This window comes from Dunckerocampus dactyliophorus, chromosome 3 (genome assembly GCF_027744805.1).
Source record: "Dunckerocampus dactyliophorus isolate RoL2022-P2 chromosome 3, RoL_Ddac_1.1, whole genome shotgun sequence".
Classification (NCBI taxonomy): domain Eukaryota; kingdom Metazoa; phylum Chordata; class Actinopteri; order Syngnathiformes; family Syngnathidae; genus Dunckerocampus; species Dunckerocampus dactyliophorus.
In genome coordinates, this window is record NC_072821.1 from 27,859,353 (window position 1) to 27,968,305 (window position 108,953).

General features: G+C 42.5%; 3 protein-coding genes across 6 annotated transcripts in view; 1 reads left to right on the top strand and 2 right to left on the bottom strand.

Moving 5' to 3' along the window:
• Positions 1 to 17,738: 17,738 nt before the first annotated feature.
• Positions 17,739 to 22,620, bottom strand: LOC129178695 (beta-1,3-galactosyltransferase 1). Of its 3 annotated transcripts, none has more exons than XM_054771170.1 (2): positions 22,419 to 22,620; positions 17,739 to 19,601 (listed from the first exon to the last, which is right to left on the bottom strand). In XM_054771170.1, the coding sequence occupies exons 1-2, from the start codon at positions 22,472 to 22,474 to the stop codon at positions 18,518 to 18,520; spliced, it is 1,140 nt and encodes a 379-aa protein (XP_054627145.1). In that variant the 5' UTR covers positions 22,475 to 22,620; the 3' UTR covers positions 17,739 to 18,517. The 3 variants fall into 3 exon arrangements, with proteins under 3 accessions (XP_054627145.1, XP_054627144.1, XP_054627146.1); XM_054771169.1 differs by having other exon boundaries at positions 17,739 to 19,604; XM_054771171.1 differs by lacking the exon at positions 22,419 to 22,620 and adding an exon at positions 22,236 to 22,284 and having other exon boundaries at positions 17,739 to 19,604.
• Positions 22,621 to 45,095: 22,475 nt separating this feature from the next.
• shcbp1 (SHC SH2-domain binding protein 1) lies at positions 45,096 to 83,086 on the bottom strand. The gene is made up of 13 exons (XM_054771772.1): positions 82,823 to 83,086; positions 81,877 to 82,098; positions 74,026 to 74,141; positions 65,251 to 65,459; positions 65,052 to 65,147; positions 64,740 to 64,970; positions 64,439 to 64,616; positions 59,268 to 59,388; positions 54,915 to 55,046; positions 51,734 to 51,852; positions 51,368 to 51,454; positions 47,482 to 47,626; positions 45,096 to 47,410 (listed from the first exon to the last, which is right to left on the bottom strand). The coding sequence occupies exons 1-13, from the start codon at positions 82,995 to 82,997 to the stop codon at positions 47,172 to 47,174; spliced, it is 2,070 nt and encodes a 689-aa protein (XP_054627747.1). The 5' UTR covers positions 82,998 to 83,086; the 3' UTR covers positions 45,096 to 47,171.
• Positions 83,087 to 91,083: 7,997 nt separating this feature from the next.
• lto1 (LTO1 maturation factor of ABCE1) overlaps positions 91,084 to 108,953 on the top strand; it is a 27,705-nt gene continuing 9,835 nt past the window's right edge. Inside the window, exons 1-5 of one of the 2 annotated variants that reach the window (XM_054770993.1) lie at positions 91,084 to 91,394; positions 97,244 to 97,349; positions 100,688 to 100,736; positions 104,765 to 104,835; positions 106,846 to 106,963. In XM_054770993.1, the coding sequence (XP_054626968.1) occupies positions 91,388 to 91,394; positions 97,244 to 97,349; positions 100,688 to 100,736; positions 104,765 to 104,835; positions 106,846 to 106,963 (351 nt within the window). In that variant the 5' untranslated portion in view covers positions 91,084 to 91,387. The remainder of the gene's footprint in view (positions 91,395 to 97,243; positions 97,350 to 100,687; positions 100,737 to 104,764; positions 104,836 to 106,845; positions 106,964 to 108,953) is intronic. The other variant, XM_054770992.1, reaches the window with a different exon arrangement.

Sequence of the window (108,953 nt, forward strand, 5' to 3'; positions counted from 1 at the left end):
AACAGATGAACAACAGTCGGGGTCTGCAGCCTACGAGTCCGTATTTGTGGGCTGCATGACGTCACCGGGCATCACGAAGGCTCCTCCAGATGTGGCCGACAAAAAAAGAAGTCTGCAATCAACCATCCTTCTTTGTGCACTTCCGTCCAGCCTTTAGAAATGTCAACATTACGGCGCAAAGCGGGAGAAGCGTAAGTATTACTTTATTAATAAATATTGGTTTGTTTGTAAGTCATTTGTGCAAGCAGACAGTTTGATGTGCGCAGCCTTTGGATGTAAAGTCTTGTGTCTTTCTACGGCTGTGTGTAATTTAAGGGTCTGCAGCCCACAAGGCCAGTAGCCTACCCGGTTGACGAAGGCCAGACATTCAGAGGTTCCTCCTCAAGCCGGAAACCAGCCTTGTGAATTCAGACGGTCTAGCCTTCTTCACACGTCCTGGTTGTGTCACGTGTTCTCATGTTTACCCTGACGTCATGACAGAATGACATCCGCCTTCAATCGCAAAAGAAGAGCGAAAGCCTAACTAAAGTGAAGCAGAACAAACAAAACGTGACATAATACAACCCCTGGTAAAAATTATGGAATCACCAGTCTCGGAGGATGTTCATTCAGTTGTTTAAATTTGTAGAAAAAATGCAGATCACAGACATGACACAAACCTAAAGTCATTTCAAATGGCAACTTTCTGGCTTTAAGAAACACTAAAAGAAATTTAAAAAAAAAAGATGTGGTAGTCAGTAACAGTTACTTTTTTAGACCAATCAGAGGGAAAAAATTACGGAATCACTCAATTCTGAGGAAAAAATTATGGAATCATGAAAAAAACAACAACAAAAGAATACTTCAAACACACCACCAGTACTTTGTTGCACCACCTCTGGCTTTTATAACAGCTCGCAGTCTCAGAGGCATGGACTTAATGAGTGACAAACAGTACTCTTCATCAATCTGGCTCCAACTTTCTCTGATTGCTTTTGCCAGATCAGCTTTGCAGGTTGGACCATTTTCTTCAACTTCCACCACAGGTTTTCAATTTGATTGAGATCCGGACTATTTGCAGGCCATGACATTGACCTTATGTGTCTTTCTTCAAGGAATGTTTTCACAGTTTTTGCTCTATGGCAAGATGCATTATCATCCTGAAAATGATTTAATCATCCCCAAACGCCCTTTCAATTGATGGGATAAGAAAAGTGTCCAAAATGTCAACGTAAACTTGTGCATTTATTGAAGATGTAATGACAGCCATCTCCCCAGTGCCTTTACCTGACATGCAGCCCCATATCATCAATGACTGTGGAAATTTGCATGTTTTCTTCAGGCAGTCGTCTTCATAAATCTCATTGGAACGGCACCAAACAAAAGTTCCAGCATCATCACCTTGCCCAATGCAGATTCACGATTCATCACTGAATATGACTTTCATCCAGTCATCCACAGTCCACGATTGCTTTTCCTTAGCCCATTGTAACCTTGTTTTTTTCTGTTTAGGTGTTAATGATGGCTTTCGTTTAGCTTTCCTGTATGTAAATCCCATTTCCTTTAGGCGGTTTCTTACAGTTCAGTCACAGACGTTGACTCCAGTTTCCTCCCATTTGTTCCTCATTTGTTTTGCTGTGCATTTTCTGTTTTCAAGACATATTGCTTTAATTTTTCTGTCTTGGCGCTTTGATGTCTTCCTTGATCTACCAGTATGCTTGTCTTTAACAACCTTCCCATGTTGTTTGTACTTGGTCCAGATTTTAGACACAGCTGACTGTGAACAACCAACATCTTTTGCAACATTGCGTGATGATTTACCTTCTTTAAGAAGTTTGATAATCCTCTCCTTTGTTTCAATTGACATCTCTTGTGTTGGAGCCATGATTCATGTCAGTCTACTTGGTGCAACAGCTCTCCAAAGTGTGATCACTCCTGTTTAACTGCAGACTAACGAGCAGATCTAATCTGATGCAGGTCTTAGTTTTGGGAATGGAAATTTACAGGGTGATTCCATAATTTTTTCCTCAGAATTGAGTGATTCCGTAATTTTTTCCCTCTGATTGGTCTAAAAAAGTAACTGTTACTGACTACCACATCTTTTTTTCTTGATTTCTTTTAGTGTTTCTTAAAGCCAGAAAGTTGCCATTTGAAATGACTTTAGTTTTGTGTCATGTCTGTGATCTGCTTTTTTTCTACAAATTTAAACAACTGAATGAACATCCTCAGAGACTGGTGATTCCATAATTTTTGCCAGGGGTTGTAGAAGGGAAGTTATTAGGACAAGAGAAAAAAAGAAGTTCTCCGTTGGCAGATTTATCTCCAGCTCAGAGCTACACCTAACAATAGTCATATTAGTAGCTACTTATGTTACTCTTTGGCTTCTTCGTTCATGTGTACAACATTATGATCAGCAACAACAGATTTATGAAATGTGTTTATAAATAGATATGAGTATTTACGGATCATTTGAATACGTCCACCAACTTGCATAGTATTTATTAATGTCACAAGGTGGCGAGCGTTGGTGATGGGTTCCAAAGCAGACAGCACCACAAATGTTCCGTGTAACAAAAAGAAATTATTAAAGTACAACTAAACAGAAATGTCAATGTCCATGAAAAAACACACAACACAAAATCACCGGCTCAAGTCACGGGAAAAAGGAAAACCTAAGCACTAACAAAAAACACTGCAAACACAGATAGCAGGGAAAAAGGGTAGAACAAAAAATCACTATCGTCAAAAGGAGATAGGGAAAATACTAACAGCTATAGGTAACCAAAAATCTCTGTACAAGGCAACCACTGCAACGGCAGGAAAAGACATGCAAAACAGCCACTACTCACGGTAGGACCAGAATTAGGACAGGGGTACAGAACAAACAGGCAATCAAGGGAATCAGGCTTGCAGGAGAAGACGTTCTGGCAACTAGGTGAAGTTGCTGCCTGGTCTAAATAGTCCAGCGTTAACTGGACGCAGGTGTGCCTGCTCCACCTCTGATGGCTGAGTGTGCTGTTACAGATAATAAACATTAGGTGGCAGCAGAACAGCACACTCACTCATGACAATTAAGTTTTAATATATGTATTATCCATCCATTTTCTATACCCCTTCTCCTCATTCGTGTTGCGGGGACATGACTTCGGGCTGACTTTGGTCGACAGGCGGGGGTACACCCTGGACTGGTCGCCAGCCAATCGCAGGGCACATATAGACAAACTGTTAGGAACTAGGACCCCAAGATGCGTGAGTCGATGCGGTGTGACAATTTATTGTACACACAGGAGCAACAGAAAAGATACAAAGCAAAAGGGCAAGGTAAAGTCCAACACAAAACCACCCAGAATGCTCACGGGGAAAAAAGGCACTAACCAAGGGAGCTACCAAAAATACGGCAGAGTATAGAAAAAGAGAAACTCAAAAAGGCACTGCTGAAAACCAAGCAGGCAAGGCTAACTGAGAGAGGTACACACACTGCAGGAAATAACTACTAGCAGGGGTACAGAATACAGCATTAATCAGAGCTACAGCTAAGAGAGCAACAAGTAAGAAATAATGCTGGAGAGAGCCTGGAGTGACGCAAGTCTGGCAACAATCCCGGCGACGAGTGGTGGTGAGCTTGCTGCTTAAGAGTCATCACCAGATGGAATGCAGGTGCGTCAATTAGCTTGTGATTGGCAGGAGCTGTGTGCTGCAACATAAAGCAGAGAGGGGGCAGCAACACAGCGCACAGAACGTGACACAAACAATCAGTCCCACTCACATTCATACCTATGGACAATTTAGAGTCACCAATTAACAACAATTATAACAACAATAACAATTAACCTAACATGCATGTTTTTGGAATGTGGGAGGAAACCGGAGTACTCGGAGAAAACCAACGCACGCACAGGGAGAACATTCAAACTCCACACAGAAATGCCCAAGGGAGAATCAAACCCAGGTCTTCCCCATCTCCAGACTGTTACTGTGTTGGCCAACATGCTAACCACTAGACCACCATGCGGCCCATATATGTATTATTTGATCACATATATGACTTGATGTAATAAAACAATGTAGCATCCTGCATAGTATCAAGCTGGAGGGCAGGTGAAATAATATGAGGTGCAGGAGGAGGGGGAGGAGAACGTTTGGAAGGCCATCAGTGATGTTCCATGTTGGTACCTCATAGCTGGCTGTCCTGGAGCTCCATCCTGATCATGATTATCTTTAGTAGTTTAAAACTATCCTATTTTATTTGTGTTCTTTATAAAGTTTATGGTGGACACCTTTTGTGTTTACCTAACTGGTAAAGAGTATTTTCTTTGAAAAGGGTAAGTGACATGGCAGTGTAGATCATCCTTGCACAACCACTTGATGGTTATGAGGACAGTGGAAACATGCATCAGTTCACACGATGCCATAGGGACAGACAACATGGACGTCATCTTTGGGTTTTGCTGTGAGTTATTTCTTGAATTGAATAGTGTTCCTCACTCGCCTCAAGTATCTGACTTCCTTTGCTTTTCAATGCAATATACGTAAATAATCCAAAATGAAACCAAAGAAAGTTGTAAGTGCCAGAATTTTGACAAAGAAGGTGAAAGACACTATTGAATTCAAGAACTAACTCATACCAAAACACCAAGGTGGTTCAATCACGTCTTCAATAAAGGTAAAAGTAACCTTAAATGTTCATGTTTCCCTTTCATACATCATGTATATGTATTCAGATTTTTTATGCATGTAAGACTACGTATTGTAAAACTACATAATTGTCTGTAAATCTATAATTGGAAAACTATACAAGCGTGGGTCACACTTTACAATAATGATCTGGCCTTGATTGCCAGGGAGGGCATCCACAAGATGCAAAAGAAGGCATTTCTTGCTGTGGTGACAAGATCCAACAAAAAGCGGGAACAAGAACCAATCCAAAGCCCGAAAATCATCTTTGCTGACCCAAAAAGACCACCTGCACCAACTTCCATTCAGTTAGTTGAGATTAAACAGTTCAGTAGTTTAACCCGACAGGTAAAAACAGTTGCATGAATGTGGAGGGTAGCAAAGAAGTTTAGAGGACAGAATCCAGCCAAAAGAGTCCAAAGTGCAATCCCCTCCACAGGAGTCATCTCTGCAAAAGAGCGAGAGGATGCTCTGAGAGACATAATTGTTGCAACACAAGAGGCGTTCCCTTCCCAGATACTACCACAGACAGACTAGTGGTCTACAAAGACAAAAACACTGGGTTGCAGCTTTGTGGTGGGCGAGTGCAAATCTTTAAAGAAGATAAAAGTGCTGTGCCCCTTCTATCATATGGGGCTTGGATGTCCACATTGCTTGCTCGGGAGGCCCACAGTGAAGGTCATGAGGGCGTAGCAGGTATCTTGCTCAAAATGAGACGGAAAGCATGGGTAATCAAGGGAAGGAAAATAGCCCAAAAAGTTGTTGATAGCTGCATCCTTTACAGGAAAACAAAAGCTGTAATGCCAACAAGTAATGGGAGACTTGCCACCCGAATGGACAGAGCCTGCTGCACCATTCCAGTTTACAACCGTAGACCTCTTTGGACCCTACCATGTTAGGGATGATGTCAAGAGAAGATTAAGCCTAAAAGACTTCAAGCAATGCAGTCAGAGGTAACCAAGTTCTGGAGACGCTGGAGCCAACTAGCAGGTCCAAATTTATTCGTAAGGAATAAGTGGCACACCACACAAAGGAATGTCGAAATCGGAGACGTCGTATGGATTGCAGACCAGAATGCATTGAGAGGGCAATTCAAGCTGGGCAGAGTTGTGAGCACAAATCCAGATGTCAAAAGCGTCGTCAGGGACATGGGCATCAAGGTCTTCCCAAGTTACTGTGTTCCGATGGTGAAGACCAAGAGAAGCCATCCAACCTAGACAGACGGAGGGAGAAGATGCAAAGTACCATTCTTCATTGAGTTCTAGTGGTTATACTACCTGTGGAAGAACAGACTATCTACCCCAGCTGATTCCAGAACATCAAGCATCGAGTTTGACTTCAGAGCTGGCGATCTCCCCGGTGTCTCCTTGGGGAGATCGAGTGGGAGGTGTCAAGTCAAACTATAGTTAAAAGTAGTAGCGAGAATTAATCAATTCATGAGACAGGTAATAAATAAAACCAGTGATTTGAAAAATACTTTATTTTAAATTGATTATAAACAAAAGAATAATAACTTTAAAAAGCTGAGTGAGGGGGAAAAAAAGTTATTTCTTTATAGCCTTAAGTACGTAAATAACTGATTTTCGTTATTAAAAACAATTTTTTAAAAGTTTGTTATGAAAATATTCTACAAAAGATCAGATTAGAACAGGAAGTTAGTGAGTCACCAGCACACCTGGGCGTGAACAATAGAATGCAACTTCCTTTTAAGCAGGCAAGGCTGCAGACAGGTGCAGTGATTTGGTGTGATCAGAGCAAACTTTGCGCAATCTGGAGCTACAAGTCTGAAGAGGCAGCCGGTAAGGAACTGAAATTCTCTTTAAAAAAAATCTTGTTTATTACTGTTGTGGCCTGCGCTGTGCACGGCTTGACTTTTCTTTGGTTAGACGGCCGCCAATAACGCCTGCCTCATCATTTGTGAATTGTTAGGAATCTGAATGAATTGAAAGCGTGTGCTTGCTGTAATTGTTTGCTTAGGATGTGAAATTAAGAATGCCGCCGATCGTTTATGGCACATATGGGCACGTGGCGGTCCACGTTTGGTTAATTGATTAATTGGTTCTTGATTCGTAATTGGAGTTTGGCCTGGGCACGAGCAGAGTGTTTAGGGCGTTAAACAAATACAAATTATGCAGATTTCTTTTGCACATTTAATGTTTGTTAAAATCATGGTATTTATTCAATAGAAAAGACACAATTTGCACACAATTTGACAATTCGTCTCAATTTCAGACTTAAAATAATGTACTGATTAAGCCCCTCCCATTTCCGATTAGACCATGTCCACCTCCGGTTTATGCCTCGCCCATTCCGAGTACAGATACAGATGATTTAGATGGGTGAACAGATACAGATACAAATAGTGGTGTACTCTCTCATCCCTAGTCCAATATTGACAAAGTAGTTATTGAACCTTTAAACTACCTTGTTCATATGTATTATTTTTAGCATTTCCATCTACAAAATATTGAAGGCAATCTGCTGTCTTAGCTCCATCCATCCATCTATTTTCTATGCCGCTTATCCTCATTAGGGTCGCGGGGGTATGCTGGAGCCTATCCCAGCTGACTTTGAGCGAGAGGTGGGGTACACCCTGGACTGGTCTGCTTTCTTAGATCCATTCCTGATAATACTGTTTAGAATGCCCCATGTTGCTCTAATGTTGTTTTTATTCTTGTATATATATATATATATATATATATATATATATATATATTATATAGACTATATATTCTTTCTTACACTTTTTAAACTTCTTGTATGTCTTTTCTGCTTCTTTGATATTTTTGTATTATATATCTCCTGTAGAATGTGTTTTCTTCTTACAAACATTTTGCAGTCCCTTTGTCATCTATGGCTGATTTCTCTTCTTTTGCTATTAGTTAATTGTCTTAATGGACAGTCCTTTTTGTAGATGTTCATATACAGTGTACACATGTGGACAAAATTGTTGGTACCCTTCGTTCAATGAAAGAAAAACTCACAATGGTCACAGAAATAACTTGAATCTGAAAAAAGTCATAATAGACACAAATTCTATGAAATTTAACCAGTCAATGTCAGACATTGCTTTTCAACCATGCTTCAGCAGAATTATTGAAAAAAATAAACTCATGAAACAGGCCTGGACAAAAATAATGGTACCCTATAACTTAATATTTTGTTGCACAACCTTTTGAGGCAATCACTGCAATCAAACGATTCCTGTAACTGTCAATGACACTTTTGCACCTCTGTAGGTATTTTGGCCCACTCCTCATGAGCAAACTGCTCCAGTTGTCTCAGGTTTGAAGGGTACCTTTTCCAGCCGGTATGTTTCAGCTCCTTTCGAAGATGCTCAATAGGTTTAAGGTCAGGGCCCATAGAAGGCCACTTTAGAATAGTCCAGTGTTGTCCTCTGAGCCATTCTTGGGTGTTTTTAACTGTGTGTTTTGGGTCATTGTCCTGTTGCAAGACCCATGACCTGCGACTGAGACCAAGCTTTCTTACACTGGCCAGTACATTTTTCTCTAGAATCGATTGATAGTCTTGAGATTTCATTGTACCCTGTGCCAGATGCAGCAAAGCAGACCCAGAACGTAACAGAGCCTCCTCTCCTCCATGTTTCACAGTAGGGACAGTGTTCTTTTCTTGATCTGCTTCATTTTTTCATCTGTGAACATAGAGCTGATGTTCCTTGCCAAAAAGTGCCATTTTTTTCTCATCTGTCCATAGGGCATTCCTCCAGAAGCTGTGTGGCTTGTCAACATGTAGTCTGGCAAAGTCCAGTCTGGCTTTTTTATGACTTGTTTTCAACAGTGGTATCCTCCTTGGTCTTCTCCCATTAAGTCCACAGTGGCTCAAACGACGACGGATGGTGCGATCTGACACTGATGTTCCTTGAGCTTGAAGTTGATTTTTAATCTCTTTAGAAGTTTTTCTGGGTTCTTTTGTTACCATTCGTATTATCCGTCTCTTTGATTTGTCAGCAATTTTCCTCCTGCGGCCACATCCAGGGAGGTTGGCTACAGTCCCATGGATCTTAAATTTCTGAATATTATGTGCAACTGTTGTCACAGGAACATCAAGCTGCTTGGAGATGGTCTTATAGCTTTTACCTTTAACATGCTTGTCGATAATTTTCTTTCTAATCTCCTGAGACAGTTTTTTCTTTGCTTCCTCTGGTCCATGTTGTGTGGTACACACCATGTCACCAAACACCACACTGACTGACTGATTACAACAGGGGTGTCAAAGTCGTGCCATGGAGGGCCGAGACACTGGAGGTTTTTTCTCCAACCAGTTTCTCCAGCAGGTGATTTGATTGATGAGCTCCTTCCCTCAAATTAGAGGATGATCATTAAAATCACCTGCTTTAGTGACCGGCTGGAAAGAAAACCTGCAGTGTCTCGGCACCCCATGGCACGAGTTTGACACCCTTGGATTACAAGGGTGTAGACACCTGTTAGTGGACACACTTTGAATTAACATGTCTCTTTGGTCACATTATTTGGTCACAGGCCTGTTTCATGAGTTTATTTTTTTCAATAATTCTGTTGAAGCATGGTTGAAAAGCATTGTCTGACGTTCATTGGTTAAATTTCATAGAATTTTTATCTATTATTACAGTCAAACCTGTCTTAGCGGCCACCTTTATACAACGGCCACCTGCCTATAGCAGCCACTGAAAAATCCCCCGCAGCAAATTTACATGTTATAGACCCTGTGTATAGCAGTCACCTGTCCAACGCAGCCAGCGGCCACCCATTTTGTCTCCCTTGGTCAATATCTGACTGCATATAGCGGCCAAATTACCAACTCAAGTAGAAGCTTTATGGACGAAAAAGTTTCGTTTTTCAATCAATGAAGCAGTCGTGTGTCGACTTTAATTACTGAGTTCTAGCTCAGTCACAATCATTCACAAGATTCACACAAACTGTCAGTTGTTCGACATAAAAAAGCTGTCTTCTTTTGAGCTTGCTATTTTCTGGCCAAACATGTAACTTTAAGAGCATTTGCACCAAAACATTACCGCAAATTAGGCTGGGAACAGGACGTGCTCCCAGCGACGCCACAATAAAAAAAAAAAACATACGCTAGCATGCATGCGGCAGCGGGAGCAAAACTGAGTTCGGTTGTACTTAATTGAAGTATTTTAGAATGTACTCACGTTATTTTTCATCAATCCTCATCCACAAATCTATCAAAGTCCTCATCTTCTGTATTCGACACAAACAAAGCCGTCTTCTTTTCCGTTCGCTACTAGTCTGTTAACTTGTCAGTGTTATTCAGCTCCGAAGCAAAGAAGGAAACTTCTCCTGTTGCTTCTGCCAACTTTTACTGAACGCGGCCACCAGACAGCAGCTCAGAACACACACACATCTCTCAGCATCGTCTCTCCTTCCTGCTTGCCCACAAGGCAAAGGTTAAACAAGCCCCACTACATAGCTGTCCCGGCAATGCCTGTAAGAAATGACACCGTTTATTTCTTGGTGTGCACTGGTCAATACTGTAATGCCGCTTGTTGTGGGGAAGGAGAGACTCACGTCGCCGATGCACTTTAATGGCTTTATTAACAGCGGAGAACACTGCAGGACTTTACATCCACGGCAACATAGTCACACTTCCAAACTCTCTCGAAACTCACAACTAGCACTGAGCCTAGCTTTCCTGCTCGGGACGCCCACTGTCACTTTCCATCACTTCCTGATGAACTAAAGCTGTCTGCCGTATAAAAAGTAAAATATTAAAAACAAGCATAAGACATTACTAGCACAGCTTTGTTCTGTGGGTCGTGGATATATTCTATCAGTTATTATTAAGCCTCTAGCTTCCTTTTAGTAAGTAAAAACCCTGGCTATGATTGCACTATATTGTCATGTCGATCTACAAAGTACACTTGGAAGAACAAGAGGTGAATAAATGTATTGCAACTGATGTGAAACTGATGAGGGGTAGGATTAAATAAGATTTGCTTCTTCCTACTTCTTTTTGGACATGCCAAATTGTGAATTGTACTATGTGATGTGCTACTGTTTTAACTCATGCATGTTCAGGATTAAAACTATGAACCATGATAATAACAAGCCTAGTAGTGCTGTACAACTTTTATCCGCAGTCCGCAGTGGCCTCTACTGGTCAACATTTTTTTCCCCCCCTTTTTTTTTCCCCTCTACTGGTCAACATTCAAACTGGACGCCAACCTGTCTATAGAGGCCACCTGTCTATAGCGGCCACTTTTGCAGACTCCCTCTAGTGGCCGCTATAGACAAGTTTGACACTACTTTTTTTTAGATTCAAGTTATTTCTGTGACCATTGTGAGGTTTTCATTCATTGAACGAAGGGTACTAACAATTTTGTCCACGTGTGTAAATGTTTAGAAAGCGTTCATATGCTTTTCCACATCATTTTCACTATTCACACACTAACAATCTTGTTCTTCGAGGTCTTTCTTAAAGGCGTTAATATTTTTCTGTGCGTAATCTTTGAAATGACTTGTCTTCCATCTTTCTCTTGTTATCGTGTTCATTGTAAATTGTGAACACTGGAAGATGGTCACCGATATCATTAATTAGCAGATTGTGATATTAAAATCATTAGTGAATATATTATCAATTAGTGTGGTACAATGGTCTGTATTCTGCTTGGTCTGGTGATTTTAGGATATAGACTCAAACTGTACATTGTGTCTATGAAGTCATATTTTTTGCTTATTTGGATTCAAAAGATCAATAATATAAATCCCCACATACAAAGATTATCAACACCCAGATCAACACCCTCCTAACGGCTCTTCAGCTCCGCGCCGTCTCCACACCTCTCCCAGCCACCGACGCAACTCCGTTGCTCCATGACTGTCCCATGCCCTCGGAGGCCTGCCCGCACGCCCTTTGCCCCTTGCTCTCAAGGCCTGAGCGTTTTTCTGGCGATACCGGAGATGTGCGCTCCTTCTTAACACAATGTGAACTGCACTTCGAGCTACAAGCGGGGGCCTTCCGCTCTGAACGAGCCCGGGTGGCGTTCGTCACCTCTCACCTGTCTGGACGAGCAGCCGCCTGGGCTATAGCTGAATGGTGGCGCCACTCCTCCATCTGCTCTTCCTACGCCGCCTTCTCCAGGACCCTGGAACAAGTTTTCCAACGGACTCCGCCGGGCCGAGAGGCTTTGCGTGCGCTTTTCCGACACCGTCAAGGGCAGTGCAGCGTATCTGATTACGCCATAGAGTTCTGTGCTCGTGACTGGAACCCCTCAGCACTCCTGGACGCGTTCTTCTCCGGACTATCTGACGGCATCAAGGATCACATGATCCCTTTGGAGTCCCCCTCGGACATTGATGACCTCATCTCTTTGGCTGTCCGCATTGATAGGCGCCTCGCCGCCAGAGAGGAGGATTAAAGCCATTCGCACCTCACGGCAACCCACACGCCGCTTCCCCGGGCGACGAACCCATGCAACTGGAAGGCAGCCGCCTCATGCCGGCGGGGAGGAATTGATGCCTCCGGCTGCACCTCTGCCTGTACTGCGGCCAAGCTGATCACCGAGGACTGATCTCTCGCTACCTTATTTTAGGTGAGAGGACCACGAGGAGGGATGCCCATGACAGACACACCGCAGCACCGTCTTCAGGTCCTGGTTGGCTCGCTCTGTCTGGCCGTTAGACTGTGGGTGGTATCCAGATGACAAGCTAGCCGTTGCTCCCAACGCCCTACAAAAACTCCTCCATACACAGGATGAAAACTGGGGTCCTCTCTGATACCACATCCGTGGGAATGCCGTGGAAGCGAAACACATGTCTTACTACTAGGCAGGCAGTCTCTAAGGAAGAAGGCAGCTTGGGCAAGGCAAAAAATGTTGTCATCTTGGAGAGTCTGTCCACAATGTTCATAATGACAGTGTTACCGTGAGACTGGGGTAGACCAGTAATGAAGACCAACACGATGTGAGACCACGGGCGAGACGGTATGGGAAGTGGCATGGGAGGGCTTACTTCTGGCACAGACAGAGCAGGCCGCAACAAACTCTTTGACATCAGCAGTCAAGGCTGGCCACCAGAACCTTTGGGCCGCCACAAATCCGGTACATCAAACTCCTGGGTGGCAGGACACCTTGGCAGCATGACCCTACTGCAGCACTTCGGACCTTAACTGAGCTGGGACGAACAGTCTTCCTTCCGGGCATCCCTCTGGCGGATCCATGCCAGCTGTGGCCTCAGTCACCTTCCTTTCCATCTCCCACTGCAGCCCCCCCAATACCCTGGCTACAGGTACAATGGCCGGGCCAAAGACTCGTGACACGGCGTCAGGCTTGGTGCTCCGTGATCCCTGTCTGTATGTTTATAGAAAAGTAGAATCTTGTTAGGAATAGTGACCAAGGTGCCTGTTGGAAGTTAAGTCTTTGAGCAGTACGGATACTGTATACGACAAGTTCTTATGGTCGATGATGACCACAAATGGCTGGGCAGCACCCTCCAACCAATGTCTCCACTCCCGCAGCGCAAGAACGATGGCCAGCAGCTCCCAATTCCTCACGTCATAGTTCCCTTCTGCAGGTGTCAGGCGACGCGAGAACGCCGCACACGGGTGGAGCCCCTGGTCGATCGGGGATCTGTGGGACAGGACGGCGCCCACTCCTGTATCTGACACGTCGACTTCTACAACAAATTATAAAGAAGAATCAGGATATGTGAGCACTGGAGCAGTAGTAAATAATACTTTGAGTTTAGTAAATGCTGACTCCGCCTCAGGGGTCCAGACAAAGGTACAGGTACAGGTACAGGTAGGTCGTCTACAGCCATGCATTTTTAGTTGATTAGGAGGTTTGTGTTAGTTTTTGTATACATACAGCGTAGGTCCTGTCCAGATGTCAGCTGTGTCAGAGGTTAGGCTTAGATCAGGGGTGTCAAAATCGTGCCATGGAGGGCCGAGACACTGCAGGTTTTCTTTCCAGCCAGTCACTAAAGCAGGTGATTTTAATGATCAACACCTTCAGTTTGAGGGAAGGAGCTCATCAATTAAATCACCTGCTGAAGAAACTGGTTGGAGAGAAAACCTGCAGCATCTCGGCCCCCCAGGGCACGAGTTTGACACATGTGGCTTAGATGCTAAAGTTGTGGATGAACCTCCGGTAGAAGTTCGCAAACCCCAAGAACCTCTGCTTTCTTGATGTAGGAGAAGGCCAATTGACCACCGCCTGGATCTTCGCGGGATCGGCTCACAGCTTGTCCTTCTCCACAATATACCCCAAAAACGTGACAGAAGACAAGTGAAACTCGCACTTCTCGGCCAGACGGTTCTCCAAAAGACGCTGAAGTACCTGATGCACATGCTGCACATATTCCAGTAACGAATTTAAAAAAATCTAAATGTCATCTAAATAAAAAAAGCACAATTGGTTAAGTATATCTCTTAACACGTCATCAGGAACTGAAAAACGGCTGAGGTGTTGGTGAGACCGAATGGCATGACGAGGTCCTCAAAGTGTCCTAACGGTGTATTGAAAGCCGTCTTCCACTCATCAGGTTATGTAGCTTTAACCATGTGAGACCCAAGACCATAGGTACTGACTGGGAAGGGATAACATAGAATTTGATGGACTCGTGATGATTGCCTGACAATTGAAGGGATAATGGCTCGATCTGATGAGTAACTATAGCAAGTAAACACCCATCCAACGATTGAACCTCCGTAGGATCCTGTAATCTAATTTTAGCAAATCCATTACTCTCAACAAAATCTGAGTCCAGAAAACTATCATCGGCCCCAGAGTCCAACAATGTGACTCTTCTGCCCTCACTGTGTTCCTATACACAGGTATGCAGTGAGCCAAACACTCTCCCAAAAAAGCACTAGAGACAGGAGTTGGCTTTAGATGCTTTAGTGGAAGCCGTGTAAAACTGTAAAAACAATACATATGCACACTCAGGTAGGATACACATGAAAGTTAAGTCTTTGAGTCACAAACAAATAGAGAAAAAAACGAACAAATACATCATCCGATGTCAATAATAAACAGAATATTATACATCAGGCTATATAGTGAAATAAACTTAGTTTGTGCTTCTTGAAGAGCAAAGTATAAAAGGATGGAGGGAGATAGAATGCATCTGTCTTCAACATGTACAGCATAAACAAAATGGCTGATTCAAAACTCACAACTTTATGACTTGACACCTGACCACAATTAACACAACCACCAGAGGGTGCCAAAAACAAGAAATAATGGAAGTCACATTTTAATTTGAGGGGCAGAACAGTGACTATAAACGCACTCTTGCCTCCCCACGTAATTGTCCCAGGGATTTGGAGACTGAGTGTTGGTAGGCATAGTAGCGTGAGCCGGTCCCTCCTCATACAGGAGAAGGTGATTGATCCCCTTTAGTGGGTTGATCCTGAGAGGATACAGGCCGCCTCTCCTTGATCGTGTCTGGTGGTGATCCAGATCGTCGAGCTGGTCGATCAAGGACACTTGGCAATACGGTGGTCAGCCCCCCCACAGTAAAGGCAGAGGTGTAGTCGTCAACGGAACGCCGAGGTGAGACTTGCATGGGCTCCTTGAAGGGTGCTGCAGGCATCTCCTTGGCCGATCTCTCCGTGATGCCATCCTCCATGTAGCATGGTATCGACACTTATCTCCATCGGGGTGTCACCGTGGCGCCAACGCGTTCATCCCCCGCGTGTTCTCGGTCTCGCTGCGTCAAGCGATTATCCGGTCTAATGGCAAAGTCGATTAGTTGGTCAAGAGAGGTGGTCCCTTATGGCCAGCGGATCCTTGATCCGGACGTGCAAAGCCTTGTGAAAAATCCCACATAGTGCCACGTCATCGTAACCACTCTGGGTTGCCAATACCCTGAGGTCTATTGAAAAAGCCACCACTGTTTAAGGTCCAGAAGGCGGCTACCTGCCTCCCTACCCCGAATGGGGTGGTCAAAAACTTTTGTCATTTCTGTCAAAAAAACTGAAAGAATGGAGCGGGCAGCCGGCTTGGCCTTACTCACTGCTATAGCCTATGGGGCTGCTTTATTAGTTAACAGGCTCATAATGAAGGCTATCTTGGACTGGTCGGTAGCGTAAGTGCTAGGTTGTTGGTCAAACACTAGAGTGCATTGATGCAAAAATTGTTCTGACGATACTGATTCTCCTGAAAACCGTGGCGGGTGAGAAATGTTCGGCTCACAGTGCGGGGTGAAAGTCAGGGTAGGAGCCGGTGGCGGGTTGGCAATGCTCACTAAGGGGAGGTGCGGCGTCCTCTGTGAGTCCCGTACGAAGTGCTCGCTCCAGGTGCTGGTCAGTGGCGCTCACGCTGGTGGATAAGGCAGCAATGGCCTCCATGATTTCCCTTAATGTTTGCTCGTGGCTGCCAACTAATTGCCGCTGATGTGACAGGGCGGAATGGAAGTGCTGGAACTACGCGGGATCCATGACTGGCCAGATTGTTCTTTTACGATTGGCCACAGGTAGAGTACTGGATCCCAATTACAGAGATGAGTAAGTCCGTGTAACAAAAATGTATTAACAAAAAGTGACCACCGAGTGGAAAAAATACAGAAACACAAAAATGCAAAGTACAACACAAAAACTACCCGGACCTGGTCACGTGGAAAACTAAGAACTAAAGACGCTGCTAGCACAGATAACAAGCAGGGGGAAAAAAACTAGAAACTAAAAGTGCTGCAAAAAGGTAGCAGGAGAGGAAAAATATGAACTGAAAACACTGCTGAGAACCTAGCAGGAGTCACAGGCAAAAATAGCACTCACCACTGCAGGAAAAAAGGCTGGCAGGGGACACTGTGGTACAAGCAATAGCAGAAGCAAAAAAATGACCAGAGAGTTGCTACACACAAGCGAACAATGCTGTGAGGAGCGGGTAGCAGGCGAAGAGCGGGTAACAATCTGGCAATGAGTGCAGGTCACACTGCAGCTTAAGAGGGCTGGCTGATAATTGCACACAGGTGTGTCAATTAGCTCCTCCTGGTAGACTTGGTGGTGTGCTGCAACACATGGCAGATAGAGGGCAGCAGAGCAGCACAGAACATGACCCGCAGTCTATTTAAAAAAAGCTGTGTGTGTTAATCCTGGCTTGGGCTTTGTGCAACCAATTAAGTCTAGACGCTCTTGTTTAGGGTTGGTTGAGCTCAGCTCAGTCATTTATCCTGGATGTCTGAATCCTACTTTCGGGCCCCTGGGCTGGACACAAGAGGGACGAGGGAGCTGATTGGAGGAAACACAGGGGTCAGAACAAGACAGAGGATCGAATCACGACGCAAGCCACAAGGAACACAGAGCACAAACCTTAACAGAACGTGACAGACAGACTACAGAATAGGCTACAATGCCTGCTGAAAAGCTGACCAGAAGTCTGCTCACGGGAAGAGTTAGGGGAAAAGTCACTATTGATGCACTCTGCTGTTGGGGAGGTCAAACATTGTCAAAAAATCCAAACTATCCCTAATATAGATGGCTACAAAAACACCATGTTCAAACTGTGCAACAAATATTCTGCTCCCCATCAGGAGGAAATGAAATTGTCCTCAATGTGAGTCAAGTTCCACCATATGGCTGCTGCAGTTTGAAACAGCCTGTATGCAAATGAGGGCAGTCAACAAAGTTGATCACCAAGTAATCTTTCTAATACCAATGCTACATTAAAAAAGTTTTCTATTAAAAAATGCCATGCATGACTTTTTCTTTCTTCACTTCGCTGCTCCCACTCCACCCTCCTAACTTTTACTTATGATGTAAACAAAACCTGCAGGGTCTTGTGGCAACATGCAGATCTTTCCATCAGATGGGACAAAGGAACTTCTTTTGTTCTTCGGCTCAGTATATTCAGTAAATATAAAAAAATACTAATAATGTTAAATATAATAATGTTCCCTGTTATCATGAAGCTATTCAGTGGTTGTATAACTGAAATAGTCTGAAAATGAGACTCCTGTTTCACATTCAATGCTGATTGTCATGTCAGGATATTGTGATGTCATATCATGCTGGAGACATGTTGAAACACATCTTTCAAACCACGAGAAGAAGCTGCAACACTGTGTGTCTTGTGCATAGCCTAAGGCAGCAGTTACATAATGTCCTCTCCTGTCTCAGTATCACTTCAATGTTTTTTTTTATTTTCAAGACAATTTTAAAACTCATGGACTTTCAGCAGTACACAGTACAGTTCTTTGTAACCACCACCACCTGGACCACCTGGAATTCATCGCACCCTGTGTCCTTTGCCATACTTTCAGACAGAAATGTCAGCAATTTAAGGTAAAAATGTGAACTACAGAGCAAAAGGTGGGCTGACAGACTGCTTTTATTGTTCATATGTTCCTTCAAGTCCTCACCTTTCAGTCTGAATAACAACATATCTTGATTTCTTTGCTTATTGATCAGGAATAGTAAAGGTATAACAACATTGCTGGCTAATTGAGTTCCAAAGATACCCAGATACAGACATGTAATCCCAATTCCATTATTCATGGATATTCTGGGTGTTTCATTCAGTAAAAATCAAAAAATGTAATTCTGTTTGTTTGGGTTGGTCTGTCATTATAACCTGGCATTGCACTTATGCAAGTGCAACTTATGCATGTATTAATGCAAAATAACTGCTAGATGTTGGAAGTAGATAGGCACAGCAGATTGTATGACACTTTTACAAATAATACTCATCCCTGATGTAGATGATAATCCCTGAGACAAAAAGATAATTGTTTATATGGGGATGTTAAATACTGACTACTTTTAGTCTACATAAGTAATAGATGACTGGCAAACCAGTCCTGGGTGTTTTCCGCCTTTGGTGCAAAGTCAGATTGGACAGGGTTCTGCTCCTTACAAGAGAAATGGTACAAAATGGATGACTAGCCCATATAAAGCCCATTTTGGCATATCAGCAGGACTTCCCTGCTTGATTGAAGTCTTTCCAAACCCACAGAAGATCAGTATTATTGTCCAAGGTGGTGGCAACTAGTCTGGAATAAGAACAGCGATTGTACGGCACAGGAAAGACCTGGAAGTAATCCCAATTTGGAGGGTCTGTAGGAGGGATGTTCAAGTATTCCATGCACAAGCCCAAATACACATCTTCAATGTAAATGGCTTTGACATGTCTGGAAGCCTCTAAAAGCTTTTTCGGCAGGTCCAAAGACAGAACATATGCCAGACCCAAAGCATAACGCGGGTACTGAGGTTTCGGGTAAATATCCACTGGGAGGTACCACTTGGAGGTGTGATCTCTTAGGACTGCTGCTTCTCTAGCCACAAGTCCAGTCATGTAGTTTGTCTTTTGAGCATTCAGCAACATGGTAATGAGATTTGGCACATTGAGGAAGATGTCAGAATCGATCTTCATAGCATAAGAGACTTCAGAGCAGTAGAAGTTGAGCCACTCAAGCATCACCATGGTTTTGATGGTCAGGTTATTGTAGCAGTCCTGAAAACTGCTCTGGATCAGGTCCTGGTGCTCAATGCTCTCTTGCTGCAAATGTTCTTCCATATGTGGCACCGGTTCTCCAGTATGGAGCCCCAACAGGAAAAGGACAGTTACTACTTTGCCCAACACCACCCTGTTGCCACCCCAGGTCCTGCGAATGATGTCGCGCTGTCGCCTGTTGTGAGGCGCCACAGGAACCATGAGAACCACAAAAGATTTCTGATCTTCACATTTTTTTGGCTCATTTATAATGAAGTGATACTCATGGGGGTAAGCCACGATATATGGACTTTGACTAACTGGAGAAGTTTCAGAAGTAACTCCAAAAAGGTTGTTCGTTGAGACATTGAGAAACGCTTCAGTTTTCAACCGAGTCCACCATTTGGTTGCCATATACTGCATCCAAAATGTAGGTCTCCAGTCAGATGCAACATCTTCCATGTTTCTGCTGCAGAAAAACAAAAGTACTGACACTGCCAGAATAAAAAAAAAGGAGTGCCGTCGTCTTCCACCGCAACCTCTCCTGTGTGGGACTGCTTGTCTGCTGAGTTGAAGAAAGCAAATCAGTTAGATCAAGCTGTCAAAAGAGCCTTGTTGATCTGTGTGTTGATAAGGGTTATGAAAATATATCTTGTAATCTATGGACATAAGATAAGTACAGCAATCCTCATTTAATTTGCAGTTAATAGGTTCCAAACCAAGCTGTGATAAGTGCATTTCCATGAAGTAGGATTTCTTATTTATAAATGGAATAACACCAATATGAAATAACACCTGTCTAGTCACCTTTAAACTCATATTACCCAATATAGTAGACATAATTTGTGTGTGTGTTTTTTACACTTTTTTAAAGTTCATATGCCCCTCTGCTGGTCACATACAGCAGAGACCAACTTTCCCAGAAGAAGAGGGCAGGCAACATCTCTGTGGACCGCTCACACCCCCACCCACAAACCAATTTCCAATTCCTCTCCTATGTACTGTATGTATGTATGTATGTACTTCTTTATTATTTATCCATATTTATATTACCAACCACTGCTATTTGGACCCATGAGCATTTGCACTACTTACTGTTCTGGACCTCCTCCCTGAGCTACCACCTTATCGTGGTGGAGGACTTTGCGTGTCCCGATGATCCTAGGAGCTAAGTTGTGGAGGGTTTTTATGCCCCTGGTAGGGTCACCCATGACAAACAGGTCCTAGATGAGGGACCAGACAAAGAGTGGCTCAGTAGACCTCTATGATGGTAAAAAAAACATTGGACCACATTTTCCATTGCCCGGACGCGGGTCACCGGGGCCCCCCCTCTGGAGCCAGGGCTGGACGAGGGGCACGATGGCGAGCATCTGGTGGCCGGGCCTACGCCCATGGGGCCCGGCCGGGCACAGCCTGAAGAGACTACATGAGTCCCCCCTCCAATGAGCTCACCACTCATCGGAGGGGCCAAAGGGGTCGCGTGCAGAGTGAGCTGGGTGGCAGCCGAAGGCAGGGACCTTGGCGGTCCGATCCTCAGCTACAGAAACTAGCTAGAGACATGGAATGTCACCTCTCTGGTAGGGAAAGAGCCTGAGCTGGTGCACGATGTTGAGAAGTTCCGGCTAGATATAGTCGGACTGACCTCAACGCACAGCAAGGGCTCTGGAACCAGTCCTCTTGAGTGGGGATGGACTTTGTTCTTCACATATACATATATATACTGTGTATGGTTTTTCGGCGCTACTTTGTGCTCTATAGCTGATGTAATGTGAATTACTACTTTGTTGGATCAATAAAGTTCTTATCTTAGCCATCCGAGAAGATCAAATACATGGTTTTTGGTGGCTAACTTTGGTGCCTAATTTTAGTGCGTGTGTGACTGTATAAACGAAAGGCGTTTTATGAAGTACATTTCCTTGTATTCACTTAAAGCACAGCCTTGCCACATCCAAAATGGAGGCAACGCTGACGTATTGGCTCAGCGAAGCAGAGTCTACGTATACTGTATGGTTTTGACAGCAGTGATTCCTGTTTCCCAGCGTGCTTTGCTGTACTGTTGTTGTAAATATCTGCTAAATTACATGTTTAGAGCTCACATAGTTAGTCACGGAGCTCAAGGTTATTCTGCATTATTCTTTGGTAGTGTCTAGTCTGTTGTTATCTACCTATTACGTTGCTGTGTGATGTTTTTTTTTAGCTCTTTCTTTAAAAAACACCACGTGTAAGAGAAGTGTATGGAATGGTAACCCCCAGCGATTTCTAAGGAGCCGGTAAGTTCATACTGACCTTTGTTGTTACTCTGCTTGATTAAATATAGAGATACCTTATTCTCACAGACTTGTGGCGAAGCACATTTTTAACTTCTGGATGCAGCCAGTTCAACAGTGCTGCAAGTTTGCTGAAAGTTCTGCATAGGCATTTATTGTAGGGGGAAAAAAACTATATAGATGTTGGCCGGTATCATGTTTTTATACCAGTATTGGCGCGATAATTATCAGTGGCCGATAATATCGGACATCCCTAATTATTACTGTAAGATTCGTAGTGACACTGCAATCAAAGACGACCCTTTGGATTTATTATTGCACACTACACATTAGCCGTCTAGTGCATCATAACTAACCAGTTACGAATCAACACTTCATTAGCCCTACTACAGAGAATATTAGCACAACACAACCTCTTTGAATGCATCTTCTGAATGCCTTATATTTGTATTTTATTTTATTTAGCCATTTTTAGGCTTGAAAATGCTTTATATAGGCAAAAATACATAGAATGAATTAATATATTTTTGAAAAACCGTGATAGCGTGATGTTGTCAAGCGTTATGGCTAGTGACCTCACTATTTTTAAATTTTTTTTATAAACCTGTCTGTCTCTCATTGCCAAAGATGCATGCACAAAAATAACTTATAGGGCTGTCAAACATAACGGAATATGTATGGAAGTAACTAGTTTCAATGCATCTTCTGAATGCCTTACATTTGTATTTGACTTCATTTTGCCATTTTTAGTGGGGTTACTGTATTCCTGTATTTTACTGTGTTTATAAAATGTGCTATATAATTAAAGAGGATTGGATTGGATTGGATTCCCTTTCAATCCTCATTCATAATGTTTAATTTTAGAAGATAAGATAAAATATGCCTTTATTAGTCCCACAAGGGGAAATTCCAGATGAATAGAATTTTACCATAAAAATGAAGGTTCGTGCTGCATGTGGACTTTGGACACCCCTGGTCCACTGCTCTTTCACGTCTGCTGAACAATAATGTCATTAGGTGAGGTAATAAAACGTAGTGGCTCAGTAGCAAAGCTAGGTGCTAGATAAACACTTAAACAATGGCTGAACACAATGGCTGAACACAATACACACCTTTCACAACTCTCTTCCATGTCCATGTTCTCCTCACGATGAAAGCTATTATCCATTTCCAAAGTAGAGAAAAAATGCAAAGCTCCACTAAAACGTTAAACCATAAAGTGGGCAGGTTTTAAACCTGAGAGAGAAGCAAGACTCTTAACTTTCTGCTGATGCAAAAGCGGATCAACAAAGAAGCCAAAAGCATGGTTGCCGTCTGTAGGACTCTGGTGGAAGGCACCCTCACTGGGTTGTTCTTAACCTGCAGTGGAGCCACACCTTTGTTTGCCCCGCCTCTTCCATTCACAGTCAACCTTTGCTCAACATTTGCTCAGCATAAATAGTCCACTTACTTGGAAGCATCTATCCTCAGAGCTGTTGTCTTCTTATTGCACGAACAGCACTTGCTAACACAGGTTGGAAGAAATGCTTGGGGGTATGGAGCAAATAGCTGACTTATGATGTTTAGTAGCAGGGACATCACTAGGAATGAGATGGGCGGGTCTTTGCCATGGAATGCACTCGCTACGTGGGAAAATGTTCATCACACCAACAAAGGCTTCACCAATTATTTGAAGAGCATTGATCGGGAACTCGGGCCTTTTCGCTCTTACAGGGATAGTTTGGATTTTTTGACATGGCTTTTTGACAGTGACTTACCCCCCCACTTGGTCCTGTGAGCCCAGTTCTGTTTGGATTTTGTTGATGAGAAACGCAGTTCCAGTTAGTTATGGAGTTATTTAGGTAAAGAGTTTGGCTTTTCAAAACAATAAGCGTTCAGAAGAGTAATACATTGATCGGATTTACTTTCTCTGACGTCGTATTAACGCTATCGGCTGTCCATTGTTGTGTATGTGATGAAGATGGCTGCGACCCTCGCATCTTCATCCGCTGTGGAACACATACGTAAACAAGATGGCTGCAGCGCTGACAGTGGATGCATCTTCATCACAATCTCTGATAATCACGTTGTGTTATCACTTACTGTTAATACAGATTTCAGGACATTCTTATCATATTATGCCTTTTGATTTAGTTTTCCCATTTTTTTGGTTTAATTATCTTTGCACAATATGCCGCGTGCCCAAGGGCGTAACTTTGGGTCTACCATTAAATATTTAAAATATTTGCCTGTTTATTTATTTATTGAATCATTTGCTTTTTTAAAAGGAGTCAGGGTAATTTGGCGTGCCTGTATTAGAAATACACTGTGATACTTTTACTCTGATTTCCTTCTCTTTGGTCACCTGTTCAGCAATCACATTCTTGAACCTTATATAAAAAGGTTGCGGGGATGAGAGGGGGACAAAAAAAAAAAAAGAGACAAGAGACAAGGACAGCAGCAGCAACAACAACAATTGTGACAACAAGAACAGAACAACAGAAACATACAGAACTACATCAGCAAATAAATGTCTGTGACAACTATAAAGACGAACAAGGACATAAGGACAAAGGACAAAACAATATCAACAACCACAATGACAATGCTGTCAATGACAATCACACATAATAGCAGTCATGAAATGATGAACTATGATAGTGATCACAATGACAATACTGCATTGAAACAGTCACACATAATTGTAGTAATGAAATGATTATCTATGATAGTAAACAGAATGATAATTACTGTAATGCACATCATTGTAAAAAAAACAACTACAGTCATACTGCTGATATCACCGTCGCTGTAATAAAACCAACAACATAACACCCTGGATAACTCAGTGAGTAATGTGGGGAAGTACGTATGTACTGTGAGTGTGCATATGTACAGGTATCTCTGTATGTGGGGAAGATTTCATATATATATATATATATATATATATATAAATAAAGGTGCAAGAATGTGTGGGCGTGTAATTGTCACTGAGAATGCATGAAAGGAAAGGGGCCGCCCTCCACCTCCCAGAGAGCCCCGCTTCAAATAGCCAGGCCGAGCCCCCGCCACCAGAAGGCCACCAGGCCCACAGGGGCAGGCAGCACAAAGATCAGTGCCCCAAGAGCCAGCCCAGAGAGCCCTCCCCCCCCCGGGAAGAACAGCAAGGGGCCGAAGAGAGGTAATCCCAGCCAAAGACAGGGCGCCGGCGGGCCGGAGGACAGCCAACCCCTGAGACCAGCTAGAGATCACACCCCACAAAGGCAGACGAGTACCGGGGGCCACAAACCGGCAGGCCCAGAGACGCCCCCACAACCGGAAAGAAGCCTGCTCATGCCGGAAGCGCCAATCCCCCCCACGCCACCCCCACCCCCAGGGAGCAGAGCCCGGCCCACCCCGGGCCAACCCAGGGCCGCCCCGCCCAGGGATGCAGGAGGCACACCCTCCACCCACCCGGCGGAGGCACGGGCGGCAGAGATGTATCACCCAGCACCCGACCCCACGGAGCAAACCCCTGTATGCCCCCCCCCCCCCCCCCCCCAAATAACTAAAATAAATAAATAAATAAAAGTACACACATACACACACGCACACTCCTACGCACCCACACGCAACGCACGCACATACACACTCCTACGCACCCACGCGCACGCACACTACCTGGAAGCCTCGCCCTATTCCCCCATTGGTAACCCAAGGAGCAGCAGAGCCGGGGACCCCGGGGTCCCAGACATACAATCCAGAACCCAGGCGCGGAGAGTGCGGACCGCCGGGTAGTAGGAAGACACCAGGCCACACCCTCCCAACAGTAGGACGCCGCCAGCAAGGCAAACAGAGGAGTCAGCAAGGAGGAAAGCGGGAAACTGAGCAAGCGGGCGGGAAAACGGGCGAGCAGCCAGGCGAACCACCACACAGCGCCAACCGACACCCGCGGGCCAGCAAACACCGGAGAGGGAGCGGGAGCACCGCACCCCAAGCCACAGGGAGGCCAAGTACCAGAGCCGAGAAGGCGAGACCAGCAGCAGACCAGCCGACCATCCCCACCAGCCACCAGAAGCCAGACCAGCCACATGCCACCAGAGCCGACAGCGCACCACCCGCGCACCGGAGCCCCACCCACGACAAGCCCGCAGACAGACAGGGGGAGGCGAGGACACAGACAGCGGCACAGCAGAGCACAAAGAGCAGCGGCAACAAACGCCCAAGCGCCCAGCAGAGCACAACCCTGCCCCCACCCCGCCACCCAGGCCCACAATACCCGCAAGCATGACCAAGCCCCAACCCACCAGTCAGCCCGGCGCCCCAGCAGCCGCCGCAGCGCAGCAACCACAAGCCCCCGCGGCGGCACACGGGCCACCCGCAGCACCGGCACCGCCCCCCGGAGACCGCCGAACCCGCCCCAAGAGCGCAGAGGTGCCCGCGGCACGTGTCAGTCCAGGGGAAGCACCGCAAGCCGCCCCCCCGGCGCAAGCCCCGGCATCAACAGGCCCCAGAGGGCCACCCCAGGGAAAGGCAGGCGAACCAGATAAAGGCATCCCACAAGCCAGGCCACCCCGGGCGAGCCACCGCGACGGCCAGGCCCCCGGCCACACCCCCGACCCCGGCGGGCAGGCCCCGCGGAACAGGCACAAGGCACCCCAATCCAGCCCGCCTCACCCGTGTATGTGATAAGGTGTGATTGTGTCTATTATGCAAAAAAATAATAAATAAATAAAATAAAATAAAAGAGGACAGCTGTGAAGAGCTGGTCTCTGTGTCCCTGAGGGGTGTATCTGTGTGCATGTATATGATAGGGGTGTATGTGGATGATAGCTAATGATGCAATTAAAATCGGGGGACAGCTGCCGCTCGGAGGGCCCCTCACCTGACCAGCCCCCACAAACCCTAAGTGTCTACTCTGCGATTAAAATTGGGGGGCAGTGGCACGGCTGGGGCAAAGGAGCCCCGCAAGGCAGCTCCCCTCCCCAACCACGCCCGACCCCCCCATATGTATGTGAGGTGGTGCAGTGGAACAGGAAGGACAGGGCCCCATACCCCAACACCGCCCAAACCGAGCAGGGGGGGGACCAAGGACACATGACTGACCGGCCACCCACCAAAGCCCAGCTCGGGCGAGCCACAGGCCGCAGGACACACCACAGGCCCTACCCGGCCCGCCAGGATGCCCAGTCCGGCCCACCCAACCCCCCAGAGGCGATACCCCCAGCGCCCCCCAACACCGGAGCCCCACCGGAGGTAGCGTCCACAGCACCACCCCCAAACACCACGGACCAGCCACACGCCCCAAGGCAGATCCGACCGGCACCAGGACAGCGGGAACCGCGCCCACGCGCCCCCCACACGGAGAAAGCAAGGGATCCCCCCACCCCAGCACCACGCACCCCCCACCCCGAGCCCAAACCGCACATCCTCGACCGCCACCTCCGCGCCCCCAGACACCCAGGGGACAGCCACATGCGCCTGAGGACAACAAGCAGCTCCCACCTGTCACACATACACCACGCACATAAATCGGTAAAATAAAATAAAATACAATAAAATAAATAAATTAAATTAAAAAAAAAAAAGGATATAGCTCCGCAGGGGCAGCTGGGCTCAAGCACCCGTGCCCCCACCAGGGGGAGAGGCCGGCCCCCACACCCCACGACCCCACGCGGAAGCCGAGCAGGAGGGCCCAGGGCAGACCCCACCCCACCCCCAGAGGCAAAGGAGGCGAGGGAGAGCCAGCGCCACCAGCCGCACACGGCCCCCCCAGCAGCAGTAGACGCCCGGCACCCGCAGGATGCAGCACCCCGCCCACCCACCACCCCGGAGGTCAACCAACGCTGCCCCCTGGACGGCCCCCCCCGACCCCGCCCCATCACCCGACTCGGACCCCTCCCCACCTCCACCCACCAGCCTCCCCAGGCAGGCCGCCCAGCAAAGAAGACCCGGCACACCAAGCCCGCACCCGCCCGCCCCTGAGGTACCAGGGCCACCCAGCGACCAGGACCACACCCCAAGCCAGACGAACAAGACCCCCAGGGGCAGAGACAGACGCCCTCACCCCACCCCAAGAGTCAGGTCAGGGAATTAATTATTGGTGCCCATATAGACTGAAATTCTGACATTTGTTCTTTAGATTCAGCAGACATTCTCTCCATAGCTATATGATCTAACAAAAGATTTTTGTAAAGTGCTATGTTCAGTTTCTTTCTTGATTTCCAATTGATGAGAATGGTTTTCTTGGCGATGCTTAATGCAGTGATGAGAAGCTGTGTTTGGTTTGTGGAGAGATCGCCCAGCAGGCACAGTAAAGGGGAGGTAGGAATGGAGAACCCAAGTGCCAGAGATAGGTACTCACACACTCCGTGCCAAAAATTGTTAATGGGAGCACAGGTCCACATGGAGTGTAAATAGTCATCTATTCTATGGTCTGAGCAGTGTGTACAGATGTTAGAGTCAGTTAAGCCCATTCTAAACATTCTATGTCCTGTGTAGTGTACTCTATGAAGGATTTTAAACTGAATCAGCTGTAGGTTGGGATTATTGATTAACCGGGAAGCAGTGAGACATATTTGCTTCCAGAATTCAGGGTCACAGCTTGTAGATAAATCTGAGTTCCATTTGGAGATAGGTACTCCGATTGTGTTGTCATTTTTGGAAAGTAGAACATATAATTTAGATAATGTTTTAGAGGCAGATATTTAAAAAAATTGGTCAATAGTGGTATTGCTTTCCCATGTTATAGTCCTGAAACTTGCTTTAATTATAGATTTAATTTGTATGTATTCAAGAAATTTGTTATGATTTATTCCATACTGTGTAACAAGGTCGTTAAAGGAGATAAAGTTGTTTCCTTTAATTATATTTTTCATACAACTTATTCCTTTTTCGTGCCATGTTGGGAAATTTAATGGTTTCTTTTTAAGCAAGATGTCAGGATTATTCCAGACCGGAGTGTATTGGCAAGGAGTGAGCGAGAATTTTGTTATTTTTAGAAATTCTCACCAAGCTGTCAGAGTGGTGCTTATATTTATACTTTTAAAACAATTCTTTTTCTGGAGGATTTGGCTAATGAAGGGCAGGTTACAAATTGGGATTTCATGGCTAAGTGATTGTTCGATGTCTAGCCATAAATAATCCAATGGGTTAGGTTTGATCCATTTTAAGATATACTGTAACCTGTTTGAAGTAGTTGGAGAAGTTTGGGAGTTCTAAGCCTCCATATTCTTTAGATTTTTGGAATGTTTTGAGACTTATTCATGCTGGCTTATTTTTCCAAAGAAATTTATTTATATATGAATCTAATGACTTGAACCAAATTATAGATGGTTTGGTGGGGATCATGGAAAATAGATAATTAACCTTTGGTAAAATCATCATTTTCACGGTGGATACTCTGCCTGTAAGTGAGATGGGTAAGGTTCTCCAACGTGCAAGATCATCCTCTATTGACTTCAATAGTGAAGTATAATTCAAGCGGATCAGGTCTGACAGGTTGGAGGAAATGTTAATACCCAAATACTTAATGTTCCCTGAACACAGTGGTATAGAGGGGGTGCTGTGGAAACCAAAGTTAATGGGCAGTAGTGTGGGTTTAGACCAGTTAATGGAGTAATCTGAAAAGGTGCTATAATTGTTAATGAGTGAGATAGATTCGTGAAGTGAAGAATGTGAATTATCCAGGAAGAGTAATACATCATCAGCATCAAGGCTTATTTTATAATGAACATTTGTGGTGTGGATTAATATTTATATGTTGTTGAATTGCAGCTGCAAGAGGTTCGATAAAGATAGCAAATAGTGAGGGAGAGAGTGGACACCCTTGCCTAGTACCTCTTTGTAAAGTAAATTCTGGAGAGATGTGATTGTTGGTCCGAACAGAGGCCTTCGGGGTGTTATATAGTATTTTAATCCATGTTCTAAATGAATCTCCAAAGCCAAATATTTGTAGTGTTGCAAAGAGAAATTTCCAGTTTACTCTGTCAAATGCTTTTTCAGCATCTAATGAGAATTGTGGTTTCTAAATTAAGAATGATAGAGTAATCAATCAGATTGATTAGACGGCGTACATTGCTAGTTGAGTTTCTCCCCTTAATAAATCCTGATTGATCAGGGTGTATTATATGAGGGGTAACTTTTTCCAGCTTTATAGCTAACGCTTTGCATATTATTTTAAGATCTGCATTAATCAGTAAAATTGGACGATAACCGGAAGGTAGTGTTGGGTCCTTATCCGGTTTCAGCAGGAGACTGATTGTAGCTGAGTTCATGTTTGGAGGCAAGCATGAACCGTCTTTAATTTCCAAAACCATTCTAAGAAATATTGGGGATAGTAATGGCCAGAATGTTTTATAAAACTCGGCAGGGAAACCGTCAGGTGTAGAGCGTTATGGAGTTCTATTAATGAAATGGGTACATCTAAGTTTGTCACCTGTTCGTCATTTCATTTTAGTAATTCTATGGTGTTGAGAAATTTTTCAATATCTGGGAGAGATGGTTTAGTCTGAGGTGTATATAGATTTTTATAAAAGCTCCTAAAGACGGAATTAATTTCATCCGGGAGGTGAGTGATATGACCTCCTGAGTTTCTAATGTAGGAGATAGAGCTTTTTTCTTTGACTTTTAGTTGGTTAGCTAAGTATTTTCCATGTTTATTGCCATGCTCAAACTTTTCCAAACGTAGTCTCTGCAGTTGGAACTGAATTTTCTTGTCAGTAATTTCTTTTAAGTCTAGTTTCAGTTTCCTTAGGTTACTTAGAATATGCTCATCTTGTGAGTCAGCATGAGCTGCTTCGATGATTTGGATTTTTTTCTCCAACTCTGATTCTCGTAATCTCTTTCTTTTTCTTATATGATGAATATGAAATGGTTTTTCCGCGCATTACTGCTTTTGCTGCCTCCCACAGAATACTAGCCGAGACACCGGGTTGGTTACTGAAGTCTAAAAACATTGTTCACTCTCTTTCAAAGTATTTTAGGAAGTCTGAGTCGTAGTTTGGTTAGTGAGAAAAAGAGAGACTTGGGCATGATCACTAATGGTGATAGGGTGTATGTGAATGTTTGAAATATCAGATATGATTGAGATGCTTGTCAAAAAGTAGTCAATACGAGAGTAGGTGTGGTGCACTGGTGAGAAATAAGTATATTCCCTGTGAGTTAGGTGATAAGAGCGCCAAGCATCACAAAGACCAAAATCATTCATGTATTTCTTCAGTATCGATGTTGATTGAGACTCACGATGTCTCCCAGCTGGGCTAGACCTGTCCACTTCTGGATTAAACACTAAGTTGAGGTCCCCTCCCAAGATCATACTTGTATCCAAATGTGCAGAGAGAGAAGAAAAGGCGGCATGAAAGAAGGAGGGGTCGTCATGTGTAGTATGTATGCACAGCATTTCTTCTTTTTTGTCCTTTTTTTTCTTCTTCTCTTTCTTCCTCTTCTATTCCCCCCTCTGTCTCACATTTTCTCAATAGTAGAATATGATGTGTATGTGTAGGAGAATGCGTGCACGTTTGTGTATTTGTGTGAATAGCTTGAATTTGGTTGGGTTTGGACTTTGAGGGTGTATGATGTCACTGTGAAGAGATGCTGATGAAGGAAACAGCTGGCAGACAAGAGGATATGTGACAATATGAGGAGGGGAGAAAACGTGAGACAGAGGGGGGAATAGAAGAGGAAGAAAGAGAAGAAGAAGAAAAAAAGGACAAAAAAGAAGAAAGGCTGTGCATACATACAGTGGGATAGAGAGAGAAAAAAAAGGGGGGGGGGTAAAGTGGAAGCAGACAGTAACATTGTAAACGCTACAAGTGTGCGCGCTGCGAGATAGAAAGAAAAGTTACCTGGTTGAGATAGATCATTAGTTACCATATCAATACAGCCACGGTGTTACTTCCCGGTCGCGGTAAAGTTGTCCATTGACGAAGAGTTTATCCACCGTGATGACAGCTCGGCATCCCTCGTTAATGAACTTCCTCCGAACAGGGAACAGGCGTCGTCGAGGATTTCTCGGGGGAATTGATCGTTGACGCTGAAGTCCGTCCCCTTCAGCTCCCGGCCTCGGCCCTTCACCTGTTCCTTCTGCTTGAAATGTTTAAATTTCGCCACAATGGGTCTCGGCCTACGGTTCTCTGGCTTCTTGTCTCCCAGGCGGTGAACGCGGTGAAAAGTGATGTTTTGGATGGCGTCCGCTGGGAGTTGGAGTTGTTGCGCCATGAAGGTCCTCACCGATTCTTCCGGGTGGTCCTCAGATTTTTCGGGAATTCCCGTGAGGACCAGATTGTTCCTCATGCTCCGGGCCTGGAGGTCTAGGATCGTCTCCTTCATGGTCTTATTTTCTTGGACGAGTTGTGAAACTCCGTCGGTGAGGGACTTCACCGACTTCACCAACCGCGGAGGGCTGCGTTCTCCGTGACCAAGGAGACGATCTGGTTTTGGCTGAATTCCAGAGATTCACGGATGGCCTGGAATTCTTTGTGAAGCATTTTGACGAGAGCGAGGCGGCCCTCCAAGCAAATCAGCCTCTTATCGATGGACTCAAGGATGTCTCTGATGTCAGTGCCTGGCGGAGATATTTCTCCAGGTGAGTCCTCCGGCCGGCTCCGCTTGGGGTTTGGTGTCTTGGTTGATTTTCCCATAACTACGCGTTCGAAGCACCCGTCGATGTACTCCTCCACATCTTCCAGTTTTTGGCTTGGTTAGGCGTTTAAGATACTGGTTTTGTGTCGAGATACTTTGCGGATGTTTTAGTAGTTGTCTTTTTTTTTTTTCAGAGCGCTATGTTCCGCTTGTCTGTATTCCGCGCGTCACGCACACTCTCGCGAGACTACAGCATCACGTCACCTTTTTCAGGAAGCCCTCAATATGTTTATATGTTTATATGTATATGTATATGTTTTTTTTTAAACAACCAGATAAAGCTGTAAATTGCAGATCAAGACAATAGTCTAGCCTGTAGATTGTTTGAACATTTGACAGACAGGCCCACGTCATAAAACTTATCAATTATCGTGGACAGATATGCTTTCATCCTGTGTGTGATAAAGTGATACTTACAAAAACGATCCATCCATTTTCCTCCGCTTATCCGGGTCTGGGTCGTGAGGGCAGCAGTCTCAGTAGTACAGCCAGGACTGGTACGTAATGTCACTTGAAGGAGCGTCTGTCACGCTCGTCCTCACTCTACAAATTTCTGTACTCATTATGCAAATGAGACATGTTGTTGGAAGATTGTGCTTATTGAAAAGTGAATGCAGCTTTGGTGAAGAAAAGAGGCATAATTTTTTAAAGAACTCTTTTATTGACGGTTAAAGGTGGTATCCTCGAAATGACGCTTTTTCACCCAAAAATATAAGACCACCAGCCAGCAAAAAATGTACACACACACACACACACACACACACACACACAAAAAGTCTATATTCTTAGCAATTGTTGTTTGAGCCAGGAAAAAAAAGAAAGTGGAATGCACAGGAACGCACGTATGTACGCAGTCTCAGAAAAACTATGGACAATTAGCAGCCATGGCTGAGCAGGAAGCGGGGGCGCCCCCTATTGCAGTACCTAACCGTGATAAGATAAAACAAAGGATTAAATGTGTCATTTGAAGTATATAAGTGAGGTAATTATACAAATCAAAAATTTATATTTTTTATAAAAACAGAAAAGTTAACAAAAACAAAAGAAGAGACATGGTTTTTAGTGTAACCATGCAAAGAAACCCATGGATATTTTTCTATGTGAGGGCTCGTTTCCTTGCTCCTCATCGTCGTCCTGAGTGCGACCAAAGCATGCGTTCTCCATCAGGTCGTGTATTATTGCTTCGGCAGCACCAAAAAGTCTCTCTGTACTTATAACAACGTTGCAGTGTGGCTTTCAGGGTAGGACGGAAAACGCTCTCAACTGCCCTGCTGTCGTGGTTGATGTAAATGACTCTTCCTCGTTCATTTAAACATGAAGGCCGCAAGTGGCTTGGATGTTCTGTGATCCAGCCGTTGCATTCAGATCGTGCGATTTCCCACGCTACCTGATTGAAACATTTTTTCAGCAAGGTTTGGAAGAGGGTGATGTTTGCAGTGAATCTTGTCACCTTTCCAATGTCTTCAGACGGGGTTACATCGTCGTGTCGATAAACGGGTACGTAGGTCGATTCATTGTTGGCATAATATACCAAATATTACCAGCATGTGAGCTTTCCCACAAGGGAACTACGTGCTACGTGCTCGTTCGACTGCAGTTGTCATGGGCACCGCTGATGACTACAAAAAGGCCAGATATGACCTGAGGAGGTCCATACGAGAGGCCAAAAGACAGTACAGACAGAAGCTGGAGGGCTACTATTCCACCTCAGACCCTCGGCGCATGTGGGTGGGGCTCCAGCACATCACAGACTATCGACAGCGGAGTAGCGTAGCCACGTCCAGCCAAACCACACTTCCTGATGAGCTGAATGAGTTCTATGCCCGCTTAGACTCCCAAACTCCTGATGAGCAGAGAGGGTGGCTGAACCTGGGGAGCACACAGGACTCACCTCTCATGGTGACATCAGCTGATGTGCGCAGGGTTCTGAACAAAACAAACCCACGAAAAGCAGGAGGCCCAGACAACATCTCAGGACGTGCACTTCGGGTTTGCTCATCAGAGCTAGCTGATGTGCTTGCTGACATATTTAACCTGTCGCTTGCACAAGCATCTGTACCGACCTGCTTTAAGTCCACCACCATAGTGCCCGTACCCAAGAAGAGACGTGACCTGCTTGAATGACTATCGCCCTATAGCACTCACTCCTATTGTAATGAAGTGCTTTGAAAGAATAGTCATGACCCACATCAAAAAGAGCATCCCGGCGGCAACTGTGGACCCTCTACAGTTTGCATATCGCCAGAACCGGTCCACGGATGATGCAGTCAACACTGCCATCCACACAGCCCTTTCTCACCTACAGGGCCAGGACACATACGTCAGAATGCTATTTATAGACTATAGCTCTGCTTTTAATACAGTCAGCCCCCACAAAGTCACAAATAAGCTCCTCACACTTGGCCTGTCTTCCTCCCTCTGTAACTGGGTGTTTAACTTTCTCACAGGCAGACCCCAGTCAGTCCACAATCGCACATTCAGCTCAAGAATTGTGAGCACTGGGACCCCACAGGGGTGTGTGCTGAGTCCGCTCCTCTACCCGCTCTTCACCTACGATTGCGTGGCCTCCCAGAACAACACCAGCATCATTAAATTTGCGGATGACACTACAGTCATCGGCCTGATCACTGGTGGTGTTGAAACATCATACAGAAGAGAGGTGGCGGACCTCATAGCTTGGTGTCGTGATAACAGTCTCCTTCTCAATACAGATAAGACTAAAGAGATGATCATCGACCCAAGAACAAGGGAAAAGGAGCCGCATAGACCCCTGTTTATTGGTGAGACTGAGGTGGAGAGGGTGAAAACCTTCAAGCTACTTGGCACACACATCAGCGAGGACCTCACCTGGTCTCACAACACCCAACAAATTATGAAGAAGTCCCAAAGGAGACTGTACTTCCTGAGAAGACTGAGGAAATTTGGCATGTCCACCAAAATCCTGAGTTGCTTCTACAGATGCACTATCGAAAGTGTCCTTACCGCCTCCATCACTGTTTGGTACGGTAACTGCACAACACGTGATAGGAAGGCACTCCAGCGGGTGATCAAGACCTCACAGAACATTGTTGGGGCAGCCCTCCCCTCACTGCAAGACATTTAGAAATCTAGAGTCCTACGCAGAACACACAACCTCATCAAGGACAGCACACATCCACAACACTCATTATTCACACTCCCACCGTCAGGCAGACGCTACAGGAGTTTGAAGTCCAGGACCACAAGGCTGGCAAACAGCTTTTACCCACAGGCCATCAGGCTTCTCAACGAAGCACTCACACACGCCGCACGCAACACACGCACACACTCATAGCACTTTATTTATTACTTATTTATTTGTATATTTATTTGTATGAATGTCTCTTTTTGTTGCTGCTTAATTTATTGGTATATATGTTTGTTTCTTATGTTCTTATTCTTTCTTGTGTTTTCTTTCTTTTCTTGGGAGAATGAACAGAATAAGATTTTCATTGCATGGTATTACTGCTGTTTTACCATGCACATGACAATAAAACTCTCTTGAATCTTGAATCTCTTGAATCTTGAATAATCCCAAGTTGTAGAGACATTGTCGAGGTTGGTGCTATCAACCATCTTATTGTGTGGATCCTTGATTATTCCTGTACGATTATAAAGAAAATAATGAGATTAGAAATAAAAACTAACAAGATTAACTGTATTGATGAGAAAGTATGTTTTGCTATGGGTAATACATCTGTTATTTACCAGTAGTCTTAGGAATCTGCCTGGCAACACAGTAGTATCAAGCATACTTTGATGAGGAATTCAGCAATGAAAGGGAAATCTATATCATACATACATACAGTATATATATATATACCTGTATATATCTCTACACATTTTATATCCATATCTAATGAGCACTTTTTAAAAGCAAATATTTGTCAGTGTGTTTTACATAGGGTTAGAAAGCAATTTCTTAAGAATTTTCTCAAATTATGTGTGATGGGTTTGTGGTAATAAGTAAAGGTGAATATTACTTAAAGACTTCTGCTGCGCCATGTTGAATTAAAATAGGGGGGGGGGGGGGGGAGTCTCCTCTCAATTAAATTCCAGATGAGGGTAGACTGTAGCGAGTACAGCGGATGGTTTTTCGAGTATCTGTGAAAAGAGGGTGGAGATTGAGGAAGCATAGCCTGCCTCCTGAGGCCACCCTTGTCCTGGAGACAAGTCAGGACATGTTTTTTTTTTGTTGTTTTTTTTAAAATCAAATAATGCCTCTGCTTTTGTATTTGAACACTTACAGTATACTGCCGATGTGGTTACAAATAAAATAAATGAATAAAAACGTATTGAGCTTACTGCACCTATAGAGAATGATATTATACAACAAATTGAGCATCCTGTCCTATCAGGCACATACGCATATCTAACTGAAAGAACCTATAAAATTCCTGCTAGTGATGTATTTGTCAAATGTGTAACTGAAGTAGTACCCCATACTGCATCATATCAGTGCCTTCTGTAGGATTTCATACAGAATGCACGGGTAGCATGCATATATTGTGTAATTACCAGTCCCTTGAATGCAATGTTCTAACTGTAATAAAAAGAAATTGTGAAGAAAGAAGTAAAAGATATGTCAAAATGAATATTACACGTAAGTACTAATTAACTGATTAAAAAGGACACAATGAAAATAAACAGAATAAATACAAAACATTTCTGGACAGCTCTGAAAGTACACAATGAATAACAACAACCTCTAACCAATCTCTTCGGGTGCATTAAAAGACATGACGGTAACAGTTCAACTGTGGAAAAACTACATTTTGGACAATGCAAAAACACTACATTTGGACAATATAAGTACATAATAACAAATCTGGTAATTTGGTAATTTTAAGTACGTACAAAATCAGACTGACATGGAATACATGGAATCTGAGACACTCCCGCTCACACACGCTGAGATAGGCTGGAAACAGGAGGCGCCGTGGGGGATACTCAACCCAAAGAAATGGGTGGTGAAAGGACATATTGGTCATATATTAGTATGCTAATGGTAGTGATAGCATTATATGTAGTATGGCTTTGAGATAGCTAAATATATATATATATATATATATATATATATATATATATATATATATATATATATACACACACAGCTCAAAAAAAATTAAAGGAACACTTCAAAAACACATCAGATCTAAACTGGGGGAAAAATGATCTTGAATATCTTTCCTGATAATAAGTGGGTGATGTATTAGGAACAAAATGATGCCAAATAATTTGATAGAAATGAAAATGATCACCCTATAGAGGGGGGAAAATCAAAGACACCCCAAAAATGAAAGTGAAAAAATGATGCAGCAGACTGGTCCATTTTGCTAAAATGTCATTGTAGCAACTCAAAATGATTCTCAGTAGTTTGTGTGGCCCCCACGTGCTTGTACGCATGCCTGACAACGTCGGGGCATGCTCCTAATGAGACTACGGATGGTGTCCTGGGGGATCTCCTCCCAGATCTGGACCAGGGCATCACTGCGGTACCTGGACACATGGAGGAGATTCCAGGAGACAGGTAGTTACTCCAGGAGAGCTGGACAGGGCCGTAGAAGGCCCTTCAGCCCTCAGCAGGATCGGTATCTGCTCCTTTGTGCAAGGAGGAACAGGATGAGCACTGCCAGAGCCCTACAAAATGACCTCCAGCAGGCCACTGGTGTGAATGTTTCTGACCAAACAATCAGAAACAGGCTCCATGAGGGTGGCCTGAGGGCCCGACGTCCTGTAGTGGGCCCTGTGCTCACTGCCCAGCACCGTAGAGCTCGACTGGCATTTGCCATAGACCACCAGAATTGGCAACACAACCACTGGTGCCCTGTGCTCTTCACTGATGAGAGCAAGTTCAACCTGAGCACATGCGACAGACGTGAAAGGGTCTGGAGATGCCGTGGAGAACGTTATGCTGCCTGCAACATCATTCAGCATGACCGGTTTGGTGGTGGGTCAGTGATGGTCTGGGGAGGCATATCCCTGGAAGGACGCACAGACCTCTACAGGTTAGATAACGGCACCCTGACTGCTATTAGGTACCGGAATGAAATCCTTGGACCCACTGTCAGAACCTACGCTGGTGCAGTGGGACCTGGGTTCCTCCTGGTCCGCGACAATGCCCGACCTCATGTGGCTAGTGTATGCAGGTAGTTCCTGGAGGATGAAAGAATTGATACCATTGACTGGCCCCCACGTTCACCTGACCTAAACCCAATAGAACACCTCTGGGACATTATGTTTAGGTTCATCCGGCGCCACCAGGTTGCTCCTCAGACTGTCCAGGAGCTCATGGATGCCCTGGGTCAGATTTCCCCCCTCTATAGGGTGATCATTTTCATTTCTATCAAATTATGTGGCATCATTTTGTTACTAATACATCACCCACTTATTATCAGGAAAGATATTCAAGATCATTGTCAAGTGTTGGTTTTTTGCTGTGCTCCCCACACTTGAAAGGGTGTACCAACGCTGAACAATTAAGCAGGACTTCACTCAAGACCACATTATTTTTCCTTTTTTATTTTTCAGCAGGTGAAAAACCTTAAATGACAAACAGCACATGATTAACATTTTATAAACCCAAGTACTCACAAATCGAATAATTATCAAAACCCATAATTAACAATTAATGCAACACAATTAATTATCAAACCCTTAAATATTAACCATTACAGTACATGAAAATAGATTAATTCTCTCCCTTTAAGTTAAAACAGATTTTAAATTAATTATTTCAGTGTGAATGCATAAAAATACATTTTTAACCACGGGAAACAATGAATTAATGGAATTGGTTAAATCCAATACACAAATTAATAAATACCTAATGAATTAACCACAAATTTTACTCCAGTTTTAGAGGCACATATTTACTATCCATATCCAATGTAAAACTATTATCCAGCAGTGAACCAAGTGACCCGTTTCCCCCATAAGCAACCATTTACCCAGCCAACATTCCAATGCCACAGCAGCGCAACAAGTGCCGCACATCCACAAAGAAAATAAAAAGTGAGCTTACCGGCTGTCCGTTCAGCTCTATGTTGGTATTATTCTCACAGCTCTGTGGAGGAAGTAAAACCTTTACTCTGCTCTGCAGTGGCGTCTCTTTACTCTGCCTGATTTGACACAGCCGCGTAATTAGCGCGCTCGCGCACCAGCGGATGAGACGGGAACGCTCACCGCTGTAACTTTTCATGAAAGTAAATTCAAGATTCAAGATTCAAGATTCAAGAGAGTTTTATTGTCATGTGCATAGTAAAACAGCAGTTATACCATGCAATGAAAATCTTATCCTGTTCATTCTCCCAAGAAAAGAAAGAAAACACAAGAAAGAATAAGAACATAAGAAACATAAACACATAAACAAACACATATACCAATAAATTAAGCAACAACAACAGAAGAGCCATTAATACAAGTAAATAATGCAAATAAATAAATAAATAAATAAAGTGCTATGAGTGTGTGCTTCGTTGAGGAGCCTGATGGCCTTTGGCTTTGATCATGTGAATTGACTGGCCGAACTAATGCCGAATTATATAAAACCCCTCTCTAGTAACCTGGTTGAATACGGGAGTGGATGTGCTCTACCAAGTGCTCTCTTAAAGAAAACTGCTATAATCTAAACAGGGTTCTGCCTGTTGCCAAGCGCGTCACAAGGCCGCCGCAGTCACGGGCTCGCGCATCAGCTGGCAAAACTGCTGTTCGCCGTAACAATCACTTTCCCCCCAGTTTAGATCTAATGTGTTTTCGAAGTGTTCCTCTAATTTTTTTGAGCAGTGTATATATATATATATATATATATATATATATATATATATATATATATATATATATATAGAGAGAGAGAGAGAGAGAGAGAGAGAGAGAGAGAGAGAGAGAGAGAGAGAGAGAGAGAGAGAGAGAGATAGATATAGATATAGATATATAGATAGATAGATTTAAAGTGATAATAAATATAATATTGGTCATATGTAAACAGTATATATGTGTCTTTGTGAGAGCCAACATATGTATTTGCATCCACTTTAGGGGAAGGAATTGGCCCTGTAATGTCAAATGTATGCATCAGGACAATCAGGTTTGCTAATGACCAACATTCACACGTTTCAATCAAGTCATTCCTTTGTAGGAAAGGCTTTCAGAAGGACACATATCTAACAGAGTCAATGTCTATCATTTTAGATAAACTTGATATATTCTAGACTTTTTATTTTTATTAACAGGGCCCAAAATGGTTGCAAGTTGTTAATCTACCTCCCTTTAGTCATTAGACTAGACTAGACTAGAGTGCTGATTAAAAGATAAGACACTGCAGGGCTAACATGACTGTGTGAGGAAAGCTCTACATATCGAATACATCAAAGACTAGATAAGGGGGGGACGAAGGCGAAGGGAGAGAGACCCTCTTTAGCTGAGCAGCCGCTTCTGATGTCAAGACTGTCTCCATTCTCGAGGATGTTATTTGTCTTTTGTTTCCGTCACGCACATTGCTGGAATAAATCTAAGACGGTGAATCTGAAATTTACTACTGCTTGTTAAGTCTTTAATTTAGAAAATGAGTATAGTACATTCTTGTATTTGAGCACTTGCAGTATACTAGTACTGTGTTTAGAAATAAATAAATAAATAGAATATAGTACACTCTTGTATTTGAGCACTCGCAGCATACTGGTACTACGTTTGGAAATAAATAAATAAAATAGACGTAAAAACAAGGAATACAAATAAAACATTATCCTCACTGGGTGGAATGTACATTGGGATTCTTTTCCTGCAAGACTTGATCAACATTAAAGCAGACATGGTGGGGGACGTGGACATCCTTTCAACATCCAAGGAAATTTCCGTTATCCATTTTTCTTATGTAGTATGCACTTATATAGTAGAAGTATATAAACTTATATATAAACAGGCTTGACTTACTGCTGGCAATGCGAACCAGGTTCCTGCTCCGGTTGTACAAGGACCGGATGGCACGTAGTAGCGCGCCACCAATCCCGTACTCCCAGAGCACCCCCCCAAAGGACACCGCGAGGGACACGGTCGAATGCCTTTTTCAAGTCCACAAAGCACATGTAGACCGGTTGGGCAAACCCCCAAGTACCTTCCAGTACCCTTGCAAGGGTGTAGAGCTGGTCCAGTGTTCCGCGACCAGGACAAAAACCACATTGCACCTCCTGTAGCTGAGGTTGGACTAACGGTCGTACCCTTCTCTCCAGCAGCCTGGACCAACACTTAATAATCAACATACAAAATAATAAATCATTATAATTGTAGTTAATACATTAAATAATAAACTTAAATACATTTTAAAAAGATTTTTTCTTACAGTGTTACTAAGGCTTAACAAGGAACACTATTATTATTATTATTATTATTATTATTGTATTATTCAGTATGTATATAATTAAACTATAACAATATAACAAAACAACCTGCAAGTGTGGGTAGGACCACACATGGCATCATTCATTACCATTGCAGTAAGTTGATTAAAAAATCTGGTTATTTTTTATGTCCATAAGATACAACAGAAACTTGATGTAAAAGTACTTACATTATATGGATATTTAACTAAAAGTATTTACACAATCCAACACTTATTTCAGTTATGGCATCATTATTACTTACCAAAAGTATTTGCTCACCTGCCTTGACTCACATATGAACTTAAGTGCCATCCCATTCCTAACCCATAGGGTTCAATATGATGTCGGTCCACCTTTTGCAGCTATTACAGCTTCAACTCTCCTGGGAAGGCTGTCCACAAGGTTGAGGAGTGTGTTTATAGGAATTTTTGACCATTCTTCCAAAAGTGCATTGGTGAGGTCACACACTGATGTTGGTCGAGAAGGCCTGGCTCTCAGTCTCCGCTCTAATTCATCCCAAAGGTGTTCTATCGGGTTCAGGTCAGGACTCTGTGCAGGCCAGTCAAGTTCATCCACACCAGACTCTGTCATCCATGTCTTTATGGACCTTGCTTTGTGCACTGGTGCACAGTCATGTTGGAAGAAGATGGGGCCCGCTCCAAACTGTTCCCACAAGGTTGGGAGCATGGAATTTTACAAAATGTTTTCGTATCCTGAAGCATTCAAAGTTCTTTTCACTGGAACTAAGGGGCCAAGCCCAACTCCTGAAAAACAACCCCTCACTATAGTTCCTCCTCCACCAAATTTCACACTTGGCACAAAGCAGTCCGAAATGTACCATTCTTCTGGCAACCTCCAAACCCAGACTCGTCCATCAGATTGCCAGATGGAAAAGCGTGATTCATCACTCCAGAGAACACGTCTCCACTGCTCCAGTGGAGTCCAGTGGTGGCGTGCTTTACACCACTGCATCCGGCGCTTTGCATTGCACTTAGTGATGTATAGCTTGGATGCAGCCGCTCGGCCATGGAAACCCATTCCATGAAGCTCTCTGCGTACTGTACTTGGGATAATCTGAAGGCCACGTGAAGTTTGGAGCTCTGTAGCAAGTGACTGTGCAGAAAGTCGGCGACCTCTTTGCACGATGCACCTCAGCATCCGCTGACCCCTCTCCGTCAGTTTACATGGCCTACCACTTTGTTTGTTCCCAAACTGTACTATTTTCTTATATTAAAGCAGACAGTTGACTGTGGAATATTTAGGAACGAGGACATTTCACAGCTGGATTTGTTGCACAGGTGGCATCCTATGACAATTCCACGCTGGAATTCACTGAGCTCCTGAGAGCGGCCCATTCTTTCACAAATGTTTGTCAAAACAGTCTGCATGCCTAGGTGCTTGATTTTATACACCTGTGGCCAGACCAAGTGATTAGGACACCTGATTCTGATCATTTGGATGGGTGAGCAAATACTTTTGGTAATATAGTACATTGGATAGACTATAATCTAAATCATAATCATCACTGACTTGTCATCCATCCATCTTCTACCACTAATCCGAGATCGGGCAGCAGCCTAAGCAGGGAGGCCCAGATTTTCCTCTCCCCGGCCACTTTGGCCAGCTCCTCCTGGCGGATCCAGAGGCGTTCCCAGGCCAGTTGAGAAACATAGTCTCTCCAACGTGTCCTGGGTCTTCGCCGAGGCCTTCTACCGGTCGGACTTGCCCTGAACACCTCCCCAGGGAGGCGTCCGGGAGGCATCCTGACCAGATGCCCAAGCCACCTCATCTGGCTCCTCTCAATGCGGAGGGTAGCGGTTCTGCTCCGAGTCTCTCCCGGATGACAGTGCTTCTCACCTTATCTCTAAGGGAGAGCCCAGCCACCTACGGAGAAAACTCATTTCGGCCGCTTGTACCCGCGATCTTGTTGTTTTGGTCAGCACCCAAAGCTCATGACCATAGGTGAGGGTAGGAACGTAGATCTACCGGTAAATTGAGAGCTTTGCCTTTCGGCTTAGCTCTGTCTTTATCACAACAGACCGATGAAGAGTCTGCATCACTGCAGACGCCGCACCAATTCACTTGTCGATCTCGCGTTCCATCCTTCCCTCACTGGTGAACAAGACCCCGAGGTACCTAAACTCCTCCATTTGGGGCAGGATCTCATCCTGGTCATTAATTGAACTAATCACGCAGAGAAACAAATTAGCTCAAAGCTATATTGTGTGGGAGTTCCACACAATGTACATTTTGTGAGTCTTGTTCAATGTCCTTTTTATGTACAACCACCAGTGTTATAAATCTACAACATTTTTATGGCACATACCTGTCTTTGTTTTTGGGGAATTTGAAAAATGACAAATCTGGTCTTTTGGACCGTCTAAGAAGCAATTAATGGCTGAACCTTGTTCTACTCTGCAGTTGCTGCAGGGGAGAGGCGGCAAGCTGGCGTGGGCTTCTAGGCCCCCGGCTCGGCGCCTGCGTGTTCGAGTCATGCCCGGTGAATGAGAGGGTCACTTGCCTATACCTTTGGGTTGGGGAAAGGGTCCTGACTGTCGTCTGTACATGCCAAACGGCAGTTTAGAGTACCCATCCTTCTTGGAGTCTTATCAGAAGGGTGCTGGAGAACACACCAGCTGGTGAATCCGCAGTTCTACTGTACTGGGAGACTTACGCCCATGTGGGCAATGACAGTATGACCTGGAGGGGCGTGACCGGGAGGAATGGCCTCCCCAGTCTGAACCCGTGCGGTGTGATTTTATTGGACTTCTGTGCGAATCACAGTTTGTCCATAACGAATACCATGTTCGAACATAAGTACTGTATGTCCACAAGTGCATTGGTACCAGGACACCCTAGGCTGCAGGTCTATGATCGACTTTGTAGCCGTATCATCAGACCTGCGGAGGGGCTGAGCTGTCAACTGATCACCACCTGGTGATGAGTTGGATTAGATGGCGGGGACAGACAGACCTGGGAGACCCAAATGTGTAGTCAGGGTGCTGGGAACGGCTGGCAGAGTCTCTCGTTCGCCGAGTCTTCAACTCTCACCTCCAGCAGAGCTTCGCCTGCATCCCGGGGGAGGACGAGGATAAGCGGAACACAATGGAATGGTATTCTAAAGCCTTCACAATGCAACCCAACCCCTGACCGTCGACAGAGCCAAGATGACAGAACTTAGACACACTCCTCCCTTGCCTGGCAATACCTCACCTTCCTGGCGAAACACGCATGGCTATCTAAAGTGTGGCCCAAGGGCCACCTGTGATCTGTGACATGCCTCCCATAGGCCTGTGGCATGTTGAAGAAACAAAACACGCAAAAAACTCAGCAAAAGTGGAAAAATAGAGGAAGAAGGCATAATGTAACTAAAAAAAGCTAAAATGTTAATACTAATAATTAATCTTTTCTTGTCTATTACTACATAAACACACACAAAAGTACCGAAAATTGGAACAAGTGAATATTGGTACCTATTCCCAGATACCTGGCATCAGTACCGTATCGGTTTAAATATTAAAGGTTACCATCCCAACTCAAAGTGTCTGCCAAGAAAAATTGTGGATAATCAAGTCCCCACAGAAGGCCCAGGTACCAAATGCTCTAATATTGTCAAAAAAACATATTTCTATGCTCTATGAAAATTTTCAATTTTTAAATCAGGAATCCTACACGGAAAACAACTTATCATGGTTGGGTCTGGAACCAATTAACTGCGATAAACAAGGGATATTGTATAAATAAAAATCCAAAGTATTTTTATTTGTGAGCAAAAACTATATAATACATGTGACATTGATATCAAGCTTCAGACAAACAAGTCTTCACAAAAGTATTGTCGAATTCAAAATGTAATTAATATAGACATGAAGTGAAGTGACACATGAACTGGATGCAGATGTTAAATAATTTTGCTACAAATATTTATAAATAAATGATTTCATTTTTAAATAGTCCAAAGGGCGGCTGTTGAAATTAAGCTTAAAAGAATTTGTTGTTTTGAATGATCTAAATCTAGGCCTGTCATTTGCATCCACATTAACAATATTTACCAAGGCACTATATGGTATTATACATATTTTACAAAGGATAAAACAACTGATAACTATCACCATGTGGAACTACAAATACAGTCAAACCTCGGTTTTTGTATGATTCGTCAAAAATGTTTGATAACATTTTGCCTCAGTTTTCATACAATAAACAAACTAGTCTGTTTCTCCTGCTCTGCAAAATTGAGTGCCCAAACAAAGCAACCTATGTACTGCTGACTTCATCCATCCATTATCCTCACTATGGTCATGGGTATGCTGGAGCCTATCGCAGCTGACTTTGGTCGCTAGTCAATCGCGGACAAACAATCATTCACACTCTCACACTCACATTCATACCTATGGACAATTTAGAGTCGCCAATTAACCTAACATGCATGTTTTTTTTTTGGAGGTAACCGGAGCACCCGGAGAAAACCCACGCATGCGGAGAACATGCAAACGCCACATCTCCCAACGGAGATTTGAACCCAGATCTTCCCGATCTCCTGACTGTGTGGCCAACATTCTAACATTTGTGTCAGCAATTTGATGAAGAAGGCGAGAAGCATTATTGAATTAAATCTCACCAGAATGTACGGGATGTCCGCATCAATAATAAGTTTTGTCCATTCCTCATAATTATTTCACATTCTTTTCTGCGTATAAAGCTAAATTATTCTCTACAAAAATGTATATTTTGTTCATATTTTTGGGTGTCTGGAACGGATTCATTGGATTTATATTATTTCCTACGAGAAAAATAACCTTAATGTTTTAACCTTTCAGTTTTCGGCAGACCTTTTGGAAAAATTAGTGATGAAAACCGAGGTTCCACTGTACTTTCTGTTGGGAAAAATCTAACACTGAGAACCACAAGAACTGAGTACTAAAAAAACAAATGAATTAATCAGAACTCCAAAGTGACAAATCAGTGAGTAAATAGCAGTGCAAAAGAATACATTTATTTCCCCTATTAGACAGTTTTTTCTTACATTTATAACATATCTTTATAGATGAAAATATAGATATCTTCATATTTGAACATGCGTATACAGGTGGTCCTTGGCTTACAAGAGTTCTGGTCCTACGACGTGTTGTAAGTCAAATTAATTCACCTCCCACTATACACATAACACATGAAAGACATAAAACACATTAATAAAAACACTAAATACAAGAATTAAATGTAACAGTAACAGAAAAATACAACCCAAAACCCCACTACATTGCTTAGATATTACTGTTGCTTACAAAGGAGCAGACCTTTTCACATGCTCAAGGATACTGTAGCGACCTGGCAGTAAAGTGTCGTGTTAAAGGGTTTTGTGATTTTCAACTGTCTTTCAACATGTGTCCTGTGTGTGTGCGTGTGGTGTGAGAGGAGGATCAAAGTGTGTCGAGGACAGTTGAATTTGCTGATGTTGTTTTGGCACGGTTGGGCCTCGAGTTGCCTGTTTTGTTTTCACAATATAGGGATCGTTGATGGACAACGTCCTCGTCATCCTTCCACTGTCCGGGCAGATGTTACAATACCATCTTTACATATTCTACTGCCGTACTCTGTAACTAGTTCTCGAGCAAGTCTTGTATTTGCGGACCAAAATTTATGAGAACGCATCCATAAGCACAAAACAACATAAACCGAGGACCACCTGCATATGTATTACACTGGTCTTGGCAGAGGTCAACCTTTTTAAGACACATTTTACTATTGCAGATTTAAGGTTTTGGGCTTGCATTCTTTGCAATGGCCATTGAACCGTCAATCTTCTAAAAAGTTAAATCATAATAGGTAAAAGTAATTTGGTGCGTTAATCTTTTTATTTATGTGGATTTCTTAGTATAAAAATGTGCCAAAGTCACCAATGCCATTGCGTCTGAACTGGTTTCCCTGGATAGAGACAAATACCTGGTGGGAAATCAGGTCTTGCAGAGTTACGCTACATGATGTGTGCCATTTCCTGGCTGACTCTGTGTGATGACTATTCTCTGTCAACTTGGGTGGAACATCCGAGTGGCTTGTCGTCTGGCTTGGTGCGCCGACTGGGTGTCCAGCGCCATCTTGTATAGCCTCATCTAGACAAGGACACTTGATGAGAACAGTACTTGAAAAAGCAGTCTCAAATGGAATACTGTCCACTCTTTACCTTTGTAAATACGTTGGTCAAGAGTAATATTCCTGTCTTGACTGTGCGAGGGTTTCACAAGAATCACGCCATAGCCTTCGTTGTTGTGAATCACATTGTTTTCCATGGTAATTGAAGGGATTGCATTCGCCTCATCTGCCAAGTCCTATAACTCATGAAAATATACAATGTGAAATACTGAAAGGTTGATGGATTTTGTGAGCACCATCTCAATTCACATGCATCCACATGCAGGGGGGAAGCGATCTTCCAATTCTGCGGCTTTACTTTGTTTCGTGGTTGAATATGGCCTATTATTAGAAAAAAAAAAAAAATGCATATTTACGCAAATGTCACATATTTTTTGCCTAAATTACGCATTTTCCAGCATCAAAATGGCTAAATGAAGTAAAATAGAAATACAACTCATTCAGAAGATGCACTGAAAGACGTTGTGATGATATATAGTACAGTAATCCCTCGTTTATTGTGGTTAATTGGTTCTACACCTGACCGTGAGTGAAGTAGGATTACTTATGTATAAATGGAATATTTGTAGTTAGGGCATAGAAAACCTGTTCACAACCTTCTCAATACGGGTTTTAGCATTATTACAGCCCTAAAGACATGAAATTACACAATTAGTCACCGTTATACTGTTATCCAATATACAGTCGTCCCTCGCCACATTGCAGTTTGAATTTAGGGGCTTTATCACAGTTTTTCAAAAAGAGTTTAATTTATAAATCATGCTGTTTCGTGGTTTAATACAGCCTATTAATAAAAAAAAAAGTATGCCCATTTTATGTCTTTTTTGCCTAAATTAACAATTCTTAAGCATAAAAATGGCTAAATGAACTAAAACATAAATATAAAGTATTAAGAAAAGGCATTTAATATGGAGTATTCTACACTGGTCACCAGGTGTCAGTATGTGAAACATACAAGTGCCAGACTTTATTGCCGGAACAACAGGCTTTTATTGCAGGTTTTAATTATGTCACAACAGGCACAATAACAATAACATAACCATAATAATAATGATCACAATAATAAAACAGACTACTGTTGCGGCCGTAATACAGCTAAAACCCAACTCTGAACCACCGACATCACTTCATGTCCACACGCCCGTAACACATCTACAGCAACACACACGAGCACGAGTCTTATTCATGTCTTATATGGCTTATTTTCTCTTATTTGTCTATGATACCGGGTAATAAGAGTGTCAAGGTGACAATAGGGGTGTTATTTCATATCTGTTACATAATGTTATGAAAAGGAACACATGTGGAAGGTTTTAACCAGGTTTTTTACGCTCTATGAAAATATTCCATTTATAAAGAATGAATCCTACACAGAAAACAACTTATCATGGTTGGGTCTGGAACCAATTAACCACGATAAATGAGGGATTACTTTAGCATCAGCCATTTAAGACATAAATAAGACTCATGCTGGAGTGTTTTGCTATAAATGTGTTCCTGAGGGAAGCTCAGTGGTGGGCAGACAGGAAGTGCCGTCTGGTGGTGTTGATTTGAGTTTTAGCTTGGCGTGGGTTATGGGAGCAAAAGTAGCCTGTGTTTTTATTAGGGATTTTCCAATAGGGATTATTGTGGCTGTGAGATCATTCAAACCTGCAATAAAAGCCAGTTGTTCCACCGATCAAGTCTGGTGCTTGTATGTCTCACGGAATATTACAGTAACATTACTGACACCTAGTGACCTAGTGTAGAATTGTACATATCATCACGCCTTTGAATGTGTCTTCTGAATGTCTTAGTGGTGTGAAAAAGTATTTGCCTCCTCCCTGATGTCTTATTTTTTTGCACGTGTGTTACAATTAAATGTGTCAGATCAAACAAAATTAAATATTAGTCCATGAAAACAAAACTGAACACAAAATGCATTTTTTAAATGAAACTTATTATTAAAAGACAAAAAAAATCCACATCTACATGGGCCTGGGTGAAAAAGTGATTGCCCCCTAAACTGGTTGGGCCACCCTTAGCAGCAACAACTGCAGTCAAGCATTTGCAATAACTTGCAATGAGTCTCTTATAGCGCTGTGGAGGAATTTTGGTCCACTCATCTTTGCAGAATTGTTGTAATTCAGCCACATTGGAGGGTTTTCGAGCATGAGCCACCTTTTTAAGGTCATGCCACACATCTCAATAGGATTCAGGCCTTTGACTAGATCACTCCAAAGTCTTTATTTTGTTTTTCTTCAGTCATTCATTTGGATCATTTTGGTTATTGTCCTGCTGCAGAACCCAAGTTCAGTTCAGCCTGTGGTCATGAATAGATAGCCGGACATTCTCCTTCAGGATTTTTTGATTGACAACAGAATTCATGGTTCCATTTATCACAGGAAGTCTTCCAGGTCCTGAAGCAGCAAAACAGTCCCAGACCATCACACTACCGCCACCACATGTTACTGCTGGTATGATGTTCTTTTTCTGAAATACCTTTATGCTAGATGTAATGGGACACACACCTTCCAAAAAGTTCAACTTTTGTCTCAACAGACAACAGAGTATTTTCTCAAAGATCTTTGTGATCTTCAAGGTGTTTTCTGGCAAAATTTTGTTCTTTTTGTTCAGAAGTGTTTTTTTGTCTTGGAACTCTGCCATGCAGGCCGTTTTTGCCCAGTGACTTTCTTGTGGTGGAGTCATGAACACTGACCTTAACTGAGGCAAGTGAGGCCTGCAGTTCTTAGATGTTGTTGTGGGGTCTTTTGAGACCTCTTAGATGAGTCATCGTTGCGGTCTTGGGATAATTTTGGTTGGCCAGCCACCCCTGACCAATGTTCCATTGGTTGACCAATGTTCCATGTTTTCGCCATTTCTGGATAATGGCTCTCACTGTGGTTCGCTGGAGTCCCAAAGCTTTAGAAATGTCTTTATAACCTTTTCTGTGAGGATTCTGTGCGCTGCTCTGTCTCCTCTCTCTCTCTGCTGCAGCGCGCCTCCCACACCACGGTCCAAATTTGGCACACCTGCATTGAGGGAAGCCCTTCTTAAGCAGCAAGGCCCCGTCGCAAGGTGCCAGATTGTTGCGTTCCTGCACCTCGTCACAGGCACCTTCCTGCTGCATGCCCTCCTTGCTTCCAGCAGACGTTCCAGCATTCTTGCGGTTCCACCTGGTTGGCCCCTCACATTACGCGTGCAGTGTGTGGTTTCTTTGTTGCTGCCTGCCTGGTGCCTTTTTCTGCAGTACTCCTTTGTTCTCTTAGATCAGTTATAGTGTTGCCGTTCTGCCTCCATCCTTTTTCTCGGTAGCTCCCTGTGTTATGGTAGGATTTTTTTCCTCGTGACTTCCTCCGGGAGATTTTCTGTTACTCTATCCTTGGTTGTACTTTTTGCTCCTTTGTTTTTGCATCTTCTGCAATAAAGAATTGTTTACCTGCCCTCGGCTCTCGCATCTTGGGGTCCGAGCTCTGGCCCTGGGCCAACACTCGACAGAACACCTGACACTTTTCAAGACTCATAGATCTCAATTAAGTTATGTTTAACAGGGGGGCAATCACTTTTCCCACACACAGCCATGTAAGTTTGGATTTTTTTTCTCCCTGAATAATAAACAGTTCAGTTGTGTTGTCACTGACTAATATTTACATTTGTTTGATGATCTGAAACATTTAAGTGCGACAAACATGCAAAAAAAAAAATAAATCAGGAAGGGGACAAAACACTTTCACACCATTGAATGTATTTTACTTCATTTAGGCATTTTTATGTTTGAAAATGCTTAATTTGTGTGAATTGAGAAAATACAAAATAAATTTGAACTTGTGCACCCAATACATGTTTTATCTATTTGAAGATGAATGTTGTATAATCCAACCTGGAATAAGAAGGGTACAAACAAAGGGTACAAACAAAGCCCCCAACTTTTTTTCTACCTTGATGAGAATGCCATCCTTGCAGTGGTGAATGCCATTGCCAACCAGAGTGCAAACACTGCTGCGTGAAATCTCAATACCGGCCCCCTGCAGAGACGACATAGCATGCCGCATACATGTTATTAACATGTCATAACTTTCAAATCATTAACTGTTTGATGATAATTCCGAACCTAAACACTTAAAAACAATGGTATGAACAGTGATAGAAGTAGTGGTTAAAAGACATTCGCTTATAATTACAAAATGTTATTACATTTACCAGCACTAACTGATAAGCACTGGAGAAAATGTGTTTAACAACTTATCTGAATAGATAAAATGATGCTTCTTCCTGCATCATTTTGTTTTCAGAACTCCAATCACCTTGGATCCATATAGATCACACATTTTCATCGTGAGCTGAGCAGATGTTTGGACAACAACACCAGCTGTCTCACACTGGAGCACACAATTCTCCATGGTCAGACATCCTTTTCGCACACCTGGTTAAAAAAAAAAAAAAAGAAAAGTTTTAGGGGCAGTTGAGACTGAGCTATTTGGCCAAAATAAAAAGAAGTAAGCTTGCAGGAGTGAAGGAGTCAAGCACCGTGATGGTAGCATCATGTTTTGCTCCCAGTAGTACTGGTGCACCAATCAATTTAAATGAATAGTGTTGTCAAGAAGAGAGGTCAAAAATCAAGCCAGAATTATCCCAAAAGCATGTAAAACAGATTCTCAAAATGTTATAACCATGAGACAAATGATTAATGCCTTACGGTCGTTTAATTCTGGATTGTTTAATTGTTCCCTCGCTAAAACGCCGTTCACTTTACTCGGCCTCGCTTTTACACTGTTTTTTTTGTGGGCAATTTTTTACAGTGTAGCATGCTTTTTTTTTTTTTTTTTCCCACAGCGTATGAACGCGCCTTGTGTTCTGCGTCCTGATTCGCTAAGGGAGAACACACACTGTGTTCTGCATCCCGATTGGCTAAGGGACTGCAGGGACTGTTTAATTTACATAATTGTTCGATCGCTAGCAGGGTGAATGACAACATATCCTGTAAACGAAAAAACATATACTGTAAACGAAAAAAAAATATAATAAACACAAAAACATATCCTGTAGATGAAAAAACATGCACTTCTACTACACGGATTTCACTTAACACGGGTATTTTTTGGAACATAACCCCCGCGTTAAATGAGGGAACACTGTATATATTCCCACCTGTGCCCCTGTTGAAGGCCATGCTTTTCAACCAATCTCGCTCAAAATTACAGATATTGCATGTCAAGCCACTAGGTGTGGACTGTGGACAAATTCTCTCGCGATTCAGCCTAAATTTATAGTGGGTGTTTGGTCGAGTGCATTGAACTGTGTGAGAATAATAAGCTGTGAGTTTCGAGAGAGTTGGGAAGTAGGTTTATGTTGGCGTGGATGTAAAGTCCTGCAGTGTTCTCCGCTGTTAATAAAGCCATTAAAGTGCATCGGCGACGTGAGTCTCTCCTTCCCCACAACAAGCGGCATTACAGTATTGACCAGTGCACACCAGGAAATAAACGGTGTTGTTACAGGCATTGCCTGGACAGCTATGGAATGGGGCTTGTTTAACCTTTGCCTTGTGGGCAAGCAGGAAGGAGAGACGAGACGCGTGTGTGTTCTGTGTACTCTCTGGTGGCCGCGTTCAATAAATAAAGTTGGCAGAAGCAACACAAGAAGTTTCCTTCTTTGCTTCGGAGCTGAATAACACTGACAAGTTAACAGACTAGTAGCGAATGGAAAAGAAGACGGCTTTTTTTTGTGTCGAATACAGAAGATAAGGACTTTGATGGATTTGTGGATGAGGACTGATCAAAAATAACGTGAGTACATTCTAAAATACTTCAATTAAGTACAACCAAACTCAGTTTTGCTCCCGCTGCCGCATGCATGCTAGCGTATGTTTTTTTTTTTTTATTGTAGCGTCGCTGGGAGCACGTCCTGTTCCCAGCCTACTTTGCGGTAATGTTTTGGTGCAAATGCTCTTAAAGTTACATGTTTGACCAGGAAATAGCAAGGTCAAAAGAAGACGGCTTTTTTATGTGGAACAACTGACAGTTTGTGTGGATCTTGTGAATGATTGTGACTGAGCTAGGACTCAGTAATTAAAGTCTACACACGACGGCTTCATTGATTGAAAAACGAAACTTTTTCGTGCATGAAGCTTCTACTTGAGTTGGTAATTTGGCCGCCATATGCAGTCAGATATTGACCAAGGGAGACAAAATGGGTGGCCGCTGGCCGCATTGGACAGGTGACTGCTATACACAGGGTCTATAACATGTAAATTTGCTGCGGGGGATTTTTCAGTGGCTGCTATAGGCCAGTGGCCGTTCTATAAAGGTCACACACATCTCTCAGCATCGTCTCTCCTTCCTGCTTGCCCACAAGGCAAAGGTTAAACAAGCCCCACTACATAGCTGTCCAGGCAATGCCTGTAACAACACCGTTTATTTCCTGGTGTGCACTGGTCAATACTGTAATGCCGCTTGTTGTGGGGAAGGAGAGACTCACGTCACCGATGCACTTTAATGGCTTTATTAACAGCGGAGAACACTGCAGGACTTTACATCCACGCCAACATAAACACACTTCCCAACTCTCTCGAAACTCACAGCTAGCACTGAGCCTAGCTCTCCTGCTCGGAACGCCCACTGTCACTTCCCGTCACTTCCTAATGAACTAAAGCTGTCATGACACTCTGCCGTATAAAAAGTAAAATATTAAAAACAAGCGTAAGACATTACTAGCACAGCTTTGTTCTGTGGGTCGTGGATATATTCTATCAGTTATTATTAAGCCTCTAGCTTCCTTTTAGTAAGTAAAAACCTTGGCTATGATTGCACTACATTGTCATGTAGACCTACAAAGTACACTTGGAAGAACAAGAGGTGAATAAATATATTGCAACTGATGTGAAACTGATGAGGGGTAGGATTAAATAAGCTTTCCTTCTTCCTACTCCTTTTTGGACATGCCAAATTGTGAATTGTACTATGTGATGTGCTACTGTTTGACTCATGCATGTTCAGGATTAAAACCATGAACCATGATAATAACAAGCCTAGTAGTGCTGTACAACTTTTATCCGCAGTCCGCAGTGCCCTCTACTGGTCAACATTATTATTTTTCCCCTCCCTTTTTTTTCCTCTACTAGTCAACATTCAAACTGGACGCCAACCTGTCTATAGCGGCCACTTTTGCAGACTCCCTCTAGTGGCCGCTATAGACAAGTTTGACTATATATGTATATATATATATATATAAAGTAAATTAATCCATTTGTTGTTTGAGCCTGTGGAAACGACCCTAATGTTGACATTATTTCCGACAGTACATTTAAATATAAAAAAAATTCCTGCCACAATGACGCAGCAACGGCACAACACCGCGGTGGAAGTCCGCCTCCCATGCAGCCCACCACCACAGCTTCAAAAAATCCTGGTGGAAACCCTGTATTTCATTTCATTTTTGTTTTTTTTGTCCTGTTGCATGCTGTGATGTGTTTTAAAACTGAATACTCACATAAAATACCCTCAATAGCTTCATTCTCAATGAATTTTATGTTGGAAATTTGGACATCAGCTGCTGTGGACTCAATAAAGGAGTCCCCGCTGTATTTCTTCTCAATCACCACCTCATCAGGGAGCCCAAATCCTGGCAGAGATATAAATACAGTTATGGCAACATTGTCACAGTAGATAAGAAAGTACAAGTCTGTACTTCCAAATAAAAACAATGTGTACAATATTACCCTAATGCCAGTGACATGCAGCCAAGGGAGGCCGCACCGGTGTTTAAGCCGCAACCTCTAAATTTAGATTTGTACATATATAAACTGCACCAGTGTATAAGCTGTGTCTAGATCAGAGGTGGGCAAATTACGGCCCGCGGGCCAGATCCGGCCCGTTGTTCTTTTTAATCCGGCCCGCCAAAGATTGTACAGAATTAAGGTTTGATGTGAATGATTGCATTCATTTCATTTTGACTTGTAATGATGGCATTTCAACACCAGGTGGTGCCGTAGGCGCAGTGACTTGAGAGAGCCATTTCCAATTACCGCTCTTCTACTCGCTCGCCAACGTTACCACAGATGGATCGCCAAATGTGACAGGAAAAAACGTCGGGATGCTCAAGAGAATTCAGGACAGGTGAAAGAAGACAACCCTGAGCAGGAGATCATGTTTCTCCACTGAAGTTTGGGAAAAGTATGTCAACGTGTGTGGGACCTCAAACGGGAGATGATTTGGTTTTTGGAGCTACTTGAGAATACTGACAAATTTCCTGAGCTGAATGACACAGTTTGGCTTTGTGGTTTAGCTTTTACTGTGGACATACTGGCACACATGAACGAGCTGAATGTGAAGCTACAAGGGAAAACCAGTTTGTGCATGAAATGCAAGCCAACGTCAGAGCCTTCAAAGCCAAGCTGGTTTTATTTTACCGTAAAGCACCGTGTATAAACCACACTTTTTTTGCACTGGTAAGAAGCAAAAAATCGGGGTGCGGTTTATACACGATGACAGGTCTGTGACCAGAGGCATAAATTGACGAGAAGCCCGTTTTAGAATAGCCGTCTGTGGGTCAGACAGTTGCTTTGACTTTAGCGCCCTCTGCTGTACAGTTGCTGAAAATGCTTGTGTATGCAATTTCTTTGTAACTTATCTGACGGCTGTCTGTATTTTCACACAGTAAAACGATCTCTATATACACTGAAGCTAACCTAAGCTTACATTAAAACATTGCAGTTGTAAAATACAAATCAACGTTGGAGTTTATTCAAATTCACACTGAAGCAATGCAATAAAATAATAATAGAGAAAAAGAGAAGCAGTGAAAGATAAGATATCAAAACATCTCTGAAAATTGCAAATTTCTTTATTTTGATTTTTTATTATTATCATTATTATTATTATTATTATTATTATTAATCTGTGCTTAGCCATAATATTAAAGATTTAGATGCTGAAGTTCAGATTTCTCCTTTCTTCTTCTTTCTGAAATTGCTTAGTACCTTTACGCATGTTGATTTGAGATGAAAGAGTTGGCAAGCATTTATGAACTAAAAAATGTTTTTCCCCCGCCGTGAGCCTGAAAATGGGGGTGCGGTTAATACACGGGTGCGGTTTATACACGGTGCTTTACGGTATGTTAATAATTTTAATGCTTTTTTCTGGTTATGTTTCATATGTACTGTTAACAAATGCAGTTTTTTTTTTTTAATATGTATCGTATCTTGTGCTGACCCGGTCCGTCTGTCAAATTTTAAAAGTCAATGTGGTCCCCGGCCCAAAAGTTTGCCCACACGTGGTCTAGATCATAAAATATTAGACACGCGTATTGTGCCGCGCACTAGTCCGTTAGGACCAGGCAGCACTTTATTTGACAGGAGGCAATCATGAGCTATGAAAAAAAATCACAACAAGCTTGTCAACCCATTGGAAATTGCAGGAGGTCATTACTCAATAATAGTCTGACTCAAGGTGTCATCTTACAAATAACACTAAACTCATCACACAGCAACTTAAAACTCAAAAGGTATACCTAATAAATATACCATCATGTACCAAAACAAGTTTAAAATGGAAAAAAATTACTCAACATTTTAAAGTGTTCCCATTTCTCGTTTGAGCAAAGCATTTCATTGGAGGACAAGCTGTCACGTCCTGGTTCGCTGCTGTCGAAAGCTTGACCCCCGGTATGCAGAGAAGAGGCAGTGGAGTGCAAATAAAAGTATTTTAATTGCACAGGTGCAGGAACTCACAAAAGAATAGGAACAAAACCAAAAGCGACAGAGGGAGAAAAAGCTCTGTGGGAAAACAAAACGATGGGAATGCCAACAAGTAAGTACTCCTTTAAGTGACGGCACCGGTAAGGAGACGTGGAACACTAGCAACATCAACAGTAACGACAAAATCAACAATGAGCCAGCAGCACATTCGACCGCGCTGGCCTTTTATCCGCCACAAATGTTAACTGGCCGCAGGTGCGCGGCCAACAGGCGAGAAGCGGCTGCCTCTTCCTCCCCGGAGAAGGCACAGCCCGCCAAAATAAGAGCGCAGGACAGGGGTCCTGTCCTGCAGAACGTCACACAAGAAGCATAGAAAAATGGTGCTGTAATGCTTCCTCTATCCACGAGAGGGAGCCCGAGGAGCATTTTGAAAAAGTAATTTATTGAAAACAATTAAACTGAAATAGGCTGTTTATCAGCTGATCAAAAGTTTAAAGACCACAGGCTATAAAAGCCCAAAAATAGGCTGTTTATAAAAAAATGTTCTCAGTAGTACTCAGTAATGAGTAGCTCCACCGTTCTTGTTAATCACTTTAAAAATTTGCTTGGCCATGCTTGATGTGAGTGTTTCCAGGAGGCTAGTGGGAACATTGCTCCAAGTGGTGAAGATGGCTTAACGAAGGGCATCAACTGTCTGGAACTGGTGGCCATTTTTATAAACTTCCCTTGCCATCCATCCCCAAATGTTCTCTATGGGATTTAAATGAGGGGAACATGCAGGATGGTCCAAAAGAGTGATGTTATTCTCCCTGAAAAAGTCCTTGGTCAAACGAGCATTGTGAACTGCAGCGTTGTCCTGTTGAAAATCCCAGCTGTTACCACACAGACGAGGGCCCTCAGTCATGAGGGATGCCCGCTGCAAAATCTGCATCCGTTTGAGGACCCTGCACCACCTGAAGCTCCAGTGTTCCACTGAATGAAAAAGCACCCCAGACCATGATGGACCCCCCCTCCACTGTGCCGGGTAGAAAACATCTCAGGTGGGATCTCCTTGTCATGCCAGTAACGTTGGAAGCCATCTGGACCGTCAAGGTCACATTTTTTCTCATCAGAGAATAAAACTTTTTTCCACCTTTCAATGTCCCATGTTTGATGCTCCCTGGCAAAGTCTAAACGGGCAGTTTTGTGGCGTTGAAGGAGACGAGGTCTTTGAATTCCTTTTTTGTTTTTTTAAACCCTTTTCTCGCAGATGCCTTCTGATGGTTATTGCACTGCAGTCGGCACCAGTAAGGGCCTTAATTTGGGTCGAAGACTGCCCTGTGTCTTGATGGACAGCCAAATGGATCCTCCGGCTCAGCGCAAGTGTGATGTTTTTGGGTCTACCACTTGATTTTTTTGCTCCATAATGCTCAGGATATTGAAAAAAATTTAGAATGACTGTCTTACTGCACCCAACCTCAGCAGCAATGGCACGCTGCGAGAGGCCTCGCTTATGCAGCGCAACAATCCGACCACTTTCAAAAAGAGAAAGCTTCTTAGCTTTAGCCATCAGGAAGGCATGACAGTGTGAATGTCTGACAGAAAATAAAAAATTTTAGCAGATTTGGGCTTTTATAGCCTGTGGTCTTAAACTTTTGATGAGCTGATAAACAGCCTATTTCAGTTTAATTGTTGTTTTCAATAAATTACTTTTCAAAATGCTTTTTGTCTCACTCCCCCTTCTTGTTTTTGCATATTGTAGCTCTACTTAAAACTTCATTAAGATCCAAATGTGCAAAATTTTGATTTTGATCAGGAGTGTGTGTGTGTGTGTGTGTGTGTGTATATATATATATATATGTGTATATATATATATGTGTGTGTGTGTATATATATATATATATATGTATATATATATATATATATATATATACACACACACACACACACACACACACACACATATATATATTTATTTTATTTTTTTTTTCCTGTATGATTTCAATTATTCGTGATTCCAATCGCTTTTAGTATTTTCTTTAACATTTCCTGATCAAACACTGGGAAGAAAGCTGAGGCCGCCTCTTCTTGGTTATACAGTATATCCAAGCTCACCAGGGGGTGATCAGACTTTTACAACAAAGAATCAGAATCAGAATGCCATGTACCTTCTATCGTGATGGAGTCTGGTAGGAAGATGCATCTGGCAACAATGTACACTCCTGGGAGGACAAAGACCATGTCACCCTGATGGCATGAATCCACTGCTGAAACAGGGTCGCTATGGAACTACGCAGACAAAAACACACACACAAAGACAAAAAAAAGTTACATTTGGAGAAATAAACTGCCAAAATGTATACACACCTGTGCATATGTTGTGTGAACATGTGTAACACCTTAATAGCCCTCATGGGATTAAGTAAGTATAGTGGTAAAGCCATCTATCTGTCACTCTACAGTATATATAATACAGTATTATACTGATAGATTGTATTCATCAGACCGCACACATCAGTGTCAGATAAATAGTATCACATGCAATACAGTAAGGGAGGGTGTTTTTCCTAATTTTCACCTTTTTGTGTTCAGCAGTTTGGAGTAGACGAGCTATCCTCCTGTGTCCTGATTATTCCACATGACTGTATGCCCTGAATTTACCCCACAGAGCCCCCCTCAACCCTCAGTATCGACATTCATGAATCGGCAATAATGCAAATTATACATGAATTCAAAACAAACATTGACGCTAACTCATAACTCATCTGTCAGAGCTACAATGAACCAACAAAAAGTTGGACAATGACATTAAGGAGCAATAGTGGGTCGAGTTGGTGCCTTGCTCAAGAAAACCCTGACAGTATTCAGGAGGCAAACTAGCATCTTTTCAATAACTATGGTGTTTTCTTTTAGTCCACTAAATGGACTCAGATCAATGGATATGAGCTGTAACCCACCAGCTGCAAAACAGTCCCAAAGCTGGAGCTCTTACAGCAGGGGTGTCCAAACTTTTTACAGAAAAACTGAAGGATATGGGGGGCCACTTTGATGCATTTTATGCATTAAAGATGCTTAAAACTAATCCAATGTAGTTATTTAGCTCAATATAAGATATTTGAACGAGTGCTGTAACAATTAATTGATTATCCAATTAATGAACAACTACACTCCTGATCAAAATCTTAAGACCAGTCGAAAAATTGCTAGAATTTGCATTTTGCACATTTGGATCTTAATGAGATTTTAAATAGAGCTACAATATGCAAAAGCAGTAAGGGAGGTGACACAAAAAGCATTTTGAAAAAGTAATTCATTGAAAACAATAATTAAACGGAAATAGGCTGTTTATTAGCTGATCAAAAGTTTAGGCCCATCGCTCAAAAAATAACAAAAAACTCTCCAAACCAGAAAAAAAATGTTCTCAGTAGGACTCAGTAATGAGTAGCTTCACCATTCTTGTTAATCACTTCAAAAATTGGTTTGGGCATGCTTGATGCGAGTGTTTGCAGGAGGCTAGTGGGAACATTGCTCCAAGTGGTGAAGATGGCTTCATGAAGGGCATCAACTGTCTGGAAAGGATGGCCATTTTTATAAACGTCCCATGCCATCCGTCCCCAAATGTTCTCTATGGGATTTAAATGAGGGGAACATGCAGGATGGCCCAAAAGAGTGATGTTATTCTCCCTGAAGAAGTCCTCGGTCAAGCGAGCATTGTGAACTGCAGTGTTGTCCTGTTGACAAACCCAGCTGTTACCACACAGATGAGGGCCTGAGGGATGCCCGCTGCAAAATGTGCATCCGTTTGACAACCCTGCACCACCTGAAGCTCCAGTGTTCCACTGAATGAAAAATGAAAAAACACCCCAGATCATGATCATGATCACCCCCCCCCCCCCCCCCCCCCCCCCCCCCCCTCCACTGTGCCGGGTAGAAAACACCTCAGGTGGGATCTCCTTGTCATGCCAGTAACGTTGGAAGCCATCTGGACCGTCAAGGTCACATTTTTTCTCATCAGAGAATAAAACGTTTTTCCACCTTTCAATGTCCCATGTTTGATGCTCCCTGGCAAAGTCTAAACGGGCAGTTTTGTGGCGTTGAAGGAGACGAGGTCTTTGAATTTGTTTTTTAAACCCTTTTTCCGCAGATGCCGTCTGATGGTTATTGCGCTGCAGTCGGCACCAGTAAGGGCCTTAATGTGGGTGGAAGACCGCCCTGTGTCTTGATGGACAGCCAATCGGATCTTCCGGCTCAGCGCAGGTGTGATTTTTTTGGGTCTATCACTTGAGTTTTTTGTTCCATAATGCTCAGGATCTTTCAAAAAATTTTGAATGACTGATTTATTGCTCCCAACCTCAGCAGCAATGGAATGAAAACAGCGATAGACATTTTTGCCTCGTTTCTAATATGTTGTGGACCAAACCATTAACTGTTTGTGTTTGGTCCATCTAGGGCAGGCGTCGACAACCTTTATCATCAAAACAGCCATTTTGCCTCCTCTTCCAGTGCAGAAAAATAGTCTGGAGCTAATAAACTTAAAAGTTTAAATATTTTAAATATATGTACTGTATATTTTTAAAATCATGTGTAGGCCTACTTTGAAATAATTTAAATACTAAACTATGTATATGTATGTATATGTAACTATGTAGATTTTTTAATTCATAGAATAGATGAAGCTGATCTTTTCATGAAAGATTCTTCCATGTATTCCCCATCTGTGAACGGCTTCCTCCCTTCCTTATGCTCTCCAGTGCAGCCATAACACCATCAGCTGTAGTTGAGTTTGGAACAATCATCCACTTCTTGAAAGTGCTCTGCTTAACCTTCCATAGTAGCTCAGAAATCGCTCTCTTACACCCATCTGCAGTTGTTTTTTTGAGGGGGGGTTTCAGAAAAAGCTGAGTGCTTGATTTGAAAATGTCTTTCAACATTACATTTTCTGTTGTTTGGTAATTTCTTGCCCCACATCAAGCACACGGGTAAGCCAACGCCATTGGCAGTGAAGGCAAAGGAATATGTCCATTCACAATTAAACTCTATTTTCTTAAGAGATTTTTCTTTTTAGATACATATTCAAAAAATGCCTAGAATGGTCTATTTACATAAACTGACCTGTATATATAAACCAAGCTACATCAACATTGTTATTGTAGCAGCCAACACGAAGAACTTTTTCTGGCGTAGTGACGCAGCACCTCACGTCATTACCAACAAGTAAGAGGCTCACTGCAAAACTATGTGATGGGACACCAGTCTGTACTGACCAATCTGTTCCCGCTAACAATTTTTCTGTTCATTGTGATGCAATCTCTTGGAACAATGTCCTCCTCACCATACACACAAAGCCTTTCCATCAATGGTAACACTGTATACCACTCAGTGCAGCAGAAATACTCAATTTCTGTTGGCAGGGCTTGGGAAGCTCCACATTTACATCACCAAGCCATGCCGGTGCAATGACTTGCCCCCATCTGCGATGAAGTTTCACTCTCTTCTTGCGGGTCAGCTTCTAAAACCTGTAGCTCATCCTCTGTGTATTCAGACTCAGAAATATAAGGTTCTGGATTGTCAAAAAAATTAGTCGTCGGCAGAGGCTCTCACGAAGTCTGAGAGGATTAGTAGTTGCAAACAGACATGCGTTTCTATACCACTATTGTTGACGGAAGTAGTGTTAGTTCCTATCCATGGGCTCGGTGAAATCAATGCGCTCAGGAAAGAAGTTGCGGTAATATATGCAAAATACAGTAAAATACTGTAAGTATTACATATTATCATGAATTGTCTGTGACTGCATGATCACAGCATGATTATAAAACAATAAAACATTGTTGGAGGTTTGAAGGTGGTTGGAGAGCTTTATAGTTGCGAAATATGTGTGTCCCATGACGTGCATTGTTAGCTCCCTCATGCTGTTTTTCTCTCTTTAGAACACACAGAAAAGGGAAATAAATGTTTGCTCATGTTTCACATAAGGATTGTGGATGATGGCCAAAATTCCAAAAAAAGGTGCAGTTTTCCTGGGCAAGGCTTGGGAAGTGACGTGTGTGACATCAGCTAGCTACTGTAGAGTTGCTGAGTGTTAGCATGGTTAGCAGTGAGGATAGTGCTGGTTGCTGGCGTGAGTTGTGGCTTACAGTGGCTCCTGTGTGAATGTTCACTGCATATGTGTTCTCTGTGCCACTGCAGTAGTATTCTACTACACTGACCACTAGTTGTCAGGAACTTAACCTTACATTGATGAGACAATAGCCACCAAGTATGCAGTCAATGCTAACGTGTGAATCCTACTTCATGGAAATTCACTTATCGCAGTCGGGTCTGGAATCAATAAACCACAATAAACGAAGGACGACTGTACACTAGGTCCCCAACTTACGAAGATCCGACTTGCGAACATTCGGAGATACGAATGCAAGCTGACTGGTCTATATTTTCAAGTATTTTGCCTTGTATCCATATTTATACTGCTACATGCTTGACCAGTAGAGGGCACTGTGACACTGCTCATGGGACCAACAGGAAGACGGTGGGCAGAGAGTGTAAAGGAGAAATGGAAAGCTAAATTGTAGCTGTACGATGCAACCCGGACAGAGCGTGTGATTAAAGTTTATGAAGAGTTAATAGGCCTGCTTAATTCTACAACACCCACAGAACACTACCTCTTTTAGAAGAGTCTAACGACGACGACGATTTGTCCTTTTTTCAATATCTCCTCCTCCTCCTCCACCACCACCAACGACGTATGCTCGACCACTCATTACTCAATATCATTACGTATTATTACGTATTATTATATCATTTTTATTATTGTTTTTTTTTCATTAATTATCCTCGTTTAATATTACTACTACAACCAAACTCATATTTACATACATACGCATATATGTATATATGTATACACGTACATGTAGTACCTATATACTGTAATTGGTAAATTACCTTTTGTTGGACTTACGAACAAATCGACTTGCGAACGGTCGTCTGGAACCAATTGTGTTCGTAAGTTGGGGACCTAGTGTATATCTCATCAATAATGTATTTTCTTTTTACAACATGCCGAGAGACAATAAAAAAATGAGCTGCAGGCCAAAATTGGTCCCCATGCCACTCTTTGGACAACCCTGCCTTACAGACTGGGGCGTACTTGTACACGTTGCATAAGCATGTGCAATTGGCCCATTTATTCCAATTGTGCCAAAGAAGGGGAAGTGTTCCGAAACTGAGCATAGATCAGTGCACTCACGCAAGTAATACGTGCCAGACTTTAGGTGCGAAGTGGGCCCAAGCACGGTACGATTTGCCTAGTGTGAGTCCACACACAATAATGTCAAGTACCTACTTGGATTTCAGTTTCTTCAGACGAAAAGTGAGATAGAAGCCTGTCATTGAGGAGGGAGTGGAGCTGATTGGTGGTGCAGGATGCTGTGACCACATGGGCCACCTTGATGCCCGATTCTCTTTGCCCACGACTTTGGATGAACTGATGACGAGCATTACCTTTGTAGCCAAGCACATACCTGTATTTGTAAAAAGTAAAGAAATAATTGGATCCTAGATGAAATGTGGATTAAAAGAAGTTGGAGGTGTTAATAGTTAACAGCAAGTGGCAATGTGTGTTTAAAAACAAAAACATTACTTACCTTAACAATGGATTCTCAATGATGTTCAACTTGCGCTTAAATGTTTCTAACTGGTCATCGAGCTTCTGGCCCTCCACCATTGAAACATTATCCAGCTCTGAGTCTGAATCATTGCCCAGGCTCCTGCGCAGCACCGAAAACTCCTGGAAGCACTGTTCGCAGTTTTCCAGTAACATCTTATATTCTGACACAAGACCTGCTGGGACTCTTTCCTCTAAGATGTCATAGTGACTGTGGTAAGACAAATTAAAAAACAAGATTTATATCTACTTATCCATTTTATATAAATAATATCAGAGCAGAGGCACTCACAGTCTAAGACGAGGCTCAACACAACGAACAAAGTAGTCATAATCATCATCCCCATCTTCTTCATCCCAAACCCTCCAGACATGCTTGTAGAAAAATCTGAAAATGCAATGGTAAGAGTGGTTTAAGAAATGACAAGTTCTATTACAATGCTAACACCAAGATCTCTGTGAAATATGATGCCTGTCAAAATAAGCCATACCTGAGGTGCTCAAGGCCTAGAGCAGTCTGGTCATAGTCCCCAGACTCATCATACACCACCTGAAGTTCCATTAGGGGCACCTTGTGCTGAGTTGCCTCCAGCAGAGCAGTCATGGTTTCCTCATTGATTTCACATCCTCTTGCCTCACATTTCAGAGGAAGCACGAGCTTCACACAAGCCTTTAAATCACTGAAGTCTGCATCATGAACCTGAAATAATGACCACCCACTGGTTAGTTTGTTTCATTTTGTCACTATAGTGGAACCTCAGCTAGCGTCCGCCTCGGTTTGCTTGCTGGTGTGCGTCTTGTCGTGTTATTAGTACAAGGGATGGGTAAATTTCACATTTCAACCGATAACCGGTACTCAACGGTATCAATTTTCAGTACTTTTGTGTGTGTTTATGTTGCAATAACTGCTAATTTAATAATGTAATTATTTGTTTAATATAAGATATGTATCTCTCAATATACGAACTTTAACAAATGCAGTGTTCCTTCGCTCTATCGTGGTTTACCTTTCACGGATTCGCTGTTTTGCGGATTTTTTTAGTACAGCGTATGAGCGCTGTTACAGGCCGAGCCTGGCCCTTTAAGAAGAACTGCATTGTGGGAAGTTGAGTGTCAATCTCCTTTGTGTCGTCCTGCCATGTCTCCTGTGTCATTGCTAGCTTGCTTGATTGCTAGCTTGTACAGTACAGTAAATGAATCTTCGTCTGCAGCAATGTTTTAACAAAGATACAGAAACGCTACAATACAGCGGAACGGCGCCAGGAATGAAAAGGCACAGTCACGGGAGTGAAATATGCGTGAGTGACTTAATTTCTAGTCTTGATCATTAAGGTTGATCATTAAAATTCAAACAAAGGTTTGAACATTTGAGTTTTTAAACAAGAGAGAAATGTGAGAAAATGCTATTGTCTGTCTGAAAAAATGTATAAAATAAAGTGGTGAGGGGTTTTGCAGCCTCAAAAACATATATAATAATTGTAAAAAAAAAAAAAAAAAAAAAAAAAAAAAAAAAGAAGTTGGCTACTACTACTGGTGGATTTCACTTATTGTTGGCTATTTTGGGAACCCATCCACAGCGGTAAACGAGGGAACACTGTATATCGAAACAACATCCAGAAATTTCTTCAAAATTAAAAGCCTTAACTACAATTAAAATCCAGCTCTATGTACATCTATTCCTTTCTCCTCGTGAAAAATTGTGTGATGATGGTCCATGGAGGGCAAATAAGTTTAAAACAAATGAGCAAAACAGGATGGACTCAAAATAAATACTGTAAAGGTATCACATTTTACAAATTGAAGTACAGCCATCCCCCCTTTATCACGGTTAATGGGTTCCAGACTCTCGTGAATTCCAGACAATAAGTGAATTTCCACGTGGGATTCAATATTAATAAATGTAATATCTTTGTAGTTAAAGCATAGAAAAACTGTTTATGATTTTCTTAATACTACTATTAGCCTCCTCCTATTATTGGAAAAATAGCAAAAAAATGGCCTTGGTTTGCATTTGTCCACTTGTTTACATCCAAAATACCGTCCGGTTTGTTTACGCCGCCATCTTGGATCACGTGGCGAAGACGAAATCTCGTGACACTCGTACATGATCGCTCAATGCATTATGGGCCATGGCCGACATTTTAGAGGAACAGCGTTTGTCGACGTCACTGCCAGCAGCGGTTGTGTTTTTTTCCATTTTATATATTTCATTTTATATTAAAAACGGTAAGGTACATGTTTATTTAGTTTGATATATTTATTACATTTTAGCAAGTTGTGGTTGCAGTAGAATAATGTGTTTATGTTGTGTTATTTTGTTAATTTACGTTTTTAATCTATTTTTAGATAGCACCTATTGAATGAGCCGCACATTTTGATGTATCAATGGTTAGAATCAGTTGAGAAATGTGGGACTAGAGGACCAAAGCAGCTGGAATAATAATAATAAATAGATCAAAAATGGTGCAGAATTTTATGTGTGAATGCCTCTCAACAGTTACACAATTAAATAAAAAAAAAAAACAAAAACAAAAAAATCCGCCCAAATAAAATGACTGGCCACTCACGGCTGTCTGGTATTCACATACACGCCTGTTGTACGTACGCGCACACAAAAGCAGTTTCAGAGAAGTGACCCACAATTCAAGTTGTTATGTGCTATGCTATCCATTCAATGATAGCTGACACTAGTAGCTAAACTTTGCTAAATTGCTACCATTAGCTACAAACATAACTATTGTGCGTGCATGTTACAAGGGGCGCAGTTTACCTGCTCAAAGCAGGAAGAGGTATGGTGTGGTTTAATTTTAGTTTTTCATTTTTTAACACGTACACAGGTTATAATGGAATACATCACATATGGTGATGTAATTAAGATTTTATTCATAATAAATAGAAACCATATATTCTAATCAGTGTAATAATAAAGAAATAACAACGAATAGAGACGAACATAACAAAACATGTTCAAGATTCTTCTTCCTTGTATTTTGCAAACATCAACTGCTTGTATTGTTTCGCTCATCTTGGTGCATTGTTTGAGTTCCTTAATCAATACATTCCATAATTTGATTCCGCATACTGAAATGCTGTGGGTTTTTAGTGTTGTTGTCACATGTAAGTGTTTCATGTTTAGTTTTTCCCTAGGATAATATTTCTCCTCTCTTGCAGAAAAGTATTGCATGACATTTTTGGGTAATAGGTTATTGTTAGCTTTACGCATTATTTTTGCTGTTTGAAAATGTAATAAATCAGAGAATTTTAATATTTGTGATTTTAAAAATAAGTGATTTGTATGTTCTCTATACGCGGCATCATGGATTATCCTAACTGATCTTTTTGGCAGTACATTTAGCAAGTGAAGATTGCTTCTATAGTTATTACCCCATATCTCCACACGATAAGTCAGATATGGTACACCAGACACCAGTAAAGAGTATTGAGAGATTTTTGATCAAGAACAAATTTTGCTTTATTCAATATTGAAGTATTTCTCGCATATATATTGTATATTTTTGATGTGAGATTTATTTTCGTTTACCCTTTCAATGTCCACTTCGTCTATTTGTATTTGGTCATACGTGTCCTTTCTGCTATTACCAAATAGCATTATTTAAGTTTTACTGAAGTTCAAGGATAATATGTTTTTAATCAAGCCATCTCTTTTTAATATGGCCATTTCATCTGTGACTTTTTAAATTAGCTCTTATGTGCTTTATCGAGACCAAAAGGCAGTAGTATCATCCACAAATAATACCAACATTAAGTCTTTCGTCACTTTACAGATGGCAGTGACATACAAGTTGAACAGTTTTGGTCCCAGTATTGACCCCTGAGCTACTCCACATGTCATATTTAAACTTGCAGATGTGTATTCTCTTAGCTTTCCATATTGCTTCCTGTTTGCTCGGTAGCTTTTAACCTAATTCAAAACTAATCCTCTAATTCCGTACCTTTCTAATTTTGCAGTTAGGATGTTATGATGAATTGTATCAAAGGCTTTTGTGAGATCAATAAATACTGCAGCTGCACACTTTGTAGTCTATAGCATAATTTCCTCCGTAATTTCAATCAATGCCATAGAGGTTGAAATATTAGCGCTAAATCTGAGATGAGGCTGCTGAGAATCTCAGCTTTCTTATCTTAAGTGCACGAGCCGAGCCGAGCCTAACATCTGAATGCACTGGATGTGGGATGGCGCATGCTCGCTTCTGTTTGTCAGCATGTGGCCAACACTATAATGTTGCAGAAACATTTATTATACACCATGACTTTCTCCAGCATGTGCAATGTCTTTAATGTATGAGTAAAGTCATTATTCTTGCTAATCCAAAAATAAAAGCGTTCCTTCGTTTATCGAGTGAAATCCACTAAGTAGCCAACTTTATTTTCTTACAATTATTATATGTTTTAAGGCTGTAAAACCCCTCAATACATTTTATACACTTTTCTTGGGCAGGCATCAACATTTTCTCACATTTCTCTCATTTAAACACTCTCAAAGTTCAAAGTTCGTTTGAATTTTAATGATCAACCTACTAGATTAGACACAAAAAAATATTAAGTGACTCACGCATATTTCACTCCTCTTATTGTGCCTCTTCGTCCTGGCACGTTTCACGGTAGCATTTTTTGTATCCTTGTTAAAACATATTGCTCCTGTTGTATTGTATTGTATTGTACTTTATTTATCCCACAGCAGGGAAATTCACTTGTTACAGCAGCAAGCAAGATACAAGATACAAGCAAGATAGTGACACATGGTTCAAGTGGTGCAGGTGTTGTAGAGCCTGACAGCGGTCGGTATGAAGGACCTGCAGAACCTCTCCTTCTTACACCGTGGGTGTAACAGTCTGTTGCTGAAGGAGCTGCTAAGGGAACCCACAGTGTCATGTAGCGGGTGAGAGATGTTGTCCATGATTGATGTCAGCTTAGCTTCCTAACATCCTTCTCTCCCCCACTTCCTCCACAGAGTCCAGAGGACCGTCCAGGACAGAGCTCGCTCTCCTGATCAGTCTATTGATCCTGCTCCTGTCCCTGTCCGTGCTGCCCCCTCTCCAGCAGCCCACAGCATAGAAGATGGCTGAAGCCACCACAGAGTCATAAAAGGTCCGTAAAAGAGTCCTGCACACACCAAAGAACCTCAGTCTCCTCAGCAGGTGGAGGCGACTCTGGCCCTTCTTGTAGAGGGCGTGGGTGTTGACGGACCAGTCCAGTTTGTTGTTAAGGTGAACACCCAGGAATTTGTAGCTGTCTACCAACTCTATGTCCGCTCCCTGGATGTTCACCAGTGTGAAATGGGATGTTTTCCTCTGGAAGTTAATGATCATCTCCTTTGTCTTGCTGGTGTTGAGTTGTAGCTGGTTAAGCTCACTCCAGCTGACAAAGTCCCTGATGACCATCCTGTATTCCAGATCATTCCCCTCTGAAACACAACCAACGATGGCTGTGTCGTCGGAGAACTTCTGGATGTGACACTGTGTGGAGTTGTGTGTGAAGTCCGAGGTGTAGAGGGTGAAGAGGAAAGGGGAGAGCACCGTACCCTGAAGGGCACCTGTGCTGCAAAGTACCATGTCAGATACACAGTGACGGAGCCTCACATACTGTGGTCTGTTGTTGAGGTAGTCTATAACCCATGCAGTCAGGTGTTGGTCAACTCCCACACTCTCCATCTTCACTCTGAGTAGTGACGGCTGGATGGTGTTGAAGGCAGTAGAGAAGTAAAAAAAACATGACCCTCACAGCGCTCCCGCTGTCCTCCAGGTGTAGCAGTGATCTGTGCAGCAGGTAGATCACTGCGTCGTCCACTCCAATCCCAGGCTGGTAAGCAAACTGCAGGGGGTCCAGCTGAGTGCCCACCAGGGGGTCGCAAGTGCTGAAGGATAATCCTCTCCATGGTCTTCATCAGGAGAGAGGTCAAGGCAACAGGCCTGAAGTGGTTAGGCTCCTTGGGACGCGGTGTCTTTGGTATCGGGACCACACAGGAGGTCTTCCACAGGGCCGGGGCTTTCTCCAGGCTCAGGCTGAGAACAAGAACAAGTGCCTGAGAACTCCACAGAGCTGGTCAGCACAGTCCTTGAGGATTCTACGGTCAGACTCAAATCTGTTGAAAAACAGATTGAGTTCATCTGCCTAGATCTTGTCCCCACTGGCTTGGTCTCTCCCCACTCCTTTACCATGGCCTGTGATGGTCTGCAGGCCTCTCCAGACTTCCCTGGCATAATTCTGCTCCAGCCGCTTCTCCAGTTTCCTCCTGTAGCAGTCCTTCCCCTTCCTGATCTTATGCCGGAGTTCCCTCTGGACTCTGCGCAGCTCCTCCTTGTCCCCCGAGTTGAAGATCCTCTTCTTATTCAGCAGGGCCTTAATCTCAGAGGTCACCCAAGGTTTGTTGTTGGGAAAACACCGCACCAACTTGGAGGGCACAGTGTTCTCCACACAGAAGTTTATATAGTCTGTGATGCAGTGAGTCATGCTGTCAACGTCACTGCCATGGGGACTACAGAGCGCTTCCCAGTCTGTTGTCTGGAAGCAGTCTCTGAGCCTAGCACTGCTCTCCTCAGACCACTGCTTCACAGGCCTCTTCACAGGGGGTTGTCTATTCACTACTAGAGTGTAGTCTGTGACGAGATAGACGAGGTTGTGATCGGAACGACCCAGCGGGGGTAGGGGGGATGAGGTGCATGCATCCTTGATGTTTGCATACAGGAGGTCCAAAGTTGTATTGTCTCTAGTGTGGCATTTGACATACTGGTTAAAGGTGGGAAGAGCAGAGGACAGGGAAGCATGATTGAAGTCACCGGAGATGAGGAGGAGGGATTGGGGGTGCTGGTTCTGAAGTTGAGAGACGATGGTGTGGATCTGCTCTATAGCTGCAGCAGTAACCGCTGAGGGGGGGGATGTACACAGTCATAGCAATAACATGTGAAAACTTTCTCGGAAGGTAGTATGGCCGCATGCTAACCGCGAACAGTTCCAAGTCTCTGGTGTACAGTTGCTCCTTCACACAGATGTGTCCCGGGTGGCACCATCTATCATTCACAAACACAGCGATTCCCCTCCCTTCTTCTTACCGCTCTCCGTTGCATTCCTGTCCGCTCGTACCAGCTGGAATCCGTCCAGTGTGACGTGTGAATCCGGAGAAAGTTCACTCAGCCACGTCTCCGTGAAGCACATGAGGCTGCATTCCCGGTACTCCCTCTGCAGTCGGGTCAACGCCGTTAGCTCTTCCATGTTGTTGGGGAGAGATCTTACGTTCCCCATGATGACAGACGGTAGACATGGCTTGTACCGTCTTTTCCGCTTCTTGCACTTCACTCCCGACCTGCATCCTCTTCTACTCCTCCGCAGCTCCTTGGGGATCTCCGGCCTCTCCGTGCAGAGAGGGGGTAGTTGGCACAGGGCTAACAGCTGATCCCGGGTGTAAACAATGGAGCCTTGTTTGAATGGGGAGCTGTGGCTAAAGAAGTTTCCCACAGTTGAACTGAAAAGTTCAAAGAGCATCAAGGCGCAGACTAGAAAAGTAACAATATGAACCTACAGAGCTGCACACTTGACAAAATGCAACCAAAAGAAAAAGTAAGAAGAAGACTAAAATACTATAAAAACACTAAAAGGTGGAAGAAAAGTACAGAGCTGCTGTAGCCGCCAGCCACTCACGCGGCGCCATTTTGTCGTATTTTCCTTCCTCCTCGTCCTCCTCCTTGAACCCAAGATTCAGTTACTCCATAATGGTGCCCTACAGCTGGTTAGCTTCTTCCTCTTCTTGTGTTCTTTATTGGCAGTTAGTAAGCAGTTCACACGCTTAGCTAGGTTGCTAGCGATGACCAAACAGGAAACGGCACAAAAAAGATTGATTGACAATGGTCTACAGCCAATAAGGACGCAGAAGACAATGAGCGGTGCACACAGAAGAAGAGACAGACACAGCAACCTTGTGCTAAAGCACAACCCTAAAAGACTGAACTTCCCAAAGGGCAATTCTTCTTAAAGAGCCAGGCTCAGCCTGTAACAGCGTTCATACGCACTAAAAATTGCACACCAAAAAAATCTGCGAAACAGTCCGCAAAACGTGAACCGCGATGGAACGAGGGAACACTGTACACCGATATGTCATACGGGCAGTGCTGCAGTAATCCACCTCCCCTTAGGGACAGTTGGGATTTTTTGATGTGAAGTTGTATGACATCCCCGTGAGCAGTGTAGTGCATTAACAGTCACTTACCCCCCCACTTCATTCCACATTGTTTACATGCGCGGATGCGACGCGAGAGGGTCTTCAGCTGCTCTGGAGCACATACACAACAATGGACGCACAGTGATACGACGGGAGAGAAAATTATTGTTGAGCGATTGTGAGGTCTGATTTTTTCAAGGAGGCATTTTTGTGATGCAAAAGGTATTACTCTTTTGAACGCATATTGTTCTGAGAAGCCACTCTCTTTGCTTAAGTAGCCCCACCAACTAACCAGAACTACTGTGGATGTCATACAACTTCATGTCAAAATATCCCAAATATCCCTTTAAAGAGGTGGGAGTGTGCGTGAGCCGGAAGGTATTGGTCAAAGCCAGCATTTTTCTCTAACACCAGTTAGAACAGCTGTTTTGCAGTAAATGAAATGCATTAAAGATGTTTTTATACTCTCCTGAATGAATGAATGAATTAATTAATTAATGAATTTGACTGCCAAGATGGAGGATTATGTATGCAGTATATATGTCCAAGCTCACCAAGAGGTGAGTAGATTTTTACAACAAAGTATCACAATTTTTTCTTGAGAAGAATAGTGTGCATGTACTTCAAATACAAATAAAAAAGTAAAAATGCAAATGTTTTTTCAGTTTATAAAAAAATAATAAATGGGATTAAGTAGTATTTGAAAACAACATTTTAACAAGAGTGAATTATTCTCTTCTTTTTTTGTTATCCTCTTAATGAACAACCTGTATTAACATAAAATAAACTCCCAAGGAGTCAGTGCCTCTCCAGCAATGAACCTCTCCACACGCCACTGCTGCACGGGAAAGTTGACAGTTGACATGTAATGTGATTGGTTAACTCTGAACACTACTACACATGTGCACACATATGCAAAATTATTTTCGTATTCTATTTAACTGCCTCCAAAAATGACATCAGTTAATCTCATTCAGTTAAACTGCCCTTTGCGTTGTCATTTGTTTTCACCATTTCTATAAATAATTCCATATTCCTCAAACTGAATATTTGTTTGCACTTATAAATGATTACAGTATATGAAATGTATCACCTCTACCAGGACATCAAATAAATCAGTGGACCACAGAGCTCCCCAACCAGATGACTGCACGACTTTCTTCAAGTAATCAGCTGTGAAGGTCTTGACCTCTGAAGGCTTGCAGTCACCTAATTGTACATAAACAAAAACAAAAACTCAAACATGGGCATGAGAAGTTGTGACACATCTTTACACATTTCACTCTGCCTGTAGGTAGGTTCGAGCTATGAACAGGTTTCCTATGGATTTGGCATTTCAAAAGTCCATACTTTTTCCACACTTTCTCCAGACTTTTTCCAGACTCAGTAAATAGATGTGTATCATTAGAGCTGCAACAATTAATTGATAAATCAATTATTTATCAATTATTCAATTAATGGACAATTACTTTTGATTTATATTTATTTGATTTTATTTAGTTGACCTAGGTGCCCAAAGTGGGGGACGCGCACGCCAGGGTCAATTGTTAATGGGGGTACATGAATAAAAATGAAAAACAAGCATTCACACAATTAGTGCATAACACTCACAGTGTGCCTGAACATCTCATAGCGCCCACTCAGCGCAGAAAGAAAGGAGACAGAGCATGAAGTTCATCATTGCTCTGTGTGAGTTATATGAACTAGTAAGTTTGACAATTATGTTGTGCATTAAGAGTGTTTAATCTTGAAGATTTAATTTATTCCAATCTCCGCACTATGAAAACTGATGAGAGAGTGGATATTCCCCTGAAAATGTGGCTTTATCCCTGGCTGTATATATTTTTGTACTTTGGATTCTGCTCTACAGTGTTTGTTAAACGTTCCCTTTCAATTTGGCATTAAATGAATATGCAGACTTAAACCAATGCGATTGCGAGTGGACAAAAGTGAAGTTCAAATTCAACCAATTCAAAACTGAAGGATCCCAACATCCGGCAGAGACAAAAGATATGTAGGACCATACCTATGGAAAATTTAGAGTCGCCAATTAACCTAACATGCATGTTTTTGGAATGTGGGAGGAAACCGAAGTACCGCAGAAAACCCACGCACGTTTGGTCGCTCCAAATTTGCTTTATAACAAGCATCAAAGTCAAATAAATTTTGTATGACAGGGGAAGTGTATATCACACTTCTCCCTGGCAGAGTAAATCTGTTGAGCACTTGACGGCATTTAGATCTACAATTCTATCTGCTTTAAAGGCTGGACAGGACAGGGGGGAAAAAAATAAAATAAAAAAAAATAAAATAATAATAATAATAATAATCTCACAACAAGCACAATAATAACAACAAGATATCATAATAACACGGACTACTGTTGCATATCGATCATGCATATCAATCGATCATGTGTTGCATAGCACACAGCAAGCTAAAACTCAACTCTGAACCCCGACGTCACATCTTGTCTGCCACTCATTCTGCTCCCCTACTAGCACTGGAACACATTTACTGCGACACACGTGAGCATGAGTTTTATTCATGTCTTAAATTACTTGTTTTGTCTGATTATATATACCTGTACACTCACCAGTATTATTGGGTAATACGGATGGAAAGGTGACAATTAGGGTGTCCCGATCCACATTTTTGGCTTCCGATCCAATTTTTTTTTTTTTATAGTCGTGCCGATCCGATCCCCCCCCCTTTTTTTAATAAGCTTTTGTTACAAACATGAATTAGTGGAATTAAATATGGTTATGAAAATAGCTCCTAAAGATCGGATCGGTACATCCCTAGTGACTATATGGGTGTTATTTCATGTCTTAAGGGCTCTAATAATGTTTAAAAAATTATTTAGAAGACCCAAAACAGGTTTTTTATGCCATAACTACGAAAATTTTTCATTTATAAATAAGTAATCCTACTTCAAAATTCATTTATCATGGTTGGGTCTGGAACCAATTAACCGCAATAAACGAGGGATTACTGGATTCGATTAATCAAAAAAACTAAATTCAGATTAGTCGACTAAGAAAATAATCGTTAGTTGCCCTAGCGTCATGTAAATGAATAATGAAATTCATTAATTGTTTTCATTATTCTGAACATGTATGCCATTATGTCATCATATAATTCACAGGAGATTATAGCTACGTAATGTATCCGATACGAAGCGTTTGAGGAAGATAAGAGCAAAGTGTTGCCATTCAACTTGTCAATCTTCCCAAAAGTTTTCCAGGATGTGTCGCCTACTGTGTGCTCTCACAAAACATCACTCAACATCTTAGCTGCCCAGGGTTTCCGCTATAATGTAATTGATCGTGGCGGCCATCCACTACACAATAAAAGCCGCAAATTTTATTTTTTTTTTTACTTGAAAACAATATTAATATATTGTAATAATGGATATACTGTATATGCTATATAGATACATATATGCAGTAGCTTATTTTTTACAGACATATTGACCACAATTAGTTTGAAAAATATTTAAAATATCATAGAAATGTTTCACTGTGCTTTATTTTGATAAACATGCACCGGTTGACATTCATTTTGTTCCTTATTATCGTGCAAATAAAAAAATAGTTCATAAAATGTGTAGTCAATTCATGATCTGTCATCTGTCATGCAAAGCCTATCTATGCCACCGTGTGTGATTGCTCACTTTCTGGAGTCTTTTGCCCATTTTGCACTGCCTCTCTGGTGGTAGCTAGCTCGATCACGGGCGAGCTATATGTGGCTACATGTGCTATATGTGGTCACGTAACAATCTTGCTCTTATTATCATGATAGTACTTATGGCTTGTCTTCAAAATACTAGATATGTCTAAGTTGTTCAACCAACACTTAGTGTGTCCGGCTTTAGACAGTGACACATCACAAGGGTCTCCAATAGGTGTTGAGTAGTTTTCCAAAGAATATTTGCTTCACCTTTTAGTATTTTTATAAGTGTTCTATTCAAACATGACACCTGTATTTAATGACAAATAAACACACTGCGTGGAGATGTACTTTGTAAATAATAAATAAATTATTTTTGTCAAAGTATATTTAATAATCCTTGTTTGGAAGCATGTGCGCTATCATAACCTGGACTCTCAATTTATACTGTTTATACAGGACAAAAATATTTAAATTATTTAACTTTGTTAATTGTTAATTATTGAACAATTCATTTCCCATGTATTAGCATAAAATTTAGGTTTGTGTCAAATAGTACAAAATGTTGTACTTTTGTACTAGTCACATAGGTCAGGTAACAAAAAGAGGCTCAGCATTTTAGACTCTCACTTTAAGTGCGCTTTAAGCTTTTTTAAGTTGTGGTGGTGGGCTGCATGTGTCGTGCCACTGCTGCGTCTGCAATTTTTTTTTAGTTATGGCAAATAACAATTTTTATGACTTATTTATTTATTAACTTGTTTATTTAACTTTTTTCAAAAAACAGCAGAACATGACCTGACCTATTTAGTCCAATAGTATTATGTGACTAGTACAAAAGTACAAAATTTTGTACTATTTGACACAAAATTTTATTTGATGCCTGTTTTAGAGTAATACAAATACATGGGAAATAAATTGTTCAATAATATATATTTTTTTATTAAAAATAACAAAATTAACAAAATCAACAATTTAAATATTTTTGTTATAGACTGTCCTGTATAAACAGTATAAATTCAGAGTCCAGCGTTATGACAGCGCAGGTGTATCCAACTTTTCTATTAAAGAAAAACTGCACTTCATCCCATCATCCACAATTATTATGAGAGACATGAACACATATGTCTTTCTCCTTTGTGTGTGTTCTAAAGATATAAAAACAGATCAACAGAAAGCTCATTACTGCACATACTGTAATGGGAAACACTTCTTCCGCCTATAAAGCCTTCTAAAAAAGACTCCAAAAGCGGCAACAACGCTCCATTTGCATATAATGTGAAGTGCATATCAACCATGCTACAGAGACATTGTTATTATTATTATTAATAACAGTTACATCGGCCGATTGAACTACTACTAGCGCATTGACACTTCACCACAACACACGGATAGCTACTAGCCAGCTAGCGACTAGCTTCATCACACACTTCCCTGCAGTGCGTCAGCGTCACGCTCACAATGCCTTAGACTACTACCCAAAGCTAAGACTACATATTGGAGCTGCTGCCACTGCTGCTGTGTTTTTATTTTTGAGGTAGGAAAAGGTAAGACTAGGTGTGGCCGTTTGTTTCTATGTTGCTATGTGAAATCAATGCGCAGAGGAAGGAAGTTCCGGTAATGCTTAAAAGGACCAAAATACGGCAAAATACAGTAATTATTACATGTTATCATGAATGTACCTGTTACTACATGGTCACAGCATGTAGCATGGAGGTGTTGTAATAGTGGTCTTTGTTGGCTGCATAGTTGTGTGCCACTACGTGCAGTTGTGAGCTGCCTCTTTTTATCTGTTTATATATACAGTAGTACCTCGCATAACATAAACCACATTTTACGTAAATTCCACTGAACGTAAAGAATTTATGTAAAGTTTTTGCATCGTATTACAGAAGTAATTCCATATAACGTAAAGCGTCAAGCCGGTGCAAGGTTTTTTGTTGTTTTTTTTTTCCAATCAACTTTATTAATGCCTCAAGTCTGTGCAAGTTCAGACTAACACTTGGTGACGCCATCTGACGCTTCACGCTCTCATTGGCTGATTTTCGGGGCACCGCCTCCGCTCTCATCTCATTGGCTGATTTTCGGGGCACCGCCTCCGCTCTCATCTCATTGGCTGATTATCAGGGCACCTCCTATCTCATTGGCTGACTTATACAGCACGTATGCGAGTTTGTGTGAGAGACAGGCTTCTCCCTTCAACCTCCTTCTCTTCGTAGTCGCCCTTAAACAATTAAGTTAAGTTACAAATTTAAATTTTGCACACAGCATTATCGTGTAGTGCAGGGGTGTCAAACTCGTGCCATGGAGGGCCGAGACACTGCAGGTTTTCTTTCCAGCCAGTCACTAAAGCAGGTGATTTTAATGATCAACACCTTCACTTTCAGGGAAGGAGCTCATCAATTAAATCACCTGTTGAAGAAACTGGTTAGAGAGAAAACCTGCAGCGTTTCGGCCCTCCAGGGCACGAGTTTGACACATGTGGTGTAGTGCGTGTGCGTTTGTCTGTGAGACGAGCTGACTCTTAGACTCTTTAAGGCTAGTCCTCCTCCTCCTCCTTCCTACCTCCACTTGCGTGCTCCTGATCAAGACATCTCGTGAACGGTAAGATTGTTTTTGTTTTTCAGTTTTATTCATTTGCAGTAATCTTATTTATTACCTTATTTTATATTGGAATGTTATTCTATTATGTTTATGCTAACGTTTTCTTATATTTTCCCACCATATTTGGTGGACTTTGAATATTTTGAAGGGCCAAGGCGTGAGTTTGGGAAGATCTTGGAACGGATTAGGCTATTTACATGTATTTTACGCTTCGTATAACATAAATACCCTATAACATAAAGGTTCTCGGAACGGATTATTTACGTTGTAGGGGCGTCTACTGCATCTTTAGAATGCACAGAAATGAGAAAGACGTGTGTTCATGTCTCACATAAGGACTTTTTTTTAAAGTGCAGTTTTCCTTTAAAGCTACTTTAAAGAAGAGGTGAGCTATTTGTGTTTTATGTGACTGCCAACATTTAAATTGTTCTTTATTCACATCTCCACTTAGTGTGCTCCTTTGTCATTAAATACAGGTGTCATGTTTGAATAGGACACTTACTTACAAAATACTAAGAGGTGAAGTAGAGCTGAGCAATATGGACCAAAACTCATATCCCAATAAATTTATGCTGAATACCGATATACCTGTACGATATATATCCCAATATTTTTTTTGTTAAGACAAAGTCAAATATGCATCTGAAGTTGTTTCATCAACATTTAAAAAATCTTTAAAATAGCTGCTAAAATAAAATAATCAATTCTCTTGTTGAACTAAATATAGAAAAAGTAAAATATAATCATCTTCTTTATAACAATATACAGTAGCTATGCTCAAATCCTCAGCTAATACCAAAAGCACAAAAGAACAACATATGAAATAAAGTGCTCTGTTTAAGAGGATATTTTAAAATGTCAAGCACCAACTCAAAAAACATTACTTTGAACAGTATTATTTTTTTTAGAAAGCAGAAGCTCAGAGAGACAAAAAAGTGAGTAAAAACAACTTAATTAGGTTAAGAACTACAAAAAAACCCTCTTAAAGTCTAGACAGCCTAATAACTACATCTGGACACACATCCAGACGCCACCTTTTATCTTGTAGTTAGGACTAGTTTTTTAAGTTATCACTCATCGTTCTTCCATCACACATTGTGACACACTGACAGGTAAGTAAGTGACTGAGTCCCAATGAGACTCGAGTGTAATGAGTAGTAATTTATTGAAGATTAAGGAACATTTACGTTTGAGATCTGCTCTGTAAAACAGGGCGAGATCCACCCCAGTGGCATCGTGCCCCAAGGATGCGTGGATCTCCACTACAGTGTGCAGTGGGGGCTTTACTTTCACTTTTACTTCCCAAATGCCAGAAAGCTCTCCAACGAAGCCAAAAAAAAAGAGCTAGATTTGTCACTAGTCGCTTTTGAGAAAATATGTCACCAAGAGGGTTTGGAATGTCGGCAGATCTAGCACGGAGCACGGAGGGGGTAGAACAGCCCCGCTAAGGAGCTCTGACACACACAGCACAGCGAGGCAGACCTCCGTATCAAGATACAAGAGAACAGCGCAAATCCAGTCTAGATCAATATGAATAATATGTTTGTTTTTGATATCGTGCTTAAGAGAAATATCTTTAAAATATTTTTAAAATATTGATATATCAACCAGCCCTAAGGCAAAGCAAATATTCTGAACTACTCAACATCTGTTGGTGAGCTACTGCTAGCCTACGAGCTACCTGTTGGAGACCCCTGTGATATCATCACTATCGTAAAGGTGGACACACTACGTGGCTCCACCAATGTAATCGATCTCGGACACACTCTACGGGTGCCCCAGTGTGCCACCCCAAGGCCGGTAGAACCAGAATATAGCGCGAGTGGAGCCACCTGGCGTGGCTTAGCAAGGTGCACTATGGTCGGACACACTCCAGGAGCGCCCCAGTGTGCTGTCCTGGAGGTCGGTAGAACCAGGATATAGAGCGGGTGAAGCCACCTGGCGTGGCCCAGCAAGGTGTACTGTGGTCGGACACACTCTTCGAGCAGCCCTGGTGTGCTTCTATGTTCTCATGCCAGAATATGGAAGCAAGTGTCTCTTCTTCAGTTATTCCACATACTGTAACTACATCTACATCTACATAACTACATCTACTGGTCACATTTGTTACTACAGTTTATTGCACGGCCCTCCCGACACCTCTCCACGCATTCTCCATGATGAGGGCACTGCTCGGAAGCACACGAGATTATTAGCCGCTTTACTGTATGAGCCGCATGGTTCAAAGCATGAGAAAAAAGTAGAAGCTTATACACAAGACAACATAAGACATAACAAGATGTATATAACAAACTACAGAAATTCATCCAGAACAGTAAATATTTCAACATTCGAGCACACATCTAGAAAATATGCCTTTCAGTGTTATTTTCCATTGCAAAAATAACGCGATTAACATGTTTTGGTGTCATGAGTACTTTAAGACTACTGATTTCAGGGCCTTTCTCAGATCAACTTTGAGAAAAACAAGTACATTTACAGTTGTAGTACAAAGTTTACATGCTTTTACATGTTTCTTGTATTCCTTCTATTTTCAAATTATTGCATGGTAAATTGGATGAACTACACTGGGCTTGTCAGGGGCTCAAATACTTCTTGACTGGATGTGAATATAAATTGTATTTTACCTTCCATGCAGTCTGTGTGAGTGTCCAATGAGTCTGATTCTTACCAAGGATGTAGTCCTGGTAGGCCTTGAACCTCTCATAAAACAGAAGGCGGCCTGTCTGAAAAGTGTCTGGCAAACTTGAATGACTTCCTCCACTGCGCTCAGATCGCTGAAGCTGCGTTCCTGTCTTTACCATGTTGAAGTGGTTCGTGCCACTGTCTTCATCTTCATCATCATCATCACTTCCAGCTTCATCACTCTCTCGACCTTCATTTTGGAACAGAGCTGTACAATTTAAAAATAGAATTAAACAGTTGAACAAAAGACATACAAGCACATTTTACATTAGTCTGGTCAAGCTGTAGTGAACCTGTAGTTTAAAATATTGAACTTTTATGACTGATGAATCTAAAATTTAAAAAAATGCACAGGCCACTATGCCCTATCTTTTGCTCTTCGTTTAAATACGCTGGACGCACTTTACAATACAGATACACAAATATACAGTAGTTACCGAGGAACTAATGAAGAACTAATGAGGAACTAATGACTTATGTCAAGATATGACCATCTATTTAATATATTTCAATAATTATTGTTAGTGTGATATCTTCTTCAAACATTTCATATTACAACTTTTTCTCTTTTCAATGTGGCCGTCATCCTCCTTCACAGTGTTTTATGTTTACTTTCTACGTATACTACATATTCCTTGTGGTTCAATAAAACCGGAGCTGTGGGCCACAAATGCACCCGAGGCCACACTTTGGAGAGCCTTGGTCGAGAACAGTAGTGTTTTCAGACACCAGCACCGAGCGTCCTCAAATCAACGTGTTTGACAGTAAACAGTAAAGCGTTGTGGTTTGATAAAGCACGATGACACTATGCACAGTCCATACGTTCTCACAGTAGTCTATCTGTATCTCTGTGTACAGGTATGCGGCGTGACATTCATTAAAAATCGCATATTACAAAAAACGAAGATATATGATCAATATGAGATATATACCTTGAGTCACTTCCCGAATATTATGTACCGCATCAGAACTTCCAATGTCGTTCCGGTCTTCGGCTTCGACAAATGATTCCAAATCAACAACAAGGAAGTCTGACACGGCGTTCTTATTTTCGGTCTGATCAGGCGAACTTCCAGCTAGTGGCTTAGCATTCCTTTCTTGCTCCATTTGCAATTTTACCACACACAGCTAATCATATATATTTCAGTGAACTAAAATTCAATGGTGCAAAACTTGACACAGCTATTGTACATGAATCGTTCACGCCCACTAAATTCAAACATTTCCGCCATTCGAAGTCGAGCAGTTCATGCGCGGCAACTTACATTATCGCCACCCTCAGGATAGGAGTGCGAGCCAACACCACTCCCACCCCACCGCCCTTTTCCCTGTTTCTCATTTGTTAATTAGGAAATGTGGAAAACACGATATTGTTTCTGTGTCTGTCATAAAATGTACTGCGTCGTGTCTCAAATCGATTACTTCCGTCATTATATTTTGGCTGTGGTTCAAGTCATGCACTTCTACACTATTAGCATCGCCATTTCCGGTACGTGTCCAACGACAGTAATCGATTTGGGACAGCACTGCACTGTCAAACTACGTGCCCGAAGAAACATGTAGTGTATACAATATAGTATACTATGTTAAAATCATGTGTAAGTATGCAAGCGCGTAAATTGAAACGCGGCCATAATACGGCCAATTTTCTTGTTTATCAATAACAACATTCTCATCATCGCCAATTGGCACTTAAGTGCGTTTTAAAAATATATATTTTTATTTCAGTTACATGTTACATGCAGTGAAGTACAAAACATCACCTACAAAACATACAATAGTACAAAATTGTACAGAACAATAATCATGAATAGCAAAGTCAACAGTGCAATTGGCATTACTATTCAACAAGGAACAATTTTAGACAAGCAATATATATTACATAAGAAAATAGACGAATAACTCTTGGACTGCAGAATAACTCTTGGACTGCAGAAAAAAGAAAAAGAAATATCCATCACATAATAGCTTTTTTGTTTTAATTAAGTCTATTTTTACAGTTTTCACTCCAAGTTATTTTTTTAAAATGTGTTTTAGAGATTGTATACCCACAATACATTGCAGTGGTGCAAGAATAATACATCCAAGGGGTGGCAGTGATAAACATCAAAAGCCAGTTGTTTACAAAAAGAGGCAGAAAATGAGCAAGGTAATTATTCTATTTTACTACTTTATAGATTTGATCATTTAGGGGTAACTAGATATCTAAACATGACGTCCATATCAGATATACGTCTTTCCCCTATACGTCCATAAGCGAGATCGATTTTCATCCTAGCAGGGAATATGCTAGATATACTCACTTTTTTAGTCGAGCACCAGGAATAAAAAGCAATATGAAATGTTAACCCGCTAAACTTGCTTCGCTGTATAGCCCCATATTAACACTTATCCATTTAAAAAATAAATACATTGGAGCAACAACTGTCATTTTTCATCTTCATCAATAAAGTCAATATTGTTTTTAAATGCTGTATCTCGTTGTGACCACTAGATGGCAGTAGTGACGTGTTGTGGCGACCTTCTTAATCTGTGAAAATGTTTTCCTTGTTATAATTATAATAAAGAAGTGTTTTCTTCCAGTTCACTGATGCCTCAGAGCACTTATTCCTCCAGCAATTACTGTAATATAAGAAGACTAACAGGCTGAGTGCTCACGCAAGGACTGCTGTGACGTAAAACGTCTGCTAACATTTGTCACGATAGGCTGTGTTGGAACCCAAAATGCAGAAGGAACAAGCGCTGGGTGAAAAATGTATGTTTATTACCGCAGGTAATAAATATACAAAAAATACAACAAAAACACTCAACTAAGAAGCTCAGGGCTAAGGCCAAAAAGTCTAACAAAAAACACTGCAAAGCAGGGAAAAAGACACACACTGTAACTAAGGAAGCTGTAGCAAAAACTGCATACAGAGAAGGAAAAAACACGTAACTAGGAATCACAACGAATGCAAGGCAAGGAGTAATAAGGACCAGTTGGGAGCCAAGGAAGGAAGGTACAGGAAGCAGGGTTGGCAAAGGAATAACTGGCAACTGGTTGTGGTCTGGCAGCAGCTGATAAAGGCCCAGGTAATTGCTCACAGGTGATTCGTATGAGCAATTAGGATGAGCAGTGCACTGCAACAGAAAAACAGATAGGCGGCAGCAAAGCAACAACACAGAATGTGACAGTACCCCCCCCCCCTCACAAGTCGCCCCTTGGCGGCGTACCTGGTTTGTCTGGATGGAGAGAGTGGAAGTCGCTTAAGAGAGTTGGGTCGAGGATACAGGAGGGGGAGACCCACGATCGCTCCTCAGGTCCGTATCCCTCCCAGTCGACCAGGTATTGCACCCCCCTACCCCTCTTTCTCGAGTCTAGAATGGCCTTCACCGTGTACGCTGGTAGGCCATCGATCATCCGCGGAGGGGGCGGAGACACAGCAGGAGGGCACAGTGGACTGGTGGATACTGGTTTGAGGCGAGAAACATGAAAAACAGGATGGATCTTGAGGGCAGCGGGGAGCTTGAGCTTGACAGCGGAAGGGCTGATGACAGTCTGGATGGTGTATGGTCCGACGAATCTGGGTGCCATCTTTCTGTTGGTGTTAGCCAAAGGTAAGTCCTTGGAAGACAACCAGACCTCCTGGCCTGGTTGATAGTTCGGGGCCGGGGGCCTGTGTCGGTCTGCTAGTCTGCGATTGCGGGCTGCAGTGCGTGAGAGTGCAGCCCTCGTCTCACGCCAAATCCGGTGGGCCCGGCGGATGTATTGATGTACTGACGGTATTGCCGCTTCTCTTTCCTGGGCTGGAAACAATGGCGGCTGGTATCCAAAAGCAGCCTTGAATGGGGAAATGCCAGTAGCCGAGCAGATCAGTGAATTATGGGCGTACTCGACCCAGGGGAGGTGGGAGGACCATGCGGAAGGGTGGCGATGGCACACACATCTCAAGGCGGCCTCCAGGTCCTGATTGGCCCGCTCAGTCTGGCCGTTGGTCTGAGGGTGGTAACCAGAAGACAGGCTCACGGAGGCCCCCAGTGTCCTGCAGAAGGATCTCCAGACCTTGGACGCGAATTGGGGCCCCCGGTCAGATACAAGGTCGGCAGGGATGCCGTGAAGGCGAAAGACGTGCTTGACCAGCAACCGAGCCGTTTCCATGGAAGAAGGAAGCCTGGAGAGAGCAATGAAGTGTGCCATTTTAGAAAATCTGTCAACAACATTAAGTATCACCGTATGTCCTTGAGAAGTCGGCAACCCTGTGATGAAATCGAGTGCGATGTGGGACCATGGACGGGAGGGAACCGGAAGTGGTTGCAGAAGTCCCGCTGGAGGTTTATGAGATGACTTGCTACGGGCGCAGACTGAGCAGGCAGCGACGAAAGCCTTGACGTCGGAAGTCAGGGATGGCCACCAGAATCTCTGTCCTAGAATAAACTTGGTGCGGCCAACCCCTGGATGACATGCCACCTTAGAGTCGTGCCCCCACTGCAGGACCTCTGACCTAAGGGAGTCAGGCACAAACAATTTGTCCTCCGGGCACCCGTCAGGGGGCGTGGTCCCAGTGTTGGCTTCCGAGACCTTCCTCTCCACCTCCCACTGGAGAGCTCCAAGTACCCGGGCCACAGGCACAATGGTGTCCGGAGTTGTGTCAACCTCCGCCGGGCCGTAGACCCTGGAAAGTGCGTCAGGCTTCACGTTGCGGGACCCCGGCCTGTAGGTGATGGTGAAATTAAACCTTGTTAGAAACAGTGCCCAGCGGGCTTGGCGAGAGTTGATTCTGTGGGCGGCTCTTATGTAGGCTAAGTTCTTATGGTCGGTGAGTACGATGAAAGGTGTGGCTGCGCCCTCCAGCCAATGTCTCTACTCAATGAGCGCAAGAACGATAGCCAGCAGCTCTCTGTTCCCCACATCATAGTTCCCCTCTGCTTTGGTGAGGCGACGCGAGAAGAATGCACATGGGTGGAGCTTCTGGTCGACCGGGGACTTCTGGGAAAGGACCGCTCCCACTCCTGTATCCGAGGAGTCAACCTCAACAAAAAATTGAGCAGACGGGTCAGGGTGAGAAAGAACGGGAGCAGAGGTGAACAATTGTTTAAGCTTAGTAAAGGCTCTTTCAGCCTCAGGGGACCAAATAAATCTCTGATTAATGGATGTTAGCCTCGTCAGAGGTTCCGCTATGGAACTAAAGTTCCGAATAAACCTTCTGTAAAAATTAGCGAAGCCCAGGAACCTCTGTAAAGGCTTTCTTGCTGTAGGAGTTGGCCACTCGACCACCGCCTGAATCTTGGCGGGGTCGGCCCTAAGTTTGCCACACTCCACAATGTATCCTAAAAATGAGACAGAACTGGTGTGAAAGTCGCATTTCTCCGCCTTGACGTAAAGTCTATTCTCCAGAAGGCGTTGGAGTATCTGGCGGACTTGCTGAATATGTTCCTGTAGGTTGTGAGAAAAAATTAAAATGTCGTCAAGGTAAACGAAACAATGCTTATTTATAAGGTCGCTAAGCACATCATTAATTAAATTCTGGAATACGGCAGGTGCGTTAGTTAACCCAAATGGCATGACCAAGTATTCAAAGTGTCCCATGGGAGTATTGAAAGCAGTTTTCCACTCATCCCCATCCTTAATACGAACCAGATGATATGCGCTCCTTAGATCTAATTTGGTAAAAAATTTGGCGTTGTGTAAGGAGGAAAACACTGAGTCCATGAATGGCAATGGGTAGCTGTTACGGATGGTAATCTCGTTGAGACCGCGGTAGTCGATACAAGGGCGGAGCGATTTATCTTTCTTCTCGACAAAGAAAAAACCGGCTCCCAGGGGAGACGAGGAAGGTCTAATAAGTCCCGCTGCTAATGATGAAGAAATGTATTCTTGGAGTGCAGAGAACTCCGGTCTGGAAATATTATAAAGCCGAGAATTCGGGAGCGCAGCTTTGGGTACTAGATCTATCGAGCAATCGTAGGGGCGGTGCGGGGGCAGGGACTGAGCCTGATCTTTGCTAAAAACCTCGCTAAGATCATGGTAACAGCTAGGGACATTCCCGAGGTCAATCTTTTCACGGGACTTAGCACAAATGGAATCACTGCTCATGGCGGAGCGCAAACAGACGTTATGACATGATGGACTCCAATTAGATATGCGGCTGTTGACCCAGTCAATAGTGGGGTTGTGACGTTTAAGCCAAGTGAGGCCGAGGACGACAGGGGCGTCTTGTGAGGGAATAATAAAAAATCTGATCTCCTCATGGTGGTTACCAGATAATTGTAACGCAACTGCTTCAGTCTGGTGCGTAACGACCGCAAGTTGGTTCCCATCCAGGGAACGAACTTCCTTAGAGGCTGGCAGTCTGACGAATCTTAGGCCTAATTCTTTAGCTAGGTCAGTGTCAATAAAGCAGTCGTCCGCGCCAGAGTCTACTAGAGCAGTAATGGGACGCTTGGTTCCCCCCCCAGAAATAATTCCATTAATTTGGAGTCTCTGCTTAGCGTAGCAATCATCCATAGGGGTGTCCACATACAGTCTGAGCTCGGGTTGCCCTTCTTCTCCATTGTATGAGACGGGGTGTCAGCGCTCGGCTCCTTGTGGTCACCGTCCGAGCAGGGCGTGGGACGCCGAGGGGGACGTAATGGACATCTAGCGATGTGATGATCTGGTTCCCCACAGTAGAGGCAGAGGTGAAGGCGGCGCCGGCGAGCCCTTTCCGCGGCGGTGAGTCGGCGTCCTCCTAGTTGCATAGGCACCTCACTGACGTCGGAGCCAGCATAGCTGGGTGGAACATCAGTTCGCCGTGGAGTAGAGTAGGTTCTGGCGTGTGTGGAAACTGGAAATCCGGCTGACTTGTCCTCCTCGTGGAACTCGCGGTCTCGCTCCCTCAAGCGATTATCCAGGCGGATTGTTAAATCAATTAAGTCATCCAGTGTCTTGGAGCATTCGCGCACTGCTAGCTCGTCCTTTAGTCGTGGATGCAATGCTTTACGAAAAATCCCGCATAGAGCGGTGTCGTCATATCCACTCTCGGCTGCTAAGACTCGGAACTCCACCGAGAAGGCAGCTACAGAGCGTCCTCTTTGCCTTAAGTCTAGCAAGCGGTCACCTGCTTCACTTCCCCTTATCGGATGATCAAAGACTTTACGTATTTCCGACAAAAAATAGGGGTACGATAAACGTGCAGCGGGCTTAGCCGTGCTTATGGCAACCGCCCATGAAGCCGCTTGGTCGGTGAGCAAGCTCATAATAAAGGCTATTTTAGCTGCATCTGTCGAGTAGGTCGAAGGCTGTTGGTCAGATACTAAAGAACACTGGTGTAAGAATTGGCTACATGACATAGACTCACCCGAAAAGCGTGGAGGATGCGGAATGTTCGGTTCGCGAGCGGGAGGTGCGAGCGTATCTACTGCTGCGGAACTCACCAGAGGAATAGCGGTGGGGGTGGAGGAGGTGCTAGAGGTCCGGCAGTAAGTGCTTGCTCTAGGCGTTGGTCAATTGAACCAACACTGGATGCTAGCGCGGTAATAGCGTCCATCATCTTGCGTAAAGATTTGTCGTGGCTCCCCACCAGCTGTCCTTGATGATTCAGGGCGGAGCGCAGGTGTTCCAGATCTGCGGGTTCCATATTGGCCAGTTATTCTGTCACGATAGGCTGTAAGCCAAGTGTTGGAACCCAAAATGCAGAAGGAACAAGCGCTGGGTGAAAAATGTATGTTTATTACCGCAGGTAATAAATATACAAAAAATACAACAAAAACACTCAACTAAGAAGCTCAGGGCTAAGGCCAAAAAGTCTAACAAAAAACACTGCAAAGCAGGGAAAAAGACACACACGGTAACTAAGGAAGCTGTAGCAAAAACGGCATACAGAGAAGGAAAAAACACGTAACTAGGAATCACAACGAATGCAAGGCAAGGAGTAATAAGGACCAGTTGGGAGCCAAGGAAGGAAGGAAGGTACAGGAAGCAGGGTTGGCAAAGGAATAACTGGCAACTGGTTGTGGTCTGGCAGCAGCTGATAAAGGCCCAGGTAATTGCTCACAGGTGATTCGTATGAGCAATTAGGATGAGCAGTGCACTGCAACAGAAAAACAGATAGGCGGCAGCAAAGCAACAACACAGAATGTGACAACATTGGCCTAATTATTAGCGAGCAGTGCTAAATTGAAAGCAGGACTTGCGTTTTCAGCGAAGGTAGCTCTATTTTAAAGCAGCTCTATCACCATGGTAACTTAGGGGAGGTAAGTCACTGTTGCTGTAGTACACTACTGCTGAGGATGTCATACAACTTCATGTCAAAAAATCCGAACTATCCCTTTAAGATGAAAGTCTGGACATAACCAGGTCTGGAACCCAGTTATGAGTTTAGCTTAAGTTATCAGAGTGATAAAGCCGCTTTAAAAGAGAACCACCCCTGCAGAACAGGCAAGCCCAGATTTACACTCAACACACCTCGAAAATCCACTAAACTCACTTCGCAGAATACCCCTTAACAGTACATCTCCATCCAGGGAAACAAAACAATAATTATACATTTTCAAAATTTGATAAATTCGTAATCTCAAAAATCCATACAATGTATTTTTCTCTTCCTTTACCACATACAGTAGAAAGAAAGAAATAGAAAGATAGAAATTCAATTTAAGACCATAAATAACATTTATCCATCAAAAGTTTTTGAGACGGCAATTTAACATGGAGGACAATTGTTGTGGTGAAAGACAAACTATGGACCATGTTTTCTTGTCATGTGTAAAAGTTGTAAAATCACTTACAAAAAAAATCTGCTGTATTTGGTGGTGTGCTTCTCTCAAACAAAAACGAAGGAATCTTGTGTAACACAGTATTGCCTAGCAAAATATTATCTTCATAAATTAAAACATTTAAAACGCACACCAAATTGCTAATTGCTTTTAAAAATGACTTTAAATTGTATCTGAAATCTCTCACACTGATAAAGACTAAAAATGCACAAATTATATACAGTACTCAGTTTTTAACTCAGTATTGTGAAATGGCTTAAACTTTCCTTTTGATTGTGTACCTCGTCATTTGTTTTTGTTCTCTTTTCTCATCATTTGCCTTTTATTTCTGTAATTAGGTTGCTCCTATGTTTCTTTTTATATTATAATTACTATGTCGTATCGCCCTTTGAAAATAAAGTTCTTGAAAAAAACACTTCAAAAGCGCGCAAGGAATGTTGGGATGCGTCGCGGTGTGATGACGCCATGAGCCCCCAAATGTGTTATTTTTAAGTAAAACGGAAATACTAAAGATTACCTACAAGAAATGCATCTTTCAAACATGGTTTGAAACGTAGGATCTTATTAAATACATAAAAATGCTTACTGCAAAAGATGACATTGGACTCTACAAGTGCCCCTGCGGAGTTGCCGTAGAATTTCCGCTGCTGATTTTGTTCTGTAGGCAGATTTGGATGCCACAAGAAGAAAAATTGAGAAGTCTCACATTATGATGGCCCGTGACACTGGCAATGACGATATGTTTGACTGTATTCTGATGGCGGATGAAAAGTAAGTACTGGGTTTGCTGTTTTCAATGAATCTGTAGTTGTGTTGAAACCTACTATTTTATAAGGGTGTTCTACCATACCTGTCAACTCTTCCGTTTTTAATCGGTGAAACTACCGCATTTTGTAGTTCTTTCCCGACACCCTCGCGTTTTAATGGTTTCCCGTATTTTAACTTTCATAAAATTAGATAAAATATCTTCTTTGGTTATTTGGTTCCGCTCGGCAACATCGGTGTCAACATGTCACAGCAAACAATTGAAAACTAACAAAAACCCAGAACTACAGTAAAAATAAATATTTTTAAATAACACTATATTGAAACGAACAACTCAACTTTGGAAACGAAGGAAAACTAAATCGATTTTTTTCTTTTTTTCACAAAAAACAAGGTAACATAAACCACAGAGCCGCCAACACATTGTGAAAATGCAGAATTTAATTTCCATGTTCAGCATTACCACCTTACTGCACAAAAGGTATAAAGTTATACTGTAACTATAGGAATATGTTTTCAATTCCGTGATGGTTATTCGGCTCGTTTTTTGAAAATAAAATGCTAACATCAAATCCTAGCAAGTGTTGTGGAAATACATCTCTTTGAGTACCGGTACTCAAAAGGAAACACACTGATTAGCCATACATTGGATTCTTTCACTTGTGTGCACTGCTTGTCCTGTAAGTAAACTGTCCTATCAGAAACTCAGTAAATGTGCTGCTCTTCATTTGAAGTTTAAAGGCAAACATCCGCTCTGAATACAGAAGTAGCGGAACAATGCTCTGGACGTAAACAGTTTTGCCAGTTCTCGCAAAAATTCGTCTTTTTTGTACCCATCAATTTTTTTTCTCCATGTCCCCTTGGGGGCTCTGTTAAAAAAGGGCTTATTAAATAATAAAATTTAATAATAGTCAACAGGTATTTCTTATTATTTGTAATAAGAAGCTGTATAGTGCTACACCTACAACTAGTGGTCGAACCATGATTGCTTGGGCTGACAGTGAACAAGGGAAGATGCGTTCCGTTTATCATTTCCGATCTACTAGAGGTTTTTCAGAGGGCTTTATAGCGTGTCTACGTTCCGATCTACTTTCCTTCAGTTCTGTAAGTGGCCTCTGGATGAAACAAGGTTTTGTGGCGCCGTGCGATGACAAAATAAAAACCTACACACCTTAAAAATTAGATGTTAGGTGAAAACAATTTTAAGTAATATATTGTGTGAATGGATAGATATGCTAGAAACAGCAGTGTGAAAAAGTGTGTGCCCCCTTCTTGATTTCTTTTTTTTTTGCATGTTTGTCACATTGAAATGTTTCAGATCATCAAAGAAATGTAAATATTAGTCAGTGACAACACAAGTGAACACAAAATGCAGTTTTGAAATGAAAGTTATTATTAAATCCAAACCTACATGGCTCGTGTGAAAAAGTGATTGCCCCTCCTGTTAAAACATAACAGATTAAGTGAGCTCTATTGGTATGCAAAAGTTATAAAGCCATTTCTAAAGCTTTGCGACTCCAGCGAACCACCATGAGAGCCATTACCTACAAATGGCGAAAACATGGAGCTGTGGTGAACCTTCCCAGGAGTAGCTGGCCAACCAAAATTACCCCAAGAGCACAGTGACGACTCATCGAAGAGGTCACAAAAGACCCCACAACAACATCCAAAGAAGTGCAGGCCTCACTTGCCTCAATTAAGGTCAGTGTTCATGACTCCACCGTAAGGAAGACACGGGGCAAAAACGGCCTGCATGGCAGACTTCCAAGATAAAAACCACTGCTGAACAAAAAGAACATTAAAGGAAAACTCCACTTTTTTGGGAATTTTGGTCCCATCATCCACAATTCTTATGTGAAACATGAACACATATTCCGTTCCCTTTTTTGTGCTTTCTAAAGAGACAAAACGAGTTAGCATGAGGGAGCTAACAATGCACATCATGAGATATACAGTACCTATTTCGACTATAAAGCCCTCTGAAAAACCTCTAACAAAGTGTTATTATTTCATATACATGCTGTGATCATGCCTTAACAGGTACATTCATGATAACATGTAATACTTACAGTATTTTGCCTTATTTTGATCATTTTAAACATTACCGGAACTTCTTTCCGAGGTGCATTGATTTCATGTAGCCGATAGGAACGCTATTTCCGTCAACAGCAGCATAGAAACAGCGTGTCTGTTTGCTATTACTAAACATACAAGACTTTGTGAGAGACGCCACCACTGACGACTACTTTTGGACAAATGAGGAATCAGAACCTTATCTTTTGAGCCTGAATGTATGGAGGATAAGCTACAGGTTATCAGGTAAGACACCCTCTTACCCCACTTACCACTAGTGGTAAATGTTTCATGGATAATAGTTTAATGAAAATAGCCACAATGTCTGGTCGCATTGGGTTGCCAACTGATGAGATAGATGTATCTTTCAGCACAAGACTTTTGCTCCCCATTGAGCTGGTAAATTTAACATAGTCCTCAGGCAAACCAGACTCCTGCTCCAGTTGTACAAGGACCGAATAGCACGTAATAGCGCGCCACCAATTCCGTACTCCTGGAAGACACCGCGAGGGACACGGTCGAATGCCTTTTCCAAGTCCACAAAGCACATGTAGACCGGTTGGGCAAACTCCCAAGTACCCTCCTGTACCCTTGCAAGGGTGTAGAGCTTGTCCAGTGTTCTGCGACCGGGACAAAAACGACAATCCACCTCCTGTAGCTGAGGTTTGACTAACGGTCGTACCCTTCTCTCCAGCACACTGGAAAATAGACTCTCCCAGGGAGGCTGAGTAGTGTGATCCCCCTGTAGTTTGAACACACCCTCTGGTCACCCTTCTTGAAAAGGGGACCACCACCCCGGCCTGCCAATTCAGAGGTACTGTTCCCGACTTCCACGCAACATTAAAGAGACATGTCAGTCAAGACAGTCCCTTTAACATCCAGAGCCTTGAGGAATTCAGGGCGAAACTCGTCCATCCCCGGAGCTTTGCCACTGGGGAGCATTTTGACTACCCCAGATACCTCTGCTACGGTAATGGAACTGTCCACGTTCGTGTTCTCAGACTCTGCTTCCTTTGTGGAAGGTATGTCAGTGGGAGGGAGAGGGGCCTCAAAGTATTCCTTCCACCGTCCGACGATATCCTCAGTCGAGGTCAGCAGCCTTCCTTCCCCCCTGTAAACAGTGTGGACCGGGCACTGCTTCCCCTTTCTGAGGCGTAGGACGGTTTGCCAGAACCTCTTCAAGGCCGACCAAAAGTTGTGCTCCATGGCCTCTGTGAACTCTTCCCACACCCAAGTTTTTGCCTCGACCACCGCCGCAGCCGCGTGGTGCTTGGCCTGCCAGTACCTGTTAGCTGCTTCAGGAGTCCCACAATCCATCCATGCTCGACAGGACAACTTCTTCAGCTTGACGGCAGCCCTGACATCTGGTGTCCACCATCGAGTTCGGGGCTTGCCGCCACAACTGTCACCGACCACCTTGCGGCCACAGTTTCCATCAGCTGACTCAGCAATGGAGGCACGAAATATAGCCCATTCAGACTATACTGTATATCCCCGTCCTCCCCCGGGAGGCAGCGAAGCTCTGCCAGAGGTGAGAGTTGAAGACTCGACGAACGGGCGACTCTGCCAGACGTTCCCAGCACACCCTCACTACACGTTTGGGTCTCCCAGGTTTGTCCGGCCATCTAATCCAACTCATCACCAGATGGTGATCAGTCGACAGCTCAGTCCCTTTCTTCACCCGCGTGTCCAGAACATGTCGACGCACGTGTGAATATACAAAGTCGATCATAGACCTGCGGCCTAGAGTGTCCTGCTGCCAAGTGCATTTGTGGACATCCTTATGTTCAAACATGGTGTTCGTTATGGACAAACTGTGGTTCGCACAGAAGTCCAATAAAATCACACCGCACGGGTTCAGATCGGGGAGGCCGTTCTCCCAGTCATGCTCCTCTAAGTTACACGGTCATTGCCTGCATGGGTGTTGAAGTCTCCCAGTAGAACTATAGACTCACCAGCTGGGGTGCTCTCCAGCACCCCTCTGATGGACTCCAAGAAAGTACTCAAGATACTCGTTTGATGTTGCAAACATGACAGGATATGCCCCAATAATCTAAGATCGAAATACAGAAAATGTCATATTAGTACTGACAAATAGATAGACAGCAACCTACATACCTCTCAGTTCACAGTGCCGGGATTTGAACACAACAAAAGCTGCAGTATTTTAGATCGACACAAAAACACAACCATCCAATAGATGTGTAGCCAACAAGAGTTTGCAGCAGTGGAATGGGTGGATTAGCGTTTCCCAGCATGCTTTGCTGTAGTTAAAATGATCACTCTTATGACTCTTCATGGTATTATTTTGTACAGATAGTGTGTAATAGTTTTTTTTTTGTCTAGACGTTATGGCAGATAGTATTGTTGATCTAAATGCCCTTACGTGCTCAACAGATTTGCTCTGCCAGGGAAAAGTTTGAGATACACTTCCCCTGTTACGTGTTACAGAATTTATTTGACTTTGAAGTTTTGGTTTTAAGCAAATTTGGAGCGGCAGGAGCAGAGACAAGAAAACAGAGGGGGGAGTGCGAGATAAGAGGGGGACAAAAAAGAGAAAGACAAGGACAACTGCAACAAACAACAGAAACAAACAATATTACATCAGAAAATGACTGACGGCTATAAAGACCATGACGGAAAGGACAAAATAATATCAACAACCTCAATACTGCATTGAAACAGTCACCCATATTAGTAGTAATAGTGGTAATGAAATTATTAACTATGATAGTGATCAGAATGACAGTAACTGTAAGGCACACAATTGTAAAAACTATAATCATATTGCCGACATCACCGTCACTGTAATAAAACCAACAACATAATAACACCCTGGTTAACTCTGAGTGTGCATATATACTGTACGTATCTCTGTATGTGTGCAAGTCTTCATGTATTAAAGGTGCGCAAATGTGTGAATGTGTAATTGTCACTGAGAATGCATGAAAGGAAAGGGACTGCCTCTCACCACCCAGCAAGCTCCGCCCCACATAGCCAGGCCAACCTCCACCACCAGGAAACCACCGGGCCCACGAGGTGGGCAGCACAAAGACCAGCCCCCCAAGAGCCAGCCCAGAGAGCCCTTCCCCCGGGAAGACCAGCAAGGGGCCGCAGAGAGGGAGTCTCAACCAGAAACAGGAGGACGGCCAACCCTGGAGACTGGCGATAGATCACACTCGACAAGGGCAGACGGGCACCGGGGGTGACACACCAGCAGGCCCAGAGATGCCCCGCAACCGAAAAGGAGGCCGCCCGCGGCGGAATCAATACAACAGTCTGACTCACGGTGTCGTCTTAGACAGAAGGCTAAAATCAAGACAAGTACCAAAACAAGTTTAAAATATTAAAAAAAAAAACTATTTTAACTTATTCCCTCCCAAGCTCATTTGCTCCCTCTGGTGGCCCGGCCAATCAACTGCACTGCATGCATTATGGGAAGAAGCTAAAATAATTGCAAATGATGCTATTTTTCACACAATTCCATGGGCCGGATGAAATTCGGCCTGAATTTGACGCCTATTCTGTAGCCGGTAAAGTAAGGCGTTCAAAATAAAAGCACGGCAGTAAAATGACGCAGTTGCAGGCATTTGCCAATTTTTTTTACGTCAGGGGTGGGAGTTCTGGTAAAAATACTTGTGAAAGACCTGAATTTTGTTTATTTTCCTTGTTTTTCTGGATAATTGTCCTTAGTTTCAATTGCAGTTGTGCGCCCATGTGTTTCTTCATTCCGTTAATTTTTGCTCACCTTTGGTAATCTCAATTTCATGTTGTGCTCTCAGATTCCGTGGAGACGGGTACCATGAAGGCTTTAAGAGAGGGACCTACCAAGGCCTGCAAAGTGGCCGTAAACATGGAGCTTCTCACGGTGCTCAACTGTTCACAGAGGTGAGACATGCTACATTTCTATTATTCCATACCTAATGACCCGATGCAAAGCTTGATAGACTGTGTACAAGCAAATAATTTTTTCAAGTGTCCTTTATTCCAAAGATAAGAACATTTTCTTCCACTTAGCCTGTTAGCTGGTAGCTGGAGCCAGTCAGAAAAACAGACTACACCTTGGACTGGTTGCCGATGAATAACAGGGCAAAAGACATAAGCAGTTCTTATTATAGATTTAAGTCATGGTCTAGAGCAGGGGTCTCAAACTTATCACATAGAAAAATGAACAGGGGGGTCACTCGGCAGTAGGGGTGGGACCCTCTGGGTTCCAATAAAACTACCTGTTTTACTGTGCATATGCCAATAAAAATTCTTGAATCTCACTGTACGATGCAATACGATAAGCAATGCAAGGTTCACGATAAAGATTATCCCACGACATGGCGATACAGCGATTATTAGTGGTCAGGAATTCAATCTACGATAATCTACGGTACTGCGATTAAAGGGCAAACTTTTAAAAAGGAAAATTTTCAAATAAAAAAATCAACAATGTTTATTTGGCACCATCACTTTTAACACGTCTCGTCTGAACAGCAAGAATATTTTAGTGCAGTATTTCCGTAAACAATTTGTCTTCTTAAAAGACACTTTTATAGCAACATTCCTGTAAACAAATGAGTGTCTTTCTACCAGAGACACTATTGTAGTGCAGTGTGTAATTTCAGTAACAAACCTATAGCTTATTTTATAAACGGCGACACCATTCCTGTGTAACACTGCTGTAAAGTCCAAATTTACTGCAAGGCATCTACCTGCACATTTTGAGCGAACAACCAACTAAATTTGATAAACAAGCTTAAATGATATACCGTAAAGCACCGTGTGTAAACCGCACTTTTTTTCCACTGGTAAGAAGCAAAAAATCGGGGTGCGGTTTATACACGATGACAGGTCTGTGACCAGACGCAGAAATTGACGAGAAGTCCATTTTAGAATAGCCGTCTGTGGGTCAGACAGTTGCTTTGACTTTAGCTGTACAGTTGCTGAAAATGCTTGAGTATGCAACTAACTTATCTGACGGCTGTCTGTATTTTCACACAATGAAACGATCTCTATATACACTGAAGCTAACCTAAGCTTCTATTAAAACATTGCAGATGATGTAAAATACAATACAAATTGTATTGAAAATTGCAAATTTCTTTATTTTGATTTGTTATTATTATTATTATTAATCTGTGCTTAGCCATAATATTAAAGATCTAGATGCCGAAGTTCAGATTTCTTCTTTCTTCTTCTTTTTGAAATTGCTTAGTACCTTTATGCATGTTGATTTGAGATGAAAGAGTTAGCAAGCATTTATGAACAAAAATTTTTTTTTCCCCGCCGTGAGCCTGAAAATGGGGGTGTGGTTAATACACGGGTGCGGTTTATACACGGTGCTTTACGGTACCAATGTTAACATTTGGAAATTAAATGCTTCAAAAAGTGCACCTTTTTTTTTTTTTTTTTTAAAGAACTTGAACACTAATGTTACAATAAACCTTTTCTGCAAAACTGACTGGACAAATACATTACACAGGAACGTGCATGTTTTTCTTGAGAAAGAGCAACTGTTCAGCATGTTCAGGGGTGAGCACACTTCTCTGGAGACTGATGATGTCCCCAGCAGTTGAAAAAACCCTTTCAGCTGATACACTGGTCAGAAATAGAACAAATGCATTTGTGCCAGCTTAAGAGGGTACACATGCGCTTGATTTTTCCACCACAGCAGTGGATCCTCAGTGAGTGGAAGAGAAGGGACATCTTGATATTGCTTTACCTCCCTTTGAGCAGTTGCTGTGGTTGATTCTGACTGAGTAGAGTGTTCTTAAAAGTCTGTCCCAGCAGGTCCACAAGAGCAGACTTTCTCTTTGGACTCTTGGTTGTTGTCACTAGTGTGAGGCAACTTCTCAGCCTCTCCCTGTGCATCCTCCTTCAGAGCTACAGCCTTTGACAGTAGTTTTGCATAAGTGTCTTGCACTTCTTGAGGTGACAGAGAGTAGAAATTTGAATCTTGGGTCAAAAGATGATAGAAATGGTGGGGCTCTTTTCCTCGCACATTATGTTGGTTGCCACAAGCATTGGCTTTAGGGCTTACACCATCACTTTGGCATTTGAGATGCCAGACTCAGTCACATTCTTTCTCACCGTTAAAACAGAGCAGAAAAAAACATAAGAAACTAAAACTGCTATATTTTAGTTTTTTCTTGCAATTATGATTTTTAGGTGGTAGATTGAAAGTATTGGAAGTATGAAGAGAGTGAATAAAATAATAAATACATGAAATGAATGTACATAGTTATACAGTTGTTATAATTAAAATGTTGCTATTGTCAACTAATGTTTGATGATGTGTACGATAACTCAAGTGCACATTACCTTAATAATATACGTATGTCAGAAGCTATCAAGGCTATTTTATCCGTTTACTGATTGTATTACTGATTTATTTGACATGTATTAAAAAAAGTGATCTAATGTACTACACACGAAATTGCATTCGAGAATTTGTTACATTGCAAAACGTTCTTACCTCAGTTGTTGAAAGAGCAGACGGCTGGCTGCTGCTTTAGAAAGCTGACGACCATCTCATCGGCACGATTCCAACGCACAGGCATGTCCATGATGAGCTTTTGTGCGGGCAGGCCAGGAGTGTTTGTGGTTCTTCAGTACTTTTTCACCTATTGTGCTCCTGTGGAAGTAGTTTGAGATCCTTCTGATCTTTGCGAGAAGCCTTGCGAGTGCAGCTACCTTTAGAGCATGTTGTGATGCAAGATTCAGCGCGTGTGCAAAAACACGCAACATACATGCTGATAGCCGGTTAGGTCCATTGCTACAGTCATTTTGCAGGCATTATCGATCACGACAACTGGATTTTTCAGGTCAATCTTCTGCTATAGTGTATGTGTTTGTTCCATCATCAGTACTGTAAAACCCAAAATGCATCCACAGTTTTGACTTGCAGGCTGCCGGTGCAACTTTCAACTTCTGTTTTTCGCTCATGTCCGCCATGTTCTCTCCTGTTGTGTGTGCAAAAGGATCTAATAATGAGTGAGGCAATTTATAGCGAACGTATGTAAATTAATGCTATCAATACTTGGCGGGCGCATATCGATAATCGATCGGGAGATAAAATATTGCCATATATTGCCATATTGAGATATTGTCACATTCCTACTAAGCAGAACACAACCTACAATCGCGGCGCTAACACACACAGAAAAAATGGCAGCACAACATGTAACAGTTAAGTAAACACACATCCATCCATTTTCTATCCCGGTTCTCCTCTTTAGGGTCGAGGGGGCATGCTGGAGCCAATCCCAACCTGACTTTGGGCGACAGGTGGGGTAGACCCTGGACTGGTGGCCGGCCAATCGCAGGGCACATATACACAAACAACCATTCACACTCTCATTCATACCTATGGACAATTTACAGTCGCCAATTAACCTAACATGCATGTTTTTGGATGTGGGAGGAAACCGGAGTACCCGGAAAAAACCCACGCACGCACGGGGAGAACATGCAAACTCCACACAGGAATGCCCAATGGGGAATCGAACCCAGGTCTTCCTGATCTCTAGACGTAAACACACATATACTACTATAATTAGTAACTCTAAACACACTTTTTTCATTATTATTACAATATAGCCGCTACAAACTTGTATCACTGTTCCATCTCAGTGAGTCGAGTGAACAATTTAACATGTCATCAAGGACCAGCGACAGTGAGAGAAAATTGGGTGGAAACCACAGAAGAAGACGAAATGAAAGCAGAATATTTATTTATTTATTTATTTATTTTAAATGGAGCATAATACACTGGCAAAGAATGGAAAGACGCGCCGGCATCGTTAAAATCAAAAGTGTGGACTCACTTAGACTTTTATTGCGTGGACAAGACAAAACTGGATAAAGACTTCGCAGTATGGAAGAAATGTCTGACGAAAATACGACAGACATCCACAACCACCTCGTTTCTCACTAAGCTCCCGGAGAAAACTGTGTCTAGTACCAGCTACCAGCATTCCGAATGAGGTTTAATTTGGACCCTGTGTTCAGCAGGTTACTGAGACCAAAACGCACAGCTCTTAGTCTTGCAAATGAGGTGAAGCCAGAACAATAGATGCTAACGAGCCAGTATCAGAGTCGTTCATACCCAACTACAGGGAGCTACACTACTACAATGGCAGGAGAGGATTAGACCACAACTCCGCCCAGGCTTAGTGTAAGGAACTAATAGGAGGAGGGTGTTGGCACACCAATTCCGCCCACTCTTACTATATTTAAGGCCTAGGCTACCAGCACTTATTAGTTTGCTGACGAAGCTCTTCGGATGAGGAGCGAAATGTCCGACACATTCTTCACAGAAGTACAGATGATGTCTCAAGAAGCCTTGGACAACTTCTGTACGACTGAGAGCCTACACAGTAGTAAGAGAAATGTTCATTTTTCTATTCAGATGCTAAATGTTGTGTTGTTTAATCAAGAGATGTGTGTGTTTAGTTTCCGTTTGACGTTGTTGTGCTGTTCTGTTTCCAGTCATTCTATGTCTCTTACTCATTCCGGTGAATACGTCACTACTGCTATACTCAGGGGTCACCAACGTGGTGCCCGCGGGCACCAGGTAGCCCCCCACGACCACATGAGGTGCCCGCAAGCCTGCTTTTCATTCAGGTTTTCAGTTAATAATGAAAGAACAGTAGAAAGAAATGCATTCTGAAATACAAAATGTGAGTTGTGGACACCAGCATTTTGTTAATGTTCTGGTAAAACAAGCATATTCGCTTTGTTTGGGTTTAAAATAAGCTCTGAAAATAAATGTTACAAAAATGACTAGCTCTTGGCCATTTTCATTTTGTAAAAGTAGCTCTCACAAAGAAAAACATTGGTGACCCCTGGTATACTACCCTAAATATTTTTGTTATGCTTCTACTTTATAGAGTTGATTTACTTGAGCGACATGAGATGTTGTTTTCTGAATGACTTTAAAATAGGTTTACTGTTTGTCAGACATCTAAACTAAAATCCTTTACACTTGTTGCACTAAAAGTCTTTTTTTTTGCAGCATTGCTGCTTGTATTCTGGTTTGAAAATGCTGCAAAAATCCCACCTATTTTCTATACCATTTGTCCTCATTAGGGTCATGGGTAAACTGGAGCCTATTCCAGCTGAATGCAGCAAAATACAAACTATTATTAATTTTTTTGTCATCGTATGAAGGATTTATCATTATCGTGAGCCATGCATTGCGTATAATACCATACCGTGAGGTACCCTGAGATTCCCAGCCCTACTTCCAATACTTCATGCGGCCCGGTCTCACCTGGACCCCATCTCCAGCAGCCCCCAGGTTAAAAAATGTTTAAAAAATGCATTTAGAGGGTCTTAAACAGGTTTTCTATGCTCAACCTACAAAAGTACTCCATTTATAAATAAGGAATCCTACCTCACGGAAATTCACTTATCACTGTCAGGTCTGGAACTAATTAACCGCCACAAAACGAAGGATTACTGTACAGTAGGGGTGTAACGGTTCAAATGGATGTATTGAACCGTTTGTGTTCTGCATGTTCGGTTTTGCCACTTGCGTACCGTTTCGGTTATATTTTATGCTATTTTTGTCATAAAATGTATTACTATTCACGCGGAACAAAAGTCCTGGGTGAGTTTCCGCACGGACGCCTCTGAGTGTCGCACACTACTGACTGAGGGGGAGGAACGCTAGTAGCTCACAGGTGTGACAAATAGCATCATGGCAAATGCAAGACAGAAGCCTGAGCTGGAAGACCCTTCAATCTCACTACGGTCTCCTGGCTACCCTGTTAAAATTACGGAAGGACAAAAGAAAGTGGATAAATCCAAAGTTTTTTGGGTCGACATTGTTCCACAAAAATCAGGTATGCTGCAGGAAACACGTGTAATATTAGCGCATTTAAAGCGGCATCATCCGGCAGTGAATGTTACATCTACAAGAAAGAAAACCAGCTTAGTGCAATCACCGCAAACTTCAGCATATAAACAACCTCTAGCAAGCAACTCTGACCGGGCCAAAGTTGGAGTTTTTATAACCACGAGATTACGTCCATATTCAGTCGTTGAAAGCGCTGGCTTTAAGTACAGTAATGGAAAAAATGATTAGACCGCCCTTGTTTCTTCAGTTTCTTGTTCCTTTTAATGCCTGATACAACTAAAGGTACCTTTGTTTGGACAAATTTAACAATGAGAACAAAAATGGCTCATAAGACTTAGATTTTTTGGCTATAGCTAATGCTATAGCTATTCATGTAAGAACTTAAGCGATTTTGTATATGTCAGGTTCAACCTCCTGTGACACTTGTAAAACACAGCAAAATTACAGAAGAGACAAGACAACAAGCGTATCTTTTTACTCACGAGGAGAACGGAGGAACGTACCAGTGTTACCTTCCCACACCGCTCTGAATACGTTCTCTGAGCTCCCGCTTTTTATTTGGGTATTCCCTATCTACAAGGTTGTGCAACTCTAGGGGATGGGGTGAGCAACGCAGCTGCACAACTGTACTTGTCTTTTTCTATGTGTGTGCATCTCTGTGGCAGTTATCAGTAATACATGTGTGGTATGAAGCACATTTCAGCACAGCCTCGAAGGACATCGGTTACTATGCGACTGCATCCTTGGAGTCAGCAGACACCGTGGCACCATGACTCGCCACCTTCTCTGTTGCTGGGTACCGGCTGCATTCCTAAAACAGACATTCCTAATGGGCAATGCACTCTAACGCTACTACGATATATGCGTGATAATTATGTTGCTGGTTAATTTATGTCCAGTTCCAACAATACAGTATATCGCCAAGAAAACCATGGAAGTTGCTAGATATCAGCTCTTAAATTCAACACTTATGAGTTGTTATCATCATTATATTTGTCCAAACAAATGTACCTTTAGTTGTAGCAGGCATTACAATGGAGCAATAAACTGAAGAAACAAGTGTGGTATAATCATTTTTTCCATGATTGTATATGATTGAAGTTCTTGAACCTCGCTACGAAATACCATTACGTCCTCTCTTTCAGAGTTATACCAGTACTTTATGAAAAAGCTAAAAGTGACGTCGTCAACGAGCTGTCACGTGTCCGCTGTTTCACTTACGACAGATGGTTGGACTTCACGTGCAACAAAGAGATATTTAACTGTAACTGTCCATTACATGTTGCCACAATGTTTAAACAAGTGTTTAAATACAACTGTTTATTTTATTATTATATTTCTGTTTTAAAGAAATTTAGCGGTCACACTCAGAATAAATTGCACGTTTGACTGTATACTGGGATAGTTATTTGTTTACTGGTATGTACTCTTTTGTGTCCTTCAATCCTGACAGATTTCCTTTTATTATGGTTTTGCGGTTGCATGGAAATCTCTTCTTCAACACAGAATAGACCCCAAACTACGGTAAGTTATTTGAATGATTGCAAATCGGTGTGCGTTCTTGTGTTAGTGTAGATTTACCCACTGGCTTTTATCCAATCATCTAATCAAGAAATAGAAAGTTGCTTTTCCATAAAAAAACAAATGACAGCGATGTATTTAGTTGGATACTCTGCTGGCCCTTCCAACACCGCTCCAGTCGTCACACTACCCCAAACAAACAATCCACAACCCACCACAGACACCTTCCTGCCTACCAGCGCTGCTCCCGACAACCCCCACTCCCACCTCCACTGAGGGGACTGGCCCCGTTAAGCCTGTTTTATGCTTTCCGCATCCACGAGGTCCGTGCAGCTCTGTGCTGACAAATGATGTCATTTTCGCACCCACGCCCTCTCGAGCGGCCCTTTCCATGTCATCAAAATACCGCGCACCTCCAAATTTTTTATAACTACACGGACGGGAGACACTCCAAAATGGCAGACGAGCAGGCGATCCTCGAGGCTGAAGTACAGAAATACCGGCAGTTACAGTATATGAGGCAGCCTACCCTGACGCACAGTAGTTTAAGCATAAAGAAACACTGAAACAAGTTGTGTTTTTAGTTAAATGGTTTGTTTTTTATTTTCTTTTGCCGTGTTCAGCATGCCTTTTCTACACACATTCTCCTGCCACAGTCCCTGGGTGGGAGGAATGACAAGCTGCGATTACAGCACTCCTATTCAAAGGACGAGTCACAGCAGCAAATAAATACAACACAATTCCTCATCTTTAAGAAGTAGACGCGCAAGTGTCACCATGTTGGAACTCAAGTAAACAATGGCAAACTTCTTCCGCTCTAGTTTAGTACCATGTTAGACGCGTGTTTTCGATACATTGCCCGCTGCAGTTTGGAAGCAGACTCCACACGGAGTATAAAGTCACACACAGTCTCTTGAGCGGATTTCGGATTTTTCACACACACTGGTAGTTGTAAACTACATCGTAGCCACAGTTGCCCTGAGGCTGACTGATGGAAACGTGGCTGCCAAGTCACACCTACGGCCTCAGTGACCACCCCCAAACATTCATTCACACTAGTGTGGGCTGCACTGGAGGTAAGGTAGGTGAAGTGTCTTACCCAGGGGCACAACAACAGTGACTGAGTGGAGGGAGCGAGGATCAAACTGCCAACCTTGTGGTTTGCTGTACCTCTGCTGCCCACAAACTGCTCTCCAGAGAGGACAACCCTGCCCATCCACTCCACAGCACAATAGGACAGCGGTGCTTATCCAACAGACTCCTCCAGTTCCGTTCCCACAGTGAATGCAACAAGACTTCATTCATTCCACATGCCATCTAGATCTACAATACCTTACCTGCCTGTAAAAGATTATTCAGTATTATTCATCATTTGTCCAACACGTTATTGTACTGTATTGTTTTCTGCCCTTCTATTTAGTGTAAATGTACTTGGATTATGTATATTTTTGCATGTTGATACAAATAACAAATAATAGCACAAAGATTTGTCTTTAAATATTTATATAAGGTTAAATATTTAAATAAGGTTAAATATATATATCATTTACACTCCTGATCAAAATCTTAAGACCAGTTGAAAAATTGCTAGAATTTGCATTTTGCACATTTGGATCTTAATGAGGTTTTAAGTAGAGCTACAATATGAAAAAACATGAAGGGGGAGTGAGACAAAAAGCATTTTGAAAAAGTAATTTATTGAAAACAACAATTAAACTAAAATAGGCTGTTTATCAGCTGATCAAAAGTTTAATTCAGTTTAATTGTTGTTTTCAATGAATTACTTTTTCAAAATGCTTTTTGTATATATAATTTAGTTTTGTTATTTTACTGTGACATGGTAACCAAAAGCAACTAACTGCTGCCTGGCTATTGTTATGTAAGTGGTACAGTGTTTACAGGTATTTGGTACCATCCAAACGCCTACAGTGTAAAGGAGGCAGTGGGGCTGTGAGTTTGCTGTTGACAGTGTTCCACCTCATATTTCACACACGTTTTCTGTCTGTGTGTCAGAAAACGCATAAAGGCCCTTGAGTCTCTTCTGGGTTTGATCCAGAATTGCAGCTATGATGACCCACAATCTGCAACGCTCCAGGATGACGTGGACAGGCTTCGAAGCAAATTCAAGCAGGTACCTAAGGGCATCACAATAATGGCAGTTAGAGCTGTGCAATCATCCTTCAGGTAGTCTTTTATTGTCAGTTGTATCACCATCCTCTGTCTACGAAAAAAATACTGACGGAGAATGTCTGGACATCTGTTTGTGACCTCAAGTTGAAACAAAGTTGGGTTCTGCAGCAGGACAATGATTTAAAACACACAAGGAAATCCACCTCTAACTACCTGAAGAAAAACAAAATAAAGTTCATGCTCGAAAACCCTTCCAATGTGGCTAAATTAAAACAATTCTGCAAAGATGAGCGGGCCAAAATTCCTCCGCAGCGCTGTAAGAGACTCATTGCAAGTTATCGCAACGCTTGATTGCTGACGTTTTAAGGCTATAAAACCCCTCACAATACAATTTATACACTTTTTCTCAGACATTAACATTTTCTCACATTCCTCTCTTGTTTAAACACTCTCAAAGTTCAAATTTTGTTTGAATATTAATGATCAACCTCCTAGGTTGGACACAAGAAGTGACTCATACCTATTTCACTCCTCTGGCTGTGCCTCTTCGTCCTGGAGCCATTCCGCTGTAGCGTTTTTGTAACCTTGTTAAACATATTGCTCCTTTCGTCGGATTTTCCTCACACGGTTAGCTTCTTCTGTTTCTTCTATTGTTGTTACAGTATTGGTGGTTAGCAAGCAGCTCACAGGGTTAGCTATTATGGTAGCCATAACCACAACAACAGAGGGCACAAAGGAGATTGATAGATTGACAATGGTCTACAGCAGGGGTGTCAAACTCATTTTCATTGAGGGCCACATTGCAGTTACGGCTACCCTCAGAGGGCCACTTGTAACTGTCAGTTTTTATGAATCTAAATATGAATATAACCTCATAATATTATTACACAGTTGCCCATGCATTAGATTATTATATTTTTACTAACAAATTGATGGATAACTTGCTTCGAAATGAGAAGTGAAGTGGGAATGTCATGGTGACAAGCAGACATTCAAGTATTTGTTTTTGAAAAATGTGTGGCATATCTTGCTGCATGATTAGATAATACTGACGTTTAGAAGAACCGCATGCAATGCAATTTTTCTGTCAAAATGACGGATCAAATACATTTAGAAGGGCAAAGGTGAAGTGCATTATGGACATGCATTATTCCAAGGGTTTCGCGGGCCGCATAAAATGATGTGGCGGGCCACATCTGGCCCACGGGCCTTGTGTTTGACACCTGTGGTCTACACCTAAACAGGACGTAGAAGACAATGGGCGGTGCAGACCAAAGAGCGAGAATAGAGAGACACTGCCGCCTTGTGCGAAAGCACAGAACCACAAACTTCCCAAAATGCAATTCTTCTTAAAGAATTCTTAATGAGAAACTCCAGCACGACAATTTACAAATTATCGGCCAGTTTCCTTGTTACAACAATTCTCTAAAATTGTGGAGAAGCTATTTAATAATAGGTTGGATAAATTTATTAATAAGAATGAATTATTGGCTAGCAGTCAATATGGTTACAGAGCCAACATTTCAACTTCTATGGCACTGATGGAAATCATGGAGGAAATCACTACTGCCATAGACAACAGAAGATGCGCAGCAGCAGTATTCATGGATCTGACAAAAGCCTTCGATACAATTAACCACAATATCTTAATTTCAAAATTAGAAAGGTACGGAATTAGAGGTTTAGTCTTAAATTGGGTTAAAAGCTACCTAGCAAAGAGGAAACAATTTGAAAAGCTAGGAGAATACACATCTGGGAGTTTAAACACCACGTGTGGAGTACCCCAGGGGTCCATACTGGGACCAAAACTGTTTAACTTGTACATTAACGATATTTGTAAAGTAACAAACGACTTAAAATTGGTCTTATTCGCCAATGATACCACCGCTTTCTGTTGTGGTGAAAGCACACAAGAACTCATTAAAAAGGTCAAGGATGAAATGGTCATATTAATGTCATGGTTTGACAGGAACAGATTATCTCTGAATTTA

Excerpts from the sequence above, each read along its gene's own strand:
- LOC129178695 (XM_054771169.1), bottom strand. The coding sequence starts at position 22,474 with ATGGATAATAGCTTTCATCGTGAGGAGAACATGGACATGGAAGAGAGT. Across the intron at positions 19,605-22,418 it reads ATGGAAGAGAGTTGTGAAAG|CAGACAAGCAGTCCCACACA; the intron begins GTGTGTATTGTG and ends TCTTCAACTCAG.
- shcbp1 (XM_054771772.1), bottom strand. The coding sequence starts at position 82,997 with ATGGAGCAAGAAAGGAATGCTAAGCCACTAGCTGGAAGTTCGCCTGAT. Across the intron at positions 55,047-59,267 it reads AGACTCCATCACGATAGAAG|GATTTGGGCTCCCTGATGAG; the intron begins GTACATGGCATT and ends TATCTCTGCCAG. Across the intron at positions 47,627-51,367 it reads AGGATGGCATTCTCATCAAG|GACTTGGCAGATGAGGCGAA; the intron begins GTAGAAAAAAAG and ends CATGAGTTATAG.